Raw genomic sequence first — 143,208 nt, forward strand, 5'->3', positions numbered from 1 at the left:
TGAATCATGTAGATGTGCCCGACCGGAGTCGGGTACGAGTTGGTGACCGTTGTCGGTGCTGCCGGTGGTGATGCAAGTGCCACTGGGTGCACCGCGCCAGCAAAACTGGCTGGGTGCGGAGGAGGAGGAGCACCAATGGCTAGTGCTCCTGGTATGGGAGGCGGCAGAGGCGCATTGATTCCTTCATTGGGGTACGGTGCAACCCAGGTAGCTGCGGGAAGCCAGCGCTGGCTGCTGATTGCTGTGTCCTGGCAAACTCAGCCTGTAGCTCCTTGAAATGCCGGCACTCGGCTAGAGGGTGACTTGGCTTGATGTTGCCTTGTTCATCCCTGTAGACGTGAAACGGGCAAGGGGAATCCAACTGTTGAGAGAGGGTAGATGGTTCCCTTTTCTCTGCCATTGTTGCTTACGCTTGTCACCACCTCGAAAACCTCCACCGCGATTCCTCTTCTCCCGCGAGCCAAAATCTGAAGGGAGGCGGCTGCGATGAAATCAGGTGGGTGGGATTCTTTGAAGAGTCGGTTTTTGCGCTTCCTCCTTCGGTCATGACCACGATCGCCCTCTTCCTCTGGGGATCGGTGGCGTTCATCTTCACCGTCGGCCCATCGATTGGTGATTTCCATCAGGTAGCTGATGGTTGCGGGCCGGACACGACCCAATTCCTCCTTGAGCTCGACTCGTCAGAGTCCTCGCTTGAAGGCGTCTATGGCGCTCTCATTGGAGACTTCCTTAGAAGCATGCTTGGTGTTGGTCCAGCACTGGATGTACGAACGGATGGATTCTCCCTCTTTTTGAATGCAAGCACGGAGTTGCTCGAGGGAGATGGGTCGTTTGTACGTGGACCTGAAGTTGCGGGTGAAAGCTTGGACGAGCTCATCCCACGATTCGATGCCGTCTCGTGGTAAGCCAGTTAGCCACGTGCGTGCAGGGCCTCTGAGTTGCAACTGCAGGCACTATGGGGTGTTTTGGTTTTGAGCCAACTCTAGCCCTGCCAAAATATTGGCAGCCCACTAAAATTTGATGCTTGTTTGCTTTGTTGCCAAAAATTTGGTTGCCAATGGGAATCTAGCCATCTCTCTCACAGATTTTTGCCAAATCTTTGGCCAAGTGTGGGCTCAAGAATTGTTGGCCAAAAAATTGGCAAGCCAAATTTTGCCAAGATTTGGTTGGGCAATGTTGGGCATGAACCAAACATACCCCGCATGGCGGTAGTACGCGAACCGCCTTGGCAGCGAATCCCCGTGAGGTAGTCCTCCAACCAAGTTTTGGGCTCTTGAGTGCCGTCATACTTGGCTAGATCAGTCGGCGGTTTGAAATTCTTGGGCATCCTAGCTTGGCGGATGCGATGGCTGAAGCAAGGCGCTCCGCATGTTTCGGCCTCGTGATCAGAGTCCGGCGAGCGGTCACGATACTGATCTCGCCAGTCGTGGTTTGTGACCCGGGGCGAACCCTGTGTTTCCCTTGGGTGCGAGTCGCGCTCCCTGTGGCCTCGAGGAGGCGGGTCGAGGTCGTGCTGGATTGCGCCTTCGTGGCGGGATGGAGTCCAATCCCGCGGCGGCCTTCGGTTGTTGAAATCTTGACTGATACAAGAAGCCCCTGCCCTGTTCAATCCTTCTAGAATCTGCTTGTGAAGCCGCGAGCGCGGGTCACTGTCGGGTGGCTGGATTGTTTGTAGGTAGGTATTGACTGCAAGCAAGGCAGCATCCGGGGTTTCTGGTATCATATCGCCATGGCCATGGACCGACATGAAGCTTGGAGCCAAGTGTTGGGTCGTGTGGTCACGACGCGTGACGTTTCATCTGGGGAGAGTGTTGGAGATATGCCCTAGAGGCAGTCATGTGATAATGTTATTTCCTATGTATTCATAAGTTAATGTTATTGTCCTTGAACATCATCACTGATATGTATCAATAAATATGTGATTTGTTTGTGAGACTATATATTCTATGATGTTGTTCTAATGGTCCCTAGTCATTGAGGTTATGCGAACACACAACCTAGACTAGTAATGTGACTCAGTATGACGACTATGTTTCACAAGTCATAGGGAAAGGTGTTGCCAACTGATAGCATTGGACTCGACAATGAGATTGCCGAGTCGGACAGACCCGCACTGAGACACAACGAGATGATTGTCATTTGCTAGTCTCAAGTACGATGTTTATGCCAGTCCTAGACCTGAGGTCATCGCATGAGCTTGGGATGTGAATCGGCTTACTTAGGGGTTGCCAAACGATACTTCGTAACTGGGTAGTTATAAAGGTAGCTTTCGGGTTTGCTAAGAAGCATGCTGCAAGTCATGGTTGATCAAGATGGGATTTGCCCCTCCCTTTTGGAGAGATATCTCTGGGCCCTCTCGAGTGATCAGATTTGGAAAGCATGGCCATGCGACTTGTGTTAAGCATTAACCCGTTCGGGAATCTGAATCACGAGATCGAGAAGAGAGTCGAGCTATACACAAGGATGTCAAGTACTCGCCTTGAGCTCGACACACATATTGTGAGGCAAAAGGAATGTTGCATGTGGACACATTGTATGGTTCATCAATATACTTTGTGGTTATTCGGGAGTCAGCACGTGCTGCTAGGCGCCTCTACTGACTATCAACTTGGGTCAGAACCTGTGTTCGGACTCGTAGTTGTGTCCGTCTGACCGCGAACCTGTAGGGTCGCACACTTATAGGGATGGGACCGAATTTGATCGAATCCAACTTGTATCGGGCTTATACTCCTAACGGGCCTCAAGGGTTGAAGTCCACCAGGGAGGTCTATATAAGTGGAGGAGGCATACCCGGTTAGGGTTACTCCAGTTCGAGGCACGAGTCAGACTCGGCCGTCACACCTTCACGCCCAAACCTTGCGATCGGATCTAGCAGTCCGTCGCCCGGAGTTCCTCCCTGTACGTGTGGATACCTCGAAGGTGCTGCACCTGCGGCGCTTGGACGAATTGTTCGTGGGATCGGTGAGGAGGAACAGGCCGATCGACTACTCGGCAACGACACGCATCACTGACTCTACTTCCGCTATGGGTCTGCGCGTCTAGTGGTAATCTCGTGATCCATTATCTACAGCATTGATCCGGGTGGAATCGGTAGAAAATTTTATTTTGTGCTCGCGTAGCCTACCGTGTTCCCCAACAGTGGTATCAGAGCCGATGCTGTCAGTTTTGGATTTGGATTATGCATAAGTGTTATGCGGTTAGTGGTAGATGTGATCTATTGCTATCTTGGTGGTCGATCTAAGTGGTAGATCGGTTTTGTACTCAATCGATTGGATCGATTGTACTCGGGGATAATGGATATTTGATTCTGATAATCGTGATGTTGAAGGTCGTGACACAACCTACTCCTACCGGTCGGATTTCCGCCATCGGGGTAAACAGTGAAATGTAAACCCGGCTAGCGGGACCGCCGTGCTATCTAATCGTAGCGCCTTAGTTGTCGTTACAAGTTCACATCTGTTCGGTAGAATAGGATTCTACGCTTAACTTGTTTTTGCAGGATTGATGTGAATAGTATGGCTCATATGTATGTGATGCATGTGTGTAATATTTGCATGACCTACGTGTCATGAGTTTGTCAGCGAGGGTGGAGCCAAGTGCTGTCTTAATAATTGTATAACGACCTGCGAGTCGACGTGTGATGTCTTCCTCCTTGTAATTTCATTATTACTAGTTACTAGGTGTAGTACCCTAGTGTGGATTTGGAGGAGACGAGCACCCGTCGGCTTGATGAACAGGTTCATGGAGATGGAGATCACCATGAAGAAACAGAGCCATACTATTTCACATGTTGATTTAATTATCTGTGATGGTTATTGCTTTGTTTACTCCTATGCATATTATTGTATTAGAGTAGAATGATCCCTCAAAGAATGTCAAGTTTATTTACCTCCCCAATAGCTGCAACACCACAAGTCAAGTACATTTGGTGATGGGCTCACGAAATTGGGGTATCACCAGTTTTCCTTGTCGTTGGTGATGTTCGTGTCGGACACTTACATACGAAGCTTTGGTTAACTTGACGAGGCTATCAAAACAGTTTTGGGCCTCGAGGTAAAAAAAGTCGGAGCCGGGGCAAGTGTTGCCTACCGACTAACAAAAGTCGTATAGAGATATGATTGGCAAGAGTTGCCTACCGAGTGATTCAATTGGCCAGCAGTGATGCTAAAGCTCACTAGCCGATTGGTTGATCTTGGATCTTGAATCACTAATGATCAACGGAGGGATGTTGGTTTTAGTGGGAGTATATTTCTATTAAAAATGTTTAATATGAATTACTCTTCATGAATACTTGAATTAGTATTTTTGCTTTTTTCTATTGTAGATCAATGGCACCACCTCAATTGTCCAGTTTTGCTTTGAGATCTGTTCTTGAGAAAGATAAACTAAATGGAACTAACTTCACTAACTGGTATCGGAACCTGAGAATCGTTCTCAGGCACGATAAAAAAGAACATGTCATAGAGAACCCACTTCCGGCTGCACCGGCTGATAATGCCACTGCTACTGTTAGAAACGCCTATCAACGCTCATGTGATGAGTCGATTGAGATCAGCTATCTGATGCTTGCCTATATGGAGCCCGAACTGCACCAACAGTTTGAGAATGTTGAGGCTTTCGATATGATCGAGACTCTCAAAGGCATGTTTCAGACTCAGGCTAGGACGGAAAGATTTAATGTCTGGAGGTCCTTCCTGGAGACTAAGCTGAAGGAAGGCGAACCCTTGTGCCCTCATGTAATCAAGTTGGTTGGTTACACGCAAAGCTTGGAGAAGCAGGGCTTTCCGTTGAGCCAAGAGTTGGCCACGGATACAATTCTGGCATCTCTTCCTCTGAGCTATGCGCAGTTCTTTTAGAACCACCATATGCATGGCATGGAATAGAAAGTCACTGAATTGCATGGGATGCTTAAAACAGCAGAGGAGGATATCAAGAAAAATACCAAGCAAGTGTTGCTGAACAGGGAAAGCCAAAGTTCAAGAAGAATTCTTGGGCTAAGAAGAAGGCAAAGAAGGGAAAGGCGAAGGATGTGATCCCGGCCCCTCCTCCTGTGCCTAAGGCTGGACCGGATGCAGAGACCGTGTGCTTTTTCTGCAAAGGCTCCGGTCATTGGAAGAGGAACTACAGCAAGTACCAGGCCCACGTGGCAAAGAAGGGTGGAAGTGTGACTTCTACTTCAGGTACGGTTGTTGTTTATGTTATAGACATTTATCTTGCTGATGCACCTATTAACTGAAGCGATCCTCCCCCTTACTAGGGTTCGATCTCCGTGCTTACTGTGCTAGTCCCTGGATCGACTCGCTAGCACACACAGTTTCAAGATGTAATATCAAGATACAAAGGTCAAAAGTATATTACATCGCATTGATCCAGAATTTAGTAGTAACTTACATATTGCATAACCTCATGGGTTATCTCAAAAGAAAATAATATCTTTCAGCGGAAGGCAGAAGATACAGGAGTCCCATAACAACTCCACAGTCGAAACATGTTGGAATGTAAACTCACAACCCTAACAATCCGTACCTCACTCTTCACCTGGTTCACCTGCAACATTTAAACGTTGCAGCCACTAGGGGGTCAATACATTGAATGTATTGGCAAGTTCACCAAAGGGTTATAACAGAACCTATCAAGTACATGCAGTATTTGGCAATGTGGGGTTTGGCTGTTTGCATAAAAGCATCATAGTTCAATCCTATCATTTTTAAACAAATAGTTTTAAATTCTATTGGACACGGGGTAGAAACACCCATGCTCCTATTAACCTAGGCACATTGAGTAGAAACATCAATGCTCCTACCCAGTTCAATCCATTCGTTTTATTAGGAAATTGGAATGAGTGAGACCTTCCTTACAGCCCCAATATCTAGTTGCGCTCATAATTGTCCGTAACCGGGGACACGGCTAAGTACTTAGTTTGACAGTCTCGAGAGGTTGTACACATTCCCCACAGAAATCGACGTGTTAATCCCTTGCTGTCCTCAGGGTAGAGTAGCAACGGCATCGATTACAGGAATTTTCAGACCATAATCACCCAGACCACATGAGGGACCTACGTTCCCTCCTACACGGCTACATCTGCACAATCCCTCGGATCCAGGATCATATGTCTTACATCCATCCTGGCAGAGCCCATATTACCATGTGGTTGTACTGGAAGCTACTAAACAGGAAACTAGTCCAGTCTTTGGTTACCCCGGGTGGCATCCCACATTGTGACGCAGGCGCTCCCCGAATCGCACGGGGAGACGACCATGGACGCTCCCGAATCACACGAAGAGACGACTCAGCGGGCCCCATAGAAATGGACCTAACGTCACTATATCCGAATACTCAAAGCAACCCACCCAGGACGGTTCATTGAATTACTTGTTTTGCCATACACTAGGAAAACCATATTTGTAATTCAATAGTATCACATTGTAATAATACCGCCCTCGTTTATTATCATAGCATAGCATTTTACTACCATGATGGCAATTGGTGGTAAGGACATGGCAAGGGTGTCCTATACTACTAGGAGGAATCATAGCTAGCATAGATACAATAATAATCCTAATAATGAACTAATAAAAACTAGTGCATAATAAAATAATGGGATAATTTTCAAAGTGAACTTGCCTTTGTTACAGTAGTTCGAGTTCAAACACTCGTCACACTCGCAAGGTTTGCTCTCTGAGAAAACTATACGAGACAAACAAATACACACACACATAAACACACAATTCAAACATGACAAAAGAAAGTATGCTATGATGCGATGCAACATGTGTCATGATTGGATTTATTTTATTTGGGTGATCAACTGACCCTAAGTATTGGTAATTTAAGTTTAATGCATTATGTTTAAAAACAAAAGGCAAAAACAATTGATTAAACCCTAAATTATAGTTTTATTGGCATCAGCCAAATAATTTAGTTCAAAAAATTTATTTCACTATCCCAAAGGACACAGGATGATTAAACAAAATTTTAGGCACTGGTTTCAATTAAAAAGGATTTCTAAATAAGTAGTTATGATTTAAATGACATAAAACTCTAATCTGTAATTTGAATGTGATTAAAATATTCAAATTTGAAATTGGATAGTGCCAAAAGATTCTAAATTTCCGAAGGATTCCGAAAAGGTGTGGATCGTGAATTTGGGACAAGTGGTTTAAAATTTATGACGGTTTGAAACACTGGGGGCTTTTCTGCAAATGTGCACTTTTATTTCGGCTGAAAAAAATAAAACAAAAACTAAAAAAAATGAACCTGCCACGTGGCGGCCGGGCACTGGCTGGAGCCTAGGGTTTTACCCGGGGGTGCGGGCTCGCGGGGGCGGCGGGCGGCGGCGCGGCGCTGGGCGCGCAGGCGGAGGCGGTTCACGGGCGGCGCGCGGGGGGCCGGCGCGGCGGCGTCGTGGCGGCGCGGACGACGGCCGGGCTCGCGGAGACGGGCCGACGAGCGGGGCGGGCGGGCAAGATGCGGGCGACGGGCGCGAGATGCGCGGGTGAGGGCGTCGACGGCTCAGGCGGCTCGGGCGAAGCGGGTCACCGGAGCTCGAGGAGGAGGCGGCGGCGGCAACGATCTCCAGCGAGAAATTCCGGTGAGCCGAGGGTGGAATCGGGAGCGGGGAAAAGGGGAAAGGAAAGAGGAGGTCGAGGGCTTTATAGCGGTGGGTTTGGAAAGTGGAGAGAGGCGCAGAGTCAGCGGCGCGGATGGCGGCGGCGCGCGGTGGTCGGCGCGATTTTGGCGCCTGCCCGTTGGGGAAGAAGCCCCCCCTGACGGGTGGGTCCCGCCTGTCGGTCGCAGGGGCTGGCTAGGGCGCGGCTGGGCTAGCTGCGGGGCTGCGGCACGCGCGCGGTGAGTGGGCCGGTTCGGCCCAAAACGGCCGGGCCGGTCCATTTCCTTTTTTTTTCTTTTAGCCCTTTTCTTTTCTGTTTTTCTTATTTCTTTGATATCTTTTGGTTTTGAACTCCAAATTGGTCCAAATAAATTCCAGAAAATTTGTAAAATCATGTTCTACCATGATACAACTTTTGGGAGTAGTTTCCCCTCAAAATAAAATATATAAAAATACATTTGCCCTATAAATGTCTCTAGGGCTATATATCTATTTAAATAAAATACCTTTTCAACTCCAAATAATTATCCAAAAATTATGGGATTGCTTATATATGCAATAAACCCCTTTTATAAATAAACCTTATTGGTTTGAAAATCCAAAGCTCAAATGGGTGTAAACCCTAGGGTTTAATTTGAAAGAGAATCTTTGAAAGCCTTTTGAGATTCAAATTTGAATTCAAACATGCAATTGTGGCATGATGCTTATGGATGCAATGCACATGTCAAAGTTTGAAATTTTGGGATGTTACATTAACAGCTCTTGGGTATTAGATACCGGATCGGTTGTTCACATTTGCAACTCGATGCAGGAGCTGGTAAGGATTAGGAGCGTCACAAGTGTAGAGGTTGACATAAGGGTTGGTAATAAAGCAAGAGTTGCAGCGTTGGCCGCCGGGACTATGCAACTTCATTTACTTTCTTGATTTGTTATGGAATTAAATAATTGTTATTATGTTCCTCCTTTAAGTCAAAACATTATATTTGTCTCAAACTTGTTGAGTCAAGGTTAGGAATTCAATATTAAGGGCAATGGTTGTTCCTTTTATTTGAAGGATATGTTTTACGGCTTTGCACCCGTTGTGAACGGTTATTCATCTTAATCTTGAAGGAGAATCTGTCTATAATATTAATGCCAAGAGGCGCAAGCCTAATGATCTGAATCAAACCTATTTCTGGCATTGTCGTTTGGGTCACATAAGTGAAAAATGCATGAAGAAGCTCCATGGAGATGACTTTTAACTTCGTTTGATTATGAATCATTTGAGACATGCGAGTCTTGTCTACTAGGCAAGATGACCAAGTCACCTTGCAAAGAGTTGGGAGAGGGCGACCGACTTGTTGGAACTCATACATACTGATGTGTGTGGACCAATGAGCACGACAGCTAGAGGAGGTTATCAATACTTCATAACATTCACTGATGATTTGAGTAGATATGGATATGTCTACTTGACAGAAACATAAGTCAGAAACCTTTGAAAAGTTCAAAGAGTTCCAGAATGAAGTAGAGAACCAACGTGGCAAGAAACTAAAGCTTCTACGATCTGATCGTGTCGTAGCACGGGGTTTAGAGACCGGGGATGCGTGAGCACCCCCTTTTAGGTTCGGCAGTGGGCGACGGGGATCGCTCCGGCGATCGTCGACGAGGTCGATGTCAAGCGTTGGAGCACAATGGACACGAGATCTTTACCCAGGTTCGGGCCACCCGGAGGTGTAAAACCCTACGTCCTGCTTCTGTTGTCGCACCAGTGGCACCCGGGGTGCCACCGCTGCATGACGCGTGGGTCGCATCGCTGGGTTCCCGGAAGGATCTCACCCCGGGCGGCAACGTGCAGGCTGTCCGACAAGCTACCAGCCCGGCAAGGCTAGCGGGGCTTCTGAGAATAATCCCGCCTGGGCACCTCCAAGGCACTTGCCGGGAGGAGGTGTTCCCGGGCGCAGGTTTCCGCCGTGGGGGTAGGGCCGAGCAAACAGAGCAGCGGCGCCACATGGGCGCGCGGCAGGCACCTAGTGTGCAGTTTCGCCAGGACAAGGAGTGAGGCGCACGGCGCATTTAATGAGCCGACAGGAGGGGCGTTATCCGTCTAGTCTGGCAAACAGTGGCTGCCCAGGGCTGGTTTTTAGGCCTTAGACCCCTAGCCGCGGGGTTGGCGCTCCTACATGCATGCCAGCGCACCGAGGGGGAGCTGCCCAAGCTCCTTGCTCGTCACTTGTAATCCATGCACCATGGCACCTGTGGTATCCCCTTGGCTATAAAAGCAGGACCTCCGCCAGCGGTCAGGGGGTTCGGTTGTTTTTCGGTCAAACAACTCATAGTTCCGCACTAGCCTTAGCCAAAAGTAGCAAGGAGCACTTAGCCAAAAAGAGAGCACCCGGGGACCCTTCCCCGGCAACTTGTAAACCATCTGTTTTACAATAGTACAAGCTCAGACAAGAAGGACGTAGGGTTTTACACCTCTGGGTGGCCCGAACCTGGGTAAAAAGAGTGTGCATGCGTTCTTAGTGCCTTCACAGGCTTTGCATTGGCCCCGCGGGCGATCACCGGAGCGATCCCCGTAGCCCACTACCGAACCTAAAAGGGGGTGCCTGCGCATCCCCAGTGTCGGAGCCCCGCGCGACGACATCTGGCACGCCAGGCAGGGGGCGCGTGAGGAGAGCTCGCCGGTGACCACCGGCGGCGACGTCTACACCAACATCGGCCTCATCTTTCTCGATGACAGAGCCAGTCACCATGCCCCCAAGCGGGCTGGTGATTCGATGATCGACCCGCATGCGGCCCCAGCGGCGCACACGCGGTCGCACGACGTGCCACGTGCGTCGCAGGAACACGGTGATCCTGAGCCTGCACGAGCGCAGCCATCACAGCTGCCCCCGCCGCCTCCTCGACCGTCGGCTGATAACCGGTCGAGAGGGCCGGCGGCTCCCAGCGCCAGAGCCAACCGCGCGAGCGGCTACAACGCCGCCCATGCCCTGCAGCGGGGTGGCCCGTAGGCCGACGAACCGCAGCAGCGGCAGTAGCCGCACGAGGAGCACGGAGCATCGCGGGCGACGCCGACCGGCTCGCGTCCGGCTCAACCGAGGGAGTCCGGGGATAGAGCGGAGGGCAGCCGTTCGGGAAACCGGCAGCCTCCCGCGCAAACACCGGCGGAGGCCATCATCGCCGCGCGAGTCATGATGCGCTACGAGCCGCCCCAGGGCACGCCGGCGCACGAGGCATGGAGCGCTGAGTTGGACACGCTCCTCGCGCTCGCCGTCCAACAGCCGCGGGCAGAACCCGGGGCGCGGAGGCGCGCCCCGTGCCTCGCAACAAAGGGAAAACCCTCCCCCGCAGGGAGGCTCGGGAGGCGGGGACCCGGAGGGGTCCTCGGACTCGTCACCCACCGTCACGCGAGGTGACGCGCGCGGCATCTTGAATTCCCGCCAGCAGGAGGACCTGCGTCAGCGCTTAGAGCGTCGGCGCCGGTGCGAGGTAGAGAGCCCACGCCCACAGGAGCAGGAGGATGCTCCTATGGGCCCCGAGGACGGCTGCACCGCATTTACACGCGAGTTGCGGCAGGTGACATGGCCCCGCAAGTTCCGAGCACCCGCGCTCGGCACGTATGACGGGACCGTGAATCCCAAGGATTTCCTCCTGACCTACACGTTGGGGATGCATGCCATCGGTGCCGCCGATAAGGTCAGAGCCAACTGGTTCCCAATGGTTCTGAAAGGATCAGCGAGAACTTGGCTGCTCAACCTACCTGCGGGGTCCATCGCCACTTGGGCGGACCTGCGCGAGCAGTTTGTGAGCGCGTTCCAGGGCGGCTACAAGCGTCCGGGAACCATGGCGGAGCTGCACACTGTAGTGCAGAAGCAGGGAGAGACGCTGCGGAGCTTCGTCAACCGTTCCTCCAGTCTCTCCTACTCCATCCCGGAGGCGGAGGCTGCCGCCATCGTCAACACCTTTGCCATCAACGTCCGCGTCCCCAAGTTGCGCGAGAAGCTGAGCACGCATTGGATCCGGACGACGCAGGATCTGTACGCCCTGGCACACAAGTGTGCCATGGCCGAGGAAGGGCGCTTGGCGCCCGAACTTGCTGCTAAAGCTGCCGCGAGCCCAGGAGAGGGTTCGCAGAAGAATAGTTCCCGCAAGCGCAGCGGGAACCAAGTCCTCGCCGCGGAATCGGGGGTTGTTGCGAGGCCTGCAAAACAGGCCTCGCCCGGTGGCGGGTCTAGCGGCAAGCAGGGCGACGCGCCCCGCTGCCCCATCCACGCCAACTCCACCCACGACGCGCAGGACTGCCGCATCCTGCAGGATATCAAGCAGCGACGCGAGCAGCGCCACGAGGAGCGCCGAGCAGCCGGCGCCTGCTTCAACTGCGGCGACATCGGGCATCTCTCCCGAGATTGCCCGAACGACCCCAGAGCGGGGCCGAAGCCTGCCGGCGGCAACGCCGGCAGGGAGGAAGCCCGGGAGGACGCGGCCAAGCCCGCGCCAGCAGGGAGCGAACCCCCTAGGGACGAGACAGGGCTCGTGCTGAGGAGCAGCGCAAGTCTGACTGCACTGGCGGCGACGAGCCGGGCTTCCAGGAGCCTCGCGGCGTCGCCTGCATCCATGGGGGAGCTTACGCTCTCCCATCCCACCCGCGATGTGTGCGTGCTGTTGCCGGACGCGGAGCCGCAGCAGCCGCTGAGGTGGTCGCATGTACCGATCACCTTCAGCGCCGACGATCACCCAGCGCGGCAGCTGGGTTCAGGGGTCATACCCTTCGTGGTTTCACTGATCATCAGCAACATGACGGTGACCAAGGTGCTGGTGGACAACGGAGCGGGGTTGAACCTCCTATCCGCCAGGTTGGTGGTAGAGCAGCTGAAGCCCGCTGACCCATTCCGGGGAGTGAACCCCGGGATCGTGCGCCCCCTGGGGCGCATCACGCTGCCAGTGACCTTCGGGTCCCGGGAGGCGTTCAGGACCGAGCACATAGTGTTCGACGTGGTGCACACCCCGTTGCCCTACAATGGGATCCTTGGTCGGCCGGCGCTGATCAAGTTCATGGCGGCGACCCATTGGGCCTACGGCGTGATGAAGATGCCATCCATGCACGGCGTCCTCTCTATCAGGTGCGATCTCAAGGACGCGGCCTGGTGTGTTGGTGAGGTCGTCAGGGCCGCCACCGCAGCTGACGCCGGTGACAAAGATGTTGCCGGAGACGAAGGCTCACCGGGCAACAGCCCGGCAACGAAGAAGGCCCGTGCTGCCCCGCAAGAGCTTGCCGGGGGAAGTGCAGGCACGAGCTTGTGCCCCGGCAAGGGCCAGAAGCTCAGGGAGGGGGCCGCCAAGGTGAAGAAGCTGCCCCTCCAAGCCGACAGCGAGGAGCGCACCGTCACCGTCGGTGCGAACTTTACTGCCGAATAGAAAAGCGCCCTCGTCACTTTCCTCCAGGAGAATGCCGACGTGTTCGCTTGGGAGCCGTCGGACCTTCCCGGAGTCCCTAGGGAGATGATTGAGCATTGACTCGCAGTGCGCCCGGACGCCCGCCCCGTCAAGCAGAAGATCCGCCGGCAAGTGCAGGAGTGGAAGGATTTCATCAAGCAAGAAGTGGACAAGCTCAAGGCTGCAGGGGCTATCAGGAAAGTTTTGTACCCCACTTGGTTAGCTAACCCTGTAGTAGTACCCAAGGCGGGAAATAAGCTTCGCATGTGTGTGGATTTTACTGATCTTAATCGTGCATGTCCCAAGGATCTTTTCCCTGTATCCCGCATCGATCAAATAGTTGATTCCACTGCTGGTTGCGACTTGCTGAGCTTTTTAGATGCTTTTTCCGGCTACCATCAAATTAAGATGGCAGTTGAAGACGAGGAGAAAACAGCGTTCATCACCCCGGTTGGCTGCTACTGTTACACGTGCATGCCTTTCGGGTTGAAGAACGCGGGCTCAACATTCCAGCGCGCGCTGCGCGAGTGTTTGGGACCCCAGCTAGGCCGGAACGTGGAGGCCTACATGGACGATATCGTCATCAAATCGAAGCGCGGGGACTCGCTGATTGATGACCTGCGGGAGACGTTTAATAACCTCCGCAGGATCAAACTCAAGTTAAACCCTGAGAAGTGCACCTTTAGTGTAGACTCAGGCCAGCTGCTAGGTTTTTTGGTTTCACACAGGGGGATACAAGCCAACCCACGCAAGATAGAAGCTATCGAGAAAATGGAGGCTCCCCGCAAGGTGAAGGATGTCCAGCGCCTCAACGGCTGCGTTGCCGCGCTGGGCCGCTTCATCTCAAGGTTGGGCGAACGCGCCCAGCCTTTCTTCAAGGTAATGAAGAAGAAGGGTCCGGTTGACGGGACCCCCGAGGCCGAGGCGGCGTTCCGGGATCTCAAGCAGTACCTTAGGTCGCCGCCCGTCCTCGTCGCCCCCAAGCTGGGCGAGCCACTGCTACTCTATCTAGCAGTGACTGACCAAGTGGTCAGCTTGGTGCTGGTTGCCGAGAGGGAGAAAGACGTCCTGGGGACTGAGGCTGCGAGGCAGGGGGCTGAACGGCCCCCGGCAACAGCCTCGGACCCCGGGACCACCCCGAGCCGGCAGCGTCGGCACCGCGCAGGCGGCTCGTGCAGCATTCGGTGTACTTCGTTAGCACGGTGCTGCGCGACGCCCATACGAGGTACTCGCAGGTGCAGAAGCTCCTCCTGGGGATTCTGCTCGCGTCCCCCAAGCTGTGCCACTACTTTCAGGCGCACTGTGTCACGGTGGTTTTGGGGTTCTGCCTTGAGCGAGCCTCGCCAACCGTGAAGCCACCGGGAGGGTGGCCGAATGGAGGATGGAGCTGTCGGAGTTCGATCTGCACTTCACCAACTCAAAGAGCATCAAGAGTGCGGCCATGGCGGACTTCGTCGCGGAGTGGACATCGACGGGTGTAGAACAGGAGGAGCCGCAGACTAGCCTGCCAGGCAGGCTGGAAGAAGGCCACTTGACCTTGTACTTCGACGGCGCGTTCAGCCTCCAGGGAGCTGGCGCTGGGGTCGTCATCGAGTCACCGACGGGAGATCAGTTGAGGTTTGCTATCCAACTTGATTTCCTGAACTCCACTAACAACACGGCAGAGTACGAGGGTTTGCTCGCCGGGTTGCGGGCAGCAATCGCCCTGGACATCAAGCGTCTGGTCATTCGCGGGACTCCTAGCTCGTGATCAAACAGGTTAACAAGGACTATGACTGCCCGCAGATGGCGCCGTACGCGGAGGAAGTCCGCAAGCTAGAACACAAGTTCAAGGGTTTGCGATTCGAACACGTCAAGTGAAAGGACAACTTCGCGGCTCATGAACTGTCAAGGATGGCAGCAGAACGCCGGAAGCCTCCGGCGGGGCTGTTCTGGCACAGGCAAGCTGTGCCATCAGCCGCCCCCAAGCCGGCTACCGGGGAAGCCCATCCGGCAACCGAAGGAAACCCTGCGACAGCAGGGGTCCATGCCGCTGACGTAGCGACATGCGATGGCAGGAAGACCCCTCCCTAGGCGGTGGAAATCGCCCGCTACCTGAAAGGGGAGGCCCTTCCGGAAGACGACGTCGCCACGGAGCGAGTGGCTCGGCAAGCCAAGATGTACGCCGTGGTGGACGGGAACCTCTACCGTAGCGGTGCAAGCAGGGTCATGCTCCTCTGCGTGCCCCGAGATGAAGGGCGCGCACTATTGGAGGAGATACATCGAGGCACATGCTTCCACCATGTGGCCTCCCGGGCGCTGGCCGGCAAGGCGTTTCGGCACGGTTTCTACTGGCCCACGGCCCTGGCCGACGCGGAACAGCTGGTGAAGACATGTGAGGCGTGCCAGTTCCACGTGAAGAAGAGAAACCAGCCGGCGCAGGCCCTGCAGGTCATCCCGTCCTCGTGGCCATTCGCGGTCTGGGGGCTGGATATCGTCAGCAAGCTGCCGAGAGCGGTTGGCGGCTACGAGTACTTGCTCGTGGCCATCGATAAGTTCTCCAAGTGGGTGGAAGTGGAACCAGTGCGAAAGGTGACCGGCCAGGCGGCCATCAAGTTCTTCAAGAGCATTGTGTGCCGGTTTGGTGTGCCTAACGGCATCATCACCGACGACGGCACGCAATTCACGAGTGCGGTGTTCCAGGCCTACTGCGAAAGCATGGGCACCAGGATACACTTCGCGTCCGTTGCTCACCCAAGGAGTAACGGACAGGCGGAACGCACCAACACGAAAGTTCTGCGAGGGCTCAAGACGAGAACCTTTGACAAGCTCAAAGGCCACAGGAAACACTGGGTCGAAGAACTCCAGCCCGTGCTGTGGTCAATCAGGACCACACCTAGCTGGGCAACGAGCGAAACCCCTTTCGCCCTTGTCTACGGGGCAGAAGCGGTGCTGCCCCTCGAGCACAAGCACGGATCTCCCCGAGTACGCGTACGGCAACTCCAGCCAACACGAGCAAAGGGTTGACGATCTGAACTTCATCGAAGAGCTTCGATGCCGGGCTGCTGTGCGAGTCGCACGCTACCAGCAGAGACTCTGTCGTTATCACGACAGGCGAGTTCGTCCCTGGGGGCTCGAGAACAGAGACCTTGTCCTGCGCCGGATACAAGGAACGAAGGCCGGGAACAAGTTGACTCCGAAATGGGAGGGCCCCTTCCGGGTAGTGCAGGTGACCAGGCCGGGGGCTGTCCGGCTGAAAACCGAAGAAGGCTTGCCGGTGCAAAATAGCTAGAATATTGAGCACTTGCGCAAGTTCTACCAGTGAAGCGGCGGAGCCCGACCCTCAGGTGATGCCGCCGATGCATACCTCTCGAACTAGTGTAGCCGGGCAGCTCCCGCGTGTAAACCACTAGTTATTGTGAATAAAGATAAGTGTTGTTTCCTGAAATTTTTAGTTGCCTCGTTTGTTTGCATGTTCCTTTCACTTCTGTCTCCTGCTCTAGGCGCACAGAAGTCTCTTTCCATACTTGGTTGTGAACAGGGGGCTGCCGAAGCCTCGACAACGTAAACCCGTTGCCGGATCACCCCGCAACGTGCATCACTGGACATGCAGTTGCCGGGCTTCCTGCAACGTGCATCACGCAGCCGCTGCGTCTGGGAAATAAAAATGCTCACATCCAAGTTTGGCATCGACCCTTCTGTGCGCCTAGAGGCAGGAGAGTTATCCACACTGCTTTGTGTTTCTGTGAATTTCGAAATAAAATTGCAGCATCTCGGGCTTGGTAAGAATCTAATGTGCAGGGTAAAGGTGGAATCTTGCGCACTGTAATGCCCGTGGACCGCCCACGGGTCACGGCATGTAGCAGCGCCTTGTGGTGCGGAGCGGCCGTACCACGAGGGACTCGCCGCACTTCGAGGCCCCTGATTCAGGAGGAAGCCGCCACGTGTGCCACAACAACTTGGCATGCGAAGTGGCGGAGGCCATACCGCACTCCAAGGGGCAGGGCGCCACGCATGCTGCGTTGACCCAGCGCGTGTGGTGGCAAGCCCCCACCCCCCCCCCCCCCGCGCACCTATAAAAGGAGCGCCCTGGCCACGGAACAGCGCAAAGCATAGCCAAGAGGTTGCGAAGGCGGGCGGTGCCGCAGAGGCGTGATGGTGGTGCATTCCATCAGCGCCCAGCGCCGACGGGTGCACCGCCGTCGCGCCCGTGCTGCATCCCTCCACCGAGCCCGCTCCGAGGGGTGCCGCAGAGACACGGTGGGGGTGCATCCCACCCTCACTCGGTGCCGGCGGGTGCACTGCCGCCGTGTCCTTGCCACACCCCCTCTAGCGAGCGGCTCCGGGGCGAGGGTTGCCGCAGAGACACTGTGGTGGTGCATTCCATCAGAGCTCAGCGCTGACGGGTGCACTACTGCAGTGCCCCTGCCGCATTCCTCCAAAGGGTATCTCTGCAAGGAGCGAGGGTTGCTGCGGAGACACTATGGCGGTGCATGCCATCAGCGTTCAGCGCCGACGGGTGCACTGCCATAATGTCCCTGTCGCACCCCTCCAGAGGCGAGGGTCATTGCGAGGACGCTGTGATGGTGCCGGTGCCGGCGTTCGCCGTCCGCTCCGGCCCACCCAAGCGTCCCTGCCGCGTCCCTCAGGTACACTTTCCCCAAGAAGTGAGGGCTGCTGCGGGGACGCCGTGATGTCTTCGCCACCCGCGTCTGCCGGTGGCGGCGAGGATGTGACGGCGTCCCTACTGCACCCCTCGGAACGGGTTCCTCCGAAAGAAAGGGCTTTTCCAAAGGCGAGGGTTGCTGCGGAGGCGCGGTGGTAGCATCGTCATCTGCACTTGTCACCGGTGGCGTCCCTACCGCATCCCTCAAGCAGGCTCTCTCAAGGGAGACGTACTGGGCGCACACCTCCGGCAAGCGTGCCGAGCACGCGACCAAACGAAAAGCTAAGTGCTTGACCCTGAACGATGAACTCTTTGAGAACTAAACGTAACTGAACGCTGCCTCGCTAAGTGTGGCCCCGAAACCTGCGTGTGGCCGGGGTGTTAGAAGGACGCTTGCAGGGGGAGTGCGCTCCCCGTGTGGCTTCCGGGTCTGTCCTGGGAGGGCATGGCTTGGAGTAGTTACCCCGCAAGTGGAGTGGCTCGCTGCTACTGCTTGACACCAGGTCGGCACTGCGGGTCCATCCCGGGTCCCTGGTCTGGTCAAGGGTGAGGTGCGCGAGTCCCCGGCAACACAAAGCACAACACACAAGGGCGAAGGGATCCACCCCGCGAGGCAGCCCCGGGAACAAGGAACGAAAATTAAGCAGAACTAAAAAGCCGGATTAACCAAGTAGCAAATGATTACATGAACTAATGAAACTATAATTGTTCAAACGGCGCCAAGAGCCATGCTTGCAGGAACGAAAACAAAACAAGGAAACAACAAGGAAACGACAGGAGGCTGCAGCAACTAGTTGCCGGCATCTTCCGCCGGGGGCTCCGGGGACGGCTCGGGGTCCGGCTTCCGATGCATCCGCTCGACCACCTCATCGACAAACCCACTCACCGCCTGAGTGTGGGTGGGTTCGTCGTCGTTGTCCGACCAGGCGTCCAGCAGCGTCTCGAAGGGAAACTCCGGGTCCCGAAGGTGTACCCTCGGAAGGATCGTCCCGACAACCTCCCGGGCGCAGTTGGCAACCTCGTTGGCGCCAAACTTGGCAATATAGATGTCGAGCGCCCCGAACTTCCCCACCAAGTCGGAGAAGAACGGGATCAGCGTAGAGACGTCCGTGCCGTCCACCTCCGCGGCTGCAACTCGAACTGAGGCAGCAGGTCGCGCAGCGCTTGGTCAATATGGAGCAGCTTCTCGGTCTTCAGCTGCCGTTGCCCGATCAACGTGCCGTGGTGGAGCCGGGCGTTGAGCGTGGCCTTCTTGGCCTTCCGGAGGTGGCTCGCCAGCGACGCGAGCTCCGCGGCCTGGGTCGCGTTGTCCTCGCCAGCCTTGGCGAGCTCCTCCCGGACAGTGGCCAGCTCGGTCTTGAGCCGGGCCGCTCTGTCCTTGGCGGCGCTGAGCTGGATCTCATGCCGGGCTGCCGCGTCCACCGCGCTTTCGGTGGCCTTGACCTGCACCTCCAGCTTGACGCGCAGGCCTTGGATCTCGTCGAGGTAGTTGGTGATCAGATCGCTCTTCTCGTCGATCTGAGCCTGGGTTGCAGCGAGCACCTCGGCGTGCTCCTTCTTGGTTTCCGCTTGAGCTGCCACCAACGAGTCCAGAGCTCCCTGGAGCTCAGCGCGCTGAGCCTCCAGTCGCTGGTAGAGCTCTTCTTCCGGGACGACCGGTGTGTCGGCGAGGCGCGCCTCCTCCCTGGCGAGGCACTTCTCCTCCCGCAGGCGGGAGAGCTCCTGCCGCTCCTTCTCCACGGCTTGCCGCAGCTCGCCAAGCTGGCTCTTGGTGATCGCGTGGTGCTCCCTCACCTCGTTGAAGGAGGTGACGAAGGCCAGTTGCTGGTCTTTGATGGCGTTAAGGAACCGGTGCCCCTGGTCGAAGACGCTCGGGTCCCAGGTGATGGGATTCCAAACCACCCCGGCAAGGGTGCCGAGGTCAGTGTCGAAGGTAGCGGCCGACGACGATGAAGCCCCCGCCGCTACCGTATAACTGGGCGGGGTGTCGTCCGCTTGCGGCGGAGCGTCCTGTCGCTCCTCCCCGGCAACCTCCCCCTCACCCGCACCAGGGGACTGCGGGGTTGGTGAGGTTGCCACGCCCCCGGCTAGGGCCGCCCCCTGCTGGGCGGCAGAAGAATCCGTGCCGGCGGCGTCTGCGGCCGCAGGCGCGTCGTCGGACGTCGTCTCAGGGGCGGCGGTGGTCGCCGCTACAGCTGTGGCCGGCGCAGCAGGGCTTGGCGTGGGGGCTGCCTCCGGCCCCTCCGCCGTCCCCGTAACCTCGACGTCGGAGTTGAGGTCAACCACCGTAGCGCCCGCTTCTGGTGCGGGCACGCTCGGGCCTGCAACAGCGAGGAGTGTGAGAAGTGGGAAGCTAAACAAATTGCCCGGAGGCAGACGCGGGGGCTCAGGATGGTTACCTTGCAGGGCCGTTGGGCTTGTGGGGGGAGTTCCCCCCTCCTCCGTCCCGGCAGGAGCCTTCGGGAGGTTGGCTGCGGGCGGAGCGTCGCCTGCGGAAAAAGAAGGTATGGTTTCAGGATTAACTGGCAAATGAAAATGCAGGTAAGGAAGCAGGAAGAAGCTGTACCTGTTGCCGGCGCCACCTCCATTGGAGCTGGGTCGCCGGCAGGTAGGCGGGCGATGCCGCGGGCCCCTGTGCCGGCCAGGTCGGCGATGCTGCCGGCGTCCGCGCACGCCTTCTTGCTTGGTGCAGCAGGCGGGGAGTCGTCTCTCCCCCTCTTGCCGACGCTTGCTGACGAATCGGCCTTCAGGGGGTTGCGCCAGAGCGCTAAGCCCCGAAAGACCCCCCGAGCGGGCGGGGCGGTGGGTGCTCGTGGTGTTGCCGCGGCCCGGGGCACCGCGGGAACTGTCGAAGAGGCCGCCACGGTGTCGGGGGCCATCGCTGGTGTAGCAGCCGCCGCGGCCCCGGCCGCCGCTGCTGAGGTAGCCGCCGCAGGGTCGCTGGCGGTCGCTGCCGGGGTGGTCACCGCCGTGGCTCCGGCACCCGCTGCAGGGGTGGTCGCCGCTGAGGTGCCGGCGGACCCCCCCCCAGGGTGGCCGCCGACGCGGAGCTGATAGCCGCCGCAGGGGCGGATGCCGCCGCCGCCCCCGTGGAGGTAGTCGCGGCCGCTGCGTGCGCCCTTGAACTTCGCACGATCAGGGGCGCGTCATCGCTGTCCTCCTCATTGTCGTCCACGAGGATGACTACCTGGGACGCGGCAGGCTGGCCCGCCTCATCATCCGAGGACCGAAGGGAGGGCCAGCTGACTTCCGACTCACCCCCGCTCTCCTCAAGCACCTGCTTCCCGCGAGGAGCCGGTGGAGGAGCGCGCGGGGTTCGAGTGGGCGGGAAGGAGGCGACGATGTTGTTGAGCCCCGCAACGCCAGTGTGGAGGGGGATAACCCCTGGCGGGAACCCCGTGGCGTGGACGTCCTCGCCGGAGATCCCCTTCACCCACACCTGAAGGGATTCACGGTCCACACCCTCGCGGTGGAGGCGTGTCCTGTCTCCGGACCCCGTGTACATCCACGCGGGGCGGGAGCGCAGTTGGAGCGGCGTGACTCACCGGCTGATGAAGGTTCGCACCACATCGACGTCGGTGAGCCCTGCCAGCCGCAAGGCCTTGATCTTCTCCACGATGGGGAGGAGATCGCCGTCACGGTGGTATCGGTCCCGCCAGCCGCTGTTGGGTTGCGGCAGCTCGGTGGGCGAGAGGATGAACTCCTCGGGGTCTTGCACCCGGACCCAGCACCAGTTGCCCCGCCATTCCTTCTCGATCTTTTTCTCTGACCGGACGATGAACTCGGACTTCATCCGATCGCGGGCGCGGAACACCACCCCCGACGACATCGCCTTCACGTTATCGATACGGGGGTAGAAGTAATGCCGGAACAGTGCCACCGGCGGCATTACCCCGACGAACGCCTCACAGAGGAACTAGAAGGTGGCGAGGAGATAGAGAGATGTGGGGTGGAGCTGCGCCACCCGCAGTTGGTACGACTTCATGAGCGCATGGAGGAACAGGGAGAAGGGCGGCACCAACCCGGTGAGGACGAAACGCCTGAACACCCGGAAGTCGTTTTCCTGGTGGTCGGCTCCCGCGGGGAAGATCAGGGAGAAGGGCGGCACCAACCCAGAGGCCACGGCGTGCCGGATCTTGGCCAGCGCCTCGCCGTTGTAGCCGGGCCGGTAGAAGGCGAGCGTGGCCCTCATCGCCCGCTTCTTCCGGTCTTTGTCGGCGGCGGCCGCCACTCGCTCTTGCTGGCCGCCAGTTTCTTCAGGGCCTTCCCTTCCTTTCCCTTCCTTGTGGTGGGGGGCGCCAAGGGGAGCGAGGGCGGAGGCTAACAAAGATCTTGGGTGCAAGATGCAAAAAGTTGGGGGAAGAAGGCTGGGGGGCTAAGTGTTTCCCCTCAGCGCAGCAGTAAAAGCTTTATAACACTCCGCTGTTTGGTAACGGCCGGTCCCGCACCCTACGGGCGCGCTGGGATAATTGCTAATCAAAACAATAATGCGAAGAGTGGCCTTAACTTCCCCGTTTAAGGGGGAGGTTACGACGGAAATCTCGCGCCCACTACTCTGTCTGTAACGGCGGGGTACGTGGAACAGCGAAGAGACATGGGCCCAAGACGAGTCGGGACCCACGCGTCGGTTGGGGCGTAGCCCGACAACCGACCAGGGAAGGTTCGCCTGGGAACAGGTGTTGCCGGCCCGCGCCCGGGGGCTACTGTCGCACCAGTGGCACTCGGGGTGCCACCGCTGCACGATGCGTGGGTCGCATCACTGGGTTCCCGGAAGGATCTCACCCGGGCGGCAATGTGCAGGCTGCCCGGCAAGCTACCAGCCCGGCAGGGCTAGCGGGGCTTCTAGGAATAATTCGCCTGGGCACCTCCCGGGAAGGCACTTGCCGGGAGGAGGTGTTCCGAGGCGCAGGTTTCCGCCGTGGGGGCGGGGCCGAGCGAACAGAGCAGCGGCGCCTCGTGGGCGCGCGGCCGGCACCCAGTGTGCAGTTTTGCCAGGATGAGGAGTGAGGCGCACGGCGCATTTAATAAGCCGACAGGAGGGGCGTTATCCGTCTAGTCGGGCAAACAGTGGCTGCCCAGGGCTGGTTTTTAGGCCTTAGTCCCCTAGCTGCGGGGTTGGCGCTCATGCATGCATGCCAGCGCAACGAGGGGGAGCTGCCCAAGCTCCTTGCTCGCCACTTGTAATCCATGCACCATGGCACCTGTGGTATCCCCTTGGCTATAAAAGCAAGACCTCCGCCAGCGGTCAGGGGCTTCGGTTGTTTTTCGGTCAAACAACTCATAGTTCCACACTAGCCGTAGCCAAAAGTAGGAAGGAGCACTTAGCCAAAAAGAGAGCACCCGGGGACCCTTCCCCGACAACTTGTAAACCATCTGTTTTACAATAGTACAAGCTCAGACAAGCAGGACGTAGAGTTTTACACCTCCGGGTTGCCCGAACCTGGGTAAAAAGAGTGTGCATGCGTTCTTAGTGCCTTCACAGGCTTTGCATTGGTCTCGCCGGCGATCGCCGGAGCGATCCCCGTAGCCCACTGCCGAACCTAAAAGGGGGTACCCGCGCATCCCCGGTGTCGGAGCCCCACGCGACTACACTGTGTTTGTTATTAACCGGTGAACAAGGGTTTACAAGTTGCCGGGGGAGTCCCCGGGTGCTCTCTCTTTTTAGCTAAGTGGTACTTGCTTTTTCTGGCCAGAACTAGTAGTGAACTCAACCCTTTGACCGTTGGCGGGGGTCCTCCTTTTATACTCAAGGAGATACCATAGGTGCCTTGGTGCATGGGTGACAGATGGCGAGCAAAGAACTAGGGCAGCTTGCCCTCGGTGTGCTGGCTTGCATGCACGGTGTATAGCCCTGCAACTAGGGCCCTACATGCCTAGAATTCACAGCGGGCCAGTCACTGTAGGCTGACTGGACGGGGAATCCCCTTTCTGTAGGAGCATTTAATGTTTGCTTGTGCTTCACTCCTCACTCTGACGAGCCCTGCGCACAGGGAGCCCGCCGAGCGGCCACGTGGCCTTGTTGTCCTGCCCGCTTGGTCCCGGTCCTGTAACGGGTGCCTGCGCCCTAGAACGCCCTTCTCGGCAAGTGACCTTCCCGGGATGCGCTCAGGCGGGAATCTTCTTGCTGCCCTCCAGGGCAACCCTCGCAGGCCGGCCAGCCCTGCCGGGCTGGTGACTTGCCGGGCAGCTTGTGCGGTGCTGCCCGGGGTGCGATCCTTCCGGGGAGCAAGCTAGGTGGCCCACGCGTCATGCAGCGGTGGTACCCCGAGTGCCACTGGTGCGACAGTAGTCCCCGGGCGTGGGCCGGCAACGCTTGTTCCTGGGTGAAACCTTCCCTGGTCGGTTGCCGGGCTATGCCCTTAACCGACGCGTGGGTCCGAGCCGTTTCGGGACCTCGTCTATGCGCTGCTCCAGGGACTGCCGTTACAAGCAGAGTAGTGGGCGCGAGATTTCCGCCCTAACCTCCCCCTTAAACACGGGTGGTTAAGGCCACGCCCTGCACTACCCTCTTGAAGCGTAGTTATCCCCAACGCACCCGTAGGGTGCGGATGCGACCGTTGCTTAGCGCCGGGGCGTTATAAGACCCCACCGCTGCGCTGAGGAACAAACACTTAGCCCCCCAGCCCTTCTTCCTCATCCCCAAGCTTCCTTGCCCCCCTAAATCCTGCTAGCCTCCGCCCACATTCCCCATGGCGCCGACCGCTCCCAGGAAAGGGAAAGGCTCCAAGAGTTCCGCGACCGGCAAGAGCGAGAAAAGGCTCCCAAGAATCCCATCTCAGAGAAGGACCAGAAGAAGCGGGCGTTGAGGGCCACGCATGCCTTCTTCCGACCCGGCTACAACGGCGAGGGGCTGGACAAAGTCCGGCATGCCGTCGCCTCGCAGTTCAACGAGTATGGGGAGACTCTCATCTTCCCCGCCGGTGCCGAGCACCAGGAGAACGACTTCTGGGTGTTCACGCGCTTCATCCTCGTAGGGGTGGTGCCTGCATTCAACTTTAAGTTCTAATTCTTTCCCTTTGTCGCAGATCCCACCGCGCCCATCGCGAGAGCGGGCGATGCGGTGGTAGACCTCAGCTCCGATGTAGAGGACACGGAGATGAGGGAGGAGCCGGAGGCGGCTCCCGTGCCGAGCTCCACCGTGCCGGACACAATGGTGGCGGCGCCCACCGTCGCTACCGGGGCGGAGCTCAGCGGCGCGTCCCCGGCCGCGCAGGTCGAAGACGCGGATCCCGCAGCCACCCAGCAGGAGGCGACTCCTACCGAGGGCGCGGCAACTCCACCAGCCCCGCAACCGATGGGCGCAAGTGTGGAGGATGCTGTGACAGGGGAGTACCAGGCGGCTCCGGTACAAGTGGCGGCGGGGGCCTCGTCATCATCTGCCGCGACCTCCAGTCCAGACCTCGGCATCCTTGCCGGGGCGACTTGGGACCCAATCACCTGGGACCCAAGCATCTACGATCGGGGGCACCAGTTCCTCGACGCCATCAAGGAACAGCAGTTGGCGTTCGTCACCTCATTCAACCAGGTGAAGGAGCGCCACGAGCTCGCGAAGGGCCAACTCGGCGAGGTGCGGCAAGCAGTCGAGAGGGAGAGGCAAGAGCTCTCCCGGCTATGGGAGGAGATGTTGGGAATATGCCCTAGAGGCAATTACGTATGATGTAAATCCCAATGTATTCATAAAGATTATTAAGTTGTCCTTATTTGAACATCTGATATGTATCATTGAATATGTGATTTGATTGTGGAACTATGTATTCATGTTGTTCATACTAAATTGTCCTTAGTCATTGAGGTTGTGCTGGACACATAACCTAGACTAATGTGAAAGTTGGCTGATGACTCGGTTCCACTTGTCGTGGGCATGGTGATGTCATTCTAGCTTACACGGACTCGGCTAAAGAGTTTAGCGAGTCGGACTGACCCATATTGAGATGCAACGAGTAGGTCGTCATTTGCATGTCTCAATCAATGTAATCCTTAGACCTGAGGTTATCGCACAATCCGAGTTGTGGATCACCAACTTAGGTTCTGTCAAACGTTGTTCCGTAACAGGGCAGTTATAAAGGCAGAGTTCGGGTTGACTGAGAATCAAGCTGTGTGATGTGGATAACCAAGATGAGATTTTGCCCCTCCGACTGGAGAGATATTCTCTGGGCCCTCTCGAGTGATATGATTCGGGAAGCATGGCCATGCGCGACTCGGTTAACTGTTAACCGGGTCGATCGACTAAGAGTTAGTCGGATGAATCGTATATCACGGATCGAGAAGAGAGTTGAACTATTAAAGGGATGACGATTAATCTCCTATAGTTCGACAAGGTATATCGTGAGGCAAAAAGGACTAAGACGTATGTCACATTGGAAGGTACGTCGTCATGACTCGATGGTACTTGGGAGTCGGCACGTTCTCCTAGGAGCCGCTACCGATTGATCGATTGAGAGTCAGACTCCAATCGTGTCCAAGTCGCCATGAGCCTGCGGGGTCACACACTTAAGAGCGGGAGCAAGTATTTGGTCGGGTTGGACCCGAACCAGAAATGGACTGACAATGTGAGTTGGACTCGCAGAGTGGATGGGCCACAAGTGCTGGAGCCCACTTCCACTCGGTATATAAGCAGGGGCGTGGGATGCCCAAGGGGACGGTTCGCCACTCTCATGCGTTGAGAACCCTAGCCCCATTTAGTCCAACCGTCGCACCGGACCTAGCAGTCCGCCGCCGGAGCTCCTCCTCGCACGTGTGGATACCGGCAGAGGTGCTGTACGTTCAGCACTTCCACGATCGCGGGATTGGATCGGCTGGATCGGATCGAGGGACTGCACTGCATCAAGGCGCTGCATCGATAATCCGCAACTGCGTGTCTAGTGGTAATCCTTGTGGCCTTCTACCTCGGCTAGATCTTGGGAGTTCGCGTAGGAAAAGTTTTGTTTATCTCTACGCACCCCTTCAGGAGACGCGCCTAGCCCGGCAGGCCAGGGACGAAGCCGCAGTGCGGGTCGTCCCCGTGGCGGAGCTCCACTGACAACTGGAGGCCCAGCGCGCCGAGCACCAGCAAGCCCTGGACTCGCTGGCCGCGGCGCGGGAGAAAGCGGACAAGGAACACGAAGAGGTTCTCGCTACAGCCCAAGCTCGCCTCGACGAGAAGAGCGAGCTGGTCAGCAGCTATCTCTCCCAGCTCCAGGCGCTGCGCACCAAGCTGGAGGAGCAGACCAAGGCCGCGGAGGACGCGACAGCGGTGTTGGCATGGCGAGAGAAGGAGCTCAATTCCGCCAAGGAAAAGAGCGCCCAACTCGAGTCTGAATTGGCCACTGCCAGGGGCGAGCTCGTCAAGATGGGTGAGGACAACGTGGCCAAGGCCACGGAGATCGTGCGCCAAGCGGAACTCCTCCGCCAGGCCAAACACGCCATGGCGCTGGCGCGCAGCAACCACGCCACGCTGGCGGAGCAGCGCCGGAGGGAGACGGTGAAGCTGCTCGGGATCGCCCGGGCGGTGTGCGACCTGCTGCCGCGGTTCGAGCTGCAGGTCGCGAAGGTGGACGGCATGGACATCAGCACGCTGATCCCGTTCTTCTCCAACATGGTGGGGAAGCTCGGGGCGCTCGACGTGTGGATCTCCAAGTTCTGCGATGGGGAGATAGCCTCGTGCGCTAGCGAGATCACTGAGACGATCCTTCCCCGGGTGCACCTTCGTCACCCGGACTTCCCCTTCGAGACGTTGCTGGACACCTGGTCGGACAGCGAGGACGGCCCTACTCACTGCAAGGCGGTGAGCAGGTTCGTCGAGGAGGTGGTGGACCGAATGCAGAGGAAGCTGGAGCCGGAGCCAGAGGCGGAGCCCCCAGCTGAAGACCCCGGCAACTAGTCGCCGCGGCCCCTGCCGGTCCTCGTTTTATCTTTGTGTCTTTATTCTTGATTCCTGCAAGTATCGCGCTTGGCGCTGTTGAAGAATTAATGTTTTATTAGTCCATGTAATCGTTCGCTACTTTTACAAATTTTTGTTTTTTGGTTCTACTTGGTACTTGGTTCTCGTTCCTGGAATTGACTCGCGGGGTGGATCTTCTGGCCTTTGTGTGTTATGCCTTGTGTTGCCGGGGACTCGCGTGCCACACACTTAACCGGACCAGGGACCCGGGACGGACCTGCGGTGCCAACCTGGGGTCAAGTAGCAGCGGCGAGCCACTCCGCTTGCGGGATAGCTACCCCCAAGCATGCGCCCACGGGACGGACCCGTAAGCCACATGAGGAGCGCACTTCCCCGACAAGCGTCCTTCTAACACCTCAGCCACATGCAGGACTCGAGCCACACCAACGAGCCAATGTTAAGTGTCAGAAAGCTAGGTGGCCAGGATCATGCACTTAGCTGTCTGTTCTCGCACTTGGAACGCTTGCCGGAGGGATTCGACAGGAACGCTGGGGCGGGGCCGCCGTCGGCGCCAAGCACTGATGGCGGCACCACCACAGCGTCTCCGCGGCAACCCTCGCCTTGGGACCGCCTTGGGAATACTCGCTGGAGGGATGCGGTGAGGGCACGGTGGCAGTGCACCCATCGGCGCTGAGCGTTGATGGCTTGCACCCCCACCGTGTCTCCATGGCCTCCCTCGCATTGGAACCGCCTGCTGGAGGGGTGCGGCAAGGATGCGATGGCAGTGCACCCATCGGCACTGAGCACTGATGGCATGCACCACCATCGCGTCTCTGCGGCCTCCCTCGCCTTTGTAGCCATCTTCTTAGCTTCGCTCTGAGTTGCTCCATGGTCACCTCGCCCTTTTATAGGCGCGGTGAAGAACCTTGCCACCATGCGCACCGAGTCACCGTGGCACACGTGGCGACACCCTCCTGCGGCCAGAACCTTGAAGTGCGGTAATCTTGCCACCATGCACGCCGAGTCACCGCGGCACACGTGGCAACACCCTCCTGTGGCAAGAACCTTGAAGTGCAATAAGAACCTCGAAGCGTTCGCCACGCACCATTGGCTACTCGCTAAATGACACAGCTCGTGAGCTCTCCATGAGCATCACAGTGCGCCCGATCCCAACCTTATCCTGCATGTCAGATTCTTACCGAGCCCAAGATGCTGCAATTTTTTTTTCGAATTGCACAAAAAAAAGACATAGCACAGATAGAGCACAGGTAACCCTCCTACCTCACAGCCCCCGGCCACAGAAGGGTCGATGCCAAGCTTGGGTGTGAGCACTCTTCCACTCCACGATGCAGCTACTGCGTGATGCGTGTTGCGGGGAACCCGGCAACGGCACGGCCCCGTGCCGGAGTGATCCGGCTTCGGGTTATTGTTTTCGAGGCTCCGGTAGCCCCCTACTCACAACCAAGGATGGAAAGAGACTTCTGTGCACCTAGAGCAGGAGACAGAAGAAAGAACATGCAAATAATCGAGGCAACTTGAAATTGAGAGGGAACCACTTATCTTTATTCATAGAAACTAGCGGATTACAATCGGAGGTTGCCCGGCTACACTAGTTTGAGAGGCATGCTGCCGGAGCATCACCTGTGGGTCAGGCTCCGCCGCTTCACGGGTAGAACTTGCGAAAGTGCTCAAGGTTCCAACTGTTTTGCAGCGGCAAGCCTTCTTCGGTTTCTAGCTGGACAACCCCCGGCCTGGTCACCTGCACTACCCGGAAGGGGCCCTCCCATTTCGAAGACAGCTTGTTCCCGGCCTTCGTTCCTTGTATCCGGCGAAGGACAAGGTCTCCGATCTCGAGCTCCCGGGGACAGACTCACCTGTCATGGTAACGGCGAAGTTTCTGCTGGTAGCGTCCGGCTCGCACAGCAGCCCGGCATTGAAGTTTTTCGATGAAGTTTAGATCGTCAACCCTCTGCTCGTGTTGGCCGCGGTTGCCGTACGCGCGTACCCGAGGGGATCCATGCTTGAGCTCGAGGGGCAGCACCGCTTCTGCCCCATAGACAAGGACGAAAGGAGTTTCACCCGTTGCCCGGCTAGGTGTGGTCCTGATCAACCACAGCACGGGCTGGAGTTCCTCAATCCAGTGCTTCTCGTGGCCTTTGAGCTTGTCAAAGGTTCGCGTCTTGAGCCCCCACAGCACCTCTGCGTTGGCCCTCTCCGCCTGCCCGTTGCTCTTCGGGTGAGCAACAGACGCGAAGTGGATCTTGGTGCCCATGCCTTCGCAGTAGGCTTGGAACGACGTGCTCGTGAATTGCGTGCCATTGTCAATAATGATGCCGTTAGGCACACCAAACCGGCACCCAATGCCTTTGAAGAACTTGATGGCCGCCTGAGCGGTCACCTTCCGCACTGGTTCCACTTCTTGCTTGATGAAATCTTTGCACTCATGTGCTTGCCGGTGGATCTTCTGCTTGACGGGGCGGGCGTCTGGACGCACCACGAGTCGATGCTCGATCACCTCCCTAGGGACTCCAGGAAGGTCCGACGGTTCCCAAGCGAACACGTCGGCATTCTCCCGGAGGAAAGTGATGAGGGCGCTTTCCTATTTGGCATTGAGGTTCGCACCGACGATGAGGGTGCGTTCCTTGTTGTTGGCTTGGAGGGGCAGCTTCTTCACCTTGACGGCCTCCTCCTTGAGCTTCTGGCCCTTGCCGGGGCGCGAGCTCGAGCCTGCGCCTCCCCCGGCAAACTCCAACGGGGTAACACGGGCCTTCTTCGCTGCGGGGCCATCGCCCGGCAGCGAGCCTTCACCTCCGGCAACGCCTTCGTCACCGGAGTCGGCCGTGGCGGTAGCCCTGACGACCTCGCCAACGCACCAAGCTACATCTTTGAGATCGCACCTGATGGAGAGGACTCCGTACGTTGACGACATCTTCATCACGCCATAGGCGCAATGAGTTGCCACCATGAACTTGATCAGCGCCGGCCGACCAAGGATCCCGTTGTACGGCAACAGATTGTGCGCCACATCGAACACAAGGTGCTCGGTCCTGAACGCTTCCCGGGACCCGAAGGTGACCGGCAGCGTGATGCGCCCCAGGGGTGGCACGATCCCGGGGTTGACTCCCCGGAACGGGTCAGTGGGCTTCACCTGCTCCAGCAGCAGCTGAAGCTTCTCCACCAACTTGGCGGACAGGAGGTTCAACCTCGCTCCGTTGTCCACAAGCACCTTGGTCACCGTCATGTTGTTGATGATCGGTGAGACCACGAAGGGTAAAACCCCTGAACCCAACTGCCGGGCTGGGTGATCGTCGGCGCTGAAAGTGCTCGGCACGTGCGACCACTTCAGCGGCTGCTGCGCTTCCACGTCCGATGACAGCGCGCACACCTCCCGGGTGAGGCGCTTCACCGCCGCATGGGATGAGAGAGCGTAAGCTCCCCCATGGATGCAGGTGACGCTGCGGGGCTCCTGGAAGCCGGGCTCGTCGCCCCCGCTGTAGTCAGACTCGCGTTGCTCCTCAGCGGGAGCCTTGTCTCGTCCCCGGGGAGGGCGCTCCCTGCCAGCACCGGCTTGGCCGCGTCCCCCCTAGGCTTCCTCCCTCCCGGCGTCTCCGCTCTGGGGTCGTTCAGGCAATCCCAGGAGAGATGCCCGATATCGCCGCAGTTGAAGCAGGCGTCAGGTGCTCGGCGCTCCTCGTGGCGCTGCTCGCGCTTCTGCTTGATACCCTGCAGCATGTGGCAGTCCTGCACGTCGTGGGTAGCGTTGGCGTGGATGGGGCAGCGGGACGCGTCGCCCTGCTTGCCGCCAGACCCGCCAGCGGGCGAGGCCTTTTTCGCAGGCCTCGAGGCAGCCCCCGACTCCGCAGCGAGGACTTACTTCCCGTTGCGCTTCCGGGAACTCTTCTTCTGCGAATCCTTAGCGGGGCTCGCGGCAGCCTTAGCTGCAAGTTTGGGCGCCAAGCGCCCTTTCTCGGCCATGGCACACTTGTGCACCAGGGCGTAGAGATCTTACGTCGTCCGGATCCGATGCGTGCTCAACTCCCACATCTTGGGGTCACGGACGTTGATGGTGAAGGTGCACCTTTGTTTCAGTTCTTCCTACCACCCTCAATCAGATGGGCAAACTGAGAGAGTGAATCAGTGTTTAGAAACTTATATGCGTTGCATGGTTTCCAATCTCCTACAAAATGGTGTTCTTGGCTACCATTGGCTCAATTTCACTCTTCCCTGAAAGTGTCTTATTTTGAGGCCATGTATGGTTTCCCACTCCCACTTATTTGTGAAGAAGCTGTTTCTGGACCAGTGGATTTGGAAGCTAAACAGTTCCTGGAAGCTAAACAGGATATGCTCACTCAACTAAAACAAAATCTCACTCAAGCTCAAGCACGTATGAAAAAGTATGCTGATCTTAAGCGAACTGAAAGGACATTGAACATTGGTGATATGGTCTATCTCAAGATGCAGCCATATCGAATGGCAGCATTTGGTCTGCGAGGTGCCATCAAACTCCAAAGCAAGTATTATGGTCCATTTAAAGTTTTGTCCAAAATTGGTAATTCTGCTTATGAAGTGACCCCTCCCGTACAGGGTTCGATCTCTGTGCTTATAGTCCTAGTCCTTGAATCAACTCACTAGCACACATAGTTCAAGATGTAATATCAAGAAACAAAGGTCGAGTAATTTTATTACATCGTCATCATCCAGAACTTTACAGTACTTACAACTTTGCATAACCACTCGGGTTAGCATTTAAAAATAACATAAATTGTTCAGCAGCGGAAAAGCGAGGGAAAAATTGAGCCAATTCAACGCCACAGAGAGCGCATGTTGGAATGCAGGCTCGTGACCCAACAACGTAACCTTACTCGTCGTCAGAATTTCCTGCAACAGTTTAAAGGATGCAGCCACTAGGGTCAATACATTGAATGTATTGGCAAGTTCACCGAGGATTATAACAGATCCTAACAATTATATGCAATTATTGGCTATGTGGAGATCAGGCTTTTTGGCATGGAAGCAATTAACATAACATTTTTATCCTACTACAATTGAATTTTACAGTATAATAAATCTATTGGACATCGGGTAGACACACCGATGCTCCTATTTAATTCTAAGGACATTGAGTAGACACATCAATGCTCCTAGCCCAAGTTTAAACCATTCATTTTATTTAGAAATTAGAATGAGTGAAACCTGACTCAGTTTCCATATCCAACCGCTCATAATTCGTCCATAACCGGGGACACGGCTAAGTACTTAGTTTTGACACTCTCGAGAGGTTGTACACATTCCCCACAAGAAACCGATGGGTTAATCCCTTGCTGTCCTCAGAGTAGAGTAGCAACGGCGTCGATTTCGAGATTTTTAGAAGTAATCCCCTAGACCACGAGAGAATCACGCTCCACCTACACGGCTACATCATTACAATTCTTCGGGTTTAGGTTCATACAACATACTCTATTCTCGCCATTGCCCATATAGCATGTGGTTGTACTGGAAGCAATTTAAATAGGAAACCCAATTCAGCCTCTGGTTACCCAGGGTGGCATTTTGCGGTTGCAACGCAGGCGCTCCCTGAATCCACGGGAGAGACGACCATGGACGCTCCTGAAACCATGGAGATACGACTCAGCAGGCCCCATAGATATGGACCTGACGTCGCGTACATCCAACGTACTCAAAGCCGCCCACCCAGGATGGTTCATTAGGGGTTTGTTTTAACCATACTTCAAAATAACATTTTATACCAACAATATTTCTAGAATGAAAGTGGTTCCCTCCCACGTGTATTTACTTAGCACGGCTAAGCGTGAACTAATTCGATGGCTATTGATGGGGATATGATGGCGAGGAAAATCTACTCTATTAGGACAACATAGCTAGCATAAATATAATAATTTAATCCTAATGCAGTTCTACAAACAACGACTAATGCATATAGGAATAAAATAAGTGCGATGATAGGTGATTCATGATCAAGATGAACTTGCCTTGTCCAAGGTTGTTGTTGTTCTCACACTCGTCGCAAAGACAGGGTTCGCACTCCGTAAAATCTAACCACAAAACGTATAACCGAAATAAACAACCATCCAATACATACAAGCAGTCAAAAGAAATATGCCATGATGCTATGCACATGATGCAACCTAAAATTTGTTCCTGTCACAAAATAGCTCGTTTAGTGATTTAAATCTACGTGGTGAAATGTTAGGATCATGTTCATGGGGTGCAACTTGGAAATCATTAAAATAAGCCAGTTTAATCCATTTTAAGCTAGATTATACCAACGTTGGTGGTACATTCATTTTTTATACGTAACCAATTTTTCCTCTGGCTACACTGGGTAGAGGGTTCCTCTAAGAAATTTTAAGAGTGGATAAATCGTCCAAAATAATTTTAAATCAATTTTTAAGTGATTACGTTCATAGTGGAGCATTCTGTCACTTGGTCCTGTTTCAGTTGCCAAAAATGAAAAAAACATTGTCCCAAAAGATTCTACATGTCATGAGGATTCCAAAAAGGTGGGGATCATCAACTTTGGCCAAACGGTTCAAAAGTTATGAGTGTTTGAAGTTTTAGGTTTTTTTTGCAATTTTACCATTTAATTCATCCGGGAAATAAAATTTACATTTTATACATTGCCACGTGTCACCCTTTGATTCGTCGGTACCGGTTCGATTAAAATGATTTAATCTCGGCCGTTGGCCGAGATCCAACGGTCGAGGGGCGTCAGGCTCACCTCCGGTGACCCTAGGGTTCCGGCAGCGGTCTCCGGCAGCGGCGCAGTTCGGGCGGGGGCGGCGGACGGCGTTCCGGCGGTCTTCGGGCGTCGGGGAGGACATGAAGCGACCGCCCCCTTACTAGGGTTCGATCTCTATGCTTAATTGTGCTAGTCCCTAGATCGACTCACTAGCACACACAGTTCAAGATGTAATACCAAGATACAAAGGTCAAAAGTACTTTATTACATCATATCATTCAGAATTTAATTGTACTTACAAATTTGCATAACCCCTTGGGTTAGCATAACAAATATTGTTTCAACATATCAAAAATAATGTTTCAAAAACTTGCAGCGGAAAGATAGAGCAAATGGGCCACAACTACTCCCAAAGGAGAGAGCATGTTCGAATGTAAGCACATGACCCAAAGAACATCGATGAACCTCACTCTTCGCCAGATTCACCGGCATTATTAATTGCAGCCACTACGTGGTCAATACATTGAATGTATCGGCAAGCTAATCTAGAAGTTATAACAGACCTAACAATGTACATGCATAATTTAACTAGGTGGGGTTTGGCTATTTGCATAAAAGCATCAATGTTTCATCCTATCATCTTTAACCAAAAAGTTTTATTTCTATTGGACACGGGGTAGACACACCCATGCTCCTATTAGCCTAGAGCACATTGAGTAGTCACTTCAATGCTCCTACCCAGTTCAAACCATTCCTTTTATTAAGAAATTGGAATGAGTGAGACCATCCTAACAGCCCCCAAATCTAGTTTCTCAAAATTGTCCGTAACCGGGGACATGACTAAGTACTTAGTGTTAATCCCTTGCTGTCCTCAGAGTAGAGTAGCAACGGTATCGACTTCAAGAATTTTCAGAACATATTCCCCTAGACCACCTGAGGGACCCACGCTCCCACCTACACAACTACCTCAGTACAATCCCTCCGATCTGGGTTCATATTTCTTACTCCATCCAGCCAGAGCCCATTTAGCTTGTGGTTGTACTGGAAGCTACTAACCAGGAAACTAGTCCAGTCTTTGGTTACCCCGGGTGGCATTCCACATTTGCGACGCGAGCGCTCCTCGAATCCACGGGGAGACGTCCATGGACGATCCATCTCCGAATCCACGGAGACTCGACTCAAAGAGACCCATAGAAATGGACCTAACGTCGCATAACATCTCGAATACTCAAAGCAGCCCACCCAGGACGGTTCATTGAATTACTTGTTTTGCCATACACTAGGAAAACCATATTTTAATTCAATAACGTCACATTGTAATAATACCACCCACATATACTATCATAGCATAGCATTGTACTACCTACGATGGCAATTAGTGGTAAGGTCATGGCAAGGGTATCTTATACTACTAGGAGAATCATAGCTAGCATAGGTAAAATAATATTCCTATCAATGCAACTAATAAAAACTAGTGTATAATACAGTAATGGGATGATGGTCAAAGTGAACTTGCCTTGGTAGCAGTTGGAGTTGAAACACTCGTCACAATCACAAAGTTCGCTCTCCGAGAAAACTATACGAAACAAACAACACACACATACATAAACACACAATTCACATCACGATAAAAAAAGATATGCGATGATGCGATGCAACATGTGACATGAATTGGATTATTTTATTCGGGTGATCAACTGGTCCTAAGCATTGGTAATTAAAACAAATGCATTAGGGTTTTAAACAAAAAGGGCAAAAACAACTGATTAAAACGCTAAATTATAGTTTCATTGGCATCAGCCAAATAATTTAATTCAAAAAATTTATCTCTCTGTCCCAATGAACAGAGGTCATCAATACAAAATTTTGGGCACTGGTTTCACTTAAAAAGGATCTCTAATTAATTAGTTATGAATTAAATGGCATAAATGGCCTTTCTGTAAATTGATCATGATTCAAATATTCAAATTTAAATTTAAACAGTGTGAAAAGATTCTACAGGTTGAGAGCTTTCCAGAAAGGTGCGGATCATCAAATTTGGCCAAACGGTTTAAAAGATATGAACGTTTGAAGTTTCGGGGGCTTTTCTGCAAAATTGCCATTTTAATTATTCCGGGAATTAAAATTACATTTTCCTTTTTCTATTAAAGTGCCACGTGTTGTCCCCTGATTGGACGGTACTAGTTCGTTTTAAAGGGCTTAAGGGGTTCTAATCTTGGCCGTTGGCCAAGATCGGACAGCTGAGGGTGTTCGGGCTCACCTCCGGGGAAACTAGGTTTCCGGCGAGCGGCGTCCGGCGGTGGCGCGGTGCGGGCGGGGCGGCGGATGAGGTTTCGGGGGTCTTCGGTCGTCGGGGAGGAGACGAGCGTGCGCGGCGCGACGACACGAATCCCGTGACGCGGTCGGTGCGGCGAGACGAGGGCTGGGCTGTCGCCTAGGACGACGGTGGCGCGGGAGCGGGCTCCGGCGAGGTTGGGCGGCGCTGCTCCGGCTGTTAGAGTGCACCAAGGACAAATCCGTGCGCGTCAAAACGTGCGCAATGTCGAGGCGGTCCAGAAATTTGAGGTCTCGGACGGGGAGGCTCACCGGCGGTGTCGACCCGAAGCGAAACGGTGGCGGCGGGGTTCCTTGCTCCGGCGAGTAAATCCGGTGGCGTGGGCGCGTGAGAGTGAGGGAAAACAGAGGGGAAAGAGAGAGGGGGGGCTGGGCTTTATAGGGGTGTGCTCGAGCAACTTCGGGAAGCACGGAATCGGCGGATTCCGGAGATGGCGGCGCGGCGAGTCCGACGCGGTTTCGATGGCGTGACGCCGCATTCCATCCGGGACGAAGCCTGACAGGAGGGCCCACCTGTCAGCGACGGGCGCGGGCGAAGCTGGGCCGGGCCTGTCTGGTTTTCCCTTTTTTTTCTTTTCTTTTTTTCCTTTTTCTGATTTCTTTGATATCTTTTGATTTTGAACTCCAAATTTATCCAAATAAATTCCAGAAAATTTGTAAAATCATATAATAATATGATTCAACTTTTGGGACTAATTTCCCTTCCAAATAAAATATATAAAAATACATTTTCCCTATAAATGCTTTTAAGGCTTTATAACTATTTAAATAAAATAGTGTTTCAACTCCCAATAATTATCCAAAAATTATAGGAAAAATTATTTATGCAATAAACCCCTTTTGTAGTTAAACCCTATTGGTTTAAAGATCCAAAACTCAAATGGGTGAAACCCTAGGGTTTAAAATGAAGTAGAAACATTTTTAAAGCCTTTTTGGAATTGAAATTTGAATTCAAACATGCAAATGTGGCATGATGCTCATGGATAAAATGCACATGAAAGAGTTTGAAAATTTGGGATGCTACAGGACGTCGGCGTGGGCGGCGCGGCGAGGCGGAGATGATGACGCGCACGGCTTGGCCGGGGTTGACGTCGAGGACAACGACGAGCGGCGGCGGCAGCGCCGGAGCTTTGGCAAGGTCGGGCGGACGGCGTCTGGGGGCTACGAGGCACCAAACACAGAAATTCTCGCGTCAAAATGTGTGCAAGGATGAGAGGAAGAATAAGAACCCGAGCGTGTGGACCGAGGCTCACCGTGGAGTCGACGGCGACCGAGGAAAGCCGGCGGCATGGGCGCGAGTGGAGTGACGGGGTGCGAGGAAAATGAGAGAGGGTGAGGCCCTCTTTATAGTGACGCAGGACGTGTGCTTAATGGCCTGCTCTAAATCGCGGATTGAAGACGAGCAATGAAGACGATGCTCGCTAGATTCCCGGCCGAGGTTGAAGACGATTGACAGGTGGGCCCCACCTGTCAGTGACTGCGGGCGCGCGGGCGGCTGCGCTGGGCTGGGCAGGCTGGTTGCTGGGCCGGCGCGCGGGTGCTGGCTGGGCCGGTTTGGCCCAACTTGGCCAGGCCAGTCTGGTTTCCTTTTTTTTGTTCTTTTTCTTTTCTCTTTTTCTTTTTCTGTTTTTCCCTTTTATCTTTTGATTTTGAACTTCAAAAGACCCTAAATAAATTCCAGTAATTTGTAAAATCATATCCTTTAATACCAAAGCATCTGTGACTTGATTCCTTCCAAAAGCAAATTATTAAAAATAGTTTTGCTTAAATAGTTGCCTCTAGTGCAATAATATTTAGAAATAAAATAGTTTTTCAACTCCAAAGTAAATTCCAAAAATTATGGGGTAGCTTATCTTCATGCAATAAACCCCTTTATATTGACAAAACCACATGGGTTGAGAAATTCCAAAGAGGTAACAAAGAAGGTTAAAAGGCAAAAGCTTAATAAAAAGATTTTGAATTTTGAATTCTTGGTTTAAAATGCTCAAAGTGCATAAATGGCATGATGCTTATGAGTGCAAATGCGTGATGCAAAGTTTGGGAAAAATTGGGATGTTACAGCTTACAAACTCCAGTTTCCTTTGGGCATTAAGATCCATCCTGTTTTTCACATTAGTCAATTAAAGAAACATCTGGGTCCTAAAGCTGTCCCTAGTCCATTCCTTCCTTTGGTCCAAGATGATGGTACTATCAAGATGGCTCCCCTTGCTGTGCTGCAAGTTCGTCAAATCCCTCACCAGAACCTTCCTTTTGTTCAATGGTTGATTCATTGGGAGAATTTGACTCCAGCAGAAGCTTCATGGGAAGATGCTGATTTCATCAAGGAGACTTTCCCTACATTCTTTCGGGCAACTGTGGAAACCTAGGCACATCCGGACGGCGTTTCTTGAGGACAAGAAACTTTTGAGGAGGAGGTATTGTCGGTACCTGACGACCAGTGACACTAGAGTAACATTCAATTAACTCTCTGCCTGAAGTAGCGATGATCTGAAGATCGACGGATGAGATGAACTACAGTTATTCTTACTTTTACTGTTGATGAGATGAACTACAGTTATTCTTACTTTTACTGTTGCTATAATGCCTTTTCTTACCGCTATAGTCAGCCTATATAAAAGGCCAGCCCTGCGCTGTGTAACCTATCGTTTATTCTGCTATTTGCAATTACTCAAAAACATATATACAATATGTAGATCGGAGAACTAGATCTCGATCCCCAACTCGCAATTCGTGTCAATTCTACCTGCTAGATTGATATTAGGACCTGACATAGGGGCACTGGGAGGACCTGATGTCGTCACACGGTGCTCCGACACCGGGGGCGTGCGGTCACGGCCCCCTTTTAGGTTCGGTAGGGGCGTCGGGGTTCGCCCTGGCAATCGCCGGCTCGGCCGATGAGGCCCTGCTGGGCCGGCGAAAGGATGTACTAAAAGTGCGCGCTAATCAAGGAACAGATACACGCACGCTTTTACCAGGTTCGGGCCACCTGAAGGTGTAAAACCCTACGTCTTGCTTGTCTGAGCTGATATTGGTTGTGAATCAAGTGTTTACAGGTTGCCGGGTAAGTTCCCGGGTACTCTCTCCCTTTGGCTAGGTATTCCTTACTATTCTCTGCTAATGCTAGAGGCTAACAGTGGGCTGATCGAACTCAACCGAACCCTACCGTCTAGTGGAACCAACTGAGATTCCAACCCTTTGACCGTTGGCGGGGGTCCTCCTTTTATACTCAAGGGGGTGCCACAGGTGCCACGGTGCATGGGCTACAAGTGTCGAGCGGGAAGGCATACAACTCCCCCCGGTGAGCTGGTGGCACGCATGGACGCCACCTCCACCGCTAGGGGTCTAAAACCCTAGGGTAGGATTTGACAGCCACTTTTCACTTGATCGGACGGGTAACGCCCCGTTGGTCGGCTCATCCAATGAGCCGTGCGCCTTACTCCTTGCCCCGGTGGGGCCGTGCACCCCACGCCCGCCCCGCGCCCGCGTGGCGCTGTTGATCTGCCTACTGGGCCCCACGCTTGAGGCGGGGGCATGCGCCCGGGAACTCCCTGTCCCGGCAAGTCGCTCCCCGGGAAGCGCCCGGGCCCAACGCACCCGGGAAGCGGCTTCCCGGGAGGTGCCCAGGTGGGAATATTCCTCGAAGCCCCACTAGCCCTTCCGGGCTGGTAGCTTGCCGGACTGCTCGTAGCCGCTGCCCGGGATGAAACCTTCCCGAGAACTCGGGGACGGGGCCCACGCGTCGCGCAGCGGTGGTCCCCGGGTGCCACTGGTGCGACACCTGCCGTAGCGCCCATGCATCTGCGTGTCTTCATCGTTGCCGTTCGTGTGTCGTGGATCGTTGTCGTTCGCGTTTTTAGGCCATACTCGGGTACTCCCTAAGAGCATCTCCAGCCGGCCCCCTAAACGGGCTTGGGGGCGGATTTTCTCGTGTTGATTAGTTGAAGTAGAATAGAGATTTAAGAAGTCAAGTCCTTTGAGAGCAACTCATGTTCATTCTCCTCTCGGCGCCTCCTCTACTCCCTCTTTCCCAAACCCTCCCTCTCTCTCGCCCTAAACCCTCCCGCCGACGAGACCATGGTTGCCGGCGACGCTCACGCTCGAGCAGGACGAGGCCCTCCACGAGCACGAGTACCCGGCACCGCCGGATTGCCGGCTGCCGGCGCATTGGACGCTCAGCATCGGCAGCCTCCCGATGCCACCGGTGCCAACGGGTCGTTCCTGGACCGCCGCCATCAATGCCCATTGGTGGCACGGGCTGACGGTGGCGGAGCATGATGACCCCGGGTGGAACCACGCCACCAGGGCCAACTGGGCAGCGTTCTTCGTCGACCGCCATGCCGTCGACATCGCCCGGTACGAGGGCCCAGGCGAGCGCCCGCCGTCGGGTCGATTCAACATCGACGGCTGGCAGCGGTTCTGGAGCGAGCGCTCCGTGGCGGCAGTGCTCGCGCACATCGCCGCCGGCGATCACCCCCACCAGGAGACGCCCCCACCACCCCCACCGGCACCGGTACGGCGGCTCCGGCGCCTCCCGCTCCCCCGGCTCCGGCTCTTCCCGTAGCGACCCCTCACTGACGATGTGCATCAAGGAGGAGCCGGGGGCGTCTTCTTCCCGCCGACAGGGGCTGGAGCCGCCTCACAGCCACCTCCGCCTAGTCCGGCCAAAGCCGGAGCCGTAGTGGGCGCCGGCACCGGAGTACGAGCGCCTGGCGCTCGAATGGCGCCAGGACGGCGACCCTGAGGATTTCCCTGGGCTGCGGGCGGTGGAGCGCGCTAGCGAGCGCGAGGCCGAGGAGGCAAAACACCTCGGCCTCGCCATGACAGACGCCGAGGCGTTGGCGTGGAGCACCAAGGAGGCGGAGAGGGAGGCCGCCGAGAAGAAGAAGGCGGGGAAGAGGCCAGCACCGGAGGTGAAGACGGAGCCGATCGAAATCAGCTCCGACGAGATGTACCTCACCTACTTCAGCGAACTCAACGGCTAGGCGGTCTTTTTTTATTTTAGAATTATGTAATGAAAAAACTATATGTATAATTAAATTCCGCCGAGTTTAGTTAAATTTCACCTACTTCATTTAAATTCTGCCGAGCTTAGTTAAATTTTGTCTATTTTCAAATTTTGAGGGGTTTTAATTAGGGGCGCGGCTGGGTCACGGCGGAACCCTAAAATAAAACCGCCGGCACCCTCCCAAACGGCCTAAAAAACAGCTGCATCGATGACGGTGGATGCGAAAGGAGCTCGGCGGGCGGAACGAGCACATCGATTTCACGGTTAGTCCCCTCTCCCAACCTGGCATCTACGTGTGTTGTTGATTTGCAGCTCCAGGGGTTAGTGATCTCGTCAATTCCTTGCACTCACTTGTTTTGTCTGTCAATTTAGCCCCCGAGCGACTGTATGAGCGGCTGGGGGTGTCGATTTTTCTCCCGCGAGGCTGGGTTGCGGTGTTGCAAGCGATTTTAGTTGGAATCAAACCCCGTAATTCTAGAGCAATTATATCTAGATTTTAGGCTAGATTTGTTGCATGAAAAGTAGGGTTAAGCAGTTTTGTGTGATCACAAGTTGCATGAGTGGTTGATTTTTGTTGATACAAAATAGCAGTCAAAATGGATTAAGTTAGTACCTAGTAACAGGAGATAACAGCTAGCATATGGCTGTGTGGATGCAACACGGGGTGGATGGGTATTGGCTAAATAAGAGCTGTTTTTTTTCGTAAATTTTCTAGTTGAACTGAAGGCTTTAAGGCACTGTTTCGTTGTTTTCAGTATTTCCTTTTACACATTAATTCCACGATTTCCAAAAATGGGGTAATTTAGGATGGGCCTTGTGCTTGTTTTTGGTTATGTTTGTTCTGCAGCAGATATCATGAATTCAAACAAGGATGAAGCAGCAGGCGCGCTGAATAAGATAAATCTGTAGATTTAATTCCTCGATGCAGTAGATGAAAATCACATGCGGACCTAATTCTGCTACCTAAAATGCAGGAGTAGTTGCTCTAGGGGTTGATAACATGTTGCAGGTCTGTTTTTTGCCTCATCCCAAAAGTTGCTTTTTGTGAAGCCCCTATGCTAATCATCGCTGATAGTTTTTGTTTACACTGTATAATGTTTTGCAAGGGCCCAAGAATGCTGAGATCCAATGTAGGAGCCCCAGGGGCACAGGGCAAGAAGTGACCCCGCTGCTTTCATATTTTTTGAGCATGCAATGGGATTTTCAGTATACTCGCTCACACTACGCCATATAGTTGCCTCGTTGTAGTATAGTTTATTATGTATATGTTCCGATCTACCTATTTAGTCGCCTTTTTTCTTAACATTATACTCGACCACACCTGGGCTTGAAGTTGCTTTTTAACGTAGCTAATGTAGTTTGCTTTTGATTATTAATCGCTCACACACCGTCTTATAGTTGCTTCTTTCGTTTTAATATATCCGGCAGTAAGCGAATATAGGTGCATGCCTCAGCAGAATATAGTTTTTTTAATACAACTTTGTGTTTTAACCTTTTAGGTAACTTCTTAGGACCTTTTCTTACTTAGTTGCTTATACATATGATTAGCTTTTTCTTTGTCGCTTTTTCCTTCTCAATATACTTCCTCTCACACACACACACCTTGAAGTTGCTTTTTAACTTAGGTATTGTAGTTGCTTTTAATTATTTAGTTGTTCATGCAACGCCTTGTAATTGCTTCTTTTCAATATAGGCGGCAGCAAGCAATATGATTACACTTTTTGCATCTCCTACTAGTACACTTTTTTGCTTTATCAGATAGTTGCTTTTTCAACCCGTCAACTATGGACCAGAAATAGAATTACGTAGTCACTTTTCTAAAGCAATTCTTGCATCATTGAGCATTCAATTTTTGCTTTTTCATTTTTTTTTCTATTGTAATTAGTTGCTTGTTCAACCACTCACCTACTTTTTGAGTAAAAGTTGCATCTCTGTCAAAATTTTGAATTAGAAGTTGCTGCAATAGTTACACTTACTTTGCTTTTATCATATAATTGCTTTTCTGAGCCGTCAACCATTGGCTATAGAATGAACCAGAGTCAAAATCTGAAGCAATTTTCGCATCCTTGTGCATTCAGCTTTTTGCTTCACTCACTATTTTCTGTGATAATTAGTTGCTTTTTTCAACCACTCAACTATTTTTTAGTAAAGTTGCATCTACATAAAAAATTTGAATTAGAAGTTGCTACAGTAGTTACACATACTTTGCTTTTATCATATAGTTGCTTTTCTGAGCCGTCAACCATTCGCTACAAAATGTATTTTTAGAGACTCAAAATTTGAAGCAATTTTCACATTATTGAGCATTCATCTTTTCTTTTTTTTCTATGATAATTAGTTGCTTTTGTTTTTCAATAGGAGATTATTTGAGTAAAAATTTACATTGTCCAGTTATTTGGACAGGCTAAGGGCTTATTCAGTTTTCAGGATTATGAAATCATAGGAATAGGAAAAGTAGAGGATTAAGATGTCATGGGCACTTCAATCCTTAGGAATTTTCCATGAGGTCTCACCTAATTGTAGAATCCTTAGGAATTAGGCAATTTGGGACCAATCCTTTGGAATGTAGCACCTCAATTCCTATGAAACGAATGCTACACATAGGAAAATCCTAAGGTTTGAAATCCTATAAAAATTGACTCCTGCAAACTGAATGAGCCCTAACTGAATAATGTATCAGAGACTAACCAGCCTTTTCTTTTACAATAGGCATGAAACGAACAAAATTGAGGAAGAAGCTACGGGAGTAGCCGAAGATGCTGAAACTGGGGATTTAGTGAGAGGCGCAGTGCACATGATGGGCAACTTTCAATCGCAGAACCAGAGGGGGGGACAACAGCTGTTATTGACAACGCGCTGCAGGTTCAAACTCTGATCCCATGTGTTATAAAATCATCCCTCCATTTAGTTTGAATTTTTAGCTTCACTAATTCTTTTGGCTTGTCCAACATGCTGCATTATTTTTGCAGGTTGCACAACAGATGGTTGTACTTGTACCTAAGTAAAGACAACCTAGACACGCAGGCAAAGAGGTGAAATTTATCATTTGGGTCTACTTGATGTTTACATTATGGCCTATTTTTCAATGCCAGGCTCATAGTTGAGATCAATTGGCAATTCGTTTAGGTCTAAACCATCCATCTATGTGAAAACAGAAACATTACAACACAAAAACCGTTAAAAAAATTCTCAAAGTCACAACTAAGCATCTCTTCTAAAACTGCTTTTTACATATTTTAAAACACTATGCAAATGCAACTTTTAGGGGTTCCCTCTTTTTGATAGTAATGCTTTGACAAGTTAAAAGTCCACAATCTCATTTTTTTTTTGTTTGATTAGGTGCTTTTCTCTTTCGCCATGGAGGTGTACAGATCAAAAGAACAAGCAAGATGAGGATATGACTACGAAATGATCAAAATGCTCATATTAATGAAAATGTGTTGTGTTTTTAGGGGGGCGGTCGTTTCTGCCAATAACAAGGCAGTGTGGCAGATAAAACACTCAACTAATGCAGCATGTGGCTACAGCGTGCATGTTTTTTCTGTGAAACATAACTTGTGCTTTTGTGTGTCTGCCCAGCAACTTTTTTGCAAACACAACACTACTTTCAATGTTGAATCCCTGATATATTCCTGGAGCCTGGAGAAGGCTAATGTTGCTTGTAAAGATGAATGGGGATCCCAAAGTTGCTTCTTCTTCCTTTTGTAGTTAACAGTTCAGAGGAGCATCCCATTTTTTCAACAACTGGAAGATGCCCTTCTTCCCCTGGGGGGTCAGGAAACATGGACCTATGTAGGTGCATATGAACATTTATCTATTTCTGACCCAGATTTCAATCTAGGGGGTTCAGATTTTTCTTTTTGTCTATTTTGGTTTACACAAGCAATTTTAAGGGGGTATATGGTCTATGTGATTTTGCAGCAATTTGGGAGGCAAGACAATCCCAAACAGTCCTCGGGGGCAAAAGTGTTTTTTAGCTTGTGTTTGGTACAGAGAAAGGAGAGCTGGAGTACAGAGGAAAGAGCCCGTGGAGAAGTAGCTTTGCTTTTTCACCATTTTTGCTTGACAAGTGGCAACTTTCATCCTAGCTCAGGCTTGACGAGGCAAAAACCGCATAGGAGAGCCGTAGCGGGGATTTTTGCAGAGCGGATGGGCGGCGTGCCGTAAGGGACCAAATTTTGCCTTTTTAGGAAAAGGGAGCCGGTACCTTTTTTGGGTGTGCACCCTGGCATCCTTATAGTGCAAGGGCACCCTGTAGCACAGTCCATGTTTTTTTAGCTCTATATTATCCAATATTCTTTGTTCTCTTGCACCCTGGGCACCCTTATAGTGCAAGGGCACCCTGTAGCACAGTCCATGTTTTTTTAACTCTATATTATCCAATATTCTTTGTTCTCTTAATGACTACACAACAAGTATATCCCTGCTGTTTGGGCACAGGAAAACGTCTGCTGATGTGTGTGTATAAAATTGTTCTCTTCTTCAACGAAGGCTAGAGCATGAGTGGAGATGTCGGTGATTGATGCAACTGCTAATAGCATCCGCTTACCTTTGTGGAGATTATTATTTGGAGGAGCATCGGTATGGTTAGCAAACTGTTCTCAACACAGTAAAATTCCTTCAGTTTATTTTTATTTTTTGCGCAAAGTTTATTTTTTATTTGCCTGTGTTCAACGAGGAGCATCATCTAGCTACAGAGAGGCTCATCATGTAGGTGCTATATCAATGAGGATGAAGATTAACCAGACAATATGTGTCTTTTTTTGTTCCTAATATGTTTAAGTCGATATTGTTCGGTGTTTTATGTTACTTATTCATGGCATTGCTGAGTTCTTCACAACCCTCCACATCTGATTCTAATCCCCTTATGCTGAATCTTTGCAATTTCTTTTATTTCCTTACTCGATATAACGAATTTAATTTTAGATAGTCGAGCTGAAGGCTTTGGACAAGTTTGTGGGCACATGTGATTCTCTTTCGGTTGTTACCCTGATACCCTCCATATTGATATCAAGGTTAGCAAGGTCTGCACAAGTTATTGCAGGGGCACGGTGAGGGTGAAATATTGGATGTTGCTCATTCCGAACTTCAAGTAGAATTATCGATATCTTAATCCCGCTTACAAGTTTAATGTGCATTTTGAAGAAAATTGGACTATATGGTAGAATGAACCTATTGACTAAGAAGCTATACGACTAATGGATTATCATATCAGAGAAATACGATGCATACTATCACCCAATGGGTGCTTCCCTTATTTAACCTCGTGCCAGTTTGCTAAATTTGACCAAGGAGGAGCAAATATAGTGCATTCGGCACGGAGAAGGTAATTTTCCTATGTATCCTTGGTTTTTCTACGTGGTCCTATTTATTTGAAATTGGTTATTGTTTTCTTAGATTTGACTGTCATCTAAATATCCTGGGAAGAAAGAGTCATGATAAGGCAAAGGAAACTGCAAGTAAATATTCTCTCTTCTTTGATATATGAACTCTTATTATCAGTGGATACATAGCTCAGGAGTATCTATACAGAGGTGAAACCTCCAATAAATCAGACATATATATAGTTTAGGTCTGTTAATCCTGGAGACAACCACAGGAGACAAGAATTGTCCCAGCAAGGAACCGTCTGCAGAGCAATTTATTAAAAACGTGAGCAAAATATTACTTAATGATTCGAAGACTAAGATTTACTAGCAGAGAGTGCCGGTGCGAGACAAAAATGACAATAGTATCTAAACCACTGAGGCACCGGGAATGGGAGAGCTCAGGGTGGCATTCGGTTTTCGGTTCGGTTCGGTTAGATTAATACGATTTGTATACTTCGGTTAATGGTTACGTATAAAAATACGGTTCGGTTCGGTTATACCATTAATTTTGGTTCGGTTTCGGTTATAATCAAATTAACCAAAATTGACGCGAATTTTTGAGCAACACATAAAATTTGTAAGCATGTTTGACACAGAAGGACGTGCTTTCTTGATCGAGGTACTTGCTGTGATTCTACTGTTGGCTGCGCCCGAGAATGCCCAGAGTCAGCCCAAAACTGCCTCTTCCAAGACCATGTGTGCTCAAAATCGGTCCATCTTGCCATAGAGCCGGCCCAATAAGCCAGGAAAAAGCAAACAAAAAGAAGCAGCAGCTAGGAATCGAAACACTGGAACACAGGATCACTCGAAAGGCACAGACCACTTGGTTACTAGTTAGCTTATGTTAGGTACTGCACCTTCCATTATATATTGTTTTGGTTTTCTTTGGTTTAACCGAAAACCGTTCGGTTTTAACCGAAAAAAAAATCCAAACGGTTAGGCATTTTGAAAACCGGAACCGAAACCGTAACCCGGAAAACCGGAAAACCGGAAAAATTCGGTTCGGGGGGTTGGGGTGGGCTCGCGTGCCCGCCCGCTTTGGCCTGCGCCACACCACTTGCTTCGCCTTGGTGTTTGGTTCCTCCAGGTCGACGGCTTTTCCCTTCGTCCTCTCTCTCTCCCGCTCTTGTTCCTCGACCACCACGGCCGCTGCGCCGCCGACCGCCCTCGCCAGCCCGCCTCCTCGTCGTCCAGCCTATCTCACCTCCGCTGCCGAGGAGGCTCGTGGGCCTCAGGTCTCCTGCTACTCTCTAAGGCAGTCGCCAGCGACGTCCCGGCGCTCGCGAAGGAGAAGACGCCGGCATCGGCCACCAGGACGCTGCTGCCCTTCGACGATGGCAGAGGCAGCGTTCGGAAGCAGAAGAAGCCGCGCTGGTGGTGGGTGTGGCCGTCGGTTAGGCAATGGGGCTCCATGTTCTTCCGACACAAAAAGAAAAACGCCCCTCGAGCATTCTTTCTCTATGGGCAGGTTCGGCCTTGGCAGTGCCTTGATCTCAACCGCCACGAGTCGGACCCGATCCCAGTCTCTGAGGTACGGATTCTACCTCCTCTCTGCCCTAACTGATCCGTGTGATTGACTTCGTCCTGTGATTATAATTTTGTGATGGTGCCTGCTTCCTGAAATACATTGAACTGAGGTTGCACACAAGGTGTTTGTGAGATTGCTTAGCTGCTTCCTGAAATCATGTTAGAGCACAGTGTGCTGTATTAATTTGTTGGTTGATGCATGGTTCGTGCATGTTGAGCCTCTGATCCCTGATGCAATGTCTGGTACAGCTTTTCTCTGCATGAACTGCCAAAATGCAGGCTGGAGGGCTCAAGAAAGTTTATGAGATTGGAAGAATATTCTGGAATTAAGGCATCTCTACTCGTCATCATCCAGAATTTACCACTATGAAGTAAATAACTGTTCTTATTCTCTCATATGTTTCTTCCGTGCTCTTGCGTAGCTTAAAAGTTTTATCTCGACCGTTGCATTTTCCATGTTCCTTTCCCTTCACTTGCAGAATGTGCTACTTTAAGAAAGGTCTGAGTCGTTGCCTTATATTTGGAAGCTAGATGTATGAAGCATATTCAGGTTATGAAAGCATGATGAATTTGGCTCAAGAAATCGTAACTCGATGTGCTATGGCTACTCTTGGAAAGCTTAAGATTGATTACCAGGTAATGATTTTATAGTCAACTATGTCTGAGAATATATTGTGCTGCGATATATGAATGGATTTGGATTATCAGGACAAGTATCACAGCAAAATTATGTCATCATTTGTTGCTCATACTGCTGTTTTACTACACAACCTATTTTAGTTTTTTTTAATCTGTGTATGCATTTGTTCTTGCCATCAATGATAATGTACATGTTGTCTTGTGTTTGGTCTTCTTGCCTAACCTGGATGCTCTATGCAGATTGGCATTGGGCGCATGCGCACTCACACATTAGCATGTAAAGAACATCTATAGACATATGGTAATTATTCCTTTCACTCCTACCATTGTTTAGTATGAGCAGGGAACTGATTATCTCCCAAAAGACCATGGAGGAGGCAATCCATGCATCGTCTTGTCGAAGAAGCAACTGGATTGACTTCAATAGCTTTGGTGGTGTTGTATCTGCTAAAAATGCTGCAAAAGAACCGCTAGGATCGAAACAGCAAGCAGTGATAATACTTCATTGCAAGCTTGTTCATCTGCTGGACATGTTCTGAATGAGGTATTCCTCAGCTTTATTTCCTATAACTGGATTAGAACTTTACTCTTATGATGCAATGTAACTTCCTGAAGGAAGAAAATATTTTTGGTTCCTTAATTTGGGTTCAAGTCCATTTTAGACCTTCGGTATTTCGAAGACCCATTTAATCAGCCCTCAAATCAAGGGTTGGTCCAAGCAAGCATGCAAAATGGGATCCTACAAAAAGAAAGTGAAAAATAGTTTGGTAGTCCAAAGTCTGCAAGAATGGACTGTCATTCTGTCACTGGCTCTTGCCTTGTTATCAGTGTGAGGCTGCAGCCAGAAATCTACTTGCTAACATGCTATAGCTAGAGAGGTTCCTTTTGAATTACCACTTCATTCTTCTAGCTTAACATATCATTCTAGATTTTACTGTGTTGTCATGTGCTTTCTAGTAGACTGTCAGTTCAATTTTTTAGTTGCAAGAAATTCAATCTGCTTTGATTGTTCAGCTCATACAAGTTTCTGCAATGATCTGTGAAACACATAATTTTGCTGTTAATTTTGTTCACTTTAAGCTGACACAGGCTAAGATCAATTTTTTTAGATCTACAAGTGTGTGTTTTCCATAGCAGTGACTAAGTACTGTCTCAGAATTCCTTTTGTCAATATTATAGGAGATCAAAAACTTAAGAAGTACACTTTTTTTCATTCAAGATGGAATAACCTCATTTCTTAATGATTAACCAATATCATTTGTTTTTCTTACAGGATACTGAGGTTGCTGGTTTCATATAATATTTTTTTTGGTGAATCAATAGATCTGAAAATGGTTGCATGGACGCTGCAAGAGGAAGAAGATGATAAAGCTTTGATTTTCTTTGTGCCAATTTTTCTTTACCTTTTCCAGCATGTACAGTTGACAGCGTATGGGAAAAAGTGTGTAACAATTGTGCTGAGCTATTTTAAGCGGTTTATTGCAAAAATCTGTTATTTATTGCGAAATTGTTGAAAATAATCAATATATTTTAGCCATTTTAGGCATCAGATGCAGAGCAATTACTGTAGCTGGAGAGGCCTATTGGATTCAATATATTTATGTGGTCATAATTTTTTAATAAAAAAATTAAATTTTTTTTAGAACAAACTAAAATTAACTATGTAAACCTAAACGAGATGTGCTTTGGACCATGGCCCAAAAGAATTCGATAAAAAAATAACGGGCTGACAGAAATGGAGAACAATAGTTATCAGGCTGAAACTATGTGCGTGCCCATTTAGGTCGAATTTATAAATGGGCTGAAATTTTGGGCTTGGCCCATTTGGAAGACCATCTTGGACCGGGCTGAATTCGTTTTTTGACCATTTGATTTCGTCACAAATTTTGGCACGTCACACGTCTAAGTAACATCACATTTGTGGCTATCGTTTTAATTGGATACCGGTCTATGTTTTAGTTGCTAAAACCACCGGATTTACTTAATCCTTCGGTCGCTACTGTCTAAACCCGAAACTGACAGGTATGACCCACAGTCAGGCCAGCGTGTCTTGCCACTGTGTTGCCAGCATGGCGAGTGCAAGCCTCATCCTTCTTCTTCGAGCACCGTGGACAGGCCGGACTTGCCACGCAGCGCGTCAAGCACCTGCTCCGCTTGCCATCCTCCTGCAATCCTCGTAGTCTCGTAGCCCGCCGGAGTAGCCGCATCCTGCTGCCTTGAACCGCAGATCCGGCCCGCTTCCCTAGGCGCTCTCTTCTCAGCCCGCCTCGGCATCTCATCTGCCCGCCCCGCCACCGCCCGCCCCCAGCTCCTCGTCTGCAAGGCGCTGCCGTAGGACTCCGACGCTGCAGCCGTCACCATCCGCCGCACCGCCCTCTCCCACCTAGCCGGCGCCGCCGCGGCCGCCTTCGCGTGCCTCCCTCATGCTGCTCCTGTCGTCCCTGTCGCATGGAGATAAGGTTGCCGCTCTTCGTATCTCCCAACGACCGCCTCGCCAGGCGCCTCGACCACGCGCGCCACAACCGACGCTGGAAGAATCGGGGCCGAATCCCAAGGGGCCTACGCCGAGCAGAGCACCGAAGCGGGCCTACATAGCGGCGCCTGGTCGTGCGGGCGAGAGCCGCGGAGGCGACGACAGGGGCGGCGGGCGCAGGCGGCGACAGCGGGGGCGTGCGCGGGCAGAGGCGGCGACAGCGACCGCGCGCGCGGGCCGGCAGAGCGGCGGCGGTACGCACGGTTCAGAGCGACGGCGGCCGCCCGCGCAGGGGCAGCGCGCGTCGGGAGGCGGCGAGCGCGGAGGCGGTCGCGACGTCGAGGGGGCCATAGCTAGGCGGAGGGGCACGCGCTGATCGAGCTTCGGGCGGAGATGGAGGGGAGCTGTACGGCGGCGGCCATGAAGCGCCCAATAAGAGCCCGTTGTGGGAGCATCTCGGCAGGGTGCGGCGGCTGGGGCCTGGGGTACACTCGGAGCTCCAAAAAGCTGCCGTGGAGAGTAGCCAGAGTAAGCAGAGGCCTGTGGACTCCAAGACGTGCCCGTATTTCCACCGGAGGAGAGAGCGAGACCGGACAGGAGAGATAAATTGGTCAGAGTTGACGTGGCGCCAGCTAGGACATGACATGTGGGTCCGTCTCGTCAGTTTCGTGGTTATTCGCTAGCAACCGAACACTTGGTGTAATTCGGTGGTTTTTAGTAAAAAAAAACGTAGACCGGTACCGAATTGAAACCCTAGCTACTAATGTGGTGGTTTTTTGTAATTTACTCCACACAGCCACCTCAGATCTTACGTGTCCTAGCCAGACAGTTAGTGACCAAACAATTTCGTCATAGAGTTTATGACGATCATGTTTGGTCATAACTGTTTACAACCATTTCAACAAAAAGGTCATAAAGTGTCATTAGTGACAGTCCTTTTTTGACTATGTCCTTTTCATCGTAGGACCTTCATAAATTGAATATAGTGACGATTTTATGACAAAAACGTGGGGTCATAAATCAACATTTTTCTTGTAGTGTCTTAAGTCTGAACCCTGCTTGTTCTTGCTATTCTTGGTTGTAAACTCTTGATCCAACATGTAAAACTCATGTTCCTGTTTAGTAATGTTGGAGAACGCGGTAGGCTACGCTAGTACAAAATAAAAATTTTACCGATTCCATCCGGATCAATGCTGTAGATAATGGATCATGAGATTACCACTAGACGCGCAGACCCGTAGCGGAAGTAGAGTCGATGATGCGTATCGATGCCGAGTAGTCGTTCGGCCTGCTCCTCCTCGCCGATCCCACGAGCAGTTCGTCCAAGCGCCGCAGGTGCAGCGCCTCCGAGGTATCCACACGTACAGGGAGGAATTCCGTGCGGCGGACTGCTAGATCCGATCACAAGGTTTTGGGCGTGGAGGTGTGACGGCCGAGTATAACTCGCGTCTGGACTGGTGTAACCCTAGCCGGGTTGGCCTCCTCCACTTATATAGACGTCCCTAGTGGGCTCAACACTTGAGACCCGTTAGGAGTTTAAGCCCGATACGAGTTGGATCCCATCCAACTCGGTTCCCACCCCTTAAGCGTGTGACCCTTCAAGTTCGCGGTCAGTCGGACACGACTACGAGCTCGGACTACAGGCCCGAGTAACACCTTACTCGTCCACTGGCACCGACTCAAGTCGATAGTTGGTAGCGGCGCCTAGCAGCACGTGCCAACTCCCGAGTAACCACAAGGTATATTGACGAACCATACAATGTGTCATATGTAACATTCGTTTTGCCTCACGATATGTGTGTCGAGCTCAAGGCGAGTGCTTGTCATCCTTGTGGATAGCTCGACTCTCTTCTCGTTCCTGTGATACAGATTTCCGAACGGGTTAACACTTAACCCAAGTCGCATGGCCATGCTTTCCGACTCTGATCACTCGAGAGGGCCCAGATATATCTCTCCGAATAAGAGGGGCAAATCCCATCTTGATCAACCATGACTCGCATCATGCTTCTCAGCAAACCCGAAAACTACCTTTATAACCACCTCGTTACGGAGTAGCGTTTGGCAACCCCTAAGTAGGCCGATTCACATTCCAAGCTCATGCGATGACCACAGGTCTAGGACTGGCATATACATCGTACTTGAGACTAACAAATGACAATCATCTCGTTGTGTCTCAGTGCGGATCTGTCCTACTCAACAATCCCATTGTCGAGTCCATGCTATGAGTCGGCAACATCTTGCCCTATGAGTTGTGAAACATAGTCATCATACTGATTCACATTGCTAGTCTATGTTATGTGTCCGCATAATCTCAATGACCAGAGACCATTAGAACAACATCATAGAATACATAGTCTCACAAACAAAACACGTATTTATTGATACATATTAGTGATGATGTTCAAGGATAATAACAATAACTCATGAATACATAAGAAATAACATCATCACATGATTGCCTCTAGGGCATATCTCCAACAAGTAATATGTTCTAGTGTTTATTTGTGACTTATTTGCTGTACTAGATCATCTTCCCTGTCTCTAATAATGTTTATAATTCAGTTCTGTGCTGTTTGCTGTTTTTCCTGTTCATGTCATGTGTTGGTGTGATTTGTTCAAGAACTGTGCTTGTGCTCGTTCCTGCATTAGATCCGTGTTCATGTTATGTTAGTAGACGTCCGTGTGTTGTTTTTACTCAATAGATCATGTCCCCGCATCTTTTATTCCAAACTTCTAGCCAAATTCTGCTCTGTCCTTAATTCTGCCTCCCCTAAACCTGAATTCCTGTTGTTCTAATTCTTGATCTGTTAAGTAAACTTAATCTGATCTAATCCATGTCTTAAATCTTGCTTCTAAACCTTCTCTCGATCTAGTTCTTGCTGATCTTCCCTGTCTAAACACTTGCATCTAGCTAAAACCCTGCTTTTCCTAATCTCTGAACCTGTTCTACTTCTGTTCTGAACTTCCTGCACCTGTTACTTTTTACCTGCCTTGATTTGATTCTAGTTCTTGATCTAAATCTTTTCCCTGTCTATTGCTTGCTAAATCTTCTTGCCAAAACCTTAATCTTGCTATTCTCCCTTGTCTTAATCTCTGCATCTTTCTAGATTCTTTCCTGTCTTAATTTCTTTAGTTTTAAGTTTTATCTGTAAGTGTTGAAATTCAGTTTCGTTAGAAAGTCTGTTTTTAGATTGTGAACAGTAAACAGAAAATAATCAAAAACACAGTTCTAGCTTGTTTAAATTGTTGGTATTGGTTCTTAAACACCCCATTTGCTTGTTTAGCTAAAGACTGAGGATTAGAAACTATTGCACATTAATCCCTGTTTAGAACCTCATTTTATTACTGCTATTCACTACAAGTGTTGATCAGACGCTCTAGCGGAATGGCTGCGGTCAATGGATCAGTACAAGAAGGCGCGGACGGCTTCGACGCACCATCGGATGAGGATCTCAAGCCAGCCAAGGGCAGCCCAAATAGAATCGGCGACAGACACACACTTTTCGTAGAACAACAGGCCGAGATGAAACACATAGCAGATACTATTTGCATATCTCCTCGTCGCCCTTCTTCCCTCCCACGTCGATCCTCGCAGCTGCCGCAAACCGCTAGCGCCTAGCGCCGCCGTGGTGTCCGTCCTCGAGAAGGAATAAAGGATACAAACGATGCTCTCAACAGGCTGTCGTCGCGCATGCACGTGGTTCTCATGGATGCCTTCGGGAAGCCACTCCTCATCGTCCGTCGGGAGGTGAAAATGATCAGCCTGACGGAGCACCGCCATTGGACGAGACGAAGGCGACGGCGTCCTGCTCCGTCGTTGCGGCCGTGCTGCTCGGGATTTGGGAGCTGACGCCGCCGCTCCGCCCTTGCGGCCGCTCCCTGCCCCGCCATCGCGGCTGCGCTGCTCTAGCTTTGCGAGCCGCCGCACCTTGTTCCGCCGCTGCGTGCTGCTCGGGGTTTAGAGTCGGGAGAAGTGCAGATAGACAGAACAAGCACCATCGGAAGAATAATAAGAGAGAGAGGAAGAAAGGAGGACGCGAAGAAACTGATACGGACGACAGCACGCGCCGCATGGCAAGACCAAGTGGGCCATCACCGAAAATGCTAACAGGTCGTGCCGTGTCGTTCCGGCCTATGGGAGGCTCAAACACGGCTAAGCCGGGTCGCTGGCTTTTTTTTTTAGAACCGTCTGGCTTTATTGATTCATAGAAGAAAGTACAATAGATCGAAACAAACTAAACGAACATAAGAAACGAAAATCCACTATAGAACTAAAAGCTCCATCATGGTCTTCCGAAATCAACATCTCTAGATCCATCTTCCACATCTTGACATTTCTCCATGTAACCGGTAACGGAATTGCAAAACACCACGCTTGCACAAGCTGGACTAACCTTGTAGGTTTAAAAAAACCGCTTGAGTCGCCCACCTCAAACAATGGGAACCTAAGATCGTTGAATGCACCATGGCCGAGGACACACCCCTTACAAGGCAAGCTGTGAAATTGCTTCTCCGTTGATGAATTGACAAGGAAAAAAACCAAAAAGACCAAAAGAAGAATTGCGAGAACCACTGACTCCATGGAGTAGGACGCGACGCGGAGCCAGGACAAAAATCTTCTAGACGACGTCATCTCCACCGTCAAGATGCCACCGCGAAGAACACACAACCTAATAAGGAAACTGCAGAACTAATGCCAGATGTTGATCCGTGGTTCCTCTCGTCTCTCAACGCCGAAACGACAGTCAGAGACGAGGGGAGCCGCTGGAGATTGAAATTTCCTTCAACAAGGACTGCGTTGAAGGACTGCTAGGTCTTCTCTTGACGGCTAGGGTTTCATGGAGATGGTGATTTTTTTAGAGCACCTGATAGCTAGGTCGCTGGCTAGAATGGCCCGTTTAACTTCATGCCGGGCATAGGCTGAGCCAGACCGGGCCGGCGGGCTTTTTGACTGGACCCGACCCAAGTGGCCCGCTACTTGGAGTCCAGAGAAACGAGTAACCTGAAATTTGCTGCTCACCAGTTCACCACCAGCACCACGGGGCAGGGAGTGACCTGGATCGAAAGAGGAATCTGTTGGAATTTTGGGTTAGGCCCAAGGCCCAATCTAAAAATTAATTCCTGAAAAATCTCAAAAGCCCATTCATGTAGTGGGATGAGGAAGTGGGAATAGTCCCACCTTGCTAGTTTAGGGGGAGTTGGACCAATATATAAGGTATGTTGGTTCTCACCTCTTGAGCAAGTGAGCAAGGAAATCCCCACGCGCGCTCCTCCACCTCCTCCGCTCGCCTCGTCACGACGCGCGCGCGCCGCGTTTCGTGGATCGAGTTCGAGTTCGAGCCGTGCCGGGTCGTGCTTATCTTTTTGGCAGTCAGAATCCGTTGCGGACGCGTAACAAATCCCGATAATTGCGGAGTCGGTTTTGGTTTTCTAAACCGAACCGAAATCCGCCTGCGTGCCTATATAATAAGACGACCGCGGCCTCCGGGAAAAACACAACCTAACCCTAGCCGTCACGCCTACGATCCAATCTCGCTGTTCGCCGCCAACTGCTACTCCATCCCGTCGACTGCGTGCATAGATCGCCGGGAGAGCAGGCCTCCGGAACCCCGACCTTCGAGATCCTGCCTGGGAGACGGTCGATAAGGTTTTTGGGGAGCGTTCTCACGCGACTGCTCGCTTCTTCACGTCCCTGTTTCGTTGGCATCTTCATCACCAATGGCCAACGACCTCGGAGATCCCGCGGCTCAGGTTGCCGCTCTAGCTCAGTAGCAGCAGGCTGCACAACTCCAAGCATAGCAGCAGGCTGCCCAACTCCAAGCCCAGGCAACTGCTGCTGCACAGGCGCAAGCGCAGGCACTGGCCGCTGCTCGGAAGGTAGTCAAGGCTGCTGCTGCTGGCGGTGTGAACATTTACACCACCAGACTCGTCACCGACCTCAACAAACAAACACAAGAAAAGAATACAGCACCGTACGTAATCTGCTCTTTCTTGTTGATTTTGATGAGTAGTTCTATTATTCATGCCGTGCAATTAGATGAGTTTTATTGCTGTGCGTTGCTATTTAATTTGTCTAGTTTGCATGATCTAATATGCTACATGTTTTACACGTTGTTTTTCTGGATTAAATATTCATTGAAATTACCTAATTATTCAACATTCCAAAAACCTTATTCGTGTAGGCAATTTTCGATGTCTCAATTTGCTGTCGCATTGAAACCACCTGTGTTTACTGGACTGCACTTTAAGAGGTGGCAGTATAAATGTCATATGTGGCTCGTGGCTATGGGCGCATGGTGAGCGGTACAACACGGGAAGACTCAAACAATTGCTTCTCAACAGTTGTATGTTGAAGCTTGTGTTGTAGTCATCGGTGCGATCTGTAGTGTGCTGGGAGATAAGCTCGTTGATGCTTATCTGCACTATCAGGATGCCAAAGAGTTGTGGGATGCGCTCGATGCAAAGTTTGGCGCTTCTGACGCTGGCAGTGAGCTGTACGTCATGAAGCAGTTCTTTGACTATAAGATGGTTGCAAACCGATCTGTAGTGGAACAAGCTCATGAGTTACTGACTATGGCTAAGGAACTTGAGCAATTCAAGTGTCCACTACCCGACAAGTTTGTCGTCGGGGGCATCATCGCCAAACTTCCTCCCTCGTGGAGGAACTTTGCTACTTCACTAAAACACAAGAGACAAGAAATCTCTGTGGAAAACCTGATTGGGACTCTTGATGTTGAGGAGAAGGCGAGAGCAAAAGATGCTGGTCCCAAAGGCAACTCACAAGAGGGTTCATTCACTGCCAACATGGTTCAAAGGAACAACCACAACAACAGCAACAACAAAGAAAGGGAAAAGCATTCAACAATGCTGGTCCAAAGAACACTACCACTTTCAAGAAGAAGAAGAAAGGAGGCAACAAGGACAAGGATCCTTGCTTTGTCTGCGGAGGACTTGGCCATTGGGCGAGTAACTGCAAGGAGCGCAAAAGAGGACAGATTCGGTAAAAGTTTGCTAATTTGACCATTGGCAACAATGAAGATGCAGGCAGGTATGGTAATTTATTTATTGTATTTTCTGTATGTCAGTCTACCGATTGGTGGGTCGATACAGGTGCAACTATTCATGTGTGTGCTGATATTTCCTTGTTTTCTTCATATCAGGCCATCAGCTCCTCAATGATGATGGGGAACGGCGCCCATGCTTCTGTTCATGGTGTTGGCACGGTGGATCTGAAGTTTACTTCGGGAAAGATCGTGCAGTTGAGGAACGTGCAGCATGTGCCCTCCATTCAGAAGAATCTTGTTAGTGGATCCCTCCTTTGCAAGGACGGATTTAAGTTAGTGTTTGAGTCCAATAAAGTTATTGTGTCTAAGTATGGACAATTTATTGGTAAAGGTTATGAGTGCGGAGGTTTGTTCCGCTTATCCCTTTCGGATTTTTGTAATAAGGTCGTGAACAGCGTCAATTCTATTAATAATGAGTCTAATGTTTGGTATTCACGACTTTGTCACATTAATTTTGGTTGCATGACGCGATTAGCAAATCTGAGTTTAATCCCTAAAATCACTATGGCTAAAGGTTCAAAGTGCCAAACTTGTGTGCAAGCGAAGCAGCCTCGCAAGCCTCACAAGGCTGCTGAGGAGAAAAACCTAGCACCGTTAGAGCTCATACATTCTGATCTTTGTGAGATGAACGGTGTATTAACCAAAGGTGGAAAACGTTACTTTATGACTTTCATTGATGATGCGACTAGATTCTGTTATGTGTATTTATTAAAATCAAAGGATGAAGCATTGCATTATTTTAAGATATATAAAGCTGAAGTCGAGAATCAACTTGAGAAGAAAATTAAACGTTTGCGGTCTGACCGTGGTGGAGAATATTTCTCCAGTGAGTTTAATTCATTTTGTGAGGAACATGGCATAGTCCATGAGAGGACGCCTCCCTATTCGCCCCAGTCAAACGGGGTTGCTGAGAGGAAAAACCGCACGCTGACTGACTTGGTCAACGCCATGTTAGACACTAGTGGTTTATCCAAGGCATGGTGGGGGGAGGCGCTATTGACTTCGTGTCATGTCCTAAATCGTTTTCCCACAAAAGATAAAGAAGTCACCCCATACGAGCTATGGGAAAAGAAAAGACTCACACTTTCTTACTTACGGACTTGGGGTTGTTTGGCGAAAGTCAATGTGCCAATCACCAAAAAACGTAAGCTTGAACCAAAACCGTTGATTGTGTCTTTCTTGGCTACGCACTTCGGAGTGTTGGCTATAGATTCTTGGTTGTAAATTCTGGAGTACCTGACATGAGCGTCGGTACAATTATGGAGTCCAGGGATGCTACATTCTTTGAGGACATATTTTCCATGAGAGAGATGCATAGCATATCTAGAGAGAATCATGATGTACGTGCTGAACCCGTCAGTTCAGAGAAACATTAGGATCATGGTGTAGCTCCTGAACCCGCCATCCCCGTGGAAAATCTTGAACAAACACGTGATGAGATTCCTGAGGAGTATGACAATGAAGCCCCTATTAGGGGTAAGCGACAAAGGATTGCTAAATCCTTTGGTGATGATTTCATTGTGTACCGTGTGGATGATACCTCTAAAACCATTAATGAGGCCTTTGCATCTCCGGATGCAGACTATTGGAAGGAAGCCATTCATAGTGAGATGGATTCTATCATGCCTAATGGTACTTGGGAGGTCGTTGATCGTCCATACTGGTGCAAACTTGTAGGATGCAAGTGGATATTCAAGAAAAAGCTTAGGCCTGATGGTACTATTGAGAAGTACAAGGCGCGGCTTGTGGCCAAGGGTTTTACCCAGAAAGAAGGTGAAGATTTCTTTGATACTTACTCACTTGTAGCTCGATTGACCACAATCAGAGTATTATTATCACTGGCTGCCTCATATGGTCTGATCGTCCATCAAATGGACGTTAAGACAGCTTTCCTTAATGGAGAGTTGGACGAGGAAATTTACATGAATCAGCCAGATGGATTTGTAATAAAGGGTCATGAAGGCAAAGTGTGTAAGTTATTAAAGTCTCTATATGGCCTGAAACAAGCTCCTAAGCAATGGCATGAGAAGTTTGACAAAACTTTAACATCTGCCGGCTTTGTTGTAAACGAAGCTGACAAATGTGTATACTACCGCCATGGTGGGGGTGAGGGAGTTATACTTTGTTTGTATGTCGATGACATACTAATATTTGGGACTAACCTCAAAGTGATTGAAGAGGTTAAGACTTTCTTGTCGAAGTGCTTTGACATGAAAGACCTTGGTGTAGCTGATGTTATTCTGAACATCAAGCTCGTGAGAGGCGACAATGGTGAGATCACTTTATTGCAATCTCACTATGTGGAGAAGATCTTGAGTCGTTTCGGCTATGCTGATTGTAAACCTTCTCCAACTCCTTATGATCCAAGCGTTCTGCTTTGAAAAAATCACAGAATTGGAAGAGACCAACTGAGATATTCTCATATTATTGGTTCACTCATGTATTTGGCTAGCGCAACTAGACCTGACATCTCTTTTGCTGTGAGCAAACTGAGTCGGTTCAATAAGAATCCGGGAGATGATCATTGGAGTGCACTCGAGAGGGTCATGCGCTATCTAAAGGGCACAATGAGCTATGGTATACACTATACTGGGTACCCCAAGGTACTTGAAGGTTATAGTGATTCAAACTGGATATTTGATGTTGATGAGCTAAAGGCCACGAGTGGATATGTGTTCACACTCGGAGGGGGCGCTGTTTCATGGAAGTCTTGCAAGCAAACGATCTTAACCAGATCAACAATGGAAGCAGAACGTTCAGCATTAGATACATCCACGGTTGAAGCCGACTGGCTTCGTGAGCTCTTGATGTACTTGCCGATTGTTGAAAAACCAATACCGACGATTCTTATGAGCTGTAACAATCAAACCGTGATAGTCAAAGTGAACAGTTCTAAAGATAACATGAAGTCATCAAGACACGTCAGGAAACGTCTGAAATCTGTCAGAGCAATGAGAAATTCCGGAATAATAGCATTGGGATATATCCCAACGGCTAAAAATCTGGCAGATCCATTTACAAAGGGTCTATCAAGGAATGTGATAGAATCTGCATCAAGGGAGATGGTGTTGCGACCCACGTGAGTTACCATGGCGGTAAACCAACCTATGTGATCGGAGATACCGTGAATTAGGACTTGGGAAACAAGTCAGTGGATAACTGAGGAGAGTGTACATTCTTTATCCCACTCCGTTGACGATGCATTACTCTCATGTACTGTATGGTAGGTTGTTTAACTTAATGTGTTCTAACGCGTTGCATTAATTTGCAAGAGAGATACTGTCCTACAGAGTAGTCTCTAAATAACACACCTATATGAGCCTGACTGTTGGTCGCAGTCTATGAGATTTGGGTGGTCTCTAGTAAGCTCATGAAAAGGTCTGGAGAATGACTTATATGCTCCGCACCGCGGGGTAGCATTCGGCAGCCCAGTACCAGACAACAATTTAGTGAAGCTCTAACACAGAAAACTGACAATTCAAGGTTTGTCCATTGTTCAGTTGTGCGTGAGTGAAGCTATTTGTTTAGGTGGATGTTCAACCTTAACCGGTCTCCACTGAAACGCTGGTATATCGAAAACAGAGTTTTGAATCAACGGCAATTTTATGTGATTATAAGATATTGTGGGAGATTGTTGGAATTTTGGGTTAGGTCCGAGACCCAATCTAAAAATTAATTACTGGAAAATCTCAAAAGCGCATTCATGTAGTGGGATGAGGAAGTAGGAATAGTCCCACCTTATTAGTTTAGGGGGAGTTGGACCAAGCACAGCAGCAGGCTGCCAACTCCAAGCCCAGGCAACTGCTGCTGCATAGGCGCAAGCGCAGGCACTGGCCGCTGCTCAGGAGGTAGTCAAGGTTGCTGCTGCTGCCGGCGTGAACATCGACGCCACCGGACTCGTCACCGACCTCAACAAACAAACACAAGAAAAGAGTACAGCACCGTACGTAATCTGCTTTTTCTTGTTGATTTTGATGAGTAGTTCCATTATTCATGCTGTGAAATTAGATAAGTTTTATTGCTATGCGTTGTTATTTAATTTGTCTAGTTTGCATGATCTAATATGCTACATGTTTTACACACTGTTTTTCTGAATTAAATATTCATCGAAATTACATAATTATTCAACAGAATCCAGGGGACTGCCGATGTTTAGCTCCCGAAGCAGTGGCACCACCACGGGCCTCTTCGTCGGACATGGCGCTCAGGACAATCGACTTGGGGCTCACCCCGTGCTTGTCCGAGCAGGTAATTGATCAATGCAATTGCCCGTATCATCATCAGCAATCTACCTTGCCCTTACCGTATCATATGAGTATATGACCATGAGGTAGGAAGGATGTTCACTTACATTAACTATTGGGAGCCCGTATTTTGTGTCACCCAAGGTGCTCAAGAAGAACTACAGTCAGGCCAGTGTTCCTCAGTTCTGGACAGGTACATGTACATACATGAGCAACGCACGATCTGCTTCTTCAGTGATCTCAGGAGTCGAGGTTAAGATGAAGCATTGTGATTGAATCAATACATGAACCTACAAATTACACGAAATTACATTTCTCGTTCCCAAATTCTAAGTATCTACTCTCACCAACTGTCATGAAATTGTCGCTTCATATGTACATCAAAGACATGGAGGACAAGAGAATGAAGAAAAAAAGCAAGAGTTTCCTGATGGTTCTGTCCGGCTGTGGTGAACACAACATTGTTGCTTCAGACATTTGAAAGCTGGGACGAAGCGCGCTATGGTACAAAATGCTGCTGAGGTGACTGAAAAATAAATTTGAAAAAAATAACAATATTTAGGCGTGTTAGTAGCCTTAAGTTTGTCAGAATAAATGTAATCATATTGGGCCTTCCTCGGCGCTACGATCGATGTTGGTGCTCAGATCATGATTTGTAGATGACTGGAAATAATATTTGGATTCAAATTTGTTCAGAAGGAAAGTCAATATGTCAATAAGGATAGAAGGGAAAGGAGACTGCTCAGAATAACTGAATTCACTGGTCTGGAGAACTTGACCTTGATTTAGTTGGACATGTGAGGCTTCGTTGTGAATTATTTGGTTCGACTGCTGTGCGGAATATCGTGCTACACAGCGGCGTCCCCCACCTAATCAACCGCAGCGGCGTCTGCTTTCCGCCCGCGTTATCTCGCTCAGCCGCAGCGCGTCTGCTTTCCGCCCGCACACGCTGCTTCCGTCCGCATATCTCGCTCCGTCCGCGCATTCTTGCGTGACTACTGGGTCCTACCCCAACATGCACGCATGCCCAGCAGCTACGAAGCCTTCGAGGCCAAGCCCATCTCGAAGTAGTACCAGCCCAGCTCCAGCCGCTTAGTGTTTTTTCTTCTAAATTACAACATTTTATTATTTTTCACACTATAAAATATTGGCCCGTTCTACTGTAATATGCAGAAATTCATCATTACACAAGAGACCCCTAAAAATGCAATGTAATGCCACTTTCATATTATCAGAGACGAACTTACTACCGGTCTAACTTTGTCTATTTGTCGGTTTATATTTATGTACTACTCACTTAAACATGTCTATTTAACAAAATGTCAGTTTATCTAGTATACTTGTCAGTTTAGTTATGTCTACTCGTAGATTTATCAAAACCCTATTGACAATGTATCCATACATACTTGTTGACTATCCATACATATTTACCGCGCTATACTTGACAGCTAGATGTACCTACTTGCCAGATTATCCGCATTTGCCTACCGGCTTATCCACATATATTTGCCACGTTAATTGTGTGTACTTGACAGGTTAACTGTACCTACTTGTCAAATTATACGCATCTGCCTACCGGCTTATCCACACCTACTTGTCAGGTTAATTGTGTCTATTTGCCATATTATCCGCACCTACTTTCCATATTATCCGCACCCACTTGCCGGCTTATCCACATCTAATTGCCAGATTATCCGCATCTACCTACGGGCTTATCCACACCTCTTTGCCGGGTTAATTATGTCTACTTGTCAGATTATCCGCACCCACTTGCCGGCGTATCCACATCTAATTGCCAAATTATCCGCATCTACCTACTGGCTTATCCACACCTATTTGCCAGGCTAATTGTGTCTACTTGTCACATTATCTGCATCTACTTGCCAGATTATCAGCACCCACTTACCGGCTTATCCACATCTAATTGCTAGATTATCGGCATCTACCTACCGGCTTATCCACACCTCTTTGCCAGGTTAATTGTGTCTAATTGCCAGATTATCGGCACCATTTGCCAGTATATCCACATCTAATTGCCAGATTATCTGCATATACCTACCGGCTTATCAACACCTACTTGCCAGGTTAATTGTGTCTACTTGTCAGATTATTCGCACGTACTTGCCAGATTATCCGCACGTACTTGCCAGATTATCCACACCGACTTGCCGGCTTATCCGCACCTACTTGCCAGATTATCCGCATCTGCCAACCGGCTTATCCACACCTAGTTGCCAGGTTAGTTCTGTTTACTTGCCACATTATCCGCACCTACTTGCCAGATTATCTGCACCCACTTGCCGGCTTATCCACATCTAATTACCAGATTATCCACATCTGCCTACCGGCTTATCCACACCTACTTGCCAGATTAATTGTGTCTACCTGCCAGATTATCCGCACGTACTTGCTAGATTATCCGCACCTACAACATGTCAACTAAGACCAAATAAAGTGGTTATTACGGGTAAAAAAATGTGACAACTAATTAGTGGACAATATGCTAACTAGGATCAAATAAATTGATGTTTGAGGACTAACTGTCATCTCTAAAAATACAAGAACTTATTCATCTCTGCCTAGTGCCATGGATTAGAGCACCACTGACCCTCTCCTGCAGCCACTCTCCCTCTTTCTCAAGTGTCCACACGATGTGATCCCCAAGACCATGTGTCTCTTTTTCTTCACTTGTACTGACTCCTTACTCCCCTCTCTCTCCGTGATTCCCTCTCTCAGATTTGGGTCAGCAGCAAGTATAAATTCCAATCTGATTGTTCTTTCTCTTCCAGCAGACACAAATCATGGGGATCAAACTCACAGCGTCAACCCACTGCCCCAGGTGGCACGTAGCCGCAGTCCAGAGCCTCAGCTTCGTCCGCGACCCGCTCGGCCCCACCAGGAGCTCGTGCATCTGGGCCCTACGTGCATCTACCTCAGTCCTCAATCCTTCAACATGCTTCAGACGACGACCTACGCTGGTGTTGCGGAGCCGCGGAAAGAGGACGACGACCTACGCTGCGGGCCGACGGGCATGGCGTCGGCGACTATAGGGACACTTGAATTAACTTCTCTTCATCCGTTAATGGCGGCAGCCTCGTACACAGCCACAGAGCATTATTGACGGTGGGCAGCAGAGGCAGCAGGTGGCGGGGCCCGACCGAGTTCCCCACCGAGTTCTTCCGCCGTTCTTGTGCGGGCAACGCCGATGCAGAGAAGGCCGAGGGCGCCATCATCGGGAGAGAGAAGAGAATGGGATTTGGGGATTTTGCAGGTGGCGTACGGGAGAGTGGAACGGGGAGAGAGATGGGTGCGGGAGAGGAATCGAACGGTGGGAACAACGCCGCACGGTAAGACCGAGTTCGCCACTTAGAATCTCCGTTATTTAGTTTATTTTCCTCCAGGCTCGAACATCTTGGTAATTCACTCGCCAGAGCCCTTCACTGGCAAAGTCCCTGAACGCAGCCGTTCAGCGCAAACTAAAGGTCTCTAATGATTCTGGGCATACTAAGATGAAAAAGATGTTGGTAGCACATTTCTTGGCTTTCCTTTCTTACACATCTTATTTTCTTCAGATTACTACTCGAGACAAATTGCATTATGGTATGGCTTTTCTCCATTTTGTGACATTTCTTTATTCCTCCCTCCGATCCATAATAAGGGTTTCAGGTTTAGTATAACTTTGTACTAAATCTGAGACACTTATTTCGAAGGGAGTAGCTCTTTGTTGGTAGTCTTACGTGCTGACTCTGATCATACCATCACTTTCTAACTTATATGTGACGTATATGAAGTGTGTTTCCACTGTTACAGCAAAGAAATACCAAATTTGTTCTGGATCATTTTATATGGGTTCATAGCTGATCATACCATCTAGTTTAAACAAAAGTGAAATTTTAGTGGATATTAATATAATCTGAAATTTGCACTACTATTTCATTCTGGTTTCATGACCCAAATGAAACATAAATATAATCTGAAAATCTTAGTGAAAAACCTTAGTGAAGTCAAAATAAAACTAAAAAAAATCGAAATATTCAAATTTTACTTTGGTTTCATTAAATTTCAGTAGTTTTGGGAGGGGCCTCACGGTCTTACCATAGTTTTCTTTTTTCCAATGAATAGCGATGGCATGTCAACTCCCCAGCAACATATGCTTATAGAGCGGTGACCCACCGGATAAAGTGATCCCAGGGGGATGTGTCCAGTGACACATCAAACATTTACTTCATTCCAAATCAACACATAAACAATTACTTCACAAAACAGGTGAGGGATAAATGAAGAATAGGAAGAGAAAAAAAGGTTGAAAATAGGAACTGGCAAAAAAATAGGGCGATAAAAGAGGGGAAACATAGAAGCTCAAGGATACATCCTAAAATGCCGCATCCATGCTTCCATCTTGTCAATATACTAGTAGTAAATAGTTGCTACTGTGCACCTTTTAGCACCAGAGAAACAAGAACTCCTCGTCTCTTGGTCAGTCTTCTTGTATGATGCCTCCTAATTAAATACTTAAGCTTTCTTCAATTCTTCCATAATTAGAAGCTCTCCATACTTGGGCTCTCTTTAACTACACATCCAAAAGCATATGAGTCATAAGGATAGGTTAGCAATTAAATTACAAGAAAGGATGTGATTAAAGGAAAACAAAGGTATTTCCATTTTATGATATGTTAGCCACAACATTCAAGCTCAGACCTGATACACTACTGGGAGTAAAGCATAACCATATATGAAATGCAGGAACACAAGAATAGGCTTGAACAATGGATTTAGTACTTCAATTACTTCTGAAAGAATTATAACCTGTAATAGATGATTAATGTGGGCTAAAATATGAAATAGACAAGTCAGCAACTAGACAGATGCATCCAATTCGAAACAGGATGGTTGTACTAAAAACTTTGTGACTTGTTAAAAATTAACAATTTGTTAGGCTTTCTGCGCCTTAAAGTTATTTTGCATGCTCCAATGCATATACCGCCTTATATAACATGCATATGAATACTGTTGGTTCGCCTTCTTAGTATATCAGACTAAAATGGAATATGACATTAGCAATCAAATTGACCTGGACAATTGTCTGCAACGAAAAATGTAGCTATGGACATAAAGTCCATAAGTTGCATGCTGTATTTGCAATTAGCAGAAGCTTTTAGCCGGTAGGTTCATTGGTAAAGAACTATTCAGTGTTGATCAATAAGACCCCAAGGTCAGCAAAAAGGTTGCAAAATATACTGGTACGAGTAATTGCCGCAATGTACCAGCTGTAAGCAATTAGTTTGCAAAATGTAAGCAATTAGTTTGCAAAATGTAAGCAATTATAATATCAGAAATTTTTTGTTGGCCTAAACAACACAGTACGAGTATTGTGGCGCAATGCAACGCTCCTGTGCACTAGCCTGGGCCGTCCTCCAACCTCTTGGAATCACAGGTATCGGCGCAATGTACCAGATTATAACACGGAACTTTCGGCTATTTTCAACTCAGATTTGCAAAAACATAGTTGAAAATATTAACCCGATGTTCTTTGTAGCTTTGATAATTATACTCAGTTGATTAACAAAGAAAACAAATTAGAAGCATCACGAAAAGGAGAGATGGCGGGAAAGATAAATTTTACCCCAATGCAGCAGATGGACTAGCTGTTCCATCCTCTGGAAAGTAAGCTTTTGAATCGATTGCTGGATATCCGCTGCAAAACCTTCTTTGCACAAGGCACCTCGGCATCAGCCAGCTTTTGTAGATGCTGGCAAGCACCAGCATCTGCAAGCCGCCGACGTGTTCCATTCCCACCACCCATGGCAAGTGCTAGAAGTACTGAGACCGGGTACTTTTTATCAATCTCCTCATTCCGGGAATCAAGCATCTGAACTAGCCTTGTCAGATTCTTCTCATCCCTGACCAGTTCCTTCCTATTGGATTTCAAGGTCATCAAAGTAAGCAGCGCTTGGCAAGCTGACTCCTGTACAGATGCAGGCTTAGCAACCTCCATCATCTTAACCAGCGAGCTAACACATGGTGCCATGAACCGTTTGGTCTCATCACTTATGCCAGGTGCAAGGTCAGCAACCATATCCGCAGCCATCTGCTGCAACAGGATGCTACCACCACGGCACATATGGTCTGTAAGTTGCGCAAAGAACAGCGGCGATGAACAAAGGGTTCGGGCTGCAGCAGGGACTGCTATAAGAGTGTGGATAGCACGTAGGACACAATCCTGAAGAACCAGATCGGTGGTGGTGTGCAGAGCCTGCAATAGTGCCAGCAATGCACCGTCTTGAACAATCTGTTGCTGTGTCTGAAGGTCACCCATGGATGCAATTGACTGCAAGCAGAGAGCAGCACTCTTCTGCGTGTCAGTAGTGCCACTCGCAAGTAAATCAACCAGAACCGGCAACCCGCCCTCTTCAACTAATGCTGAGCGCACATCCTCGATGGAAACCACATTGTTGAGCGCTGCTACAGCCAGCGCCTGCACAGCCAGCGACCCAGAGCCAGGACGACTTGCATTAATCAAGATGGGCACCCCACCATACGCCGATACAGCCCACGCGCTACCAGCATCGGCAGTGATGGCCTCAATGGCCACCAAGGCTCGCTCCCTTGTGGCCGGTGCCGAGCAGGAGTCGAGCACGCGCAACAGCGGGCCAAGGCCGCCCTCGTCGAACACCACCTTCCTGGATGCAGCGGAGGCAGTGGCAAGGAGAGCCACCGCCGCCGCTGCGCGGTCTCGCAGCACGGAGTGGGCCGACGCGTCGAGCATGCGGAGCAGGGCAGCCACGTCCCCATCGGTGGCAACGATGTTTGCCGCCTCGGCGGCAGGGTCGTTGCCCAGCAACTCCAGCAACGAGGCGAGCGCCTTGAGCTTGAGGTCAAGCCCGCCGATCTGGAGCCGCGCGAAGGCGTCCCAGATGAAGAGCGACTTGTCGGCGCGGGACGCCCCCGCGGCGGGCACCTGCAGCACGATGGCGTTGGGGGAGGAGGAGGAGTCGACGGAGAGGAGGCCCGAGCGGAGGAGCAGCGAGAGGTCGTGCAGGAGGAGCGAGAGCGAGGAGGCCGCGATGTCGAGATCGCTCTGGAGGCGCAGGCGCCCGCCGGGGAGCGCCGGGTCCTGGCAGCGCGCGGAGAGCGCGTGGAGGGAGCGGAGTGCCGGGAGCAGCGAAGCCACCAGATCGGCGAAGAGCGGCTGGGCCGCGGCGGAGGCCGGCGCGGAGGCTAGCGAGGACTGGAGCGCGAGCAGCGTCACGTGGAGCGCGCGCCAGCGGGAGTGGAGCGCCCTGGCGGAGGATGCCGCCAGGAGGAGCGGAGGGAGCAGGGCGTGCAGGATCTGGGCGAGCGCGTCGGCGGCGGCCGGCGGCGGAGGGGAGGGCGGCGGCGTCATGGGCGGCGGCGGCGGGCGGCGGTGGAGGGGAGGAGAGGGATGGGAGGAGGGAGAAGGGAAAGGGAGGGAAAAAGCGGAGGCAGCACATCACATGGAGTGGAGTGGGGTGTGGAATGGACGGACACGATTTTTTCTTCCGCTGTAAGGTAAAAGCTGTAAACAGAGAGGTGGCAGCCGTTTGCCGGGTGTCACGCGCGAGCTCCGCTTTATTCACGCAGGCACAGAGGGCCCGCCGTCCTGCTGGATGCTTCCTGCGGCACTCCACGGCCTTTTGTTTTCCACGAGAACAGAAGTCCTTAACGCAAAATATAGCTGAAAACCACGTTTTCGCATGCTGCCCAAACTTCGTAAAAACATGCTTAGAAGGGTTTTTTTAAATATTTTCTCCGATTCATAATAAGTGGATCGGACTTAGCACAACTTTATTCTAAGTTAGTGCAAATCAGAGACAATTATTCTGGATCGGGGTGAGTATATTCAATGTGTGATGTTTTAAAAACCTGCAAAAATTTTGAAATCGAAACTTAATTGCACTTGGAATAAATAAATAAATATGCAAATGAATAATGTCAAACGGTGAAAATCATTGTTCGTGTTGAATTTGCTTTTTTCTGCTATCAAACACAATAGAGCTTGGACATGAAATTTTATACTCTCTCCGTTTCGAAATAAGTGACGGAGACGTATGTAAAACATCACTTCTTTAATGAGTATGCATGTATGTTTTAGAATTTTTAAAACTTTTTATGGCGGTTTTCACGGCTTGAGGTTTTGACTCTTTGTGATGAACATGCACTCATGCAGTTACAGTGGTTGGTCAACGGTCAATGCACTGATAGCGAAAAAGCGTGTATAGGATGTGTTTGGTTGCCTGTGTAACCTGGCCTGCATCGCATCTCGCATTCCTCACTGGTTGCGGCCGAGGTGAGAAAATGCAAACAAGAGGGGAGACAAGTGTTTGGTGGCAATGAAGAAACATCGCATCCACAGTGAGGATGGACAAGGGCATGCTCCGGGGGTACCACCCTCCTGCTATGAGAAGGCCACCATCGGCGGGACCGTGTTGGGTATACGAGGAAGACACTCGCAGCTTGGGGCGGCGACAGATCTCATGCGGGATAGGGTTGGCGAGATTGGAAGGCGGCTAATTAACCGTCGTAGAGTTGGGGGCGGTGACGAGCTCTCGATCCGGTCTTGTGTGGTCAGCCGAGAGGTGAGATGGCAAGGCAAAAATGACGGTGGAGGCAACACGAGGCATCAAAGATGGCGCCGTGGTTGATCTCGTCCGGGATAGAGGCGGCGAGATAGGGCAACGGTAGAGCTTGCGGAGCTCGCCATCGGGTGGTGATGGAGCTGACGGGCGGAACGCGGCACGACGTAGGCAACACTTGCTTGGCTAGGAGGGATGAGATAGAGGACAGACGGAAGGAGAGGAAAAGGAGGGCGAGCCTGCATGCGAGACACGGCTGATTCATGCGATTCCCTTCGGCCCGGTGGATGAGTTGGGCCAGGCCAAAGAGATTTAGATACGCCTGATTCATGCGATTCATGTGTTTCCGGCCCTTCAGCCTGGTGCATGAGCTGGGCGAGGCCAAAGAGAGGATGCATGCTACCAAACATGAACTAATTTGTTGGTCCATATATACGAGTAAGGTGTGTAGTGTGCGAACCAAACGCATCTATACTGTCCCCGCAATCCCTCTACGTCTAGAAGTGTAAAAATAGCAGATTTAGCATGATTGTCAGCAAATCCTCATCTGATGTAATCGAAACTGAGTGTAACGGATGATTAGATGCTGCATACTCATAATGATGCACGATAAATCTCAAGAAAGTTGCATGAAAACTTGATGCCAGCACTAGTACAATTTTCCATGAATAACTCAAATCAATATTGCTTAATTCTCGAGGAGAATCACACGACGTACCGGCCGAGAATCATTCAGCCGCGCACATCCACAGCAAAAAGGAAATCAACAGCATCCACACCAAATAAAAAAGGAAATCCTTTCGCTAGTACGAACTGATGATCCATAATTAAACACAGCTGGAGTAATAATCTAAAGAGAGTTTCAATCGGCGGCCGGGGAATTGAAGTACGTGGGAGAGGAGATAGACGAGCTAGGGAAGGATCAGGCCGGCCGGGCCGGCGGCGGTGCCTATACACCGAGCACGGCCATCCGCTGAGCTAGGGAAGGATCCTCGAGCATGATGCTGTCCGCCTCCCCCTGCACCAGGAGCGTGAGCGGCAGGACCAGCACCAGCCCCGTCGTCACCGCGATCCACATCGCCTTCCCCGTGCTCCGCGTCAGCTTCCACGCCACCGCCGCGCCCTTCCGGCCCTGATCCGCCGCCGCCGCGGACGACGGCCACGAGAGCGTCGACAGCGCCATATATGTGCTTTTGGTCGGTTTGGGTCTCGGTCGAATTAATCGAATCGGGGGGCTAGGATTTAGGCCTCGATCCCGTTTTCTCGTCTTGGTTATATGCCGAGAAAGTGCTGGCGCTTTGGGATTTTTATAGTTCGTCTCCGGGACTGTTTGGAAAGAACTCGGATCCGGATCACTAACTTGAAGCAGAAGAAAATAAAATCGGATATGCTATAACTTGAAAATAAAGACATGCATAAATAGTCTTCCAGTTTTAAAATAGCACGTGAACAACCCAGCACGTGAACAACCCTTTCCTAAGTTATTAGACTAAAATTATTTTTCGGTTAATCTAAACAATGGACGTGACAACCGTTGCTCTTCCATACGACGTCTTCCAATGGAGCTCCAGCTACAAGGGAAGGCACGCACGCATGCTTGCATACCAAAACTGATTTTTCAAAATAATTTATCTCCTAAACCGTTAATCCTATGAAAAATCCGTTTTCACGGTTGACTATGCCTTGACGAAGGCTTCAAAACAACTAAACAAGACCCCATTTTACTATGTTTTTATGATATATTTTTGACGCCACAATTTACCAGATTAATTTGTCATGGTAAGAAATCAGAAGCACCAACTAAAAATATATAAACTTTGCCGTCCCCCACGCTATCCATGGACAAGAAATTGCAAGAAATCGACGTCGATCATCGACAATTTCAAAAACATAAAAACCCTAACTTCACCCGCCTCTCTTCTCAAACCCTAGCGGACTGAAAAAACCAAAAACACAAGCAATACGGCGAAAACTTAGAGCAATCTGGCCGCGCGGTCCATCCAATCAACCTTGGGCGACGACATTTGAGGCCGGCGGCGACCGCCCTCCTCCTCTCCACCGCCCCGTCCGCCTCCCAGTTCGAAGTGAGGGTGAGAGCTCTCCGAGACACTATGCGGGAGTAAGAAGCATCGGGCAGGGTAATAGCAGCTTGCCTAACGGGTTAACGGGTCGGGTTGGGTCTGAGCTGACATGGCACCTGACATGCGGGGCCCATGTAAGAAATATTGTCAACCGAGTTTAAACCAGTGTTTTGGGTGGACTGAGACAATTGGACACAAAAGGTGTGGTTTTGCGAACAAATTAGCAAAAGTCAGTGCTTGTTGAGAAGTCTGCCTCAAAACCTGTGGTTTTGTGAAATTTACTCTATATTTGACTGTTCTTTTAGTACAGATAATCTGAATCAATTGATGCAGAGGCCGGGAAAATGTTCTCCTTTTCCAAAAAAATATGATCCACTGATGGGTATTTTACATCTTCTAGCTTCTGACAACTGTCATAGTTGATAAGTTTGGACCTCCTAGGCTTAAGGCCATCTCCAAGGGTCACTAGCCAAATAGACATGCCATCTCCGTCCGTTTGTCCACTGTCCGGACGATTTGGCAAGTGTTCATTTACCACATCACCCAATGGTCACAATTAAGCTAAATGTCCACATTCGAAATTATCCACGCTTAATTTCTCAAAATCCATCTCATAGATCAAATTCTATCCCAAATTCTCAAATTCAATACAAAATAATTGAAAATGGTATGGTCCAAATATCTCGAATGACAATTTCCAAATTTCTCAAATGACATCGAACCAATATAAACACAAATCATGTCATAGGGCCAAAATAATCACAAATTAATCATGCAGTGCATTATCACAAAAAATTTGTCTCCAAGATTTTCATGCATGCCACACTTTGTCTCGGCAAGGCCTTCCAAAGCCAAATTGATGATGTAGCATGTGTTCGCGGACAATGTCCTGCTTGCCAAACCCAAGCCAAATTTGGCTAGCATTTGGCTTGTCCGCGGACAAACAGACGGATGGCTAGCATTTGGCAAGTCCCATTGGATGACTATTTTTTGTTCGCAGACAAAAACGGACAAATGGCTAGCATTTGGGCTAGTGCATGCCCTTGGAGATGCCCTAAATCAGTTCTTAGCTTGTTGTTCCAGACTAGAGGTGGAAGGTATAATTTTTTAATTTCTCTGTTTGCACAACTTTTTTTAATTACTATGCAACATGGTATTCACTAGGATCAGATACTAATTCGTTTGTGTTTTGCTGCCTTGCTAGCTTGAAATCCAGTATCTACATGAATTTACTGGCATGCGGTCACAGAATTGGGTCTGGTTGGTGAAAGATCCGAGTGACATGCCTGATAAATATGATGCCTCGAGGGTGCTTGAGAATTTGATAATTATTACCTGGCTAAGCATGGACTAAAATTGTTGTTTAGTTTGAACTATACTGGAAAATATTGGTACAGGCTCACGCATGCAGCATGCTTGCTTGAAAACTAAAGCCACACACACAGGCTCTCGATTTTTGGTGCTGTGATCTGTGAAGCCAGACAGCTTTCCAGGGTGCTAAGAAAATAGTTTTTTTTTGCCGAGAAAAAGAACCGGTTTCCAGGGTGCTAAGAAAACAGTTTCCAGAAGAAAAAAAACCAGTTTCCAGGGAGCCTGTATAAAAAAAAAACAGATTACAGTGAGCCTTGTCAAAGAAAAAGGAAGAGAGAGAGAGAGTCTTGGCCAGGCACACGGGCTCCAGGGCACCGACCAAAGAGCCCCAATGTCTCCCGGCCTTGATTCTAGAACATTGACCGTGGACCGGTGAAAACCCGATACTGCACATGCGGGCTTTTGGAAGCTCTCGCAGCCCGAGTCGGAGAGGGGTCTGATTTCCGAATCGATCTCATCTAGGGCGAGACCATAAGGCAAGAGTCAGCAAGAGAACCAACAAACCCCAATCTGCGGTCGATTTCGGGAGAGGAAATAAAAAATATCGATGGCGAGTTCATCTCAGAAGGCGCCGCCGATGCCCGTCGTCGGTGCTGCAAAGGAGAAGGCCACCGTAGATCCGGGGTCGGAGAAGAAGAGTAAGGAAAAGGCGCCGGCGGCGCCCGCAAAAGGCGGCAAGAAGACGAAGAAGATTTTAATGCCGCCATCTCACTTGGACTATCTTGAGTCAGTCGTGCTCGACAAGGGCGAGCCTTTACTGCCAATTGATGAAAAGTTGTTTGAAGATTTCAAGGCGCTCATCCCCAACGGAGAACAATTCATGGCGGACCGAGGCTTCACGCTGGAGAACTACCGTACGCTTGCGGCCTTCGATGACTACATGGAAAAGGCCAACCTCGAATTGCTGTCGGAGGTCCGTGACGAGTATCAAAAGAAGGGCTACGTCGAGATGGAGGTGCCTGACGATGAGGAAGAAGTAACTTCTCTTGGAAAGGCTAGGAGGAGGTTTCGTCCAGGAGTAGCTAAGAATGCAAGAGGCAGAGTCAGCAAGTTGAACTGATCGACCATCCTTTGGGCTTATCTGTATCAGTAGTGTGTGATATGACTGACTGCTTCATAGTCAGAGATGATTGTCCTGTCCTATTCTTGCTTAATTATATTGATTCCTACTCAATTCGTATTGTTTTCCTCCTTCATAGAAAGGAGCACTTGTTTTGTGCATTAACATTTCAAAAACGCCAACTTTTAATTAAATCTTTTGTTACTAGATTCCATGGGAATGTAACTACCGTATCATTATGGCGTCACTCGTCTTCCCTGGCATCGCAATTGTTCTCTCCGTGCGGAAGAGTTGTTTTAGTGGATCTAGTTCTATGTTGTGCTTTGCGGGTCGTCTACGTGTATCAGTTTATTGGTTTCTTTTCCGATTGATGAGACTCGGCCAGCTTCGAACTCATCGTGGAAACAATGCGGCCAGGTCTTCTCGGATCCGTCTGGCCGGATCTGGAATGGTCATCCAACCCTCTTCGTCGTCTTCTTCTCCGGAACGGTGGTCTGTTTCTCAGAGCGTCTTTTGGTTCTGACCGGCGACTTCCCGGCTGCTACGTCAACAACGGTTTACTGGCTCCAACGTGGTTCGCAGGTCCAGAGACAGCATCGAACTTCGCTCACGGCACGCCACCGGCGAGTGCAGGAGGAAGAGAACGATTTACCTACAAGAACTTGCGTGTAGTTTTCTTTTATTTTAAAAATGATTCTGTAAGGGTTGGTTGATTTTAATATATGGCTCGATGTTATACCATCTGGTGCTTAAAGGTCTAAACTGCCTATAAACGAGACTTGCTCCAGGCCTCAATCACCGGTACAAATCATATCTTTACAACAATGCACCACTTGGCACATTTGTATAGGCTAGAATCTGGCTACCAGGCAGTCATCAAACTGGCCATGATAGAAAACAGAACATCAGTGGGGAACATTGAAGTTAGCCTCCTGAAGAAATTTGGTTGTGATTGTGAAAGGTATCCCTTTGATATGTTCGGCAAACAATTTATTTATTTTCTGCATTCCTTTTATATGTTAAAATCAGTTATATGATAGCAGAGGTAGAAAAATCAATTGGAGCTGTTTTAATTTGTTAAATTGCTATCACATTATTTCACTGTCATCTGTTTCGCACAAAAACAAAATATGTTATATATGCATACTCCCTATGTTCCTATTTATCGCCAAAATGTCTAAAAAAAGGGCGCATGTGATATGTCGACGTGGCCGGCCACGTGTAGGTCCACCTGTTGGATAACCCTTCGCTGGAATTTTTCTTTACAGAAACCACTCTGACTTCTTCTCCTTTCCAACCTGCAGCCCCTCCCTCTCTATGCTCTCTTCTCCCCTGCTGCTGCTCCTTCCGCCGCTGACACTGCATTTTTACTCTCTGCCTTCATCGCTAACGAGGTCACAGAAAAAGCCAAATCGCAGGCGAAGGCTAGAGTTCAGACGGGGGGAGAGAGCAAAGAGAGGGAGGAGCCGCACGTTGGAAAGGAGAAGAAATCAGGGAGGTTTGTGAAATATTTCCCACCGAAGGATTATTTGATGGGTGGGTCCAGTTCACGTGGCTGGCCACGTCGACACATCGCACGCACCCAGACACCATTGGGACCTCGGATGAACAACTTATGAAACTATTAGAACCCAAACGTGCATTTTGAAAATTTTAGGACTAAATTAACACCTCTACGAAAGAATTAGGACCTACAATGTATTTTACTCTACGAAAGAATTAGAGGGAGTACCTCCGTTACAAAATATAAGGCGTATTTCGTTTCTTTTGACCAAGTCTTTGACCAATATTTATTTCATCAACATGTGACTTATGTGGTACACATCATAACCATAAGCAATCACTTTTGAGTATGAATAGAATGATGTCAAATTTATTTCACGGAAAAAATTATGAATAGAGTATTTGTTGGTCAAAGGTTCAGTCAGGCATGACAAATAATGCCAGTTAAACCCTAGACTATTCCAGATAAATGTGACCACTGATGAGAAGTGTAGGACTTGGACCTGAGTTGACTACTTTCATCACAAGAAACAAACCACCTGAGCCAATAAATTTTGATGTATCCTTTAGAGCATCTGTAGCAGATCCTGCATATAACGATTTGCATCGGCTTATTCCGTTTTTTGGCCAAAATCCAGCCTGAGCAGAAATGCCAAACCAGACTGGCCCACAAAAACTGATTCGGGAAACCGAAACGGCACTTGCGAGTGTTGTATATCTGGGGCTCGGAGGGGCCGTTTCGGTACCAAATCCGAACCACCCCTCCGCCGCCCAAAACCTTCGGGCGGCCGCACCGCCACACTCGCCTCCATCTCCGACGAGCCCAGCTCCCCCCGCTCCACCGAAATTGCAGCGTTTCCCCGCCTCGTCCGGTTCCGGTGGTCACCGCGGTGGCCAGGGCGGAAGCGGTAGGCCCTTCGGCCGAGGCACCCACCCCCTCCCCTCGAGGAGACGGCGGAGGAATGCGCCGCCCGCATCCGAGCCGATGGAGCACGGAAGCGAGGGGCCCGCCGCTGCGACTTCTGCAGGGAGGGGGCGGGGGGCTCCTCGGAGGCAGCCTCCAGGATTCGGAGGCAGAGGCGCCGTCATTAGGGGAAGAAAGCAGCAGATTGGGTACCTCGTTGTGGTCCTCCTGCAGATTTTCGAATTAAGATCAAGTGATCCAAAGAATTGACAAGTTAAGCATGATTTGTTAGTTATCCTGCATTTTTTTTTTGCGCTGAGTTATCCTGCATATGCCGCTATCTTTTTTTTTTTGAAAAAGAGAGGTTTTCCTCTCCGATTTCATATAATGAAAGCAAGGTTCTACAAGGTTTTGCAGCTAAACAGACATAACAAAAGGGAAACCGACATCTAGGGAGAGAAGGACGTCAGCCAAGTCAGAGGAACAGCATACAACAAACACTACAGAAAGAGAAACTGACATATCATTCTTTGCTATCACCTCTCCCAGCAGCACGGGCAGCACCTAGTGCAATCCTCACGCCAGACGAAGCCACCATCGCAAATCCCCATTGAGTCCCAGCAGCTTCAACAGAAAACTTCAGTATACAGCAAACACCCAGCAATTCGTTGTAATGGACACCATCCTCTAGCCGCATCAAACACTTCTAGCCGCATATGACGCTATCTATTTCACAAGGTTACATAAAAATCGTTGTCTCGATGTCACTTTTGTCCCTTGGATGCACGTCCAATAGAGATCACCAGCATTTGCATTGTGTTATGTGTTTTCTACCCAAATATCAATGTGAGATATTTGAACCAAAGATTTACCGGTGGTGAGCCTGGGTCATTGACTCATTGGGACCTTACGGGGAGAAAAGGAATGAAAAGAGAGGAAATTTAGCGGTTGACACGGAGGAGTGGTGGGATATTCCGAATTTCCGATAGATACACAAACTCAAGGATAGAGCTAACCGAGCCATCTTCTTCTCCCGTGCTTCAACCTCCAGAGGGGTATTGATGCCTACTGCTTGTACTCGCAGTCTCGCAGAGCCATAACAAAGATATTTTCTTTCTGTAGTCACCTGAAATTTCGGGCTGCTTTCTTCTCGCGAAATACGTACCCTCTGATCCTAAATTGTTGTCGAAATATTACATGTACCTAGACGCTTTTTAAAAATAGATACATTCATATTTGAGCAATTTTGAGTTAAGAATTTAATATCAGAGGGAGTATTTTTGAAAGAGGCATCGATCGTTCTTTGTTTAAGCCCATACAGTCTGCTGGATCTCCAGACATACATGTATCGGCTGAAATTTCTGTACTACATGAGACTGGATGCACGAGTATACAGTACTGTTGCAGAGGATCAATGATTATCTGCTCCATCTGTTTCCTTTTGTTTCCTCTCTAGGACTGGGAACAAAACTCTTTTTAAAGCTTGGGCAAATTCGGGCTAAAGCCGAAAGCGCAGAGATAGTATATGCCTGTCACACCAGAGGAGCACTTAATGGGGTTATCTTCGTCGGCACTTTGCAGCTAAGAACTTTCGTCCATAAAACTCAATGCTGAGGAAAATGCTTAGTTAAAATAAGACATATTTTTATTTGCGACTGAGATGTAACAAATCCGTCGAGGTAAAACCTATGGAGTAGTATTCTTATTTTCACGATTCCGAGTATTGATGTACAAAACACATATTTTTAACGGTCAAATTTTGCTCGATCTGTCCGTCCGTTATCACTCATCAGATTCAGTAGCATTTAACTTCAATGGTTTTGGTCGGTCACTCTGATAGACTGGTGAGTATCTTCATATCTATTTTCAATCATGACGACGACGACGACGACGGTGATGGCTTTAAAAACCGAGATTGATTTGTTTCTTTGATAGTCTTGTCGTGCTTCGGTTTGGTTTATGCATGCGAAACCTCGTGCATATACGTTTGGTTTCCGGATCAACTTAGACGCCTCAAAATGATATTAACTGTCCCCTTAAGCGTTCCCTGCATACTATTGATATGTGTACTCATTGATCTTATTTACCGTTCGTCCGTGGAAGAGTGAGATTCTGTGTGGCTACTAAATACAACCAGTTGGACGGAGGTGGAAGAAGAAGAATAGTGAGAGGGTGCCATCATGGACGGTCCGCCGCCGCCATCGTTCGGCATCCAACGAGCACAACCGATGTTTTGGCCAACAGCTAGGAACTTCTTCGGTTGTGGCGTGACAACAAATGATTCAATATTTTCTAAAGGAAAAACTCCTTTTAAAAATCCAACAGACAGAGCCGAAGGAGTCAAACGCATCACCGAGAACTCCTTTGATCAGTCTCTCCCACGCGTCGATCTATCTGGCGCCATGACAATACACACCACATCACTTTCAAGCTTAATTCCCACTTAGCATCAATCAATTTCCCAGCCAAAAACATACGGAGTAAAAAACAGAACAGAATATAGAATAAAATGTGAAAGAGGAATGATGTCGATCGGCAACGGCATATGCCCAGGCATATATGATCACCGCGGACAGGACGCCGATACGTGTGCCAATGCCATGCACGCAGCTTGGCACGCACGCGTCCCAGTCGCCACTCGCCAATTAGCGAGCCGTATCATATCTTCGACCCTCCGACGTCACACACATCTCTTCGCCCTTTTCCCTTTATTCCTCTCCTCCCATCCCTCCCAGAGATAGATCGATCGACGGCTGACCACGGCCGTAGAATCCCACGGCCATAAATAAATAAAGAAAGAAAAGAAAAATACGCATAAAAAGAGAAATATCCCCCCTCACAAAAGAAAAATACAAAGTTCATTCGTTCAGTCCAATAATAAGAAGCATGTAAAAAAAGACATATGCTGCTCTGCTCTGCTCTGCTCTTTTGGGGGATATAATAATACCCGGAGCGTACGTCTTCCCTCCCCTGCACCACACCTCGACACCGAGAAAGCACACCACATATACAAGTAGTAGATCGTTGCTCCATTAACTCGTTATCGAGTTGAGATTTTGAGGTTGAGGAGCAGAGCGGCTGGAGAAGATGGCGGCCGGGAACGAGTGGATCAACGGGTACCTGGAGGCGATCCTGGACGCCGGTTCGAAGCTGCGCGGCGGCGGGCAGCAGCGAGGGGCCGTGTCGTCGCTGCCACGGCTGGAGCCGGCGCCGGCGCTGGGGCTGGCGGCGGAGGAGTCCGGCGCTGGGGCTGGCGCCGCGTACAGCCCCACCAGGTACTTCGTCGAGGAGGTCGTCCGGAGCTTCGACGACCAGGCCCTCCACAAGACATGGACAAAGGTTAATTAAGTTCGCAAAGCCAACACAGCTTCAGAATCAGATGTCGTCGATTAATATTTAATTCCTCTGTTCTGCTGTTTTAACAAGATAAATCGTGTTCTTGATTGCGCAGGTGGTGGCGATGAGGAACAGCCAGGAGCGGAACAACCGGCTGGAGAACCTGTGCTGGAGGATCTGGAACGTCGCCAGGCAGAAGAAGCAGGTACGTACCGCCGGCCGCCGTGCGCCATGGATGGCGATTGCGATTCAAGGCTCTCGATCGAGCGAGCACGCGTATAGGGTGGTCTTCCACATGCTCTGCTTTTCCCTTGGTTCACCATCCGGTTTCCTTCAACGGGAAAGAAGAATTACACGCGTTCAATGTCGGCCGGCGCGGCTGCCTGCTTGCTTAGCCTGGCCCATAGGGCAATGGGCACGTCGGACTTGATTGTGCACGGGGTTGCGATATTTATTTGGGCTGGGTCTTTGATTAGTCTTTGAGTTTTACCGTGGGGTTGCGTTTGGCCCATGCCGCAGCACTTCTTCCTACGCTACGTATTGTTTGCCAATTGTTTCAGAAAATTATCACACATTCACACGTTATGGCTTTCCAGTTGCTCTGGCAGCTGGGCCAAGTGGCCAACTGAGCATAGAAACCCTCTTATAATTGCTGCTAGTCTCTGGACGTCTGCTAGTTTCATTTCAATAGGTCAAGTGAAGGACCCCTAAAAAAAAAGGTAAAGTGAAGGAAAAAAGGATTCTCAAAAAAAAACAAGTGAAGGGAAAAAAGTTTCAGCAGGTACACATATACTGTCCACTGCCACTTGGCTAGTCCATAGAGGAAAATAGTCGAACATTAAATTAGAGGCTAAGATTAACCAGCTGTTTATGTTAGTTCCCTTTGTACACAAGAAAATAAGTTCCATTTTTCCCGAAGAATCAATTGGTGCAAGTTGCCCACCTGAACATAGTTTCCTTGAAAGCATATACAAGAACAAGATCAGGCTCGTGATATCCCTTTCAAAGCTAGTAATACTCGTACAACCGAAACACGGCACCAAGAAATCCAAAGAGAATTTCCAACTGCCAAAAAGGGGCATCGGAATCCCATCCCCACACCAACAAATTTGTTGCAACTTGCAACTAGATAGTGCCTGGAAAAACGTCGCCCCTGAATTTTGGTTTCTAAAACACATGCATAAGCAGAGAAAATTTCATGTCGATGAACTTATCTGAACTGGGTGCATAGGTGGAGTGGGATTACTCCCGGGAGGTGGCTCGGCGGAAGCTGGAGCAAGAGCTGGGCAGCCGGGAGGCCGCCGAGGAGCTCTCCGAGGGCGAGAAGGAGAAGGACACGACCTCCAAGCCCGACAGCGGCGCTGCCCATCCGTCGTCGGAAACGGCAGCGCCGGCAGCCGACCAGCCGCGCAGCCGGCTCGCCAGGATCAACTCCGACGTGCGCCTCGTGTCCGACGAGGAGGAGGAGCAGAGCAGGAACAGGAACCTCTATATCGTCCTCATCAGGTACTGACCCGGCCAACTAACTGAAACCACAAATGAAATGTTGACACGAGATTTTACTTTACCACTGATGGTGATCTCAAGTGATAGTCTCGTGATGTGATCTTGTGTTTCTGTTTTGAATTTGGCGAATTTCGTAGCATCCATGGGCTGGTGCGTGGGGAAAACATGGAGCTGGGGCGAGACTCCGACACGGGAGGCCAGGTGGGTCAAAATTCTGTATTACTACGGTCAAAGTCCGGTCCAAACGTTTGACTTGTGCTGACGTGTAACGTGTTCATTGGTGTGGGCAGGTGAAGTACGTGGTGGAGCTGGCCCGAGCGCTGGCGGCGACGGCGGGGGTGCGCCGCGTGGACCTGTTGACGCGGCAGATCTCGTGCCCCGACGTGGACTGGACCTATGGCGAGCCCGTGGAAATGCTAGCTCGCCTCTCCTCATGCGACGGCGACGAAGACGGCGGCGGCGAGTCCGGAGCCTACATCGTGCGGCTGCCGTGCGGGCCCCGGGATCAGTACATCCCAAAGGAGTCCCTGTGGCCCCACATCCCGGAGTTCGTTGACCGCGCGTTGACCCACATCACCGATGTCGCCCGTTCCCTGGGCGAGCAGCTCCATGCTCCCTCCGACGACCCCGCCGCTCCCCCTCCGGCACCGGCGTGGCCGTACGTGATCCACGGGCACTACGCGGACGCGGCGGAGGTGGCGGCGAGCCTAGCCACAGTCTTAAATGTGCCGATGGTGATGACGGGCCACTCACTCGGCAGAAACAAGCTAGAGCAGCTCCTCAAGCTCGGCCGGTCGCCCCGGGACGAGGTCGTCCAGGGCACCTACAAGATCGCCCGCCGCGTCGAGGCCGAGGAGACGGGCCTTGACACGGCGGAGATGGTGGTCACGAGCACCAAGCAGGAGATCGAGGAGCAGTGGGGGCTCTACGACGGCTTCGACGTCAAGGTGGAGCGGAAGCTCCGGGTCCGCCAGCGGCGCGGCGTGAGCTGCCTCGGCCGGTACATGCCCCGCATGGCTGTCATCCCGCCCGGCATGGACTTTAGCTTCGTTGATACCCAGGACATCGTCGATGACAAAGGCGATGACCTGAAGATGCTTATTGCTGGCCCTGGCAAGGCCAAGAAGGCTCTGCCGGGGATCTGGTCGGACGTGCTCAGGTTCTTTACAAACCCTCACAAGCCGATGATCCTCGCGCTGTCGCGGCCGGACCCGAAGAAGAACGTCACCACGCTGCTCAAGGCCTATGGCGAGAGCCGCCAGCTGCGCGAGCTCGCCAACCTGGTAAGTGATCAGGAGCTAATTATGTGCCACTGTTTTGCCATGGAGAAAAAGATTGTGAATTGACATGGATGGTGCAGACGCTGATACTGGGGAACAGGGACGACATAGAGGACATGTCTGGCGGCGGCGGCGCCGTGCTCACGGCGGTGCTGAAGCTCATCGACTGCTACGACCTCTACGGCCAGGTTGCCTATCCCAAGCACCACAAGCAGACGGATGTGCCTCACATCTACCGTCTCGCCGCCAAGACCAAGGTACAAAAACAATTAATCCCAGCAATTTTGAATTCCACGAGGGCTTCAAATTTGACATTTTAACTTCGTAGGGGGTGTTCATCAACCCTGCTCTTGTGGAGCCATTTGGCCTCACGATCATCGAGGTGAGTTCGAGAATTTTGTTTTCCTGAGACCCGACCTGTAGTACAAATTTGGGTTGAGAAATTTTGTATTGTGGTAGGCTGCGGCATATGGTTTGCCGGTGGTGGCGACACGGAACGGCGGGCCGGTGGACATCCTGAAGGCGCTCCACAACGGGCTGCTGGTGGACCCGCACGACGCGGCGGGGATCACGGCGGCGCTGCTGGGCCTGGTGGGCGACAAGGCCCGCTGGGCCGAGTGCCGCCGCAACGGGCTGCGCAACATCCACCGCTTCTCCTGGCCGCACCACTGCCGCCTCTACCTCTCCCACGTCGCCGCCTACTGCGACGACAACCAGCAGCAGCAGCCGCTGCTCCGCCTCCCTTCTTCCTCCACCGCCGCGGGCTCGAGGTCCGGCGCTGATGACTCCCTCTCGGACTCCCTCCGCGGCCTCTCGCTCCGCATCTCCGTGGACGCGTCCCACGAGCCCAATGCCGCCGACTCTGCCGCCGCCATCATGGACGCGCTCCGCCGCCGCCCGGCCTCCGACAAGCAGGCCCCGCCCAGGGGGAACTCCGCCAGCAGGCCCATGGGCTTCGCGCCTGGCACGAGGCAGAGCCTGCTCGTCCTCGCCGTCGACTGCTATGGGGAAGATAGGAAGCCGGATCTTGAGCGACTGAAGGAAGCCATAGATCTGGCCATGTCGGCGGCCGGCGATGGCGCCGGCGGGCGGACGGGGTTCGTACTGTCAACCGGCATGACGATCCCGGAGGCTGCGGACGCGCTCAGGGCCTGTGGCATCGACCCCGCTGCCTTCGACGCCATGGTCTGCAGCAGCGGGGCCGAGATCTGCTACCCGTGGAAGGAGCTCACGGCCGACGAGGAGTACGCCGGACACGTGGCATTCCGGTGGCCCGGGGAGCACGTGAGGGACGCCGTGCCGAGGCTCGGGAAGGCTGACTACGGTGGCGCGCAGGAGTCGGACCTCGCCGTCGACGCCGCCGCCTCCTCCGTGCACTGCCACGCCTACGCCGCCTCCGCCGCGTCCAAGGTGAGCAGAGCAGAGCTTCAATCTTCGCTAGCAATCCCGTTCCTCCATGGACAAATTTCTTGACGACTTGCAACGGGGGAATTTTGGTTTCTGCGGCAGGTGAAGAAGGTGGATTCGATCAGGCAGGCGCTAAGAATGCGCGGGTTCCGCTGCAACCTCGTCTACACGCGCGCCTGCACCCGCCTCAACGTCGTCCCCCTCTCCGCTTCCCGGCCCCGCGCGCTCAGGTGATCAAATCAGCCGAAACCCTCGTACGAATTCCATGATTCACTTCTGATTTCTGAACATTTTTGCCTCCGATTCTTTCAACGAACGCAGGTACCTGTCGATCCAGTGGGGGATCGAGCTGTCCAAGGTAGCGGTGCTGGTGGGGGAGAGCGGCGACACCGATCGCGAGAGGCTCCTGCCGGGGCTGCACAGGACGGTGATCCTGCCGGGGCTGGTGGCGCGCGGCAGCGAGGAGCTCCTCCGCGGCGAGGATGGGTACGCCATGGAGGACGTGGTGGCCATGGACTCCCCCAACATCGTCACCCTCGCTCAAGGCCAGCCTGCCGCCGATCTCCTCAAGTCCATCTAATCCAGACGACCAGACTCCACAGCGTTGCTCTGCGGGTGGCTACTCCGCCTGGATTATTAATCCCAGCCTGTGATTTTTGCAGGAAGATTTCAAATTAACTTCCCTATACGGTTTATATACCTGTGCAAGCATAAGGATTTGTTCGGTGTTGCTGCTGCTGCAGGCTTCTGTGGCTGATAATTTTTCATTTCTTAGCCATGCCTCCGTGAGGTATGTGTGTATACCAGTGTATATATAAACGGAGCACCGAGAAAAACATTGTTGCGAATGGAATATGTTGTTTATTTAGAGATGGGCCATAGAACATTTTCACACACGCATCACCAATCGATGAGACGATGAACCTTCAAGCTGGAAGCACAAGATATGCTTGTCTTGATCTTGAGGAAGTCCTTCTAGTAGCTCTCACATACACTTTATGGGAAACCTTTCTTGAAGACCATCATCACATGGCCATCACTTGATGATCCACAAGCTTCAAACATGAATATACTCAACTATGTTTATCTTAAGTTTGCCCCTCTCAAGTTGATTACCGGCTTCACTTGATGTCATCCTCGCTTGAGACTCGTTGGATCATCCTCTTATACCATCTCGCCACATGGAACCTAACCCACACGCATCTCTCATGCAGAGCAGAGGGTTAGTACATACTCTAATATGTAATGGAAAATTGCTTACCAAAGCTACTTGATCACACACAATCACAAGTGACACCATCCAATATCTATGTTGATCACCTTTAATTCATCACAAACCACACCTTGGCGAACCTTCCATCTTTCATTGAGCTTGGCATGGTTCGCATTTTGAAGTTTGTTGTTGTTGTTGTTGTTGTTGCAATGTTGCTGCTGCTGGGTGGATGTTCAGAATATAAAATATGGTACTTCCTCCGATCCATATTAGTTGTCGAAATATTACATGTATCTAGACGTTTTTTAGACATAGATACTTTAGGAAAATCGAGACAATTAATATGGATCGGAGGGAGTATTTATTTTGAGAGGACTTTGGGCAGATGTTTACCTGACATTCAAAATGCAATTGTCTAGCTAAGGCTTGTGAAATTTCCAAAGGCATTTACAAACAATGATAACATGAACATAGGAAAGGTGCAAAAATATAACACATATGCTATGTAATAAAAAAACAAGTTTAACTCGTATTAATGAAGTTTGAAACATACTGATAAAATACAAATTGATGGCGTGTTGTTTTATCTTTCTTGGACAAAGGGGCCATGCACCTTTATGTGATGGGGTAAGTTTGGAATTGTGTGGAGCGTGCAATATTATTTGTTGATAACAATATTAGCCTGATAACTATAGTGAAATGACCATGCAACATCAATTTCCCAAAGTTAGAACATGGAGATGACATTATTAAATGTTGATAAATGCATTTAAGTACTTCAGTAACTCCATTACTAAGTAGATCTAACCGCCTCCACCCCCACCATTTTCCATAACTCATCATGAATTATTTTGTCTCCGTGTTTGGCTAAGATGATAGCAGAACCGCGTATATGATGACATACTTGTGCAAAGGGTTTGCTTGATGTTGTTGCCGCTTGGAAAGCAAACATGACACTGATGATCTTTCGTGTCTTAGCTTCTTAGGCCGTGCCTCCGTCATTGGCGGAGCTAGCCCAAAGGCTATTTCCTGGGCACCGAGGCTTAAACTTCATGATTTCCGTCACCTAGCGCCATTAGAATCATTGCTTTTCCTTGGATGTGCCGCCCAAAAGCCTGGTCATGTGCCCACGGTGCTTCCATGGTGGATCCGTCGGTGCCTCCGTGAAGTATATATGTGTATGCATATATATAAAGGGCAAACATAGAGAAAACATACACGGTTTATCCTAGACAGATTTTTAATAACTTGGCAGATGCATGTCTATTTGATAGTCTAACCATTTAATACATTTATAGACTACATAGCATGTATATTTGAAAACGCTGGTGCAAATATATGACTGTGAGCTCATGTCATACACATCTAAACTTGTCATCCAATGCTCTAGTTGCTAGGGGCAATATCACCTCTAAAGTTGTGTCCTACCTACGAGTAAAAACACATACACATATGTGTTTCCCTCTTCTATTTTTCTATGTGTTTATTGCTTGCAAATTGTCTTAACACAGGAGAGACTTTAAAACTCTAGAATTTAGGTGCAATGGGTAGTACGGTTAGGACTTGTCACTAATCCTTAGAGACATCTACAAGGGAATTTTTTCCAATAAACGTGGTTAAGCAACACATCGGTTCCTAAGAGGCTATTTGAGACTGGTATTTTAGTTTAAATTAGATTTAAATACTACTCTCCGCAATCCATAACAATTAAAAAGTGTCTTGAATTTAGTACAAAGTGTGTTATTTTGGATCGGAGGAAATAGTAAAATGCTAACTCCTTCAATCCATAATATATGTCTCAGACTTAGTACAAGTTAAAAGATAGTATTTAAATCGAATTTAAACTAAAATGTCAAATTTGATCTAAAATACACCTATTCCAAACGTGACTAAACATTTACCCCTACCCAAAGACGGGGTTTTGTGACATTTTTAAAAATTACCAGTACTTTTGTAAATCTTTGATAAATAAAAAAGGAATCCCACGCTTGCAAAGCCAGGAAAGAGAGCGCCGAACAATACTTTAAAAAAAGAAAGAAAAAAAGAGAGCGGCGAACAAAGGGGAGTGCGAGATACTGGTAAAAAAAAAGGGGAGTGCGAGATCGGCGAGAGAGAGAGAGAGAGAGGATGAGAGGGCTCCGGCGCAGTAGGCAGCCGCCGCCGCTACCCCTTTTCCCTGCCGCCAGAAGGGCCTCGCCATCTGCCACACTCCTTCTCCGCCTCCGCCGCCTCCTCCCGGCCAGCCGCCTCCTCTGCCTGCTCCTCCTCCTCGCCGCCCTCTCCCTCGTCCCGCCGGCCTTCTTCCACCTCCGCCTCCGCCGCTTCCACCGCGTGCGTCCCCAGCGCTCTTCCAACCCGATCCCATTCCTTGGAGCCCTTTTGCAAATTTAAATGCGTGTATCCGTGACCCGTTTGTTGCTTTTCTAGATGCGCGAGAGGCGGTGCGGCTGGATCGCGAGCCCGCCGATGGTGTGCGCGCACGGCGGCGACTCCACGAACGCGTTCCCGAACTCGGTGGGTGATAGGTCACCGTGATATTCCCGGATCCTCAGTGAATTTGTTACCGGGAGTGCTTTATTTATTTATTTTCACTGGAGAAATCTGTTGACGAGTTCTTGGTTTCAGATGGAGGCCTTCAGGATGGCTTTGGACGCCCGTGTGGACTGTGTGGAGTTGGATGTGTCGAGGTCCTCTGATGGTGTTCTCATCACACTCCATGACAGGTAATTGAATTGCTGTCTGGCCAGGGTAGTGGAATTGACCTGAAACATGCTGTTTATGAGGAACATGGACTGCAAACCTAATTGGTTTATTAGGTGTAATAGGTGAGCTCAGTAGCATTATTGTGAACGTTGGTCAAGCTTAATGCCACTAAATAGAGCAGCTATTAATTAGAAATTTAGAATACTAATTGGCCGTGCTGTATAGATTTCCTCTGTGTACCATTTGATATGGATATTGTTGTTCAACATGTTATTTGCAGATTAAACTGTAGGGTCGATCAATTATATACCATTTTCTCGTGCATGCATCCTAGCACGTTTGGCCTTACTAAATCAGCGACACTTATTATGGATCAGAGGAAGTAACTAACTGAAAAATAGCCCTGGCCTGTGTATTGGATGGAAAATTAAGCACTTTATGTCTGCATCTTGCAGCTGGATCGCATTTATTAATATGTCGATGTTTCAGAGATCATATCCAACTCTTATTTTTCACTGTAGTTATAATGAAAATCCCTACTACTCACTAAATAAATACTTTGTATCAATTTAGAATGGCACTTATAACTATCAAAGGGCGTCACATTTTGATACTAGGCATGTTAGCATTTTAGTTATAAGAAGCACAGAACCCTAAATACTTTCTTTTTATAAGCTTTAGCATTACTGGAGCCGACATCCACAAGCATTAGTCAAATAAATGAATCACCTAAATATGAAAGTAGCTTGCGTGGGTAATTTCAATGTCTACCTTGGAGATATGAAATTAGGTCTATTTTTCCAAGAAATGTTAAGTAGTTTGCAATGCATGGGTAATTAAATTTCTGTTTGTATATGGTAGTTAATCAACCTGAAACATGCTATTTAGAGGAACATGGACTGCAAACCTAATTGGTTTATTATGAGTAATAGGCGAGCTCAGTAAGTATTATTCTGAACGTAGGTCAAGCTTAATGCTACTTGATAGAGCAGCTATTAATTAGAATACTACTTGGCCGTGCCGTATAGATTTCCTTTGTGTACCATTTGATATGGACATTGTTTGTTCAACTTGTTGTTTGCAAATTAAACTATAGCAATCAATTCTGTACCATTTTCTCATGCATGTACCCTAGTAATTTGATTGGTAACAAACTAACTGAAATAGCCCTGTCCTGTGTATTGGATGGATAATTAAGCACTTCACGCCTGCATCTGGCAGCTGGATCACATTTATGTTAATATGTTGACATTTCAGAGAACATATAATCCATCTTCTATTTTTCCATTGTAGTTATAGTAAAAATCCCTATTTTTCACTTGACAATACGTTGTTCCAATTTAGAATGGCGCTTAAAATTATCAAAGGGGGTCACATTTTGATACCAGGCATGTAGCATTTCAGTTACGGAAAGTAACATTAGTGGAGTTGGCATCTACAAGACTAGTCAAATAAATGAATCACTTAAATATGAAAGTAGCTTGCATGGGTGATTTCAATGTGTACCTGGAAGGTAGTACTAATTAGGTCTATATTTCTAAGAAAATTAAAGTATCTTGCAATACGTGGATAATTCATTGGTGCACCTTCGAGCATGCGCTCTCAGGTGAAATTTGTTTTTCTGAATTTCATCTCCTTTTCCAAAATATTTACACGTGCAAACGTTATAATCCCTTATATCTGTGTAAGTTTTCATTAAAATAGGATTCAGTTTTGCACCTAGGTCAAAATAAAAATAAAATCATTGCCCTAGAATCACTTCTTCTAAATGAGTGCATTTTATTTTGTCGAGGGCGCACAAGTTATCTCATTTCTATGAAAATATACGGGAATATTTGGACCCCGAACATTTATACTTTTAACTGTTTGGCATTTTTACATATTGTCCCCTAATTCACTGTCCATCGTGGTAGCACATGTACCTGGGAGCTAGTTTGCCGCTCCTGCATGCGAATTCTTTCTTTATGACAACATGGCATGGACTTGATTTAAACTTGACAGTCAGGGATCTGCAAAGAATGTCCGGTAATTCTACAGCAAAAGTTGGCTACTGGAGCACACATGAGGTGAGTTTTTTTAAATCTAGCTGTTACCAAATTTGTTGGTCTTGGTTCATAAATTGTAAGTGGTTCATCATCATTTTATCTGTGCTAAAAATAGACAGTAGAATGACAACTTGAAGTGCATATGGTGAACTGGCTGCAATTATTTTGATTCAGTTCTAGTTCTTTGAACCATATCCTGATCATCAGGTGATTCCATTAGTATGTCAATGTGGTGATGGAACACTAACAAAGTGACAGTTTAGTCTTTGTAGATAAAAGCATTAACCATGAGGTTTCAGCTATCAAAAACAATCCAAAACCAGGAAGTTCCCAAAGCAGAAGATGCTCTAGTGGTAAGTATTTGTCCAATTAGTTTGTGTTATTGGAATCATTTATTGGTAATCCTTGTAATCACATAAGCTTCACATCGCTTTTTTTATAATGTTGCTGTAACTTGGCTATGTTTTGTTAGACATACGAGGATGAATTAGTTTATTAATTTGTGTGTTACTCCTGTCCAATTAGTTTGTGTTATTGGAATCATTTATTGGTAATCCTTGTAATCACTTAAGCTTCAAATCGCTATTTTATATTGTTGCTGTAACTGGGCTATGTTTTGTTAGACATACGAGGATGAATTAGTTTATTAATTTGTGTGTTACTCACCATTTCACCTCTCGCAGTTGATATCGCAATCTGTAAGGGAAGTGATTCTGGATATCAAAGTGGGGCCTCCTTCATTTGAGAAAGGTTTGGTTGAAGATGTACTATCTATTGTAAGTTCCATGTTAGCTCGTTTCTCATTTTTTCCCCCTTTCATAGGTGATAGGTGCTTAAATAGCAAAATCTCTTTCCTTTATCTTTCATAGGTGATAGGTGCTTAAAATAGCAAAATCTCTTCCCTTTATCTACGATTCTTTGTTCATCACATGTACCTAGCGTATATTAATCATCAGTTTCTAGAGGTGAAATGAAAGAGGGACCTGTTATTTGTAATATCTGGTCTGTGTAATGGCCCAAATAGTGACATAGTTTGATATATCTGATCATATATTGTTTCTGGTTTGTATTTTGGCCCAAATGCATATATTAGTTTAATAGACGTGATCACATGTTGCTTCGGGAATTAGTATTTTCATCCATGGCAACACTATCTAGTTCTATCCATTGAGACATCAAACTAAAAATGTGCACTTTGTTATTTCCTTATTAGTTTATGTCATTTGCCATTGGACTATAATAGTCTGCAATATTGCAGTTCTTCAGAAAATTTAGTGAACCTGTCTTTGATCAACATCATTTACATTGTTTGCAGATCAGGAAAACAAACTGCAAAAACTGTCTTGTCTGGGCAAAAAATGACAACATAGGAAGAGATGTGATCAAGTTGTCGAAAAATGTTCTGGTAACTTGTTATGGATTTTCCAGATCACAATACAACAATTCACATCCTACTCTGTTAACCGTAAGTGCATGGCTACAACCACTGCTGTAATGAACTCACAGGTGCGATTTATCTGCTATAGGTTGGATATATTGTTATGGTGGATTGGTCCACTGGCATAAGAACCGAGTTATTGAGGAGGATTGAAGGGGCTAAAGTTGCTGGTGTCTATCATTCTTTGATCCATGAAAAGCTCATGAAGGTCATGCACAAGTGAGGTTTCTCCCATTCGACATTAGATCAAAGATTTTGTCTGACACACAACTAATCTTTTAGCTGATGGTTTTTGAGAACAGGCATGGTAGAAATGTTTATGCATGGACTGTTGACGATGGTGACTCCATGAAGAGGATGATGCATGAGCAGGTTGATGCAATTGTGACTGGAAATCCTTCCCTCCTGCAGCAGCTGATGGAGGAGACTAGAACAGAGTGCACGGAAGATGGTTTTGCCTTGCCGTAAGGATGAGTACCAACCCCGTTGCATTCCACGGTGATTCTTGATGACTGCATGACGTGGGAGAAGAAAGATATAAAACGGTTCCCTGTCTCGCATGGAGATGAACTATGATTTTTAGCACGTTTTTAGGATTCAAATGATATAGTTCTTTCTCTGGTGACACAATTGGATCAGAGGGTTGAAAAGACAGATCATTTTTTTCCTCTTTTCTTGAAGACAAGTCTGAGTTTGTGAAAATGTTCCTATTCACGTGGAGTGAACGTTTTAATAAATTATCTTTATCTTTACTGTTATAAAGACCCGAGTTCGTGGCAGCCTTAAGTGTTTAAACAACTCTTGCGATATAAAGAACAACTTCTGTAGCAACACAATTTAACATTTTTGAGTTATTAAGGAAAGCTTAACATTAAGGAGAGCTTGTATACAAGCAGCGAACAAATTGTACTTGGTACTCTGGATCTTGACATGGATTTGGGTTCCCGGGCTATGGTTATTCAATGACTAATCTTAATTGGTACTTCAGGCCAAGTCTTAAGGAGTACCACCTCCTAAATCCAAGGAGTACCACCTCCTAAATCCAAGGAGTACCTTGGTATTAGGGGCAAAAGAGTAATAAACCAATCTTCCTCAAAGCCGTCCACCTCAGCTTTGCAGCAGCACCAGCACGCCGCTGGTTCTTCTCTGCCGCCGCCGACAACACGTGGGAGCTTCTTACCGACGCCGCAGGCAATATCCTAGCACTGCCATCCTTCCTCGAACCACGAAAAAATGCAGGATGTTGCCGCCGCCGCCGCTTCATAGGCGTGGCCACCGGCCACCGCCTTCTTAGCTGTGCATGCCATCGATCCTCGCCGGTGTCATTCACAGGCGTGCCGACGCCATATTATTCGATCTCCATAGTCCGTGGTGGAAGTTGGGACTGTCGTTTTGGATCAATCTCCATGCGTATGAATTATGATTAATCTCCATGCGTATGAATTATTAAGCCTATTGCTCCCAGATCTGTTCTCAGGTTCTCCCATCCCTTTGATTGTTGTGAGCTAATTCATGTAAAATCGAAGATCACAATGGAATTCTTGGCAAGCTCGTGTGATGATGATATATTTATTTGCCAAATCATGCACGAAATTTCACCCAAGGAAACTAATTTTGCCTGATGATGTTCTTCAGAACTCCATCCCCATGTTTTTTACTGTGAACACATTACACATCTAACCTGAGCCAACAGAGACGATGCAATGTTCTTCATTGAATCCACTGCTACAAAAAGGCTTATCAGTAACGGTCGAAAAACAGCATCAGTAATGGTCGGGACCGCCTTTACTAACTTCGTGTTACTGATGATACCCATCATCGTCAGTAACGGTCGCCGCGACCGCCACTGATGTATATATACATCAATGGCAGTCGCTCCTATCCGACCGTTAGTGATGTATATATCATCAGTAATGGTTGCTTTTCCACAACAGTGTCGGTCGAGCGACCGACACTGATACATTTTCGGTATTTAAAAAAAAATTAAAACCACAAAAAATACACAGGAAATACACAGAATAATATATACAGCACAAAAAAATGTATCTCATAAAAAAAAATACATATAAAACCGCATCACATCACATCACATCACATCACATCACATCACATCATTTAAAGCATACAAATGTATATAAGCCGCATCATTTAAAGCATATAAAAAATACAAATGTATCTCACTTCACGACATTGATTACAAAGTGTCAAAATTCCATAGAAGCATAATTACAAAGTGTCAAAATTTCATGGAAGCATATAAAGAATACAAATGTATCTCATTTCAAGCTTGAATCTATTGTCGTGGGTGAACCCTAGACACGACTTGTTCCACGCGTTCGAAGAAGTCCCCACTAGGCTTGATGATCTCATTGTTTATGAGATGGGCGAACTCCCTTTGAATGTTATAGACGACCCATTTAGGTCGGTGTCCCATTGTCATTCGGGGCCGCCAGTACTCTTCCATCGCCACGATTGACCCCTTCCACTCAAGCTTGAACATGCTGGCATTCTCCATAAGGATGTGACAACAGTAGTAGTCACAGAACACACTGCCGGGCGGCTGTTGCTGGCAAGGGAACCTGTGGTTGTGGTGAGGCTCGTCTTTGTAGTCTTACCAGCTAGTTTTCCCTTGTTAGCCACTTTCCAGGCAGTGTTAATGAGTGATTTGATGGGTTTCCAGAACCTACCTCGAACACCCTTCTTCGGAAGTAGTGAATCGAAGTAGTACACCGCGGACCAAGGCAAACAAATGAGTATTGTCACCCAATGGTCCCTGTTTTCAAAAGAAACAAACTTTATTATCTAAGGGTGTATAAGAAAGACTGAATTAGAAAAACAAACGGTTCCATATATAAAATTAAACTTACTCCAAATTAAGGAAGAAGAGGATGAAGTCGTCGTCCGCGTATTTCTCGAGACATGCCACCAAGTATTTAGATGCCATGGTTCTTGAGGCATCCTTTTCTGGCTTAAGACCGATGTCACCGTAGTTGAACATCGCGGGGTCTAGAATGGCTACTTTTTTGACGTCCAATCGCTGCAGTTCTCTTATTTGGTAGGCAGACCACAGCCTTAAGAGGTTGATATCAAGCTTTTGGCAGTTGAAGAGGTGGAACAGTTCGTTGAACTCCACACCAAAGGTGATAGGATTTTCCTGAATCTTCCCAGTTTCTTGGTCAAAGAAGCCATAGTCTTTTGGGATTCTAACATTGATCTGTTGGGCATGCTGTTGAGAACCAGCTGATGCTTGCATGTAGAATTGATGAAACTCTTGCATCTCTCTGGACACGGCACGCAGGGAAACTTCGGTGAGCATCGGTCTTCCAGGATAGTAAATAAGCACCCGGTCGAACTCCCTAGCCACGAAATAGGATCCGTCTTCAAATCTCTGGCCTTGATATGGCTTCTTGATGAGAATGTCAGGTCTATTGTCCTCCCAGACTCCAGTTATGTCAGGCACATGGTGCATCTCATCTTGAGTGACATTGGAGGACTCCTTGATGGTCTTGCCGCCGCGCCCTCTCTTTTTATGCCTCCTCTTACTATCCCATGCCTTCTGCTCTTCTGCCTTGTACTTGTCATCGATCTTGCGGCCACCCATGGACTCAGCGGCACCCAAGAGAGAGAAGGTGGGAGGGACGCTTCCAGCCTGTGCCGACCCTGTGGTTTTGCTATCTTTGAGCTGTGCAGGCATCGACATTGCCCGCTCTTCATCTCCACCAGCATCGACAGGAGGAAGTATCTTAGGGGAAAGGTCGAGCAGCGAATGAGAAGTACCTTTGTGGGCGGAGGGAGATGGAGTCATAGAGGGCCGGCGCTGGTTGTAGAGAGATACCAAGCTCCTAGGCCACATAATCCAGTAGTTTGGACAACCGCCTAGGATTTCCACGCCTTTCTCCGGAGGTAGCGGGATAGCATAATCCCGATGCTCCTCGACAACGGAGTCCACCATCACACTCACTTGTGCGTCGTTCATGAGAATGCCGTGCACCAGTGGCGGTGATTGTCTGGGCATCAGGCGGCCAATGGCGCCTATAGGCTTCCCAGGCTTGTCAACGTGGATACGACACTTCACCGGTGCCTGCGCGTAACAAGAAGAAGGCATATGTGTGTAAGATCTTTATTCATGAAGGTAAGGAGTGAAAAAGAGTTTGAAAAGATTGCTTACAAGGATGTTGTCGCTCGGATCGTTATCCCGGATGCCCTCGCTTGGGGAAGGTTGGCTAGCAGGGGGGTTGTCCATGCTAGGAGCCGGGCTGTAACCTGGGGTGTAGGTGTCATCTTCGTCCATACGTGTGTCAGAGGCGGCGCTGCTCTTCAGCGGGGTGCTCTTTCGCGGGGGAAGAGGAGGAAGAGGAGGAAGGAGGTTCCTCAAACCTTCCACTCCTCCCCCGAGTATGGCGCCAAGGGCGGGGTGGTCTTTGGCCAATGCCGACACCAAATGATGGACGGCTTGCACTGCATATTCCTGCGCCACCTCTTGAGACACGATAGATGCCTGCTCTCGCGCCTCCACCTTAGCTTGTTCTATTAGCTCAGAAGAAGCGGGAAGCTTTTTCTGGACCCTGCTTCGCTTCGGAGCAGGCAGGAAATAATCATCCCAGCAGGCCCCTTCGCCTTCTCCTAGAACACGGCCCGTGTGCTCCGCCTTTTGCAAGCCGGCGGTCATAGCCGACTCCCACCTCTTGCTCTGCACGGAGTTGTCGGAGGTTTCTGACCTCTTGCTCTCCTCCCATTTGTGGGCATTTTCCTGTTATCATATAAGACATGACGTGAGTCTATATGGATCAGGAGTGTCATAATTAATGCCGAAAAAAACTAAATGCACGTGAACCCTTACCGTAAATTTTTTAACAAGCGGCTGCATTGGCTCAATGCCCGCCCACTCCTCGGGTGTCATGTGCTGACGTGCATATTCTCTAGCACGTTGGTCCTCCAAGATGTCATGCACTGGAGGCACCCTGCCTGCTGCCTCGAGAATTCGGTCCTGCTTGTGCCAGACCTTCTTCTTCTCCTCTTTCCCTGCACTCACTAGCCTGTGGTTCAAGGGCTTCCTCGCGCGCAATGCCCTCATGCGTTCACTCTTCGCAATGAAGGCAGGGTCAGACGATTCCTTCTTGAACTTTTCCCATTCGACCTCATCAGTTACCGACGGCCATTTCTTCTTGATGATCTCGTAGGGTTTGTCCATCCACTTTCTAGCGGTGGTTTTCCAATTAGCAAGTCCATGGCGGACTGCTATGTTGACGGCCACTAGGAATCGCTCACGCCACTCGTCGGTGACTTGGAACCTCCTTGCAACGTCCGCGATGGACGTGTCTCTACCGACTTGGGAGATGTCACTCCACTCGTTGGTGATCTTGCAATACTTGCGTGCAACGGCTCCACAGGTCGTTGCGAAGGCCTTCTATGCCCTCTCAGGCGACTCCGGGCAGCCTCTCTCAGAGTGCCGGGTGACCACATAACAGAACTCCTTCAAGTTGTGGCTCCCCCTCGGCGTCTTCTTCCTTGGCTTCTTGGCGGGAGTTTCAGAAGGCTACGGGTTACTCTCTTCCACCCGTCGCTCGTTGTCGCGCTCTTCTGAACGAGAGCTACCTGAGCCAGAGCTGGCGATTTGCTCTCCCGATGAAGATTCTTCATCGACACGATCTACCTCCTCCCGATCAAGAACTGGTTTCTGGTTACTCTTGCCCATTTCGTACCTATGCAATCAAAACCATCAAATATATATCGGCCGAAAATTTCGGCACGACCTATGCTAAAAATTTCTCTACTAGAAGCTCGAAACCTGCATAAAAAACCCAGCCGCATATGTACCCCTCGGCACGATGGCCGGCCCCTTCTCCAATGACCCGACATGATGGTCGGGCCCACAATTCGCATATAAGATCAATAAACCACATCATGTGTATATGGCATTAGTGCTATATACATCTTATTGCTGCTACAAATTTGCTCTAATTTGATAGCAAATTCCATGTAGCAAATTTCATGTAGCATGTATATCAAAATCCATGTAGCATGCTCTAATTTAGGGTGCTCTAATTTTGACAGAAACTAATTTGACAGAAATTAACTAACCCTAACCCTAACCCTAACAGCGGAGGCAGAGGGGAGCAAGCGCACATGGGGTCGGAGGAAGACGGCGCGGGGTCGGGTCGTCGCGGAGGAAGACGCCGGCACGGGGTCGGGCGGCACGGAGGAAGACGGCGCGGCGTCGGGCTCGGGGTCGGAGGAGGGCTCGGGGACGACGGTGCGGGCTCGGGGAGGGTGGCCGGAGGAGGGAGACGATGGTGCGGGCGCAGGATCGGACGACGGTGCGGGCTCGGGGACGGCGGCGGGAGGAGGGAGACGACGGCACGGGCTCGGGGACGGCGAAGGGAGGAGGGAGATGGCGGCGTGGGCTCGGGGATGGCGTCGGCGGCGCGAAATGCCGGTAGTGCGTCCCCTCTCCTAGGGTTTTGTCCACAGCTGGTCGCTCTGTATGCTGAGGACGCACGGGCGGAATAACCCTAACTTTCGCTAAGTGTTCTCTTATATACCCGACACTCATCAGTAACGGTCGCATAAGGGAGCTGACCGTTACTGATGATCCTTCAATCATCAGTAACGGTCACGCTAGAGAGCGCCCGCCACTGATGTTCATCGAAGTGCAATGCCCATCTACTCATCAGTAGCGGGCGCGTAGAAGCCTGACCGTTACTGATGAGTATAGGACATGGACTCCATTTCTCTAGTATTTGTACATCATGGAATTCATGTATTTAAAGTTTGATGAATAAATTCATGCATTTCTCTAGTATTTTTGCTAAATTAAATTCAAAAAATTCATCACATGCATACACAAAAGTACATGGATCACACATAATTTCACTTAGTACAAAGTTTGCATTAAGATTCAGTACGAGTACATTTTTAAATGTGACTACTAGTGCTTCTCCTTCCTTTGGTAAGTCATAACTTGACTCCTCGCAGAACTGCTTCTGAGGTAGGATTTTTGTGGTATTTTCTCGCTCTCGCTCCCATCACTTCTTCTTTTCCCTCTCCTTCTCCTCGTTAATATCGTGCGTTCCGCTTTTTCGTCATCTACAGCGGTCATCGGATCATGGAAACCTTCGTAGTCTTCTTGTGAAGTAATTCCGCCCACTCCAACAATGCTTATTTTCCCTCTTCTTACTACGACGCAGCCTTTATTTGCCGGGTCGTCTATGTAGAAAACCTGCTTGCATTGTCTAGCAAAGACCCATGGTTCCTCTCTTGCCGGGATTTTTCTCACATCAACTTGTTCACGAGGGATCTCAGGAGGTAGCACCATCGTCGTGAACCTGTGACTTTCTTCTTTGTCACCTTTGGTCCATCTTACATGGAACATTGGGATCTTTGTGATCGAGTACTCCCCAATTCCTAGATCTCCTTGATAACGCCGAAGAACGCTTTGGTTTTGCTGTTGTTGTCGGTCGCGGTCTCAGAAGTCATGACTACACCACTATTTTGATACGTGCTTTTACGGTCCTGAGACGCAGTGTAGAAGTTATAGCCGTTGATCGCATATGATTGCCAAGTAGAGACGTGGTAAGCAGGTTCTCGTGACAAACATGCAACCGTCTCTTCTGATACATTGGTCTTCTCCCTGCCGTACCAATAATTCTTCAGCCATGCTGCGAATGTTTTATTGTGCTCCCAGTGGATCTAGACTTCTCCTCTTTTAGGGTTTTCATTTCACAGTTGTTCCATGTGCATTTCCTGATAAGGCCGGCAGCAATCGACAGTTTGCAACACAACCAAATGTGCTCTTTCAAAGTCAGCTTTCCTTCCTCTTCCATAGATATTAAGGTATGTATGTCCAAGGCCACCTTCGCCATTGAGCTTGCCCTTGTGCCGTGATTCGGGAACACCTATTGATTTCTGATCGGCCAACCAATCCGTGCAGAACTCGATGCACTCTTCTGCCCTAAAGCCTTCCACGATGCTACCTTCCGGACGCGATCTGTTACGAACGTACCGCTTCAGAACCCCGTTGTATCATTCAGGGCCATACATGTTATGCAGGAACGAGGGCCCTAGGGACAAGATCTCATCGCATATGTGGATCATTAGATGGACCATGATATCGAAGAATGATGGAGGGAAGAACAACTCGAGCTCGCGCAGAATCTATATCATACTATCCTTCAGTATCTGGCATCGTCTAATGGTGATTGACTTCTGCGAGATGCTGTCAAAGAAGTCAGAAAGCTTCATGATTGTCTCCCTTACGTGCGGCTCCATGATACCTCTGATTGCGACTGGAAGTAACTGAGTGAGTATGACATGGTTGTCGTGGGACTTCATGCCAGATAGCTTGTGACTCTTCATGTCAACTAGATGCTTGATACTCGACGAGTAGTTCGATGGGACTTTAATGCCCTGCAGGCACTGGCACATCCTATGCTACTCGTCTTTGTACAGGTTGTAACGTGCAAGACGACACCGCGTGGTCACCATCACGAAACCATTCTTGTCGGCTGCCGACACTTGATCTTTGCCCCACAACTCTTTCCTGATAGACATGAGTTCCAGGTCCTTCCGTGCATTGGGTCCATCTTTCGTCTTCTCTAGAATGTTCATCAACAACCCCAGCACGCCGTCACATACATTTTTCTCGACGTGCATGACATCTATGCTGTGGCGGAATTCTAAATGTGCCCAGTACTCCAGGTCCCAGGATACGGACCTCCTTTTCCACACGACGCCTTCAGGTTCCTTATATTTCTTCACAGCAATCTTTCCGGGGACAACCTCAAGATGGTTCACAATTTGATTTGCATACCAAACTTCTCCTTCGGCGCTGTCCCGTGCTCTGTCTTCCCATTGAACCTTTCCTTGTCATCCCTCAAAGGGTCTTTAGCATCCAACCACTTTCGGTGGCCCATGTAAGCGGGCAACTTCTTCGATGTCGTGTTTTCCCCGCACTTTGTACAGGCCTTGTACCCATATGTCACCTGGCAGGAAGTATTCCCATTCACGGGGTAGTCATGCACGCAGGTCAGAAGCGCTGCTCTCATCGTGAAGTATTTCCTCCTGTTTGCGTCCCAAACCACTCTGCCAGGGTTCCAAAGCTACTTCAGCTCATCCTTCACTAGCTGCAGATACACATTTAGGTCAGCTCCCGGCTGCTTTGGACCCTGTATGAGCATGCACATGTGGATGTACTTTCTCTTCATGATTAACCATGGAGGAAGGTTGTAGACAAACAAGATCACTGGCCATGTGCTGTGCTTGTTGTTCATGTTTCCGAAATGATTTATCCCGTCAGTGCTAAGACCGAGCCTCAGGTTTCTGGTTTCTGCCCCGAAATCTGAAAATGCCGTGTCGAAGTTCCTCCACTGAGTCCCATCGACAGGGTGTCTTAGGACCGCAGCTTCCTCCACACGGTAGTGCCCGTCAGGATCGAATGCAGCCTGCGCCAGATCGTGATAGACGAGATACCTCGCATCCTTAACGTTCTGGATCCAACGCTCAACTCGGCCACCTGCCGTAAGATACCAGACAGTCTTTGCCGGCCTGCCCTTCATCACTTCTTCCCCATCGTCTTCGCCAGCTCTGGCGTTTTTCTTCTTGTATCTCGATGCACCGCATATGTGGCAGCTCTCATGGTTCTCGTACTCTCCAATGTATACCATGCAGTCGTTTGGACATGAATGATGTTTCACGCAATCTAATCCAAGCGGGCATGTAATCTTCTTCGCCTCGTATGTGCTCTTGGGCAACTTGTTTGGCTGTGGAAAAACCGAAGCAAGGTAACTCACCAAGTTCGTGAAGCCCTTGTCTGACCAGCATGATGCTGCCTTCAACCTCAAAAGTTCGAGCGTCACTTCGAGCACGTTGTTTTCTTCGCCAGCTCCTTCATACAAGGGTGTGTTTGCGTCCTCCAACAATTTTTTGAACTGAGCAGACTCTGCCTCATCTTCGGGGTCCTCCAGCTGGTCCCGTAGGTACGGGTCATCTAGCATTTCGGCGATCCTGCCACGTGGAGCTCCTTCACCTTCCACATTATCCTCCTGATCGACCCTTGTTTCTTCCTCGGAATCAATCCAGCGGGAAGTGAAGGGGCCGCAGCTAGTCCGTTATGACGCGCGGCGCGACCAGCTGCGGCTCTGTTCTTCGTATTTAAATCGCGATACTCATTAGTGGCGGTCGGGAATTGGGCGATCGTTACTGATAATAAGGGGTACATCAGTAACGGTCGAGTTAGGACGATCGTTACTGATGCGTGGTTCATCAGTGGCGGTCGCTTCTTAACCGACCGCCACTTATGTAACTCGCGAGCTATGATTTTCATCAGTGGCAGTTGCCTCTCGCGACCGCCACTGATGTATGGCTGGGCGGGGACGGGCAGAGCCCGCTCTGTTCATCAGTAACGGTCACGGCCGCGACCGACACTGATGTTGTTCATTAGTAACGGGTGCGCCGGACCCGTTACTGATGTTCCGTTGCATATAGACCGTTTTGTAGTAGTGATCAAAATCGATCAGGCGAAAAGGAAGGCGGCGTGCAATAGATGGAAGGGTGCAGCACCACTCGATCAGGAGAGGCCGTGGCATGCAATAGGGAGAGGAGCTCGATCAGGAGTATGGCCGACGGCGGGCGGCGTGCGAAGAGAGACGAGGAGAGATGCGTGATTTAACAGAAATACGCAAAAAAATACTCAAGATTACCCGACATTAGGTCATCAATTAGCAGGGAACAAAAGTCAAAATTAGCCCTATAAATGAACGGTTGGATTCTCTTGGTACTCCTTTCCCCCTTCCTGGAGTACCAGGGTACCGTAAAAATCCATCATATCTCTTAAGCCCATCCCCCCAAGGCATTTAGGGGACGATAGCCAGTCTTAGGATCTCTAATGTAACTTCTTTTTTCATCCTCCATGCCCCACCAAAAATTGACCATTGGCCTTCTCATCTTGTCACAAATAATTGCAGGAATTCGAAAGCAGCTAATCATGTACGTTGGGATTGCTTGTACAACTGATTTCAAAAGTAACTTCTTACCAGCCCTCGATAGGGGTCTATCGCTCCAGCCATTTAGCCTTTTCCATACCCTGCCAGTGAAGAAATTGAATTTACTCGATGGGGAGTGCCCCACCCAGGTTGGCATCCCTAAGTAATTGTCCTGGAGAGTCTCATCTTGCACCTCTGATTTGGCCATCACCCTTTCCTTAATCTGATTGTCACAGCGTGGCTCGAAGAAGATAGAGGATTTGTGTAAGTTAATTTTTTTACCTGAACCATCACAATAGGTCTTCAATACTGACTTGGGTGTGCTAGTGCTTTTCTCGTCCGCCTTAACAAAGAACACTATCGTTAGCAAAAAAGTAGATGGGTGATGGATGGCCCACTTCTCCCATTTCTAATTCCTTTAAGTTCACAAGAGGCTTCTTTCTGTTGCATTAAATAAGATAGATCTTCAGTACATAATCGGAATAAATAAGGACTAATGGGATCCCTTGGCGAATGCCCCGCAAAAAAAAATCAAAATTTGCAACGGCTCTGTCAAGTTTGACCTTAATATTTATATCTCCTTCTTGTCTATTTCTCCACGTAAACTTAGGGCCAAAGAACCCCCATGTCAACGAGCCCACGGTCATCCAGGCAATCTCTAAATTAAATGTGCCATCAGCTTCTCTCTGTCCTTGGTACCAAGTGCTCATTGTTATGAAGTGCTTCATTGAAGTCCCCGGCACATATCCATGGGCCTGTCCAAGTGGATCGAAGAAAATGCAATCTATCCCAAAATTGAGGCCTCAGCTCCTTTCTTGGTTCACCATAAACAAATGTGGCTCGCCATTCAGGCCCTTCCTCTGTAGAAACTATAACGTCAATTATCTGGGAGGAGTATGCCCTTAAGGTAACCTTCAAGGAGGAGGACCAAAAAAGAGCCAGTCCACCGCTCTGCCCGTCACTGCTAACAGCTAAGGCTATGGAGTAACCTAGAGACCACATAAAATTCCGAGCTCTGTTATCCCTCATTTTCGTCTCAGATAAGACAAGGAGGGAGGGACAATGTTTTCTAGTGAGCCATCTTAGCTCACCAAATGTCACATCCGTCCCGAGCCCACGGCAGTTCCAACATAGGAGATTCATTGCGTGTGGCGGGGCTGCACTCCTGCAGCCTCCGCCAGATCCGCCGATCCAGAAACAAGCAATATGATCTCCTTCCTCTGCTTCTTGTATGATTCATTGTGTCTATCCTCCATCGCTAGTTCCGTCACAGGAACTGAACCAGCATCGGCCGAAGCATTGCTTACAAGCACAATAGCCATGTTGCTAGTATCCTGCACCATTTTGTCCACTGTGTTCCCCACTAGCGCTTTTGGCCTACACACCTTATTTTGCTTCCTTTTCCGCCCAGCAAAACGAGCAACTGCAGTTTGAGATGGGAATAGCTCTTTGCTTTCACTGCCCTGCAAAGTTTTACTCTGTTTCTCTTGATTCAACTCTTTTTTCCTCATCGAAAAATTCACCTCACCCTGTCCCTCAACGTTTTCAGAAATCTTTTCTTTTGACTTTGCATCGGAGGGAAACTGAAAATCATCTTTCTTGTCGTCAAAGTGTGAGCTTCTGCCTCTAGAATGAGAACTCTGTCCTGATTTTGATGCAGAAAAGCTTTTCTTTCTATCTTCTTTCACACGCAATTTATCGGCATTCCATGGCAGTTTTCCATCTTCATCTCTCCCCTGGCGTTGGACATTCCAAAGAGGAGTGCCCAATCAGATCGCAAGAGAAGCAATAATGAGGGAGCTTTTTATACTTAACTTCAAATGTCTCATATTTCTTGTGTTCCATAGAACATGCAGTGATCACTCTCAACAATGGTTTAGTGATGTCAACTGTGACTCTAACTCGCAGAAAGCCTCCCCAAGCCCTTCCATCACAGTCCACATCCACCTCTTGGATTTCCCCAAGCCAGCCTCAAAGCTGCCATAATTGTCTACATGTGGAGAACAGTTGGAGAGAGTACCTTTTCTATCAATGCCCAATCCAGGCTCACGAGATTCTCTTCATCTCCATCCTCTATAAAATCAACGCAGTCACTTCCTTGCTCCTCTGATTCGCCACAGCCATCGCGAACTTCTGGTTATCGCTGGTTCCCCTTTCCAGCCCCGCCTCATTCCCCTCACCAGCCCTGCCTCATTGTCGCGGTATGGTCCGTGAGCGTGTTCAAGAATATCGATGTTCTGAAAACATTCCATGGAGTATAATTTGCATGACCGTGCACGTGACGGTTGGCTGGTTAGTTTATGTGAGTTTTGCAGAACTTAAATAAGTCATGTTTGGAACTGTGCAAAGTTAATCCATGTGCGTGACGCTTTAGTATGACACGTGAAGAAAAAGAAATTGCAAATCAATGAAGAAATCATGTCGCGTGGCCGTTGTTAGTAGGTGTGCCGTTTGAAAGCCTGCCCTTTAACACACCTGGACCTAACAAAAAACAACGAATAAAAGAATTTAGCATGGATGCTAATAGTTCCAAACATGTACTCCATGGCACATGACCGTGGTATGCAGGCATGTTGCATGCAGGTGTAGTTTAGATTTCATGGTCACGGAAGGGGTATTTTGTACTAGTGGGTAGGAACCTCTCCTGCCATTTTCCCACTCAAAAAAAAAAACCCAGCCTTTCTTCAGTGTTGTAACCATGCATTTTAGAGTTTGTGTACCAAGCACACCATAAAATCCTAAGCCAAGGGTCATGTGGTTTTAAGTAAAATCTTTTGTCCCAAAGGTGGTCAAAGCTCTTGCGTTATTCGAGAGAAAAATATTTTCGAAATAGGGTTCTCTATACAAGGGCATCAACCAAACACAAATATGAAAAACTCATCGCCACTTGTGATGTCATGGTTGTACTTTCTCCTGGTACACCCAAGGAGTCAAGGCATTTCTTTTGTGTGTTGGCAAGGTCAGACAAGAATTAACAATTTTTCTGTCAGACTAGTCAGAAGATCTGAATCGGGTGTTCATATATGTTTGCTGGACTCACAAGGAACGTCTTGTGCTATATATGTCATCTTCCTCAGAAGGCTGAAGAAGGATAACACCACCTAAGCTGCCTTCAGTTCCTCCATTCTTCTTTCTCTCTTAGATATGTTTTATAAAACCGTCTCTCCTATGCATGTGCATAATTTTATGTTGCCAATGTTTACATCTTTTCTCTATTATTTTGCTGACATGAATAGATACTTCTATTTGCATGTCACAGGTGAACGAGGTGCTGAGAAATTGTGCAGAGATTCAAGGCTGGGGAATTGAGGTAACATACGATTTGTTCTTGCTGAATCTTGCATTTTTTATATATTATGAAGCACATACATGAGCTAGTTCTCCCCTTTTAATTTTCATGGATTTAAATGTTCGTTTTGCGGGGCTAGGCATTTGACGACCTTTGTTTGAGCACGTGCTTCTGAAGTTCTTAATGTTACTTCCTCCGTTAGGTTTATAAGGCTCTTATTGAAATTCGTGCCACGCTTTGACCAACAGTTATTCAAATTATATTTACTATATGTATACAAAATTATACCGTTAGAAAGAATTTTTCAATACGAATCCAACAATATATCTTTTGTGCGCAATAATCTCGTATTACCAATGCAATTTTTGGTCAAAGTTTGACATAAATTTCCGCGTAGGCCTTATAAACCCAAACGGAGGTTATGAATTAGTTGTGAATTATGTATGTACTGAAGTTGGTTCAGAAAAAATGAGTTATATATACCTTTATTTGTCATAGGTAGTGTTTAGTCTGAATTAAATAACAGCTAAATTGTTTTCACTTAAAGAATGTTTTCTTTATTTCTTAAATTTTATTTTTGATATATTTAGTCTTTCCCTTTTTTTAGATATATTTTTGATATATTCTGCGTAGACCTAATTTTTTAATATATTTTTAAAGAATTTAGTAGCATGCATATGTACTCTTTCCTGTTTTTTTAGAGGAAAGAAAGTCGATTACCATTCAACAAGACAGGGAACTGCCTTGTAATTTCAGTTCAGGATTTTTTTTAAAGAAACGTTCAATCAAACTTTTCACTATCTTTGAGAACTTGTAATTAACATAAAACTCTTTGGACTTGTTAGGTAATGTTTTTATACTTTTAAAATTATTGGAAGGTACGTAACATATGTAAAGTTCATTCAAGAAAAAATAATGCAAGTTATTAAGGTAGTATATATAGCACTCATCTCAATTTTCAAGTGCTTCCCCCCTTGAGAAAAAAGTGGATCATACATATTTGCCCTAAAAATATATTTTAACATGTAATTGCTAATACTCATACGACTGTATTATTAGCCTGATCACCTACGTTCTAGCTAGCTAGCTTTTTTTTTTGAGGAAGCGCAGTACAGACGCAGACGCTCACAAGTACGCACGCACGCACGCACACTCACCCCTATGAACACACGCACGCACATCTTACCCCTAAGAGCACCTCCGAGAGATTGGTCCGGCACATCATCTTGAGATTTACGAAATCAGCACAGGCGCCTCGTAGTTGACGGGTACGTCACTCCTACTAAAAGCACAACGCCGGTTAGGTTCTGAAATAAATTCAGGGAAATGCTAGCATCAACGTCAAGTCGGAGACTTGAACTTGGGTGGGCTGGTTCCACCACAAGGAACCAACCACCTGAGCTACGTACGCTCAGTTCGCTAGCTAGCTATCTACTGCTTTAACCTGTACATTAAATCCTAATCAGTTTCTTTTCTCAATTCATGTAGTTGAGTTGATCTTCGGTCACACGCAGCAATGGACTGCAACACCAACCCTTCACGACCGGCGCCACCAGCAGCGGCACCATCGGCTGGAGCTCCCCAGGTCCGAGTGTATCATGTCCCGGAAACGATATACATTCAGACCGACAGGGAGAGGTTCAAGGAGCTGGTGCAGCGTCTCACTGGCCAGACTGCTGCCGCTGCATCTGCGCACCCTAGTGCCACCGTGCCGGCACCGGTGTCCGAGCCCGGGCCAAGCATGGCTGCAGGCTCAATGTCGACAAACACGCTCTCCCCGTCGACTTTGCCAGACAGTGAGGCGTCCTCACTTTCACTGGGCTTGGCTTCAACAGCCGCAAAGGAGAGGGACAAAAGGGAGGATGCTGCCGAGGAGAAGGCCATAAGAGAAGGGACTTTCTATCTGCGTCAAGCGCGGCCGTCTGGGTGGACCAGAGAGCCCCAGCTACTGATGTTGTTCCCTCTGAGTCGCCCCTTCCCTAATTATAGGCATACACCAAAGGGGGGGGGGTTGAGAAATAAGGTCATGCATATGTACATCTGGTTGTATGCATGTAATTTTCATTCAAAATTTTGAAATACTTTAGTTCTTAAACCGTATACCCGTTTTGTGATCCAGTCATCACATATCACTCTATTTAGATGAATTTTTTTAATCTATGTCTCAGATTGACATGTTTATAACACTTTTTTTCTGGCTTATAAATTACGATCCCCAACAATATATGAAGTTGCCATCTTTTTTTGTACGAATCTACCACATCGATAAAAAATATACTTTATACATGTATATGTTTAGTTGCCACACTAAAACTACATATTGATAGTTTTTATGAACTTGCTATCCAAAATTGTCATATATGGTTGCCACATATATGACTCTATTTTGTATGTTAGTGTATATGTCTTTTGTCACACTAAATATTAAATTCAAGATGCATTGTTAATTGTAACATCCCAAAATTTCAAACTTTTACATGTGCATTGCATCCATGAGCATCATGCCACAATTGCATAATTGAATTCAAATTTGAATCTCGAAAAAGCTTTAAAACACTTTGTTTACACCCATTTAAGCTTTGGATTTTCAAACCAATAGGGTTTATGTATAAAAGGGGTTTATTGCATATATAAGCTATCCCATAATTTTTTGGATAATAATTTGGAGTTGAAAAAGTATTTTATTTAAATAGATATATAGCCCTAAAGGCATTTAAAGGGCAAATGTATTTTTTATGTATTTTATTTTGAAGGGAAATTACTCCCAAAAGTTGTATCATGGTAAAACATGATTTTACAAATTTTCTGAAATTTGTTTGGACCAATTTGGAGTTCAAAATCAAAAGATATCAAAGAAATAAGAAAAACAGAAAAAGAAAAGGGCTAAAAGAAAAAAAAGAAAACCGGACCGGCCCGGCCTAAATGGGCCGAACCGGCCCAGTTCCGCGCGCCCGAGCCGAACCGACCGGCCCGGTCCACGCGCGCGCCCGCACCAAGCCGCTGACAGGCGGGGCCCGCCTGTCAGGGCGTTCTTCCCTGAAGGAAAGCCCCGGGCCGTCGCCGCAATCCCCGCGCCGCCTTCCTTCTTCGCCGTGGATTCCGACCTTCCCCGAGCAGCCCGAGCGCGTCCTTGTAAAGCTCTGCCTCCCCGCTTCTTTTTCCCTCTTCTCGCCCCCGCTGGCCCGCACCCACGCCACCCTTATTCCTCGCGAAGAGCTCCGTCGCCGCCGCCGTTCACCGCGCCACCCCGACCTCGCCGGTGAGCTATTCCGCCCGCGGTTTCAAATTTTTGGAGCCCCTCGTCCTTGCGTTTCGTTTGACGCGCGCCGTCTTCGCTCCCGTGCACTGCAGCGCCACCCCCGTCGCGCCCCGAGGTTCGCCGGAGTCCGCCGCCCACGCCGCCGTCCTCGCGCTGACCTAGGTGTCACCTCCGACCGCCCCGCGCCACGCCGACCGCGTCCCCGACCTCGCCGTGCCGTGCCGTGCCTCCCCGTGACCTCCCCGCGCCGTCAGCTTCACCGGAGGAGCCACCCGCCGCCCGCCCGTGGCCGCGCCGCCGTCTCCCTCGTCTCCGGCGACCGCCGCCGCCGCGGAGGTAAAACCCTAGCCGCCCGACCGTCCGATCGTGATCCAACGGTCCAAATTAGATCCTGTGTTTTTTTAATCGAACCGGTATCGACGAATAAGAACACAACACGTGGCACCTATTTTATAAAATGAAAAAAAATATAATTTTTATTCCCGAAATAATTAAATGGCACTTTTGCAGAAAAGCTTCTGTAACTTCAAATGGTCATAACTTTAAATCTGTTTGGCTAAATTTGATGATCCACACCTTTTTGGAATCCTTAGAAGGTTTAGAATCTTTTGGCAATGTCCATTTTCAAATTTGATTTTTGAATCACATTCAAATTACAAAAAAGTGTTTAATACCATTTAAATCATAACTATTTATTTAGTGCCCAAAATTTTGTTTTATTATCCTCTATCCATTGGGACAGAGAAATAAATATTTTGAATTCATTTATTTGGCCGATGCCAATAAAACCTCATTTTAGGGTTTAAACCCTAGCCTTTGCTATTTGTGAAAACCCTAATTGCATATGCTTATTCATCAATGCTTTGGACCAGTAGATCACCCAAATAAAATAAATCCTATCATGTCACATGTTTTTGCATTGCATCATGGCATACATGTTCTTTTGTTTGTATGGTGTGTTTATGTATGTGTATGTTTGTTTGATTGTATAGTATTCTCGGAGAGCGAACCTTGCGATTGTGACGAGCGTTTGAACTCCAAGTACTATCAAGGCAAGTTCACTTTGATCATATCCTATTACTGTTTGTTTTTAAAATACTTATGCATTAGAGTTGTTTGTAGAAATGCATTGATAGGACTATTACTCGTACTTATGCTAGCTATGTTTGATCTACTAGCCATAGGGTTACCTTTGCCATGAATCCTCCACCAATAGCCATCGTGATTAATTTTGCTTAGCCCTGCTATGTTAGTAAACGTGGGAGGGAATCTCAATTCACTGTTAAATGATGATGTGGAGTAATTTTGGAAACTTGGCAAAAACAACCCTAATGAACCATCCTGGGTGGACTGCTTTGAGTATTCGAGATGTTATGCGACGTTAGGTCCATTTCTATGGGTCCCTCTGAGTCGAGTCTCCGTGGATTCGGAGATGGATCGTCCATGGACATCTCTTCCGTGGATTCGGGGAGCGCTTGCGTTGCAAATGTGGAATGCCACCTGGGGTATCAGAGACTAGACTAGTTTCCTGTTTAGTAGCTCCAGTACAACCACAAGCTACATGGGCTCTGGCTGGATGGAGTAAGAAATGTGAACCCAGATCCGAGGGATTGTACTGAGGTAGTTGTGTAGGTGGGAGCGCGGGTCCCTCAGGTGGTCTGGGCAAACATGTTTTGAAATTCTTGAAGTCGATGCCGTTGCTACTCCCGCGGGAGGACAGCAAATGATTAACACGTCGATTTCTTGTGGGGAATGTGTACAACCTCTCGAGAGTGTCAAACTAAGTATTTAGCCGTGTCCCCGGTTACCGACTATCATGAGCAACTAGATATGGGGGGCTGTAAGGAAGGTCTCACTCATTCAAATTTCTTAAATAAAATGAATGGTTTGAGCAGGGTAGGGGCACTTGATGTATCTACTCAATGTGCTCTAGGTTAATAGGAGCATGGGTGTTTCTACCCCGTGTCCATTAGTTAACAATAATGTAACATTCAATGGCAGTAGGATAAACTATGTTGTGCTACCACGCCATAAAGCCTGAACCCCTCTATACCCCAATTGCATATACTTGGTAGGATCTGTTATAAGTTCCAGGTGAGCTTGCCAATACATTCAATGTATTGACCACGTAGTGGCTGCAATTAATAATGCAGGTGAATCAGACGAAGAGTGAGGTTCGTCGATGTTTTGGGTCATGTGCTTACATTCCAACATGCTCTCCCCTCTGGGAGTAGATGAGGCCCATTTGCTCTACCTTTCCGCTGCAGTTTTATGATACAATGTTATCATGGTTTTGAAACAATATTTGCTTATGCTGGCCTAGGAGGTCATGCAAGTTTGTAAGTACAATTAAGTTCTGGATGATACGATGTAATAAAGTACATTTGACCTTTGTATCTTGGTATTACATCTTGAAACTGTGTGTGCTAGTAAGTCGATCCAGGGACTAGCACAAATAAGGAAAGAGATCGAACCCTAGTAAGGGGGAGGATCGCTTCATTAATTTCTGCTCATATTATACTTTGTGTTGGAGTTAACCTTGTTGGTTAGTACGTCTTCATGTTTTATTTTCTTTAGTCTTGGTGAGTCTACGTTTAGTACAATCCATCCATAGCATCATGATAAAGAGGACGGCTCGATCGGCAGTGGTGGTGAGTGGTATCAGAGCCTCGTGGTTGATCTCTTAGAAACACAGGAGATCAAGGCCCATGGTCGGAAAAAGAACCTAACATCTCCAGATGATGGGGGAGCCCGTTCGGCCCGTCCGGTGCCTGGACCTCCGACACCGGGGATCTTTAGAACCCCCTTTTTGTTCATGAGGGGCGAGGGAGCTGCGTCGGTAGGATCAAACAAACAACTCTCGAGAGCACACATGCGATTTACCCAGGTTCGGGCCGCCGAGGCGTAACACCCTACGTCCTGCTTGTCTGGATTGCCAAAGCAACACTTGGGATAAACGGTCCCGGAGGCATACACCCGCTCCCGGGGGTTCTCTCTCCCACTAGGGTCTAGCTCTCCTCGTGTGTCTGTCTTTGCTGTTCGTAACCCTTTTCCTAGTGCCACTAGTCGTCCTTTTATACTACAAGGGGATACCACAAGGTTCGGCTGCATGCCAGCCGCGTGGTGCGGGTGCGTGGCACGTGCGGTACTGGCCCTGGCATGGTCTTCGGACCTTTCCTGCACGTGTCCATCCTCCTCCTGCACCGACCCCACAGGTCAAAAAGCTCGGACATGACCGGTCAAGCCACCCAGTCACCAGGCGCGGGCGGTGCATGCCCCATCATGTCGCTGTACAATGTAGATTCCCTGCTCGTTTTACTCTTTTGTCGCCCCAACCACCGAGGCAAAGGCTTCAATGCTGCTGACAGATGCATCAGGCGTGATGTTTCCCCTCTATGCTCACCCGTCGATCGGCGAGCCAGCTCTCAAGCCCCGGCGGGGTTGAAGCGGGCCGGCCCCAAGCGTTACTTGGACCCCAGTTACTGGTGGTCCGACATCAGCCCCCAGCGTGGCATGTCAACCAGCGGAGTCCGCGCCTGGCCTGCTCCTACCTTGGGAAGCGATACCGTTGCGTCGACGAGCCGCGCCTCCCCACTTCCATCCCTACGGCGCGATGAGCCCAAAAGGGAAAAGCAAGGCAAAATCCGGGGGTAAATCCCCCGCCGCCGCACCTCAGCGCCCGTGCGCAAGGGAGTAGGAGTGGAAAGCGCTCCGTCCCAAGCATGCCTTCTTCCCACCGGGCCTGGACCGGGCCGGTCTGGGTAGGGCGGAGCAATTCTGCGCCTCCGTGGCCAACGAGCACGGCTGAAGTGATCCTCCCCCTTACTAGGGTTCGATCTCTGTGCTTACTGTGCTAGTCCCTGGATCGACTCACTAGCACACACAGTTTCATGATGAAATATACAGAAACAAAGGTCAAAAGTACTTTATTACATCGCATCATCCAGAATTTAAATAGTACTTACAAGCTCGCATGACCCCTTGGGCCAGCATAATCAATTACTGTTTCAATATCATAAAACAATGTTTCAAAACTGCAGCGGAAAAGGGTAGAACAAAAAGGGCCACACTACTCCAAGGTGAGAGCATGTTGGAATGTAAGCACATGACCCATGACAAAACGACGAACCTCACTCATCGTCGGATCCACCTGCATTGTTAATTGCAGCCACTACGTGGTCAATACATTTCAATGTATTGGCAAGTTCACCAGAGTTATACAGGACCTAGCAAGTACATGCATAATTTGGCTAGGCGGAGTTTGGCTATTTGCATAAAAGCATCATAGTTCAATCCTATCATTTTTAATCAAGTAGTTTTTAATTCTATTGGACACGGGGTAGAAACACTCATGCTCCTATTAACCTAGGCACATTGAGTAGAAACATCAATGCTCCTACCCAGTTCAAACCATTCATTTTATTAGGAAATTGGAATGAGTGAGACCTTCCTTACAGCCCCAGTATCTAGTTGCTCATAATTGTCCGTAACCGGGGACACGGCTAAGTACTTAGTTTGACACTCTCGAGAGGTGGTACACTTTACCCACAAGAAATCGATGTGTTAATCCCTTGCTGTCCTCAGGGTAGAGTAGCAACGGCATCGACTACAGGAATTTTCAGAACATAATCCGCCAGACCACCTGAGGGACGCGCCCCCACCTACGCTGCTACATACCGATGTCACCTCGGATCCGGGTTCATATTTCTTAGATCCATCCTGGCAGAGCCCATAATACCATGTGATTGTACTGGAAGCTACTAAACAGGAAACTAGTCCAGTCTCTGGTTATCCCGGGTGGCATCCCACATTGTGACGCAGGCGCTCCCCGAATCGCACGGGGAGGCGACCATGGACGCTCCTGAATCACACGGAGAGACGACTCAGCGGGCCCCATAGAAATGGACCTAACGTCACGACATCCGAAAACTCAAAACAGCCCACCCAGGACGCTTCATTGAATTACTTGTTTTGCCATTCACTAGGAAAAATCATAATGTAATTCAATAGTATCACATTGTAATAATACCACCCACATATATTATCATAGCATAGCATTTTACTACTACGATGACAATTGGTGGTAAGGTCATGACAAAGGGTATCCTATACTACTAGGACAGATCATAGCTAGCATAGATACAGTAATAATCCTAATAATGCAACTAATAAAATCTAGTGCATAATAAAATAATGGGATGATGGTCAAAGTGAACTTGCCTTGATAGTAGTTGGTATTCAAACACTCTTCGCAATCACACATTTCGCTCTCCGAGAAAACTAAACAATACAAACAATGCATACATAAACACACCATACAATCAAAAAATATGTATGCCATGATGCAATGCAAAACATGTGACATGAGTGGGTTGGTTTTATTCGGGTGATCTACTGATCCTAAGCATATGTAATTAAGACAAATGCATTAGGGTTTTTAAACAAAAGCAAAAGCTAGGGTTTAAAAAAAAAAGAGGTTTTATTGGCATCAGCCAAATAAATTAATTCAAATTATTTATTTCTCTGTCCCATTGGACAAAGGACATTAAAACAAAATTTTGGGCATTGGTTTCAATTAAAAAGGACCCCTAGATAATTAGTTATGAATTAAATGGCATTAAAACCTATTCTGTAATTTTAATGTGATTCAAATATTCAAATTTGAAATTAGGCAGTGCCAAAAGATTCTACACTTCCTAAGGATTCCAAAAAGGTGTGGATCGTCAAATTTGGCCAAACAGATTTAAAGTTATGATCGTTTGAAGTTACAGGGGCTTTTCTGCAAAAGTGCCATTTAATTATTCCGAGGGATTAAAATTAGATTTTTATTTTATAGATCAGGTGCCGCGTGGCGTGTTCTTATTCGTCGGTACTGGTTCCTTTAAGTGGATTAATCCGATCTAATCTACACCGTTTAGATGAAATGGACTGTCAAGATCGAAGATGAAATCGCCTTCGCCCAGCCGGCGCATTGGAGCTCTCGCGACGAGTGGGAGCACGACTTGCAGTTGATTTTCGAGCGCATCACCTTGCTACACTGCCAAGGGCTCTCCGGCGACCAGATAGCGCTTGGCTTCGTGTCATTCCAGATCGCCCCACTCCAAGACCGCTCGCATCCAGCGTGATTGTACGTCGGCGTGGAGGACCGGACGCGGATCCGCTGTGGCTGCGGCATCGTGCCGGACCCCATCGCACCCCAGTCCCGGGTCCGGCGGCTTTGCGGCGGTAAGACAAACGTGGCCGCACTCCCCCCCGGCATGCAAGCTCTCCATGCCGACATGCCTGGGCTTGATGACATCTTGTCATCCCTCCCGGCCTGCAATGAGCTGGGACCAGTGTCGTGGGTGACAAACCCAGGCGCAAGAGTCAAACTCGCCCCAAGGCCAGACGAGCGCCTGGCCTGTGCTGGAAGGGCCACGCGACCCTCCCGCCCCGCGGGTGGCGCTCCCGTGTTCCGCTTGCCGATGCCGCGGGCCTCGTGGGGCTCCAAGCGTCCCGCAGGAAGGTTAGGCTCCTTTCCACCGCCTGCTTCTATCGGAGAACGGTCTCCGGCACCGGGGATGCCGAGCACCCCCTTTTTGGTTCGGTGGAGGGCGAGATGATCGCTCCGGCGATCGCTGGCGTGGCGATAGACACGAAGTGTAGACACAAGAGTTTTTACCCAGGTTCGGGCCACCCGGAGGTGTAATACCCTACGTCCTGCTTTGAGTTGTATTCACAAGTTTGAGTGCGTACAGATCACCCAGGGAGTTCCCGGGTTGGCTACCTAGGTGAACGCTGTGCTATTTTCTAATCACTCAGGTTGGAACCCTTTGACCGGTGGCATTGGTCCTTCTTTTATAGACAAGGGGATACCACAGGTGCCAATGCATGCAGCGTGACACGTTGCCTAGACGCATGTCACAGCCACACAGAATACACTTTTGTTCGTTCATGCTGGACGCCATGCAGCGCCCGGTCCACTGTACATGGTAGAAAAAAATGGTTCTCAGGATAGTCGCCCTAGCCTTGCTAAGCAAGGCTAGGCCTGCTGATAAGACTCCTGTTGGTGCATTAAATGCACTGCGCCCGCCGTCTTGTCCTGTCTTCACTGTTCTGCGGGTCCCGCCTGCACACCCGGGCGCGGGTTGCTGGGGTGCACCCTCCCGGCTAGCGAACCTGCTAGTTGCCGGGAGGCATTCCTTCGGCTTCCCGGGACCGAGGTTCGCGGGAGCATCTTGTACTCGTCCCTTAGCTTTAACTGCGCCAACGGCCGTCTCCTTGAGGCAATCTTCCCGGACTTGCCGCTTCCCGGGTGGCCTTCCTGACAAGGCTTCATCACTGGCGACCCACGCGTCACGTATCAGTGGGACCCTGTGGGCCACTGGTACGACAGTAGCCCCCGGGAAGCTTCCAGCAAGTGCTGTCCTCGGTCGGTTGCCAGGCTACGCCCTATCCGACGCGTGGGTCCCACGGGGGAAACCCCCTGGCACCCGGCCTCGCGGGCCGCATTTATAGTACCACTCCTCCGAGTGGAACGGTCAGACACACGATTTCGTGCCTTATCCCTCTTAAACACCAAAGAGTTAAGGCCACGTTGCCCACCCCCCTCTTAATCTCCGATTCTTTAGGGCTCTTTATTGCTGATTGTGGGGGTGTCCGTTGCAGTTTGCCAGCCCCGATAAATACCCAAGGCCGGCGGTGGGCACTCCCCATTGTCTCTCGCCCCTGCCATTGCCTCCTCCCGAGCTCTCGGTGCCCCAACTCTGACCAAATCTCCTCTCCACCTCCGCCGATGTCTTCCAAGGGCCAGAACTGTCCCAAGGGGAGCACCAGCAAAGGGGAAAAGCATGAAAAGGCCGGCGAGAAGGAGCTGTCGGACAGAGCCTGGAAGGATGACGAAATGCGAGCTAAGTTCGCTTTCTTCTCCCCCAGGTACAACGGCGAGGGAGTTGACAAGCTGGTCTTGGCGCTGTACACCAAGCACAACGAGCACGGGCCAACGCGGGTCCTCCCCGTCGGCGCGAAGCGCGACGGGCACTACTTCCGGATCTTCGGGAGGTTCATCCTTGCCGGGTTCATGCTGCCGCACTCCTACTTACTTTCAGCCATCATGGAGAGCTACGGGCTCATCATGGCGCAGCTTCACCCCACATCGTTCTTCACATTGGCTGTTTTCCAACACCTCTGTGAAGCGTTCGTGGGGGTGATGCCGTCGGTGGCGCTATTCCGCCTCTACGACTACCCGAGGGTGGAGAAGAAGGCTCCTCTGTCCTCGGGGGTAGTGTTCCGATTCCGCGACAGGATCAAATTGGAATTCATCGAGCTGGGGAAGAAAAATATCGAGCACGAATGGCATCGCGACTGGTGCTGGGTACGCACCGACGAGCTCCAGGAGTTCCACGAGGAGCCCCTCGGGCCTCCAAAGGGCTCTGACGACTGGGCGCTCCGCGACCAGAAGGACGAGGCTCCGTGAGGCTGGGCTCACGGACACGGATGTGCTAGTGGAGGACGACGAGGAAGATGACGTCCCCCTGGTGAGGCGGTCCGTGGCGGAGCGGGCGGGCAGGCGGGAGGCCAGCCCGCAGCTCCAGCAGCCTCACGGCGACGCGGGAGCTGGGGCCTCCGGCGGCAGTGGCGCGGCTGCAGTAGCCGCCCCGACCACCCCGGCGACTCTGAAAGCTCCCCCCATGCGAAGCAGCCCTTCGGCGAGGAGCATCCTGTCGGACAGGGTCCTCAAGCTCAAACCGGTGGGGTAAGTCCAATGTTGTCCAGAACAGCTTTGGCTTCATGAAATTATTCTGTGCCTGACTAATTTGTTCCTGTGCCTTTCTGTTCGTCGAGGAAGAGGGGGCAGACCAGCGTGTCGCCGGCAGCCCCATCCAAGAAGCCTCGCCCGGCATCGGGCGGCGGAGACCAAGACGCTGCGGACGCCGCGGTTGTGGTGACGGCGGCGGCAGCTGGGGGGTCCCCGATTTGAGTTCGCAGAGCACCGGCCCAGCGGCAGGTACGTGCAAGTTTGAACACTTCCTTTACCTATTCGCGCCAATCTCCATGCTTGACGCAGGTGCCGTTCGTGCAGCTGCCGGAGGGGTTCCGGTTGTGGCCGCGCCTACAGATGTGCCGGTAATCGACCTCACTGGCGAGGTCGACGACGATGCTCCGATGGAGGTTGCCACCATCGGAGCCCTTCAGCAATCGATGACGGCGCCTGCCGGGGCCGCGACTGCTGCCACAGGTGACACCACGCAGGAGGCGCCGTCTGAGGCGGGCGACACAGAGCAGCCTCCGCAAGCCGGGGTGGGCTGCGGAGCCCTGGTGAAGCCCCCGAGCCCCCAGCTCGCCCCTTCGGACGAGTAGGGAGCAGCGGAGCTCGGCCAGGCCGGGGGCGCGCGGTCAAATCCCGATGTGCCCTCGGGATCACAGACGGTCGCGGCGGGGTCCTCCTCCTCCGCCGGAGCCGCCTTTAGCCCGGGAGCAGGGGAGCTCGCCGGGCGAACTTGGGGTTGGATCACCTTCGACCCTAGCGTGTTCCAGCAGGGGCACCAAGTGATCGACAACATCCAGCAGCAGCAGCAGATGTTCAACGATTTCTTCAACGACGCGTAGCAGCACCAAGCCCGCGTAGTGGCGGAACTGGGCGCAGCGCGACGGGAGGCGGAGGAGTAGCGCACCGAGCTGCAACGGCTTCGGGAGGAGCTCCGGCAGGCGCGGCAAGCCGGGGCAGCGCCTGCTGTGCAAGGGGTGCCGAACGCGCAGGTCCTCCAGCAGTTGTGGGACCTCCAGCAAGAGCATCAGCGGGAGCTCGAGCTGGTGAAAGCCACACACGCCAAGAGCGAGGAGGAGCACCAGGCGGCTCTGGACTCGTTCCAAGGGCGTCTCCGGGAGAAGACGGACTTACTGTCCGGTTACTCCCTGGAGATCCAGCGCCTCCACCGCGGGGTTGGAGAGCGGGAGACGGAGCTGCAGGAGAAGGAGCTGCAGGACCAGGACGCTCCCGGGAGCGCGAGCTTGCAGGGCAGCTCAAGGCCGTCCAAGATGCCAGCTCGTCCCTTCAGGGCGAGCTCGACATGGCGCGGCAGGAACTCCGACTGATTGACGACGACAACACCAAGAAGGCGTCGGAGATCGGTAGGCTGAAGTACGAGTGCCGCGAGCACAAGCTACAGGCCCAGGAGGCTCGCGGTGCGTGCTCCGAGCTGCGGGCCCGCAGGAAGGGGAGGTGGCCAGGCTGAAGAAGCTGGCCGACTCGGCAGTGGAGGCGTTGCTGGGGTTCGACATCCCTGTGGCTTCCTTCGATGGGGCAGACATGGGGAGCTTCACTTCGTTCTTCGCAGACTTCGTTGGCCGTCTCAGCAGCCTACAGAACTGTGTCACGGCCTTCGGGGACCGGCAAGTCAGCCTTGCGGCCGAGCAGGTCGCCGGGCAGATTCTCACCTGGGTGCACTCCGCCCACCCTGACTTCCCGTTCGAGTCGGTCTTCAACGCCTGGTCGGACAAGGAAGAGGGCAAGACCCACCGGGAGGCAGTACAGGGCGTCGTGGATGAGATGGTGGGGCGGATGCAGGGCAAGGTTGACGAAGACGAAGCCGCTGCTGAGGAGGTTGCTGGAGAAGCCCCCGATGCCGAGGATGCCCCTGACATCGACGCAGCTGCCCCGGGAGCACCTCCCGCGTAGTTTCCTTCCTTCCTTTTTTGTTTTCCTCCAAGTGGCGCGTGGCGCCTTAGAACTTTTCTATGTTAGCTTCCCCTTGTCATTATCAGTGTCACTTGTCAACTTGTTTTGCCCAAGCTTCAATGTATATCCAATGCTACTTTTACTTGCTTCTTTTCCCAAGACTAGCTTGCCGAGGAGGGGCTCTGTCCTTCTCATGTTTTAGCCTTGCGTACTCGAGGACTCGCCAACCACATGCTTGACAAGACTAAGGACCCGGCACGGACCCGCGGTCCCGACCTAGGACCAAACAGCAGCGGCTAGTCACTCCGCCTGCGGGTTAACTGCCCCAGCGCGCACGCCTCCGGGACGGACCCGCGAGACACGTGTGGGGGGCGTCCTCACCCCGCAAGCGTCCTTCCTACGCTCCGGCAACACAGGCACCGAGCTTACCCCAGCAAAGCAGTGTTACTAAATGGAAAAAAACCAAGGACCCAGGATGAGATACTTAGCTTCCCGTTCTTTTTGGACTTATTGCACCTTGTTGAGAGCCGTGGCAAGGATGCGGTGGCAGTGCACCCTCCAGCAGCACCTTCGGAGCCGCGGAGGCATGCACCACCATCGCGTCTGTACGACACCTCTCGCTTGTCTCATCGCCATTTCTGGTGTCGTTTCGTAAGAGATGTGGCAGGGCTGCGATGGTGGGAACGCCCTCAACGACAAGCGCAGAGGGATGCACCACCATCGCCTCTCTGCGACATCTCTTGCCTTCTTGCCCATTGCTGGTGTTGCCCTTGCCCTGGTCTCCTTAAATATTCAAAGCACTGCTCTTCCCTCCACACGCCCGGGACCACCAGTCGCCGCGTGGAGGCACTGGCCCTGTCTCAGTTTCCTGCATCAAGCTTCAAAGTAATTGCCATATATGTACAACTTACTCGCAAGACGACGACACCCGTGATCACCCCACGAGAATCACAGTGTGCCTTCGCCTTATCTCTATCCTGCATGTCAGATTCCTGCAGTGCCCAAGCTACATAGCAATTTTTTTTCGAAATGTACGAAAAACAGTATATACTGGATAATCTCATGCCTCCCAGCCCCCGGGCACAGAAGAGTCGACCTCAAACCTCGCTGTGAGCATCTTTACATTTCCACGGAGCCTCGCTGGCACGTAGCACGTCGCGGACGGGTCCGGCAACTGCTAGGCCTCGTTCCGGGGCGTCCCAGCAACGAGCTTGGTTTTCGGGGTACCGGCAGCCCCCTTCTCACAGCCAAGGATGAGGAGACAATTCTGTGCACCTAGAGCAGGAGACAGAAGCATTCACAAACAGCAAGCCACAATATTTACCAATGCAACACTTATCTTTATTCAACTTTGTGCTAGCGGATTACAATTGGGCCTTGCCCTGCTACACTAGCTGAAAGAGGCACGCTGCCGCAGCGTCATCCGTGGGTAAGGCGCCACCGTTTCGTGGTAAAACTTGCGTAGGTCCTCAATGTTCCAACTATTGGGCACTGGCAAGCCTTCTTCGGTTTCTAACCGGACAGCCCCAGGTCTGGTCACCTACACTACCCGGAAAGGGCCTTCCCAGATTGGAATCAACTTGTTCGCGGCCTTCGTTCCTTGTATCCGGTGCAGGACGAGGTCTCCAACCTCGAGCCCCCGGGGATGGACTATTTTGTCGTGATAACAACGGAGTCCCTGCTGGTAGTTTGCAGCTCGTACAGCAGCCCGGCATCGAATCTCCTCGATGAAGGTAAGGTCATCAGTCCTCTGCGCGTGTTGGCTCTTGTCGCCGTACGCGCGTACCCGAGGTGACCCATACTTGAGCTCGAGGGGCAGCAAAGCTTCTGCCCCGTAGACAAGGGTAAATGGTGTTTGACCCGTTGCCCGACTCGGTGTGGTCCGCAGTGACCACAGCACGGGCTGGAGTTCTTCAATCCAGTGTTTCCCGTGGCCTTTGAGCTTGTCAAAGGTTCTTGTCTTGAGCCCCCGCAGCACTTCTGCTTTGGCTCGCTCAACTTGCCCATTCCGCCTCGGATGAGCAACAGAGGTGAAGTGAATCTTACTGCCCATGTTCTCGCAGTAAGCTTGAACCGCACTAGTGAATTGCGTGCCGTTATCGGTGATGATGCCATTAGGCACACCAAACCGGCACACAATGCCCTTGAAGAACTTGATGGCTGCCTTCGCCGTGACGGCTTGGACAAGATCCACCTCGATCCACTTCGAGAACTTTTCGATGGTCACGAGCAGGTACTCGTAGCCGCCTACTGCTCTCGGCAGCTTGTCGACGATGTCTAGCCCCCAGACCGCGAACGGCCACAAGGACGGGATGACTTGCAGGGCTTGTGCTGATTGGTTGCTCTTCTTGGCATGAAACTGGCATGCTTGACAGGTCTTGACTAATTGCTCGGCATCGGCTAGTGCTGTCGGCCAGTAGAAGCCGTGCCGGAACGCTTTCCCAGCTAGTGCCCTGGAGGCCACATGGTGTGAGCATGTGCCTCGGTGTATATCTTCCAACAACGCACGCCCATCCTCTTGGGGCACGAAGAGGAGCATGACTCCGTTAGGACTCCTCCGGTAGAGTTCTTCGTCCACCAGGGCGTACATTTTAGCTTGTCGGGCTACTCGCTCCGCAGCAACGTCTTCCTCCGGGAGAGTCCCGTCCTTGAGGTAGCGAATAATATCCGTCCCCCAGGGTGGTGGCTCTCGGCTAGTATATGCCACCAATTTGGCGGCGTAGTCTCCTGCAGCTGCAGGGTCACCTTGAGTTGCTGGAGGGGCTTCCCCGGCAACTGCCTTGGGGTCGACAGAGGGCTTCGACTGCCTCTGCACGAACACCCCAAGAGGCACCTTGCTGCGTTCCGCTGCCCACTTGGACAGTTCATCTGCAACAAAGTTTTCCTTACGCTTTACGTGCTCAAATCGAAGTTCTTTGAACTTGGACTCCAATTTTCGCACTTCCTCCACGTACGCTGCCATCTGGGGGCAGTCGTAGTCCTTATTTACCTGGTTGATCATGAGTTGGGAGTCCCCGTGAACAACCAGGTGCTTGATGTCAAGGGCAATCGTCGCGCGCAGGCCGGCAAGCAGTCCCTCGTACTTTCCTCTGTTGTTGGTGGAGTTGGCGAAGACAAGTTGTATTACGAACTTGAGTTGGTCTCCAGTGGGCGACTCGATCACCACTCCGGCACCGGCGCCCTGCAAGCAGAAGGCGTCGTCGAAGTACATGATCCAGTACCCTTCGTCCAATGTGCCGGGAAGGCTCGCTTCTGGCTCTACTTCCTCTATGCTTGTTGACGTCCACTCCGTGACGAAGTCAGCGAGAGCGGTGCTCTTGATGCTCTTGGTGTTGGCGAAACGCAGCCCGAACTCCGCCAGCTCCATCCTCCATTCGGCCACCCTCCCGGTGGCTTCACGGTTGGTGAGGGCCCTCTCTAGGTAGAACCCCGACACCACCGTGATGCCCGACACCAGCGTGGGCTGTCCCTCGGATCCAGGGGCAGAGGAGGTAGCCGAAAGTTCGTTCGGCTCGCCGGGAGCCCCTGGCCCTTCTGTCCCAGCCCCCGGGACTTGCTCTTCCCTCTCGGCGACGAGCACGGAGCTAACTACCTGGTCCACGCTGCTAGGTACAGCAGCGACCGCTCGCCCGGTTTGGGGGCGACGAGGACTGGCGGCGACTTCAGGTACCTCTTCAAGTCCTAGAACGCCGCTTCCGCCTCGGGAGTCCAATTGATTGGACCGTTCTTCTTCATCACCTTGAAGAAAGGCAGGGCTCGCTCGCCCATCCTTGAGATGAAACGCCCGAGTGCCGCAACGCACCCGTTGAGGCACTGGACGTCTCTAACCTTGCGGCGTGCCTTCATCTTTTCGATCGCTTCGATCTTTTGTGGGTTGGCTTCGATTCCCTTGTGAGAGACCAAGAAGCCTAGCAAGTGTCCCGAATCCACGCCGAACGTGCACTTCTCTGGATTAAGCTTGAGCTTGATCCTGCGGAGGTTGTCAAATGTCTTCGGCAGGTCGCCGATGAGCGAGTCCCCACGCCGCGACTTGACGACGATATCATCCATGTAGGCCTCGATGTTCCTGCCTAGCCGGGGCCCCAGACACTCGCACAGGGCGTGTTGAAATGTCGAGCCCGCATTCTTCAACCCGAAAGGCATGCATGCGTAACAGTAGCAGCCAACCGGTGTGATAAACGCTGTTTTCTCCTCGTCTTCGACTGCCATCTTGATCTGATGGTAGGCGGAGAAGGCTTCCAGAAAGCACAAAGACTCACAACCCGTTGTGCAATCTACTATTTGATCGATACGGGGTACAGGGAAGGGGTCCTTTGGACATGCACGGTTAAGATCAGTAAAATCTACACACATGCGCAATTTATTTCTAGCTTTAGGGACTACAACAGGGTTTGCTAATCAAGTGGAATACAACACTTCCCTGATCGCCCCGGCGTTCTTGAGCTTTTCCACATCCTGTTGGATGAAGTCCTTGCGTTCTTGTGCTTGCCGGCGAACCTTCTGCTTGACGGGCCGCGCGTCCGGCTGCACCGCCAGGCGATGCTCGATCACCTCCCTAGGGACTCCGGGAAGATCTGACGGCTCCCAACTGAACACGTCAGAGTTCTCCTGGAGGAAGGCGACGAGGGCGCTTTCCTGTTTGTCGCCGAGGCTCGCACCGATGGAGACGTGCGTGCCTCATTGTCAGCATGCAGGGGCACCTGCTTCAAGCCGTACAAGGAACGGTTCAGGCGGCAGACATGGTCGGGCCGGGAGTCGTCGATGAACCCAGTGGTTTGCATGCAGTAGACAACTTCATTAAGTGTGCCACGGAGGAACATGTCCTTGATGTCAAGTTGGTGGATGCACCAGTTGAGGGAGAGCGCGATGGCCTGGATGACACGAATGGTTGCCAGCTTGACAACCGGGCTGAAGGTCTCATCGAAGTCGACTCCCTGTTCTTGAGAGAAACCGCGAAGCACCCAACGTGCTTTGTAGCGGTCAAGGGTGCCGTCTGGCTGAAGCTTGTGACGGAAGATCCACTTGCCGGAGATGATGTTCGCATTGGGTGGAGGGCGCACCAGGTCCCAAGTGTTGTTGGCGATGAGCGCTTTGTACTCTGCTGTCATAGCGTCAAGCCAGTTCGGGTCTTTGAGAGCACCTCAAACAGACTTGGGGACAGGCAAGCACGATCCGAGGGCGACGGCGTGGAACATGAGGCGGTCAGGTGGTGCGATCACCTTGCCGGCACGCCGCCTTGTCAGTGGTCCAACATAGGCCGGAGGAGCTGGAGCAGGTGTGGAAGGAGGCCCAGCCGGAGGGGGCCCAGCCAGAGGTGCAGACCCTGCTAGAAGGTGCGATCCAGGAGGGTTGTGGACAGCCGAGGTGACTTCAGTGGCGGCTGGGGCAGTCTGTACTGCTGGGGCAGTAGTTGGGGCGCCATTGTCCTGTAAAAAAGTCATATGAAGAAGGACAGACAGTTTCCGTTTAGGCAAACGGGAAGTTAGATTCATCGAACACCACATGTCTTGAGATGATAATGCGACGAGTGGCGATGTCCATGCATCGATAGCCTTTATGGTTGGATGTATAGCCTAGGAAGAGGCACGGGGCAGAACGGGGCGAAAGTTTGTGTGGCATGGTGGAGGCTATGTTAGGATAACAAAGACAACCAAAGATGCGTAAGTGAGAGTATTCTGGAGTGATATGAAAGAGAGCAATGAAAGGACATGGTGCCATGATGGTTTTGGTGGGAAGACGATTTAAGAGATAGTTGGCAGCATGAAGAGCTTCGACCCAGAAACGAGGTGGCATGCTAGCTTGGAATAAGAGGGTGCGAAAGATATCATTAACAGTTCGAATAATGCGTTCAGCTTTACCATTTTGTGGTGAAGTGTAGGGCAGGAAAAACGTAGGTGGATGCCATGCGTGGAGGCAAAGCTGTGGAGATGACGATTATCGAACTCGCGACCATTGTCACACTGTATGGCCTATAGAGGCAGCGCAAACTGAGTGGAGACGTAAGCACGAAAGGAAGATAATATACTGAAAGTTTCAGATTTAAGACGTAAAGGAAAGGTCCATAGATAATGTGTGAAGTCATCAAGTATAACAAGAAAATACTTATAACCAGAAATACTAGGAACAGGGGATGTCCAAAGGTCACAGTGAACAAGTTCAAAAGGACGAGAAGTATAACTAGATGAATTAACAAACGGCAGCCGTACATGATGACCGAGTTGACACGCATGACATAAAATGGGATCTTTTATTTTTGTATGACGTGGAAAAATAGAAGACGAAGTGAGGCGCCGGAATGCATCATGACCAGGATGACCAAGACGATGATGCCACAAGGTGGAGTCATCGGAGGCAGCAAGGAAGGCATGATGTGCAGCCATGTAAGGGTACAGGTCCCCGGTGCTAGTGCATCTGATGATCTCTCTCTTGGTTGGAAGGTCCTTCACAGAGAAACCAAGAGGGTCAAACTCGACAGACACTAAATTTTTGATAATACGAGGAGTAACTAAGACATTTTTCAAATAAATAGGACGATCGAAATCTGAAGGAAGAGAGGTGTGGCCGGTTGTGGTGACGGGAAGCGAGGAACCGTCACCCACAATGACATGCCGAAATTTAGGGTGTGGAGAAAGGGATGTAAGTATACCAGCATCGGCGGACATGTGTGCTGTGGCACCCATATCCATGTACCAGCCAGTGGAAGGAGGCTGAAGGTTCATGGTGTTTAAGTGGTTGACGAGGGCTGTCGTATCCCAAGATGGAGCGGTGGGGGTGCTGCTGGACGGAGGAGTGCAGTAGCCGTACGCCATGTTGGGGTAGAAGGCAGGCTGGGACTGAGGCATCGCCATGTAGCTGTGTGCCGCTTGAGGACGAGGAGGGATGCCAGGGCGTGGACCGAGAATGCTGGGGGTGCCGCCCCCTTGTGTGAGGCTCCGGGACCGAATTTATGCAATGTAACCCAAATGCTAACTCGCGCATAAATTAAGCTCCAGTGCCTCCCTACGATGAACACTTCACAACATACACGCAATGTGTTCACCGCAAGTTGGAACAAAAATGATATCATAACATCACTCTAAGACACAAGATTAAGTTAAGCTCATATAAGGAGCGAAATACCAAGTTATTACAACTCACGGACACATGTCCACAATCATCATTACACCAGCGGAAGCAAATTAGGCCCGAGTACGGACAAGTTTACAATTATTGCCTAAGAGGCTGAAACTGAAAGGAGAGCCCCCCACAAGTTCACAGAACCCTGCTCTGGAATCTGCTGGCTAAACGTCGAAGCTGTCGTCGTCGAACTCCACGAAGTAGCTACTCACCTGCTCCTCTGGGAACTCTGGAGAAAACAACGTTGCAAAGCAACTGAGTACAAAGTACTCGTAAGACTTACGGGAGATCTAAACTAGATATGCAACAAGTCTCAAAGGATGGATAAAATGGTGGGGTTATGCAGCAGCAATATATCTGGAGAGACTCACTAATGACATCGGCTAAATAGAGGATGAGAAGTGTCTACTAAATGAGGTGATCTTCTAATAACTAACACCAACAAAACACAGCCTCTTATCACCCCCTCAACCCCTTGTGAGGAAATGATCCAAAGGCACTCAAACTTAAGCAGTTTTAAACATATGCATGATTAAGGCTAATTACTACTCAAGTTTATGAGATTAAGTTGGTTAAGTTCTCTATGATCAAGTAATGACCAACCAAGTCATCCATAACCGCGGACACGGCTTTCCGAAAGATTTATCCCTACAGGGTGCACCAATTTACCCGTACACGTTCGTCCAACCCTTGTTGCCACTCAAGTAGGAACACACGAAGGCGTGTGTCGGCAGGATTGGGTGACACGACGTTTCCAAGCCCCACAACTAATCCAGGGAACCACCCAACTGAGTCTATCCGAAACGAGAGCCCGGCCGAAGCGTCGTACGGACTCAAGAGTTGCGAGGACAGCTGGTAGCGGTTCAGAGCCCGCAGGATAACCACTCCAGACTAGTGCCGCAAGCCCTATACGAATGCAAAGTATCAACAAGTCTCCAACACAACACCAGTGTAGATGCGATATGCCAAATGGAACGCCTGAACTATGTGGCCCCTGGAAGAGCTATGAAACAAGTACTAGGCCGAGGGGGAAGCCATATCTTCACCCATGAGCGGTTAGCGCGAAGTTTCTTGGATCGGCGAAAACGAGAACTCAGTCCTTAGGTCGGCGCAAATGGAACAAAACACCAATGCATTAGCACGGCCCCCCATCGTTGCCTTGTTGCAGGTATAGCATGTCACAATTTAACAATTGCAATTTAAATACAGAAAGTAGCATGTGGATGTAGCAATTGTATAACCCCAAGTAAGGACACTAGACTAGCAATCTAAGCAAGACTTCTAATGACCAACTAGGGCAATAAAACCAACATGTGACATGGTAATAGGACAAGTAACAAGACAAAAGGCATTTGAGTAGAGCTGACTAAAGCTATGCAATCCTAGAGGCATCGTGACAATAACTGAGAACGTAACTTAGTGCAAGAATGAGAGAGAGGCATTGGGAATAAACAACATGGTCAAAGAGTGGTTGCTTGCCTGGATCCTCGGTCGCTGGGCACCAAGAGAGGGGGTTCGAGGAGGTGTGGGAACCCGGTTCGTCGGCGGAGTGTGACGTAGACGCTAACGATAAGATCCAAACACACAAACTAGGTAGGAATAAGCATACATAGAGTGCAATGCGCAAACAAGGATGAATGGCTGTGATAAGATGATGTATTCAATTTAAACAAGAGTTATAGGCATTTAGTGAAATAGCTTATCCATTGGCTAGTAAGATGGATGATAACAGTGGCTACACTTTGCCCAAATGTAATAAAAAGTGACATGGTCATAAAGTACAAGTTCCAAGGAATAATTCACATTTTTACAGAAGGTTCAAAAGCATTACCAATTTTAAACTAGGAGCTGCACAAGTTCTTATGTTTGAATTTCAAATCTGGTACAGATTTGAAATTCGTAACCTCAAAGTGGAAATCTAATTGCACAGTTAAATTCCTTGCATTTTTCTGATTCCAAAACATATATGGTTTGCCCAATTTGGATTTACCATGCATTTACTAGGATTTAATCAAGACAACACATTTTCTGCAATTAAACAAAAACCAAAAAGAAAACTAACCACATCCGGTTGCGTGGACTCGGTCCACCGGGCGCAGCGGTGCACAAGGGCACTGACAGGTGGGTCCATGGGGCCCACTTGTCAGTGCCGGTGAAACTCCAAAAATTGGGGATTTATCCCGCACCGGCGAGGGATCGAACCCGCGACGCGCGGATCTGGACGAACGGACGGAACAAGCTACCAGTCGGGCTGCGAATCGGATCTCGATAGCTATAGGGCGCATACCCTTTTAACCCGACGTAAACCGGTAACTAGCGGGCACGCGCGGCGGCTACGGCAACGGCTCGCCGGCGGCGACCACACGGCACGGCAGAGGAACAAGGCGTGGCCTTTCCTTGATAGCGAAAACAGAGACGGCAAGGTGACACGAAGGACACCGGCAAGCCCCTCTGGAGCGTGCACACGGCACGGAGCCGAAGCTTGCCGGCGGCGTCCAAAGCGTGGTCTCATCGTCCTAGCGCTATAGAGAGTTCTAGAGGAAGCGGAAAGGAGCGAGAGATGCGCAACGACGAGGCGGAACTCACCGTGCACGAGATGGTCCGAGGGGAGGCTTGCCGTCGCCGAAATTGATGAAGTTCCGTTGGTGACCGGAGATGAAGACAAGGAGCTAGGCGTCGCTGTAGTCGATCTTGGCGGAATTCGTCGCGGTCCAAGGAAGTAGTCGTCGTCGGCGAACTCATGACACGGTCAGCCGGAGACGAAGACGACGGAGTCGGCAGCGCGACGTGGCGGCACCCACGGCTCGGAAAGGAAGGCGACGGCGGCGCACAAAAAAGGGGGGAGGAGGACCCGTCTAGGGTTTCTCCTTGAGCTAGGGTTGAGAGGAGGGCGCCGCTGCGCTTAAATAGGGGCACGGAGCTCCCTGTTGTTGTCGACGTCGACGTGGCAGGGGGCTCCACCGGGCGGGAGGAAGAAAGTAGAGGAGGAAGAAGCCCCTGTGTGAGATGGCGTACTTTCGGGAGTTTACGCCTTCGCGGCTGGGAGGCGCAACGCGGGCGCGCGCGGGTGAAGATGGGCCGCGGGGGTGCGTTGCGCGTTGCTGGGCCGACTCGGGCCGAAAGGTAAGAGGGAGTTTTTCTTTTCTCTTTTTCCTTTTTCCTTTTTCTGTTTTCTCTTTTGCAAAGTTTTTGATTAAAATTTGAAATACCATTTTGAAAAGCTGAGAAGCAGTAGACTTCAAATATGGCATCCTTAGTTGAAAATATTCAAATGGGGTTAAAGGTTTAAAACAAAATCCATTTGAATGTCATTTGTAAAATATAGGAAAAGGATTTTAAAACCCCAAAAGAGAAAGAGGGAAGATTCATATTTGAATCTTCTAGCAAATTCTAGCAACAAGATTTCAAACAACAAATTGAAGTGGTAATTTTAAATTCATGTGAAACAAAAGTAGATATTACATGGCATGGATGCAAATGTAAATGTCATTGCAACAATAATTAAATTACAAACAGGTCCAACAAGGGCTTAAAAGTAAAGTGTTGCTCTCGGGCTGTTACACCCTGCATTGGCCACATGTGGATGGCGCTGGGCCAAGGATTGTAGGCCGTGGGCCAGGCCTGACCGGTGCCACCCCCGCCGTTCCAGCTAGGGTTACCGCCGCTGCTGGTTCCGCCATAGCCGGAATTGCCGCTTTTCTTCTTACTCTTGCCCTTGTTGTTGGAGTTACCATAGCCGGGGTTGACGCCATACCCGCCGGGCTGGTTGGGCCGAAGAGGACCGCCCGCGTCCGTTGCCGCCGCCGGAGTTGTTGGAGTAGAAGGCTGTGGCGGTAGGCTCGGAAGGAGCAATGGGCAGCTTGTAGGGCTTGAGCTCGTGGAGCACCAGCATGTTCCTGAACTGCAAGAAAGTTGGCATGGGGGTGTGCAGCAGCGCGAGGGAGCCAACCTGCTCGAAGCGCTCACTAAGGCCCTTGATGACGTTGTAGACGAGGGCCTCATCAGTGACAGGTGCGCCGACATCAGCAAGGGCGTCAGCGAGCGACTTCTGCTTGTGGCAGTACTCGATGACGGAAGAGTCGCCTTGCTGGAGCTCGCGGAAGGCCTGGCCGAGATAGGAGGCGCGAGCCTTCTGGTTGTCACGGAATAGTGCCTGGATGCTGTTCCACACAACGAAGGCGAGAGGTGTTCTCCTCCTGCTTGACCCCGCCGTCCATCACCATGTCGAGGATTTCGAGAGAGATGGAGCCGTACAGCCAGCGAACAACGATGGCATCAAGACGGAGCCATTCGTCGTTGTTGGCAGGGGCCTACTCTGTCGTGAGATGATCGGAGAGGGCATAGGTGGTGTAAGTTTGGGAAAAGAGGCCACAAATTGTGACCTGCTAATATCTCATATTTATACAGCCACTAGGGCCTGATTACATGCTGTACTAAAGGCACTAATGGCCTGATTTCATGCTGCACTAAAAGCACTAACTATAGGGGAAAAACAGCTATATGCCGTAAAAGCCTAAACCAAATGCAGCAGGATTCGGTTGCCTAACAGATGCAGGCGACGTTGCGAGGCTCCTAGAAGCCGGGCTCGTCGGCGTCGGCGTCGCTGTAGACATCCTCGTGCCGCTCAGAGCGAGGCTTGTCGCGTCCCCGGGGAGGCCGGTCCTTGCCGCAGCGGGCCTGACCGCGACCCCCCGCGGGTTCTCCTTTGTCGCTGCCGGCTGCGCCCCGGCCTGCTCCGCTGCGGGGGTTGTTCGAGCAGTCCCGGGAGAGGTGACGATGTCCCCGTAGTTGAAGCAAGCCCTGGCAGCACGGCGCTCCTCGTGGCGCTGCTCGCACTTCTCCTTGATGGTCTGGAGAGTGCGGCAGTACTGCACGTCGTGGGTAGCGTTGGTGTGGATGGGGCAGCGTGCAGCCACTGCCGGCTTGCTACCCGATGCTCCCGCCGACGCCGCGTTCTTGGTGGGCCTCTGGGGAGCCCCCGGCTCCGCAGCAAGCACTTGCTTCCCGCCGCGTTTCCAGGAGTTCTTCTTCCTGGAGCCCTCTGGTGGGTTTGCCGCTGCTTTGGTGGCAAGCTCGGGCGCCAAGCGCCCTTCCTCGGCCATCGCGCAGTTGTGCGCGAGAACGTAGAGATCCCTTGTGGTCCGGATCCGGTGCGTGTTGAGCTTCTCACGCATTTTCGGGTCCCGGACGTTGATGGCGTACGTGTTGATGATGGCGGCCGCTTCTGCCTCAGGGATGGAGTAGGAGAGGTTTGAGAACCTGTTGGTGAAGTCCCGCAATGTCTCCCCTGGTTTCTGCACGTCCGTGTGCAGTTCCGCCATGGTTCTCAGGCGCTTGTAGCCGCCCTTGAACGCGTTCACGAACTGCTCGCGCAGGTCAGCCCAGGAGTCTATGGACCCGGTGGGCAGGTTGGGCAACCAAGTCCTCGCTGATCCTTTGAGAACCACCGGGAACCAGTTAGCCCTGACCTTGTCGTCGGCGCCAATGGCGTGCATGCCCAACGTGTAGGTCACGAGAAAATCCTTGGGGTTCACGGTCCCGTCGTACGTCCCGAGCGTCGGCGCTCGGAACTTGCAGGGCCACGTCACCCTGCGCAGCTCGCGAGTACACGCAGCGGAGCCGTCCTTGGCGCTCATGGGAGCATCTTCCTACTCCTCTAGGCGCTGGCATTCTACCTCACGCCAGCGCCGGTGCTCCAGGCGCGGGTGGAGGTCTTCCTGCTGGCGAGCGTTCAGGACGGCGCGCGCGTCATCCCGTGTAACGGTCAGTGACAAATCCGAGGACCCCACGGGATCCTTGCCTCCTTGCCCTCCCAGCGGGGGAGGGTGTTCTCCGTGCCCCGAGACGTGGGGCGCGTCACCGCCTCCCGGGTTATGCGCCCGACCTGAACCAGCCGGGGCGCCCTCGCCTTGCAGCTACTGGGCGGCGAGCGCAAGGAGCACATCTAGCTTCACCCTCCATGCTTCATGCGCCGGCGTGCCTTGCGGTGACTCATAGCGCACCATGACACGCGCAGCTATGATGGCTTCCGCTGGGGTCTGGGCGGGAGGCTGCCGATTCTCCGACCGGCTGCCCTCCGCCCTGTCACCCGGTGCCCTCGGGTGAGTGGGGCGGGACTCCGTCGGTGTCGCACGCGACGCGCCGTGCTCATGGCGCAGCTGCCGCTGCGCGTCTTCGGCCCGCGAATGGACTCATTGCATTGTGGCTGCTCGCGCGGCTTGCTCCGGCGCTAGGAGCCGCAGGTCCCCTCGGCCGGTTGTCTACCGATGGCCGAGGAGGGGGAGGTGGTAGCTGCGATTGATGCTGCTGCTGTGGAGGGGACCCCTGGTCCCCTTGTGCTTGGGACGCGCGCGCAGCGTCATGGGACCGAGTGCGCATGGCGAGAGTGTCGCGCAAGTCGACCCGGGGCTCGTCTGCCTTCTTGTGCGGCAAGGCGAGCTAGTCGTTGAAGATGTCATAGGCGAAGAAGCCGGTTTTGATGACGATGAAGCCGGCGGTCAACCGAAGCTTTCTGCATGCCCCCCTACCTGGCGCGCCAGATTTTGGAGTACAGCCTTCGGCACCGGTGATGCCGAGCACCCCCTTTTTGGTTCGGTGGAGGATGAGGAGATCGCTCCGGCGATCGCCGGCGTGGCGATAGACACGAAGTGTAGACACAAGAGTTTTTACCCAGGTTCGGGCCACCTGGAGGTGTAATACCCTACGTCCTGCTTTGAATTGTATTCACAAGTTTGAGTGCATACAGATCACCCGGGGAGTTCCCGGGTTGGCTAGTTAGGTGAACGCTGTGCTATTTTCTAATCACTCGGGTTGGAACCGTTTGGTCCTCCTTTTATAGACAAGGGGATACCACAGGTGCCAATGCATGCAGCGTGACACGTTGCCTAGACGCATGTCACAGACACACGGAACACACTTTTGTTCGTCCATGCTGGACGCCATGCAGCGCCCGGTCCAGTGTACACGGTAGAAAAAATGGTTCTCAGGGTAGTCGCCCTAGCCTTGCTAAGAAAGACTAGGCCTGCTGATAAGACTCCTGTCGGTGCATTAAATGCACTGCGCCCGCCGTCTTGCCCTGTCTTCACTGTTCTGCGGGTCCCGCCTGCATGCCCGAGCGCGGGTTGCAGGGGTGCACCCTCCCGGCTCGCGCACCTGCTAGTTGCCGGGAAGCGTTCCATAGGCTTCCCGGGAGCATCTTGTACTCGGCGCTTAGCTTTAATTTCGCCAAAGGCCGTCTCCTTGAGGCAGTCTTCTCAGCACCGCGCGTGGGCACGCCGAAGCCCATGCCCCTAGCCACATAACTCGCCACCGCTGGTGCGAGCGTGGTCGCGGGCCCTCTTCATGGCCATCTTGTACTCGGCGCTTAGCTTTAACTTCGCCAAAGGCTGTCTCCTTGAGGCAGTCTTGTCAGCACGGCGCGTGGGCACGCCGAAGCCCATGCCCCTAGCCACATAACTCGCCACCGCTGGTGCGAGCGTGGTCGTGGGCCCTCTTCATGGGGGCGTCCATCATGCCACCGTGGTGGCACCGCGCGGGGGCGGCACCCCACGCTCCAAGGCCGACCTCGCGACGTTTTTCGCCGTCAACACTGCAAGCTTCGCCAACATGTGCCGCGCCATTGAGCTTAATCACAAGCAGTTTGTGGCTGCTTTTTCGGCGGCAAAGGCAGACTTCGAGAGCACCCGGGCGTGCCAAGAGACCTTGGTCCGTGTGATCCAGGATGCCGAGGCACGCCTCTCCACGCTCGACGCTACGGACTCCAAGATGGTGGAGTTGGAGATCCAGGTGCACGACATGGGGGCCCTGCTCGCCGTGGCCATCAGAGAGCGCAACAAACTCCTGAAGGAGAATCAGTGGCTTCGCGAGCTCGTGGAGCTAGGCACAACGCGGGAAAAACTCTGAACTTCCAAACATGTATGGATGCATGCATGCATGCTCATGTGTGCATGGATGCATGGATCGCACCATCTCCAGCCCCCGGGCGGGAGGGATCCTCCAACCGACTTCACGTGAGTGCCCTGGCTTTCTGGAAAGCAACGTGCTTCACCAGCCCCCGCACGTGCGTCCAGGGACGGAGCCAGGAATTTGACATGAGGGGGGCGAGTTAGGATTAGGGCGGGGGGGGGGGGCGAAATTAGAGACTTCACCTATTTTAAAATGATTTTTAATGAGTTGATTCGTAACAATTAACTAAAATGCAATTTCTTTGGATCCGTCCCTGCGCCCCCCCTTGGATCCGTCCCAGCGCGCGTCAAGTCAGCCTCACAACCACCCACTTGCTTTCGACAAGAACCAATAAGAGGTCAAACAAACTCGCAACTTAAGACATCCATCCAAATATCCAGAAATTCAACTTGTCCAAACCAAATAAAATTCTAGCGGTTTACACCGGGGAGCGACCCTGGCTACGCTAGTGTTGGGTGGGTATCTCCGCTCTGGAACACGGATTTTGGGAATATGGTCCCGAGGCTCACGGATAGAACCTACGGAGATGGTACTTTTGGAGGTGCTCACATGTTGCTTCGGGAATTAGTATTTTCATCCATGGCAGCACTATCTAGTTCTATCCATTGAGACATCAAACTAAAAATGTGCACTTTGTTATTTGCTTATTAGTTTATGTCATTTGCCATTGGACTATATATAATAGTCTGCAATATTGCAGTTCTTCAGAAAATTTAGTGAACCTGTCTTTGATCAATATCATTTACATTGTTTGCAGATCAGGAAAACAAACTGCAAAAACTGTCTTGTCTGGGTAAAAAATGACAACATAGGAAGAGATGTGATCAAGTTGTCAAGAAAATGCTCTGGTAACTTGTTATGGATTTTCCAGACCTCAAACAACAATTCACATCCTACTCTGTTAACCATAAGTGCATGGCTACAACCACTGCTGTAATGAACTCACACGTGTGATTTATCTGCTATAGGTTGGATATATTGTTATGGTGGATTGGTCCAGTTGCATAAGAACCGAGTTATTGAGGAGGATTGAAGGGGCTAAAGTTGCTGGTGTCTACCATTCGTTGTGTGAAATCATAAGTGATGTGTAACATTGGCAAGTGTTTTAGATGAAACATTGATGTGGATACTTTGGATAATATGGATATTTATGTGATGACATGTATCTTGTTTGGACTTAGTGCTTTGCTAGTGGTGTGCTGATTCATTAGTTTCTTATGTGAAAACATGGCGTGAGTTGTGTGAAACATACCCTGAGTCAAGTCGTGGACTTGTGCTCGTACTGGTTATTTGTGTGTTCGTTTTCAGGTGTGGCCAGAGCTAGAGGAACGTGGTCGATGAAGGGATCGAGGGACGAAGCTTGGGAGAAGCTGAGGTCGAGGATCAAGGTCATGTGGGACGTTCCTGCGAAGAAACAATGGAAGTGAAGGCTACGATGATCCGGGAGGACACCGGTTTGTCGTACGTTGTTTATACCGGATATGTACGTTATTGGAGATATTCGATACGTGATGGTCGAGTTTTGAAGACATCACAAGAAGAGTTGATGGTGGCTGGATGAGAGCTGTTTAAAGATTAAACAGTAGCGTGCTGAAAATGGCGTCCGATGGAAACATGGTCCACATGAAAGTTGTGAGCGTCGTCGAGGTGAACAATTTTTCTTTTGGAGTCATCTCAATCCGAGGTCGTATGCGGGCCCCACGGGCAAAATACCGACCAAGACAGAGGAGTTCGTGTTGGATTCGGACTCGGTTTAGGCTCGCGAATTTTCCCTAATAAATAGAGGGCGTCCTGGCTAGGGTTTTAGGAAGAACGTGAGGGAACTCAGAGCTTTGGATCTAGATCAATTCTTGGAGAGTTCTTGGATGCATGGTTGCATCTTTTGTAATCGATCGACATCGTTGCAATAAAGAGATTCGTTGGCGGTGTCATCTCTGTTCTTCTCGGATCTTTGTGGATTTTTCGTGCTAGATCTTTCTAACACTTTTCTGCTGGTTTATCACGACTTTATAATACTTTTCTGCAGGTTTACCACGAGATCAAGGAAGATCGCGATTACTTCATCTTTCTTGTTATTCCTCGAAATCGATTATAGATTAATTCTCGTAACATTCTGTCAGCCGTTACTGATTTGATCATATCTTTTGATTGGGAAGTCCAATTGAGCTGATTCTTGTTGCATTGGTCAGATAATTTCAATACTTTTCTTTTTCATACTCATACGTATTTTTTTGGTTCATCCAATCAAAATTTACGGCTGTTTTACTATCACGGACAGAAAGGTGATTTAGGGTTTGAACTTTCTGAAAAAAAATTAATTTTCTTCCGCGCAATCATTCACCCCCCCCCCCTCTGATTGCCTATCTCGATCTCACAATTGGTATCAGAGCAAGGTCTCTTTAATTTATCTTAACCGGTTGATTAGACTTGCTAGATATGGATAGGTATTCTACCAAACCCTATGTGTTCGATGGTGTTGATTTTCAGTTTTGGAAGGCGAAGATGAAGGCATACATCATGGCACAAAGCTACGCCATATGGGAGAAGATCACCAAGCCCTATGAGCTTCCCGCGGAAAATGCAATCACACCAACAAACTTGGTTCACGTGGAGAACAACTACAAGGCGAGGAACTACATCATCCAAGGTTTACAACGAAGTGACTTTGACCGCGTCGCTCACCTTGCATCCGCTCATGAGGTATGGAACGCACTTTGTAGTTATCATGAAGGATCAAACTCTGTTAAGGAGGTGCGTCAGGACATGTACAAAAAGGAGTACATGAGATTTGAGATGAATACAGGTGAATCTTTGGATGAATTCTTTGAACGCTTTAATAAGATTCTCAGCAACTTACGTGCATTAGGTGTTACTTATACTGATGCTGAGGCTTCTAGGCAACTTTTGAGTGCATTAGATATGTCCATATGGAAGATGAAAGTTACATCTATTAGAGAATCTACTGTCATGAGCACACTTACACTTGATATTCTGTACTCAAAATTGAAAATCATGAATTAGATGTTCTTGCTAGGAGAACCGGTTCCAAATCAATTGCACTTGTTACTAACCCTGGCAGCTCTAATGATGGTACTTCTACATATTGCTATGATGTGTCTTCTTTGTCTCAACTAACTGATGAACAGCTAGAGCAATCCTAGAGGAAGAATTGGCACTCCTCACCTCTCGTTTTACACGTGCCCTGCAAAATGTTCGTTCAAGGAAGAGAGGTGGGAACAATGCTCCAAGGTGCTTTAAATGTGGTGATCCAAATCACTTTCGCCAAAATTGTACCAAATTCTTATCCAAGATGGCGAAAGAAGAAAATGGAGAGGACAAGAAGAAGAAGCGCCCCTTCAACATCAAGAATAAAAAGAGGGGCGACTTTGCTCAAGCGGTGGCTCACAGTATTTTCTCTGTAATCAATGAATATGGTGAACCATGCTTGAGTGATGTGGATATCGAGTCTGATGAAAATGATGCATCCAAAGGCAAGCGCAACATTAATGGGATGTGTCTTATGGCTAGCAATAAGAGTGCTACCTCCTATGATGACTACGACAGTGACAGCAACAATGAGGTAGAACTTTCTTATGATGAATTACTTAAAAGTGCTAGTAAATTGAGTTCCTTGCTTGATCATGCTACTAAAAGAATTAAGAAATATGACTTGAAAATTGCATCCTTGAATTCTGAAATTACTAAACTTAAGTCTATGATTCCTGATGATGATTCCTGCAAGTCTTGTGATTCTATATATTCTGAGCTTACCTCTTTGCGTTCTATTCATGATGATACTCTTGATAAGCTTAGAGTTGCATTAGAAAACAATGAGAAACCTATTGTGCATAAACGTAAACAAATTAATGATGCTAGCGTGCATACTTCTAATTTGACAGATTCAATTTCTTGTAATAATTGTCATATTCTTGAATTGAAGTTGAAAGATGCAAATGCTAGGGTTTCTCATGTTGAAAATGCTTTACACATCCATGAGGTTTCTTTGTGCGCTAATTGTAAAAGTGGAAAACAAATCATGGATAGTGCTTGTGATAATTGTATTGCCCTGTCTCACCAAGTTAATTATTTACAAGCATCTTTGTAGAAATTTTCTAGTGGGCACAAAAATCTGAATATGATCTTAGATAAGTCTAAAGTGAGTAAGAACAAGACCGGACTTGGTTTTAATGCATATGCTCATTTTAATGCTAATCCACCCACTATAGTTAAGTCACTAGGCAATGGAATTTTTGAAACAACTGACAAGCCAACCAATGTGATTTTTAGATCTGCTGGCATCATGTCTAATGATACTTCAACAAGTGCAAATGTAGGTCATACATCACATGCTAAACCTGGAAGTAGGTACACTTGCACTTATTGTAATAAACCTGGACATGCTGTAGGTTCTTGTTTTAGACTAGCTAGAGTAATTAAAAAGGAAAGAAAACAAGCTAGATCTAATTCCTTCAATGCACATTATGCTCATGATAAAACTACTACTCCCCGTTATGTGCCTAGGGTGAATGTTTTACCTTCCGTTTCCACTTGCACGAGGCATGTACAATCTGTCCCAATGTATAAAGAAACTCGTGCTCTGCCTACTCGTCGTGTATCTCAGTACTGGATACCTAAAAGCTTTTTATCTAACCCCAGTACCGAGATCTCGACATGTGTTTGTTTGTAGGCACTTCGTGTGAGGAAGGAGAACATATGGCTAGTGGACTCCGGTTGTTCTCGTCACATGACCGGTGATAAAAATTGGTTCTCCTTCCTCAAACGTGCATCTCGGGCTGAAAGTGTAACCTATTGAGATGCTTCTACCTCTACTACTGTTGGGAAAGGTACAGTAAAGGTAACCGACAATTTTATGTTCAAAGATATTGCTTTGGTTGAAAATCTAAAATACAACTTATTGTCGGTTTCCCGAATGATTGATGAGGATCTTAAAGTATCTTTCAAGAAGAGTGCTTGCAAAGTTTTAGATGCTTCGGGTGATCTTGTTTTTGATATATCACGCTTTGGGAAAGTTTTTAAGGCTGATTTTCATGCTGCTTCAAATGCAAAATTTAGGTGTCTAGTTGCCAACACATCTACAGATTTATTATTTTGGCATCGTAGAATTGGGCATATTGGTTTTGATCATCTTACTCGCATTAGTGGTATGAATGTCTTAAATGGTTTGCCTAAACTTAAGGGAGAAAAACATGTTGTATGCTCTCCTTGTAGACATGGTAAGATGGTTGCAGGTTCTCATGCACGCATTACTGGTGTCATGACTGATGCTCCAGGACAGCTTCTACACCTTGATACAGTTGGTCCATCAAGAGTACAATCTTTTGGTGGTAAGTGGTATGTTCTGGTGATTGTTGATGATTATTCAAGATATTCTTGGGTTTATTTTATGGCATCTAAGGATGAGGCTTTTAGTCATTTTAAGAGTCTTGTGAATAGATTAAGTGTTGAGCACCCAGGATCTTTGAAAACTATCAGGAGTGATAATGGAACTAAATTTAAGAATTCATATTTTAATCAGTTTTGCGATGAACTTATCATTGAACATCAATTTTCTGCACCTTATGTACCACAACAAAATGGTGTAGTGGAGCGTAAGAATCGAACTCTAGTTGAGATGGCCCGTACTATGCTTGATGAATTTTCTACTCCTAGAAAGTTTTGGGCTGAAGCTATATCTACTGCTTGTTATGTTTCAAATCGTGTGTTCTTGAGATCCAAAATTGGTAAAATGCCATATGAACTACGATTTGGACGTAAACCTGTTATATCTCGCCTAAGAGTTTTTGGATGCAAATGCTTTGTTCTTAAATCTGGCAATCTAGATAAGTTTGAGTCTAGGTTATATGATGGCATGTTTCTTGGCTATCCTGCTCATTCACGTGGTTACCGTGTTTATGTTTACGAGACTAACCGACTAATGGAAACCAGTGAAGTGACTTTTGATGAGGCTAGTTCTGGCTCTAGTCCTCTTGTTTCTAATGTAGGAACATATGTTCAGGGGGAGGGAATATTTTTAGATGGTGAAGATGATGAGGAGGATGGCGTGCCCCCTACTGTCCATGCACCATCTGTAGCTGTTCCTACACCTATTACTACTGCTTCTACAGTTGATCACCCTCAGGAGACTACCTCGACTACTCAAGCTGGGTTTGAGCAAGCTGCTGAGTCAAATATTTCAGCACCCCGACACATTCAAAAGAGGCACCCTCCTGAACAGATTATTGGAAGCATGACTGAGAGAGTCACACGGTCAAGGTTTATCGATTCTAACTCTCACAATCATTCTGCATTTGTTGCTTCTTTTGAGCCCAAAGATATATCTCATGCATTTACTGATGAATCGTGGATCAATGCCATGCATGAGGAATTAGAAAATTTTGAGCGTAACCAAGTTTGGACTCTTGTTTCACCACCTCCAGGTCATACCCTTATTGGTACACGTTGGGTTTTTAAAAACAAACAAAGTGAGGATGGTGTTATTGTTCGCAACAAGGCTAGGTTGGTTGCTCAAGGTTTTACTCAAATTGAGGGTCTTGATTTTGATGAAACTTTTGCCCCTGTTGCTAGATTAGAAGCTATAAGAATTTTATTGGCATTTGCT

At 49.8% G+C, this 143,208-nt stretch overlaps 5 protein-coding genes and 2 long non-coding RNA genes across 9 annotated transcripts; 5 read left to right on the top strand and 2 right to left on the bottom strand.

Moving 5' to 3' along the window:
- Positions 1-48,002: 48,002 nt before the first annotated feature.
- On the top strand, positions 48,003-50,651 carry LOC104584583. 2 transcript variants are annotated; one of them, XR_732368.3, is made up of 5 exons: positions 48,004-48,467; positions 48,713-48,834; positions 48,943-49,099; positions 49,343-49,646; positions 50,376-50,651. It is a non-coding gene; the product is annotated as an uncharacterized LOC104584583 (long non-coding RNA). The 2 variants fall into 2 exon arrangements; XR_001407491.2 differs by having other exon boundaries at positions 48,003-48,467; positions 48,943-49,646.
- A 16,409-nt stretch (positions 50,652-67,060) lies between these two features.
- LOC100829037 (armadillo repeat-containing protein 3) lies at positions 67,061-70,431 on the bottom strand. The gene is made up of 2 exons (XM_003577631.4): positions 68,507-70,431; positions 67,061-67,453 (listed from the first exon to the last, which is right to left on the bottom strand). Exon 1 carries the CDS (start codon positions 70,265-70,267, stop codon positions 68,525-68,527), a length of 1,743 nt encoding a protein of 580 aa, XP_003577679.1. The 5' UTR covers positions 70,268-70,431; the 3' UTR covers positions 67,061-67,453; positions 68,507-68,524.
- Positions 70,432-72,142: 1,711 nt separating this feature from the next.
- LOC112268897 (mitochondrial import receptor subunit TOM9-2-like) lies at positions 72,143-72,722 on the bottom strand. The gene has a single exon (XM_024455162.1). It carries the CDS (start codon positions 72,658-72,660, stop codon positions 72,427-72,429), a length of 234 nt encoding a protein of 77 aa, XP_024310930.1. The 5' UTR covers positions 72,661-72,722; the 3' UTR covers positions 72,143-72,426.
- Positions 72,723-75,058: 2,336 nt separating this feature from the next.
- On the top strand, positions 75,059-76,103 carry LOC112268812. The gene has a single exon (XM_024454943.1). It carries the CDS (start codon positions 75,477-75,479, stop codon positions 75,987-75,989), a length of 513 nt encoding a protein of 170 aa, XP_024310711.1. The 5' UTR covers positions 75,059-75,476; the 3' UTR covers positions 75,990-76,103.
- Positions 76,104-78,188: 2,085 nt separating this feature from the next.
- On the top strand, positions 78,189-79,636 carry LOC112268621. The gene is made up of 2 exons (XR_002960014.1): positions 78,189-78,669; positions 78,814-79,636. It is a non-coding gene; the product is annotated as an uncharacterized LOC112268621 (long non-coding RNA).
- Positions 79,637-81,239: 1,603 nt separating this feature from the next.
- LOC100828234 (probable sucrose-phosphate synthase 5) lies at positions 81,240-86,811 on the top strand. The gene is made up of 10 exons (XM_003577628.4): positions 81,240-81,735; positions 81,848-81,937; positions 82,964-83,238; positions 83,376-83,439; positions 83,529-84,521; positions 84,599-84,775; positions 84,847-84,900; positions 84,978-85,928; positions 86,028-86,155; positions 86,247-86,811. The coding sequence occupies exons 1-10, from the start codon at positions 81,484-81,486 to the stop codon at positions 86,503-86,505; spliced, it is 3,243 nt and encodes a 1,080-aa protein (XP_003577676.1). The 5' UTR covers positions 81,240-81,483; the 3' UTR covers positions 86,506-86,811.
- A 2,384-nt stretch (positions 86,812-89,195) lies between these two features.
- Positions 89,196-94,103, top strand: LOC100829335 (glycerophosphodiester phosphodiesterase GDPD4). 2 transcript variants are annotated; one of them, XM_014902773.2, is made up of 9 exons: positions 89,196-89,469; positions 89,566-89,652; positions 89,764-89,861; positions 91,847-91,907; positions 92,159-92,239; positions 92,570-92,662; positions 93,202-93,291; positions 93,413-93,532; positions 93,627-93,770. In XM_014902773.2, the coding sequence occupies exons 1-9, from the start codon at positions 89,266-89,268 to the stop codon at positions 93,633-93,635; spliced, it is 843 nt and encodes a 280-aa protein (XP_014758259.1). In that variant the 5' UTR covers positions 89,196-89,265; the 3' UTR covers positions 93,636-93,770. The 2 variants fall into 2 exon arrangements, with proteins under 2 accessions (XP_014758259.1, XP_003577680.1); XM_003577632.4 differs by having other exon boundaries at positions 89,200-89,469; positions 93,413-93,543; positions 93,627-94,103.
- The last annotated feature ends 49,105 nt before the right edge of the window (positions 94,104-143,208 follow it).

This window comes from Brachypodium distachyon, chromosome 4 (genome assembly GCF_000005505.3).
Source record: "Brachypodium distachyon strain Bd21 chromosome 4, Brachypodium_distachyon_v3.0, whole genome shotgun sequence".
NCBI lineage: Eukaryota > Viridiplantae > Streptophyta > Magnoliopsida > Poales > Poaceae > Brachypodium > Brachypodium distachyon.

Bases quoted from the DNA above. Each gene is read 5' to 3' on its own strand.
- LOC112268897 (XM_024455162.1), bottom strand. From the start codon at position 72,660: ATGGCGCTGTCGACGCTCTCGTGGCCGTCGTCCGCGGCGGCGGCGGAT.
- LOC112268812 (XM_024454943.1), top strand. From the start codon at position 75,477: ATGGCGAGTTCATCTCAGAAGGCGCCGCCGATGCCCGTCGTCGGTGCT.
- LOC100828234 (XM_003577628.4), top strand. From the start codon at position 81,484: ATGGCGGCCGGGAACGAGTGGATCAACGGGTACCTGGAGGCGATCCTG. The intron at 84,776-84,846 runs GTACAAAAACAA...TTAACTTCGTAG, and splicing joins GTCTCGCCGCCAAGACCAAG to GGGGTGTTCATCAACCCTGC. The intron at 85,929-86,027 runs GTGAGCAGAGCA...TTTCTGCGGCAG, and splicing joins CCGCCTCCGCCGCGTCCAAG to GTGAAGAAGGTGGATTCGAT.
- LOC100829335 (XM_003577632.4), top strand. From the start codon at position 89,266: ATGAGAGGGCTCCGGCGCAGTAGGCAGCCGCCGCCGCTACCCCTTTTC. The intron at 92,240-92,569 runs GTAAGTATTTGT...CACCTCTCGCAG, and splicing joins AAGCAGAAGATGCTCTAGTG to TTGATATCGCAATCTGTAAG. The intron at 92,663-93,201 runs GTAAGTTCCATG...CATTGTTTGCAG, and splicing joins TTGAAGATGTACTATCTATT to ATCAGGAAAACAAACTGCAA.
- LOC100829037 (XM_003577631.4), bottom strand. From the start codon at position 70,267: ATGACGCCGCCGCCCTCCCCTCCGCCGCCGGCCGCCGCCGACGCGCTC.